A 125,944-nucleotide genomic window follows, 5' to 3' on the forward strand; every position below is an offset into this window, starting at 1 on the left:
CAGTGTGTGTTTTTCTATTGTCATATATATCATATAAATAACATTAACTCCTGCAGTGTGTATTCTATTGTTATATCATATAAACCCTGCAGTGTGTATTCTATTGTGTATATCATATAAACCCTGCAGTGTGTATTCTATTGTTATATCATATGTTATATCATATAAACCCTGCAGTGTGTATTCTATTGTTTTATCATATAAACCCTACAGTGTGTATTCTATTGTTTTATCATATAAACCCTGCAGTGTGTATTCTATTGTTATAACATATAAACCCTACAGTGTGTATTCTCCTGCTACATAACATTAACTCCTGCGGTGTGTATTCTATTGTTATATCATATAAACCCTACAGTGTGTATTCTATTGTTATATCATATAAACCCTGCAGTGTGTATTCTATTGTTATATCATATAAACCCTACAGTGTGTATTCTATTGTTTTATCATATAAACCCTACAGTGTGTATTCTATTGTTATATCATATAAACCCTACAGTGTGTATTCTATTGCTATATCACATAAACCCTACAGTGTGTATTCTATTGTTATATCATATAAACCCTACAGTGTGTATTCTATTGTTATATCATATAAACCCTACAGTGTGTAGTCTCCTGCTACATAACATTAACTCCTGCGGTGTGTATTCTAAAACCGACTTAACACTTGCATCAACGGCGATGCGGCCCTGAAATCATCAGCCTCAGCCAGAGAGTTCAAAGAAATACGTCATGAACAGCAGCACTCGAAGTGAGAGTCCATCCGGCGTCAGTCAGTCAACTGACAGTTGTTTCATTTTAAACCGACGACGTGGAACGTTCCTGATGCCGTCAGCCTGACCCCTTCACAAAGTTAGCTTGAACTGAGTTAGCTTGAAACATGTAGGTCGTCAACAGCGTTCATCCACTCACCCATCTCACTTTAAAGAAGGGGTACTAGGGTGTCCTATTGGTTAGAGCGTTCGCTCGTCACACCGAAGGTGTTCAATTTCCCACATAAGTGCAATATATGAAGCCCATTTCTGGTGTCCCGGCTGTGATATTGCTGGAATACTCTACAGTGGGTCTAAAACCTTATTCACACACACCACTCACTTCAAAGAGACATGTCGTTATATAATTAAAATCTTCTCGAAAGCTGGGATCAGAGACCATATAATATCATATGGTCTCTGCTGGGATAGAATCACCCACTCATTCATAAGTAACCGGTTCAATCAACATGACCCTGAAACCTTTTAAGTGGGTTAAGGTGGAGGATGTTTACAGTGTTTTACATTGGGGGGTAGCTCCGTGGTTAAAGCGTTCCCTCGTCATGCTGAAGACCCGGGTTCGATTTCCCACATGGGTACAATGTGTGAAGCCCATTTCTGGTGTCCCCCGCTGTGATATTGCTGGAATATTGCTAAAAGCGGCGTAAAACCAAACTCATCTCACTCACTGACTCATTGCCGTGCCGTCACTCACCTTTACGAACACCTGGGTGCAACACTGTATTAAATTGATTGAAATGCATTACGCTCACAGTAATTAGTATGGTGGCTGATTAGGGCCATCGCTTTCTCGCCTTAAAACGCGGAGGCGAGAAAGCGAGAAAGCGATATCACGAGACGAGAAAGCGATATTACGAGATGAGAAGGCGATAACACGAGACGAGAAAGCGAATTTTAAGATGAGAAAGCGATGGCCCTAATCAGCCACCATACTAATCAGCCACCATAAATTAGCCCAGTGCGACCGTTGTCAGTATCCCGAGCACACTCTGTGTAGCATGATAATTTCAACTCTTTTGGGGTGTTCAGCGCAACCTATTAAGAGAGTGGTTAGTTTGTTTGTTTGTTTGTTTGTTGTTTAACGCTTAACTCAGAACCCTTATGGATGAGTGAGTGAGTGAGTTTAGCACTCTGCAATATTCCAACTATATGGCGGCTGCCTGTAAATATCCGAGTCTGGATAAGACAATCCAGTGATCAACAGCATGAGCATCGATCTACGCAATTGGGATACGATGACATGTGTCAACCAAGTCAGCGAACCTGACCACCCGACCCCGTTAGTCGCCTCTTACGACAAGCTTACTCACTCAGTCTGATCATTGTCCAGGTCAAGCATGGCATAAGGACACCTGCTAGGATAAAATTATTACTCGTGCTTACATATTCTAACGGTGAAAAGGACCATACTTTGACTCTGGGAAGATGACGAACATGTGGTCAGAAAGCTATCGCAAAGTTTCAACAATTATCAAGCCTTAAAAAAATGAAATTGGGCGAAACAAATAGGTCATAAAAGATAAAACGAAGATATTCTGATGCCAAGGCCCGCTTGTAGAAAGTGATCTTAGCATGCCGTTAACCGTCATACGATATAACATACAAGCAACATGTTCTGTTTTATAAGTACATTCCTGTGAATTCCTCATAAACATGTCTAGAATGTCTTGATGGTGAAACTTTGTTTGTAAAGCTTATAATTGTTGTAAGTCGTCTTCCCGAAACAAGGGAGGTAACTGACTACAAAAGTCCAGTTTCCACCAAGAACTTGGCTGGAATGTTGTTCGGTTTTGGTTGGTCTAGTCTAAACATGATCCATGGTCCAACGGCAAGCGCACCCGTGAAGATCCGGATTAGAATTGATCTTCAGTAACCCATGCCTGTCGTAAGAGGCGACTAACGGGATCAGGTGGTCAGGCTATGCTGACTTGGTTGACACATGTCATCGTATCCCAATTGTGTAGATCGATGCTCATGTTGTTGTTGACTCGATTATTTACAGACCGCCGCCATATAGCTGGAATAGTGCTGAGTGTGACGTAAAACTAAACTCACTCGCTCACAAAAGGCGAGTTCGGGAAAATGGAAACAGTCAGTTAATTCTCCTTGTCACGGGAGGATGAATTGTGAATAAGACGTGTCTTTCCGGGAAAAGAATGATTTCAGTGCCCTTTCACTACATTTAGTCACTGGCGTGTATGGAATAGCTGATTGTGGTACAAATATTGTATGTAGTGTTGTAATGCAAGCATAAAATCCGAAGCACCAATTCACCGGAAGACAGTATCTCATTGTAACACGGTTTCTAGTTGAAAGCTAACCATAATTGCCATGTTGAGTTATCTCAGCGAAAAAAGATCGTATCCATAGGACACGAGCTAGAAAGAGTCCCTTGATAGTTGTATTCCAAACAGAGGTTTGAAGCACAACTTCTCGTGACAGCAACATAAACCATGTTCACTTCACCCATGCATGACTCAGCGTTATACCCGAAAAACATTTTTCTTGAAAAGATACAAGGAAGACGTTTACAATTACCAAATTGACTTTCTAATTAATGCGCCACCATTAACAGATGAACACGTGTATAACACGAATTAGTGGCATTAACGTCTTGTTTGGTGGTGCCATGAATTATGCAAGTCGCCAAGCGAACTGTATCTTTGATCCATATTCTTACGGTGCATAGCGAGGTCATCCTTTGTTTGATCTTAAGAGGATGCAGTTTGCTTTGAGTCAATAATACAGTATCTTTTTGAAAGCGGTTATATGAAACCGCTTGTTTTGTAACGGTTCAGAGGATGTGAATAAAACAGCACATTGTTACGGTACTTGTAACGGATGATACTGCAAACGAAGAAGCTATGGCTTGTCCAGACTGTGTTGATTTATTCATACAAAAGCGATTTCTTAATCACTTTGGACATTGGTAGAGATGGGATGTGGCGATCTTGGTGGTGGCGGCGGCGGTGTTGTTGATGGTGTTGGTGGTGCTATAGTGTATGGGCGACGTGAACCAACAGAAGACACAAATGCGTCCAGCACATTGACTAAACATAATATTAAGAATTAGACATATTATATTGTAAGAAGAAATATAGCAACAACAACAAAAGCACCAATTCGTTCTTACAACATACAAGAGACGTCAGCATAAGTAAGATTTATTTTGATACACGTATACAATGCATATGAAAATTCGTGGCGGAAAGAAAATGCAAAGAAAAGAAAAAAACCCAACACATCTGCATACTAGTATAGAATAAAACCTTACGCAGACTCTTTACGATAATCACAGTTGGAGATGCCCTGTTATTAATGATACTCAGGTAGCCATTAGCCCAACGTGTACAAGTCGGAGCTTTGTCGGAATGACATAATAGATGTCAATAAAAGAGGTTTACAGTCCTTTGTGGAAAAGTAACAAATCAACTTCTGGATATTATTATATAGATTGTAGCCATAATATCCAAGGAACCTTCATTTGCTACCCCCTAGTTTTGGCTGTGAACATGATTTCGAAGCCAAAAACCCGTGACGGTCTGGGTTAGAATGAACCTTCAGTAAACCCATGCTTGTCGTAAGAGGCGACTAACGGGATCGGGTGGTCAGGCACACTGGCTTAGTTGACACATGTCATCGGTTCCCAATTGCGAAGATCGATGCTCATGATGTTGATCACTGGACTGTCTGGTCCAGACTCGATTATTTACACACCGCCGCCATATAGCTGGAATATTGCTGAGTGCGGCGTAAAAGTAAACCCACTCATTCAATCGAAGCCAAAAATGGTCATTGGTATGTCTGCATCCGTGCTCGACGGCTTCATAAGGTTGTAAAAATTTCGGACAGTGGTCAGTTTGAAATTTGCTCTATATTGTTTCTTCTTTTTTGTTGATTACCGACTTGTTGAAACTGCGGTCTGAATATGAAATCTGGACCAAACAATCCAGTGATGGACATCAGGAGCATGGTTCAAGCAGCTACGATTCGACGACGACAGGCAATGAATCAACTCACCTAGCCTGATCTATTTAGTCGCTCCTTTCGGACGTAGAATCCCAGGGACCAATCGTCATAACTGGAATCCCTGCGGGTTGCTGCCCACACTTAACTGACACGCCCTTTTTACATACACTATGATGGATGTGACGAAGAATTCCCTGTTAAGAATCTAACCATGTGTGAATCATTTATCAATTTCTCTGGACACCGTGTAACTGAAACTACTTTTTACATGACTTTTTCCGTGAAGAGGTGTTACATACAGGCTCAGTAACTGTTTGGGGCAGGCCTAGTAAACGTAATTCAAATGATTCAAGCTCATTGTACCCATGTATGGAATCAACCTCGGTTTTCGGCGTGACGAGAGAATGCTTTAACTGCTAGGCTACCCCGCCGCCCCCAAACCTGCAGGGTGGTAACACATATATCTACATGTAACATAGTGACATATATCTACATGTATTACACAATAACAGGTATATCTAACAACTAGGCTACCCCACCGCCCCCAAACCTGCAGGGTGGTAACACATATATCTACATGTAGCATAGTGACATATATCTACATGTATTACATAATAACAGGTATATCTAACCACTAGGCTACCCCGCCGCCCCCAAACCTGCAGGGTGGTAACACATATATCTACATGTAACATAGTGACATATATCTACATGTATTACACAATAACAGGTATATCTAACAACTAGGCTACCCCACCGCCCCTCTCAAGGTTGAAATGCTATGTACAATAACACCATGTGCATCAGTTAACAACTGCCCTGTGGACCTATTTTGACTAGTCTCCGGGCAGTGGTGTTAGGCCAACACCAGTCTCTAATTGACCCGGAAGTGGACACGTTTTATCTCTCACTCTGTACATCGGTAAATGAATACACATTGCAGGTTCGTCAGCTGATGTGCCAGTAACCTGTGTTAGCTTATAGGATCAGTGATGGAGGATGAGGATTAATATATGTATATCATTTGTTGTCCAGTAACGAGTGTTACCTCATAGGATCAGTGGTGGAGGATGAGGATTAATATATGTATATCATTTGTTGTCCCAGTAACCAGTGTTAGCTTATAGGATCAGTGATGGAGGATGAGGATTAATATATGTATATCATTTGTTGTCCCAGTAACCAGTGTTAGCTTATAGGATCAGTGATTGAGGATGAGGATTAATATATGTATATCATTTGATGTCCCAGTAACCAGTGTTAGCTTATAGGATCAGTGATTGAGGATGAGGATTAATATATGTATATCATTTGTTGTCCAGTAACCAGTGTTAGCTTATAGGATCAGTGATGGAGGATGAGGATTAATATATATAATGTATATCATTTAATCTACCAGTATCGAGTGTTAGCTTATAGGATTAGTGATGGAGGATGAGGGTTAATATATATAATGTATATCATTTGATGTCCCAGTAACCAGTGTTAGCTCATAGGATCAGAGATGGAGGATGAGGATTAATATATGTATATAATTTGATGTCCCAGTAACCAGTGTTAGCTTATAGGATCAGTGATTGAGGATGCGGATTAATATATGTATATTATTTGTTGTCCCAGTAACCAGTGTTAGCTTATAGGATCAGTGATTGAGGATGAGGATTAATATATGTATATCATTTATTGTCCCAGTAACCAGTTAGCTTATAGGATCAGTGATGGAGGATGAGGATTAATATATGTATATCATTTGTTGTCCAGTAACAAGTGTTAGCTCATAGGATCAGTGATGGAGGATTAATATATGTATATCATTTGTTGTCCCAGTAACCAGTGTTAGCTCATAGGATCAGTGGTGGTGGTGGTGGAATTGGGTTTAACGTCGTGCTTGAGAATATTTCGCTATGACGACGTTATAGGATCAGTGATGGAAGATTAATATATGTATATCATTTGTTGTCCCAGTAACCAGTGTTAGCTTATAGGATCAATGTTGGAGGAGTAATATATGTATACCCATTTGTTTTACGATTTATGATAATTAAAACGCTAGCGACATCATATGTTGTGTTTGAATTAATCGATAATTTAATGCTTGATACGTTTTCCGACAATTCCAAAACATTTTTTCTCACATATGCACATAAAATCTGTTCATAAATTTTCAACAAAATAACCTGGGCCTTATTACGTTAATCCAAGACTTCAATACTTCTTTGTGTGATAGCTGTTTCCTCTCGACGTGTCCGGGGAATACGTCTGTGCACAAAGCGTGGATTGAAGTTTGCCATCCATGTGTAAATCCTGGGGCAGCTGCAGCGAAGTCCCTCCATAACCTAATTTTCAAAGTCAAACTGCAGTAGAAATTCACAAAATATAACCCTATCACAAGAGTTTATCACGATAAACGCCACCTAACAAAATAAGAATGAAAAATGATAATTGTATAATTGTCCATACATGCACGACAAACGTTAACGCTGTTCTAAATCGATTAACTCACACGTGTAACCCCATGCATTTTACACAGGACACAGGGTGTACGAGTACTGTCATAAAAACGTACATCTTAAGACTCAGTGAAGGGTGTCTGGAATACTTACATTATTAATCCTGCGACTACCAGGGGACAACGCGTGTGGGCAAGAAGCGTCACGGTAGCTGAACGTACAGCGAAAGGAAATAATTGTTTCTGACTTTTTTTAAGCAGGGTTATTGGGTTTCTAGAATGTAGCAAACTTCATTTTGTTTATGTTCACTGATGCAGGCATTCATAGTTGTGTTATTTTTAAAGAGAGGTCTTTTAAACGATTAGGTTTGTTGACGCCGGTGGTACGGTTCTTGAATTTCTGTCTTAATGTTTGCAGGGATGACTGATATTTAGGTTGGGGGAGCAGATGTTGTTTTGTCGTGCATATAATCCGAGTTTTAATCCCAAAGGGGGTTAAAGCCATTTAGGTCTATTTCCTGATTTGTGACCAATATCCCAGTATTTGAAGAAAATGTTCTACTAAATTGTGCTTGATCACTGTTTTCATCAAACTACTTAAAATCCTATGTTTTTTGTGTAGGACAATGATTAACTGTACAGCTCACTCTATAACGCACTGCACAGCATTTTGTATCATGACATATTGCATAGCGCACTGCATGGCCTCCTGCAGACTGTACATAGTGCAGGTCGCGCTACGGTGATCTAAGACCATACAGATACTATATGAAACTGTCTTATCAGAGAGAATCATGATATGTTTCACATGTTTGTCGATGCAGCGCTATTACACATAAATATTTCTACGTCCATTCTCCCTGATAACAGATATATGTCCGTGTAGAATGATAACACATTTATCTCAGTACGCAGATTGTGAGTGTGTGACTATGGTTATAAGCCACTTTTAGCAATATTCCAGCAACATCAGACACCAGAAATGGGCTTCGAACCCCGATCTTCAGCGTGACGAGCGAACGCTTTAACCACTAGGCTACCCCACCGCCCTCATCATATGAGAAAGGCCTGACCTCTTCAAAGAAACCAATGAAAACGGGTGGAGTGTTGACGTAAATACATCAGGTCAGGACTTGGAACGCTCACATATATCTTCACACGGCATGAACCCGTGAAGGTCCGGGTTAGAATTGATCTTCAGCAGCCCACAAGTCAAAACATTGATTACACAAGAGTCTCGTTTCCTACTGACTGGGTTCCGTCCTGTTGCGCACCTTAGTAAATAACCAGTCCAGAATTTTGAGACCAATTCATTCAGCTGGATACATAATATTTATCAATATTATTTGATACATCTAAGCACTTGTAAATTGCAACGCTACGCTCCTGCTTATCCTTGCAAACACGTCGTGCAGCGTGCTCTGTCGTACAGCGGGCTCTGACAAACGCAAATCTGGTAATCGTGGAAATCTCAAAACGAGGCTGTGCCGCTAGAAAAGTTTGGCGGTCTGGTACGGACTTGGTATTATATCAATCACATTGTGCGTTACAAAACTACACTGAATCAGCGCGAAGAACACATAACCGGTGTAACCAGTGAGACAGATGAGTTGTGAATCATTTTACGACCTCATCAAACAGGGGCAGTCTGTGACGTCTTAGTTAAGGTCATGCTGCCTCAACCTCGCCATAAAATATAGAAATACGAAGTTATTAAAGTTTCAAATTAAAATTAACTTGTAAATACTATTTTCTTATGTAACAAGGAATTGGAATTCACTTTCACACGAGTAAATTCGTATCGGCTGAACAGTAAGTCATTGTCTGAATAGGTTAATGAGACTCATGTTTCGGTTTGGCTTGTCGTAAGAGGCGACTAATGGCATCATGTCATCGGTTCCCAATTGCGTAGATCGATGCTCATGCTGTTGATCGCTGGATTGCCTGGTCCAGACACGATTATTTACAGACCGCCGCCATATAGCTGGAATATTGCTGAGGGCGGCGTAAAACTAAACTCACTCACACACTCACACAGCATGGTTACACATAGATCGCCAAGCATCATACGGACTTTACAAATAATTTTCTAAAGCTTTTTTAATGCCTTCGACGGCTTTTAGCAGAGATTTCTTATTGATGTGGAAATGCTTTTGTCGCTTCTACTTCCAATGCTACGGTGGTGGTGAGGTAGCCTCGTTGCTAAAGCGTTCGCTCGTCACACCGAAGGCCCTTTCTATTTCTTACATGGGTACGGTGTATGAAGCCCATTTCTGGTGTCCCTCGCCGTGATATTGCTGAAATATTGCTAAAAGCGGCGTAAAACTAAGCTCACTTGGTCACTCACTGTATTACCATACCAGTACCTTGTGCGAATGCAGGAAAGGTGATCACCGGAACTTATCATGGCCACTGAAGTTCGCCATGACGCCATATACCGAGCAGGAAGGAGTAATATCTAGCAAGAGACAACAATAATTGCAAGTAACAGCAATATCTGGCCAAGAAGGAGCAATACCTAGCAAGAAGCTGCAACATCTGGCAAGAAGGAGCAATACCTAGCAAGAGACAACAATAATCGCAAGAAACAGCAATATCTGGCCAAGAAGGAGCAATACCTAGCAAGAACCAACAATAACCGTCAAAAAGGAGCAATACCTGGCAAGACACAGCAATATCTGGAAAGAAGGAGCAATACCTAGCAAGAAACAACAATAACCGGCAAGAAGGGACAATACCTAGGAAGAAGCAGCAATATCTGGCAAAAGGGAGCAACAATACCTAGCAAGTAACAGCAATATCTAGCAAGAAACAGCAATACCTAGCAAGTAACAGCAATATCTGGCAAGAAACAGCAATACCTAGCAAGAAACAACAATAACCGGCAAGAAGGGGCAATACCTAGCAAGAAGCAGCAATATCTGGCAAGAAGTAGCAATACTTAGCAAGTAACAGCAATATCTGGCAAGAAACAGCAATACCTAGCAAGTAACAGCAATATCTGGCAAGAAACAGCAATACCTGGCAAGAAACAACAATAACCGACAAGAAGGAGCAATACCTGTAGCAAGTAATACAATAGCAAGGCAAAGGAGCAATACCTAGCAAGTAACAGCAATACCTGGCAAGAAGGAGCAATACCTGGCAAGTAACAGCAATAATACCTGGCAAGAAACGACAATAACCGACAAGAAGGAGCAATACTTAGCAAGTAACAGCAATATCTGACAAGAAGGAGCAATACCTAGCAAGTAACAGCAATATCTGGCAAGAAGTAGCAATAATACCAGCAAGCAACAATAACCGGCAAGAAGGAATGCAATACCTAGCAAGAAGCAATATCTGGCAAGAAGGAACAATACCTAGCAAGAAACAATATCTGGCAAGAAGGCAATACCTAGCAAGAAGGAGCAATACCTGGCAAGAAGCAGCAACATCTGGCAAGAAGGAGCAATATCGCTAAACAGCAACATCTGGCAAGAACAATACCTGGCAAGAAGCAGCAACATCTGGCAAGAAGGAAATACCTAGCAAGAGACAACAATAATCTGGCAAGAAACAGCAATATCTGGCAAGAAGGAGCAATACCTGGCAAGAACAACAATAACCGCAATATCTGGCAAGAGAAGGGCAATATCTGGAAAAAGGAAATACCTGGCAACAACAATAACCGGCAAAAAGGGACAATACCTAGGAAGAAGCAGCAATATCTGGCAAAAGGGAGCAATACCTAGCAAGTAACAGCAATATCTAGCAAGAAACAGCAATACCTAGCAAGTAACAGCAATATCTGGCAAGAAACAGCAATACCTAGCAAGTAACAGCAATATCTGGCAAGAAACAGCAATACCTAGCAAGAAACAACAATAACCGGCAAGAAGGGGCAATACCTAGCAAGAAGCAGCAATATCTGGCAAGAAGTAGCAATACTTAGCAAGTAACAGCAATATCTGGCAAGAAGGAGCAATACCTAGCAAGTAACAGCAATATCTGGCAAGAAGGAGCAATACCTAGCAAGTAACAGCAATACCTGGCAAGAAACGACAATAACAAAAAGAAGGAGCAATACTTAGCAAGTAACAGCAATATCTGACAAGAAGGAGCAATACCTAGCAAGTAACAGCAATATCTGGCAAGAAGTAGCAATACTTAGCAAGTAACAACAATAACCGGCAAGAAGGAGCAATACCTAGCAAGAAGCAGCAATATCTGGCAAGAAGGAGCAATACCTAGCAAGAGACAACAATATCTGGCAAGAAACAATACAATAACCGAAGCAGTTTTCTATTCAAGAAGGAGCAATACTTAGCAAGTAACAGCAATATCTGGCAAGAAGGAGCAATACCTAGCAAGTAACAGCAATATCTGGCAAGAAGTAGCAATACTTAGCAAGTAACAACAATAACCGGCAAGAAGGAGCAATACCTAGCAAGAAGCAGCAACATCTGGCAAGAAGGAGCAATACCTAGCAAGAAACAACAATAACTGTCAAGAAGCAGCAATACCTAGCAAGAAGCAGCAACTTCTGGCAAGAAGGAGCAATACCTAGCAAGAGACAACAATAATCGCAAGAAACAGCAATATCTGACCAAGAAGGACCAATACCTAGCAAGAAGCAGCAACATCTGGCAAGAAGGAGCAATATCTAGCAAGAAACAACAATAACCGGCAAGAAGGAGCAATACCTAGCAAGAAACAACAATAACCGGCAAGAAGGAGCAATACCTAGCAAGTAACAGCAATACCTAGCAAGAAACAACAATAACTAGAAGAAGCAGCAATAACAGGAAAGAAGGAGCAATCTCTGGCCAGTAACAGCAATAACTAGAAGAAACGGCAATAACTGGCAAGAAGGAGCAATACCTAGCAAGAAGCAGCAACATCTGGCAAGAAGTAGCAATACTTAGCAAGTAGCAACAATAACCGGCAAGAAGGAGCAATACCTAGCAAGAAGCAGCAACATCTAGCAAGAAGGAGCAATACCTAGGAGAAACAACAATAACCGTCAAGAAGCAGCAATACCTAGCAAGAAGCAGCAACTTCTGGCAAAAAGGAGCAATACCTAGCAAGAGACAACAATAATCGCAAGAAACAGCAATATCTGACCAAGAAGGACCAATACCTAGCAAGAAGCAGCAACATCTGGCAAGAAGGAGCAATATCTAGCAAGAAACAACAATAACCGGCAAGAAGGAGCAATACCTAGCAAGAAACAACAATAACCGGCAAGAAGGAGCAATACCTAGCAAGTAACAGCAATACCTAGCAAGAAACAACAATAACTAGAAGAAGCAGCAATAACAGGAAAGAAGGAGCAATCTCTGGCCAGTAACAGCAATAACTAGAAGAAACGGCAATAACTGGCAAGTAGCAGCAATAACTAGAAGAAACGGCAATAACCAGCAACAAAAAAGCAATAATAGGAATCTGGGCTAACACTGAATATTCTCTTATCTCAAAGAAATAGATGTGAAATATACAAAATAACACCCACTGATTCTTTAAGTACTCAAAAGAAGTTACACAGCGTCTGATTCTTTTGGCTCACTATAGTACTCGGGAGAAGTTTAGGAACACCTTATTCTTTACATTCTTTCACAACAGATTAAGTTTAGATATATGAAAGAATAGGGTGGTCCTTAACTACCATTGAGTGGTATATCTTGATGGCTCGTATAAACACGTCAACTATAGTCAATGCATGCTTCAAGACTGCATCGCCGTGTGTGGGGTATTATGCATACTTTGGCTGATTACTTTAAACCTCTGTAATATTGATTATTTCACTGTTGTTGATAGTCAATGTTTTAGCGTTACTTTGTCAAGGTTTTGGGATGTAGGGTTAATAGTAACGCAAATGCTCTCCGAAAAGGCTATGTATTCTTATATTGTCAGGGACGATGCTGATTCTTCAGTATTGTAGGCAAGGTAATGCGATTAGAATTTCTTCGCGTTCAAATAGCGCATGCCCAATGGCATTGCATGAAAACATCTACTGTAACGGGTACGAACGCGCCGAGGAGCTCTAGCGATAGATCGTGTCTTCTTTAATTGTTACAACTCCTTTGTTTCCGAAAACAGATCAATTCAGGTGATGTTTGAATGCAGCAACTGAAGTGTTGTTGGAACAGAATAAAATATTCATTCATCGACCCATCTGAAGAGCCGAGCGTGACGGATGTTTATGGATAATCTAATGCCATAATACATTCTCTTGCGTTTCAGGCCGAAGAAACTGCTGTTCAGTAGTAATGCGAGAACGTCGGGTTACTGAAGAAGACCGCGACACGTGAAGAACCGTGTCGTCTTCTCATTGGCTGATTCTGAATTTAGGAGTCCGTGATTGGTTGTTTCTTCTCCTCGGACCTGCCATTCACTAAGCAGCAGAACCACGGCCGACAGTTCTACCCCGATGTACGGCACTTCAAGGAAACAGGTAACATTGATTGAAATGAAGAAATGTTTGTTATCTGGGAACATTTTGCATGTAGTGTTGAGCATCGTACATCAATGCTTATAAATCCATATAACAAAATTGGGTTATTGCAGAATTGTGAGTACATGCAGACAATGCCATAATATAAATAAAGACGCTTTTTGGTTTTAGTGCTTGCAGTCGTAAGGCGATGTTTCTATCGTAGCTTGTCATAAATCATTTTTATTTTGTTTCTGGCAGCACGGTAAAGACATTTTACACATTTCTAAATGTAACGTAACGATTTACATATAAAAGTCATAGCGCCATTATAGACAGCACAGTGCACATATTAGTTAAACAATTCGACACAAGTTATTCTAAATTCAAACCCTTTGCTGCCAGAACCGGCTCGTCGTCCGTTTAAATTCGAGATTCGCCCTGTTTACGATGTTTGGTACGTTCACAACTTTAATTGAGGATTTGTGAACAGGAAGTGCCGAATTTAAGGAGGGAAATTGACATCGATAACTTCGGATTTTCCAAATGGGTAACTAGCATCAGTTGGAAAATGAAATTTATTTCATATCGATATATCTCCCCTACCAACCAAATCTCTATGTTTATATTCTTTCAAAATATTTCCTATTTTTCAATTTTCATACTTACACGCATCCAAAGAAATGTTGCAGTACTCTTATGTAAGCGTGTGCTAATTACACAAAACATATCATCAATCTCAGATCTTCGCAACTGTAAATATTTGCTGTTGCACGCATGTTCAAAATACTTTCATTGTATTAAATGTATAAGCCTGAGGCCTTAAAACTGAAATAGATAATCGATTGAATAAACAAAGTTAGACGAATTGGTAAAAGAGACAAGCTTGGTCACCACGAACTATGAACAGCAATAAGTTGCAAGATTGAAAAAGGTGTGTTCGCAGGCACAGAAAACAGCTATCTCCATGTATATCTTTCACACGAGGTCTACTCTAAAATAGATTTTGAACAGTGAACGGTTACTGTCCCTTTTTTAAGAGACGGTGCTTGTAGTTACTCTCCCTGGAGGTCGACATTACGAGTACGAAAGGAGGAATGATGCGTGTGGAGAGAGAGAGAGAGAGAGAGAGAGAGAGAGAGAGAGAGAGAGAGAGAGAGAGAGAGAGAGAGAGAGAGAGAGAGAGAGAGAGAGAGAGAGAGAGAGAGAGAGAGAGAGAGAGAGAGAGAGAGAGAGAGAGAGAGAGAGAGAGAGTTACTTTTTTTTGTGTTATAAAAATAATATAAAATTTAGTGTGACCCCCGACTCCAAATGCTTCACGGTACAATACATTGTACTGTGTAGCATTTCGTGTCGGGGGTCATCTCAAAATAACTTTTTTTTAAATCTTTAATCTTCGCAAACACACAAGGGCCTGTGCTCCATGCTTGCAATTGTGGCTTGAATCACTCATCATAACATGTTTCCTGCATATCGAACGCGGTTGAGGATCTCATCGAAAAATAGTTACCATTTACGGAGAATTTAAACCATTTAGTAAAGAATTTAAATTGTTGAATTGATCGTGGTTAAAACCTGCCTATTGATTGTCATTGTCTCTATCGGGATCATTCAATAAACCAACAAACCAAGGCTCCTCATGAGCACTTGGCAAACTAGAGTGCTTTCTGCAATCAAACTGGTAAAATAACAGAAGTACAGTTGAGACAGAATGCAGGCTGAGGGATAGATAAACAGACAGAACGAGGAGAATAGGTATAAATACAAGGAGCATGCAGAATAGATAGACTGGACAGAAAGAAATAGATAGACAAATGTGTGTGTGTGTGCGCGCGTGTGTGTATAAACTTCAGGCGTCCTCTCCCTTCTGAATGACAGAAATGACAGACAGACAGATAAGTAGACACACAGACAGTCATATCCTATCCTACCTGTGATAGGTAAATGGACAGACAGATTTGGTGTTACGAAGGCAAGCTATAAACAGACTGAAATTGGTAAATAGAGAGATATGTTGATGGGTTGGTAAACGAATGAACCGACATATAAACAGATAGTAAGCTCACTTGAGCAGTGATATTTGTGGATATGATGCGTTGTATAAATGTCCAACTTATTATATTTATTATATGTAGATTATCGGATAAACAGACAGATAGCTAAACAGGCAGACAAGCTGATAGGTAGGTGAACGAACATACAGACAGACAGGTAAATTGACAGACAGGCTGATAAGCAGGTAAAGGGATAAACAAACAGGTAAATAGACAGATAAAGAGGTTGACAGGTGGGTTATTTGACAAATTATTGAATTAATATCTAGACGGGCAAACAGAAAGAGTGCGATGATAACATGTGAGTTAAGTATCCCAGATACAACGGTAGATTGAGGACAAAATAGCTCAATCTATAATGGACATGTTGATTGTAATGAATGTTCTGTGAATTCTGATAATGATCTTCAAACTGAAGAAGAACGGCTAGTTTTGTTCACGTGAAGGGTTCGATCATCAGGCAGCAAGCACTCCCTCTGATAACCGGGAATGGTTTGAATTCCGTTAGTATTGTGATGGCATTGTTCACGCGCGGACTGATCCAGTCAAACTCGAGTACCCTTAGAGCAAGTCTGTGCAAGACAGATACATCTTTTTACATGTATCCGTTGGAAAGTCACTGGACCGTTCACAGCCGGTGCACATGGAGAGACATAAGATAGTGTAAGAGGGGTTATTCACGTGGAGACTATAATAGGCATACATGTGTTTTTCACGTCATTATTATTTGTATCGATTTTGTTGTCATGGTTATATCAGGAAATCATTTGAAGCACATGTCGTTATTGTTAACTTACTACAGTGGGCTAGACTTGTTCTGTGGAACAAAACACGCGATGTTTAAGGAATAGGGCTAAAATTCCATCATTTCACTGAGGGCCCAACCAACCTCCCATGTGTATACTAAACAAAATAAATTCTACAGGTAGACGTATAGAAACAATATGGATTTATTTTTATTTTTCATATTTTAAACTGCACGATACCTGGGCCCCGTTTCACAAAGCTCTCGTAAGCCTAAGATCTCGTAACTTTCCTCGTAACATTCGTACTTTCTATACTGTAACATTGACTTACGATAGTTGTAACGCTACTAGAGCTTTGTGAAACGGGGCCCTGAACGACAATTCACAAAGTACAAAATGCACTACACATTTTGAAGAAATGACCGCTGGTACTGTCTTGGAAAAAAGTGTCTGTTTATTTTGGACTCTTCATTTTCTTGGTATCCAATATGTATCCATGATAGAGAAGTTGCGTCTTAGAATAAAAATACGGTTTATTATCGTGATTTCATTTCGTAACTTTGGCACACCAGGATATGATCGTCGGTTCGACTCCCGGTTCGCCCATTATATGTTTCTAGGTTTGTCTGTACCATACCCGTGCGCGTTGGTTTTATCGTCAACATCTGAGGCGTGCATCACATCGGGACTTCCTCCAACATCAAGTTGACATAAATTGATATAAATGAAATAAAGTTAAAAATGGCGTTAAGCTCAACTCGCACACTCTAATTGAAAAAGGGGCGGTGGGGTAGCCTAATGGTTAAAGCGTTGGCTCGTCACGCCGAAGACCCGGGTTCGAATCCCCACATGGGTACAATGTGTGAAGCCCATTTCTGGTGTTCCCCGCCGTGATGTTGCTGGAATATTGCTAAAAGCGGCGTAAAACCAAACTCAGTCAGTCAGTCAGTCTAATTGAAAACTACTCCTGAACTTCCATTCACAAAGTGTCTACAGATGATCTCTTTATTGAGCCACCCGTGAAGATCCGGGTTAGAATTGATCTTCAGTAACCTATACTTGTCGTAAGAGGCGACTAACGGGATCGGGTGGTCAGACTCGCTGACTTGGTTGAAACATGTCATCGTATCCCATCGTATCGATGCTCTTGCTGTTGATCACTGGGTTGTCTTATCCAGACTCGATTATTTACATACCGCCGCCATATAGCTGGAATATTGCTGAGTGTGGCGTAAAACTAAACTCAATCACTCGCTCTTTATTGAACCTAGAAACATCAGTCCTCAGATAGGTATTCCGCTACCACCCATCTATACATCCTTTCGTTTATTGTTTATATCTGACATGTAACAATGCAAATGCTAAGGTATGAAACATGACCTTCCAGTAAAAACATCCACAAGTGAAAGAATAAATAGGTTGTGGATGACGGAAGGCATGGAGCGGACATAGTTTGAAAATCGACAGGAACATTCTTGATGTCTACATATTTAACCGTTTTGACATAAATAAATCCTTCCTTTAATTATCAATGTGCTTTTAGAAATCGTATAGTTAAAGAGATTTTAATCAACTACATGGCATTATACCAAAGGTTAAAATTAAATCAACTGTAACAAACTTAAAGGATTAATTCTGACGTGAAACATTATTGTATTGTAAGGCATCAAGTACCTGTGTCTGTCACAGGCTGTTGACATCAACCAGGTATGGCAAGATGACACTCCACTGAAGTCTATAGTGCTGTAGGTACTACTGGTATATTCCCTTTGTACCCTCTCTTGTCTGTTGTGCTGCCGTGGCAGATATGTTCATTGTCTCAGGATTCTGACATTCAATAGGTTCATAATATCTATTGTTGAAAGGATAAGGAACGAATCCAATGACGTGTGTGCTGACATCTTAAACGTGTCCATGTCTGTATAGAGAACTCGATAAGGAAACGATAACATAGTGTTAGTAACTTGAGGGAATATTGGAGGTAGATGTTTTAATTTCTATTTGAACTTCGAAAGAAGGGTATTCGTAGGCGTGAGATGCACAAAACGATGCACTATGGATCAGTTTTGATACTTACATTGTTGTAACCCCGATAATAGACAAACGTCATTGTCCATATCAGACTCGGGACCTGCTTAGCTATGTCATTCCGCGAAGTTTCAACTCAACGTCTTAGAAAGTTTATGATGTCACTATCAAAGATATAATCATATATTCGATGACGCCATGGATATAACTGTATGTTTCTGTCGACTCCATTGATGTCTGAAGTAGTTGGATGATAGATTTCAGGTGAACGCAATTTGGTCACCTGTCTTCAACAATAGAGTAGAGAGTGAATGTTTAGTAGAAAGGCAAGGAGTGAGTGAGTGAGTATGGATTTAGCAATATTCCAGCAACATCACGACGAGGAACACCAGAAAAGGGCTTCATACATTGTACCCATGTGGGAATCGAACCCGGGTCTTCGGCGTGACGAGCGAACGCTTTAACCACTAGGCTACCCCACCGCCCAGAAAGGCAAGGAGTGGGGCATATTGGAAATCGACGTTTCATTATATTAAATGATACCAATCACCACTGTGTTCCTGACGGCCTTGGTCAGATATGGATGTCCAGATGATGTTGGACATGAGATGGGGACAGCAGTGTAATAATCACAATGCACAACGAATACTTCAAACGCATGTCAGTTTAATGAGTTATGAAGGGCCGAAGTGGGTCGTAGATGATTACGACTTTGGTGACAAAATCACTTTTGGATCGGGGCGGTGGAGTAGCCTAGTGGTTAAAGCGTTCGCTCGTCACGCCGAAGACCCGGGTTCGATTCCCCAAATGGGTACAATGTGTGAAGCCTATTTCTGGTGTCCCCTGCCGTGATTTTGCTGGAATATTGCTAAAAAAGCGGCGTAAAACTAAACTCACCTTTGGATCGTGATTGTGGTCAGAGGATCCTGGCGCAGCTATGTCAAGAAACTCAACACTGCGAACCGCCGCGTCTAAGACGTCCGAAGAACAACTAGCTATGCTATGTCCTGTGGGACAGTCTGGAACAACTGGACTATAGAGCGGTTTTCTACATTGAAGTTTAGCCTCAGAAAAGTATAAATTTGATAGAAACACGCAGCTATATCTCAACTTAAAAGGAGCCTCGGTGAGGTGGAGCCGGTGGACAATCTAGACTTGCTTCATCCTGTGCTTTATCGATCGTTACGGTAAAGGCTGGACAATAGGGAAAATAACAGTGTGAAACAGACTACCGTGTCTGCCTATCGTCAGGTTATAGCAATCCTGGGTTTTGTCGACCATTAGGCACGATTGCTTGGTTGCCTGGTTGGTTGTTTAACGCCGCACTCAGCAATATTCCAGCTATATGGCGGCGGTCTCTAAATAATCGAGTCTGGACCAGACAATCCAGTGATCAGCATCATGATCATCGAATCTACTTAATTTGTGATACGATGACATGTGTCAACCAAATCAGCGAGCCTGACCACCCGAACCCGTTAATCGCCTCTTACGACAAGATGGGTTGTTGAGTTCTAAACCTGAACTTCACGTGTCCATCAGGCATGAAGTTCAAAGGACCACTCTTACCATAAATCTACACAGAAATGACAGTCCAATGCCGAGGTGGCGATGTTACGTTTGTCTCCAAATAAGGCTTGATCCCTGCGTATTATTTATTAAGTTATTATTTGTGGTTGTGTCGAACGTCGGAGCACTCGAAGTACTTACGAAGGTCCTTTCAGCTTGGTCTCAATTGTGTTGGAAAGTAAAACATTTTAATATGCATTGTCAAACATGGAAACTATTCGAGATAACTGTTTAGAATGTATATATGTGTTCCAGGCATAACTAATGTTACATATGCTATATTTGGGATTCGAACCCTGGCTATTAGGTGCCCAACTCTGTGGGTGTGGGTTTCAATCCCGCATGGGACTCAACCCAACAAAAGTACTAGTATCTGTACTTTACTGAGAAAGTGTAATCCCAAATAGATGTTGCATTTGACCACTTTCTAAATACCATTGTGTATTCATAACTAATGTTTCATTACAGCAGAAATAGTGGAGAGTTCTAAGTCGCGTCCCTGTGTTTTACACGTTGAATCCCATATCAAGAATTGTATATTGATGACATATTCTACCTTACAATCAGCCAAACCTGTCTAAAAGTCTGCTAGGACGTTTCACGTATGTTTTAGTGCCACCGTCCTAAGTGTTAATCCATGGTTGCGTTTACTAATGCAAAGGTAACATGGTTCGTGCCTCTGGGGATCATCAATTATCAAACGCTCTGCAAATCTTAACTGACAAGATACACTAGAAGATCCATATAAAACAGTTCCATAGGGTACATTTTAAACATTCAACACTTTACTGTTATGAGAGCATCCTGATGCCATATCATAAGAATATATTAAAGAGTAACAAAAGAGGAACACTTTGAGTTCTTTCCTCTAACTTAGTTTATTATTAATGTAACAAAACGGTGTGGTAAGGTATGGCACCAACAGTTTGTACCGCCAAACATAAATAGGCTGTTCGTGAGAATTACACACGATGCTATTAGCCCTTTTGCTTTAAGCGAACATTTCTTACGAAAGATGATATTAGTTATGAATTTGAAAAGTGTTGTCGGTTTTATGTGCAAATTGACTACAAAAATCGGGTAATTATCAACTTCCAGGTAAACACTGGAATCACCCGAAACAGGTCTCACCTTCCTACAAGTGTCTCGGGGGTCTCACTCATGATCATCCCAAACTCGAACCCAACATCCCCTTTCCCTACCCCCTCTCACTCCATACCCTCCATCCACAACCATATCCTCTTAAAGACAGACACTATCTCTATCAATATACACATTGCCAACGAACACGACCCCCGTGTAACCTATGTTATATTTGGGATTACAATTTCTTAGTAAAGTACAGATTCTAGTACTTTTGTCGGGTTGAGTCCCATCCGGGATTCAAACTCCCACCCTCAGAGTCAGGCACCTAATCGCCAGCACACAGAGTCAGCCGCCTAGCCCGCTCTACTAAGAAAGTGTAATCCCAAATTTACATATGTTACATTTTACCACTTTTTAAATGGCATTGTGACATCATAGAACGAACTTCATTCTGGAAATGTCCCCACTCTCAAACAGGTAATTTAAAGGTCGGCTCCATACAGGGGATTTTGGGGATTTGATGCCATTGACACCTAGGTGACAATTGTCAAGATGACACAACTACCGTTGACAACCATTCCACTGTTTGGCATTGATTTATGATTTCAAAGTGATGTTCCTGGTGATTGATGATTTGTCTGTTATGACAAGGTCACTTTTACATCATATATTGAAAGTGTATGCAACAATATTTTCCAAATACTTACGTACGGTCACCATTGTCGTCACTACGTATATGTAGTGGATATCCCTCTACCGGAATAACACTAGATATCTGTATGTTCCATTCAGCCAAATACATAATACAATATGCCTCCCCACTATCATTCATCGATAGGAGTTAAGTAAATCAATACACGGTATTCTCAATATATAGACCAACCTGACGTCCCATTTGTCTAATATTATCAGAAAACTGAAAAAATACAACGACTAAAAGGACGTGAATGACAACTCAAATATTCCTAAGAATTTTCCGGCTTGTCGGTTTTAAAATGGTGCTACATTTCTATAAAGGATATAAACTTTGTGGGTCATGATGCCTTAGGCACAATGTTATTGGACCGAAATTCTGTTTCCTATGTCTCCAAGCAAACAGGGTATCTTTTCCCCATTGAATACCCTGAACGAATTCTATTTGATTTGATCATTCCAGGCTTTATGGGCATTGTAGCTGAGTGCACACTGTCATTGGCAGTCCATTGTCTCGTGTGCAAGCGACAAGAGGCGGCCGGTTCAAAACGCACACGTTCAATATTTCATTGCGTGCTCATACAAAGACGGCGCATCCTCATTATCATTGTATTAGGCTGAATAAAACGATGATAAGAGAGAAGTCGGCAGGATCGTCCCGTCATTTTACAGCATGCAACCCTCCAAACAGGTCGGGCTTCTGACATTCGGAATCGGCGAAGCTTGGCGGAAGGAGTGCGGTTCATTCATCCTTGATACCATCATTGCCAGCAGCAGCAGCAACAGCCTGTAGCTCCACGTCCCACGGCAGATGGTAAAGGTAGGTGTACCTGCTTCCGTCATGGGCTCCTGTCCCGCTGGTAACTCTGTTTCTGTGTTCAATTAGCCCTGTACCAATTATCGACATGGCTGTTGAAGGACTCTTTATCCAGCAGGGGATGTTTGTTCAACTCGCAACTAAATTCAGTTCGATGTCAGTTATGACGAGGCGCCCATTCGCAACCAAATGGTTTACTTTGGATATGAAAAGACAATGATAAATCTGTCTAGGTTTAGATTTTTTTCTTGATTTTAACCATGTGCTTAATGGCAGTTATATTCTATGATTAGGTAAACAAAAAGATTTGTGACAACAATTTGATGGTTTTACACGCGAGTCATCACCCTGACATATTTAGACCAGCATCCAATGAGAGCAGAACAAGTTTGATATTTCCCACGATGGGATATTTATAGGTCACATTCCCAACATGGCATATACATGCAGTCACCAAACCCAGAACGTTTATACATTTCAAAAACTACTATCACAAATTGTAAACTATATACAATGAAACTTTAATAAATAGAAGGGACCTGGAATGGTATATACCTGACAGGTGTACTCGTTAACCAACTACGAACATTATCGAATGATCTGCCTCTTTATGCATTGTTACACGCACGGGCGTAGGAGAGAGACACACTTGAAAACACACAGCCATGATGTTTGCCATCTTTGTTTCATATTTAAATTTAACGACACAAGGCAGCTAATAACAAAATGCATTAGGCTAACATTGCATTGACTTATAATGTCGCACGAAACCTGATTGTGTCATCATGGTCCGCTTATCACAGTGGTCACTGTCCTTGGACTGACTGTCCCATGGAGTGACCCTAAATTATAAGTGGACATTAAATTTAGTTTTGACTCTTCTGTCATTTACTTCAGTGGTCATTTTAACTTAATATTTTGTTTGTTTTTTTTGTTTTAATTTTTCATTTGCTAAACTAAATTTTGTGTTGGTAACAGCGGAGCATCCTTGTTCTGAGTCAACGTGAAACTACTAACTGTTACTTTGAACTGCAGCTAACCCAGACCTCCTTATTAACTCCTCTTAAGTGAAATCGCTTACAATTAGGATACAATGTATTTATTATACGTCCAGCTAAAACTGCACCAGACTTATTCATTTCTTAAACGCCTATTTCCTGTTCATTTGAACAGAGGATCTCGCGAAGCATTAGGGTATTGATAGAAGGTAGCTCCACAATTTTATAATTGACAGCTGTCACTGTGGCATTTATGTTTTCATTCCTGTCCCATTACGTCAGAATCGTACCGTGACACCTGTTGCCAGGTCTGTGATCACTAATGGCATCTGTCCTTCCTATCAGACAAGGCAGAATTCACTAACACACCATTATAATTATCTACAGTGAGTACTGAACACAACAATATTTTGAATACTTCCACATAAGTATGTATCTATGTATATGAATATCTCTGTTATATATCCACTGCTTTATGAGGGCAGTGGGTTTATTTAATTAAATAAATATGCGTTTATATACATCTGTAATGGCTAGTATGTCATACATTAATGAAATGTTAATGATTATACACAAGGTACAACGATAAGCATGTTCAAATATGGTTAAAATAAAGGTGGCATGCTCTTACGATTTCTTACACAGAGAAACTCAAAATATTTTGTAATACGACATAAAATGTAAACATTTACAATTACTTTGAACCAAATTTATCATCAAGTCTGATATTTCATTAGGATAATGACTTTCGATTCCCAATGCTGCCAAATGTAATGAAAAAATCATATTTGTTGAAGTTTAGACAAGTAAATGTTGATCACGTTGGCTCAGGAAATGGCAGGTACTGGTATTGGCTTTTCAGTGAGATTCTTATTGTGACTAATGCATACTGTCCACACTGTGGCGGAATAGCCACAAATGGTCTCCGAATCCGCCTTAACACGTTAAACAATTACGACACTGACCACACTTACTGGACGTTTGCCGATTTCAGGCAGACACCGCTAGTATACCCATTTGTTTCTCACAATATCTGGCAGACCAGTCAGATATGGCTAATACGTTGTGTTTGCTTATGCTTAGCTAGTCTCAAAGATCCAAGAGTCGCCTAAGAGAGCTATTGTGAGGCTCACGGAGCGTTATTTGAACGTCATCCTCCGGTACGTATGAGCCAAGAGCTAACGAAACTCACAATCCACTCGAAATGATAGCGCGAGCTAGCAAACCGGCCCACTGTCGATGTACGTTGTCAAACAATTGTTTCTATACGCTGGTCAATCGATATCTGTAGTGTTTTATATTGCTGTACCAAGTTAGAGCCTGTCCAACACCATCTTGTTTGTTTTGCCACACGCCATACAATGGCCGTTCTTCATATGATGCTAGGTTTTTAGCGATTGGGCTTATGTTATTTTATGAGAAAGGAATACTGAAAGGTTTTATTAATCGATTCTTATAACGTGTTCACATAGGACAGCATTTGAAGGTAGCATCTTTACTTATCACGTCGTATGTCTGTACTGATGTTATAGATATAAAGTTGTAAAAGAAATATACGTTATATATATCTTTACGTTGATGTTGCATCAAGTTAATGTTTAAGAACATGTTACTCTACCTTTCACAAGGTAATGATAAGGCTTTAGGTACTAGTGGTGGCGACAGGGCCTCATAACTGTGTGTATATATAGCGGAGAGTGAGTGAGAGAGGATGGTTTTACGCCGCTTTTAGCAATATTCCAGCAATATCACGGCGGGGGATACCAGAAATGGGCTTCACACATTGTACCCATGTGGGGAATCGGACCCGGGTCTTTGGCGTGACGAGCCGACGCTTTAACCACTAGGTGACCCCACCGCCCCTATATTGAGGAGAGTGCTTTAACCACTAGGCTCCCCCACCGCCCCTATATAGAGGAGAGTAGCGGTGTGTTGGGTTTAGCGGGAGGTACGTAGTAGGTGAATCTGTTCACTTGATTGCAGCCATTTCCTATCCATTGTATAATCGTCTACATTATATTCATTAGGTAGAAAACCAGAACCGTAAATAAGCAGATATACTTCATAATAAGATTTGAGATAAAAACAATTAACAGTAATTTAGAAGTTACTATATTTTAATATAAAAACAACTTGTCTGTACTCTGTTTATGCGCAATGAGGTTTAAAAATACATTTAAATATGCTTCTTTTCAAGCACGTTACTTTGTCAGTGGTTATACCGGAAGCACGTGGCTCGGCAGAGGTAGATATGTCCTGGTTCTCGAGTGTTGGTTCTCCTGGCCCTTCCAGGCTTCAATCAATAATTTTCAAAAGACATAATCAATTATGCATATTTGCATATCTGCCGACACAATCAATAAAATATGCGATCACCTGGGCGTATAGTCTCTTTACAGAAATGTTTTGTAGGGTTTCAATCATCAACGCTACTTCAAGCGAACTATAGGACTTTGTATGGTCCCAAGCACTGGATTGTTCATTAATTAGTCAGTTCCTCTTTCTTCCGTTGTTCGCCAATAATTCTGAATTTCCCATGGTCATATTTCCATGGGTGCAATACGTTACAAATGCATAATTTATCAATTCTATGCTAAGCCGAATTATGATACATTGACTAATATGAAAATATTGACGTAAAGGTAAAAGCTTTAACACGGGGCATGTCATATAACACAGCATTTCGTCCTGGGGGTAAACTCGGCCTCGATCGTATCCTCCACTAATGTCATGTGCTTGATGCTTTGTTAAACAGTTTATTAAAGGTCCTACGGTTTAATGGCGAACTCCGGTATATTTTGCAAAGCATTTAGAGAAACTGAAGTCTGAGCTTTGCCGCTTATCTATATATGACTCCTCAGATAAGGTTACAAGTGGTTTCCATGGTGAAATTTAAACATTCATAACGGTATATTCCATATGTGATGTGACCTAAATGTCTTATTGTATTTATATAACTTGAATAAAATGGCGAGTTACGGGTTGTTTTGAAATCTTGATAAAGCCCCTTGACATATACTTTTAACAAAATATAATTTTTTTCGGAGAATTGAAATGACGTTCCTGCTACCTTATACTAAAATAATAACAGAAATTGGAATGAAGTGGTCTCAGTGTGTGGACATGATAAAATGTGGATATTATAAGTAATGCAATGTCTTCTTTCCGGATATAATGTTGCCCAAATATATAACCACTTTTCGTTCGGTCCAATAATTGCTGATCGGCTCACGGAGCTGCAATAATGTCTTCCAAGGCGTAACGCCACAGTCGTTAACTCCCACAACACAAATGTAATATTAATAATTATTATAAAAAACTGTGTTTATGCACCAGTTATTGAAACTGTAACAGGCGTAAAACATTTCTTGTTTTATAAAAAGTCAAAACACTGAAACAAGACGACTGCGCATGACAATTATACTGTATGGGCAAGGTAGCAGTTTGGAGACAACTAAAAAAAACTCAAATTATTATCACGGTGTAAATATTTAACACCACGTAAATAAATCATGCGTGTGTCTCCCGCATCATTTCTCATACACATATTTACTCTCCTGCCACGCATGAACAACCACAGCAGGACACGGTCATAAATAGCGTCATCCATTGTTGCAAGTCTCGCGGGCCAACGTTCATATCTCGTTTAGCATTGAGAGCGTATTTAATGAATGATCTTGCCTCACTCAGAACGTTGAGCCACAAAAGGACTGTGTCTGTCTCCAAGGTACTAGTAGTTAAGTCAGCTGCTGTGTCTACATTAATAATGAACATGTGTACAAGCTGAAAGGTTCACAGGAAGAGAATACCTCATGGTTGAAAATTGGCATATGAATGAAAACCTGAAACATGTTATTATCCTGTTTTGACTGAGAAAAAAAGATACCAGGCGCTTCTGAAAAACATAGTCCAGTTTCAGCATGGATATTAGCTTTAAAAAGGCGTTTGATATCTTACCTTACTTTAAAGGTTGACTTACCGCTTTACTTAGTTCCTTTATGTATATTCTATTTATTTATTTAATGGTAATTTATGTATATTTACATCCAGTGTAGCTTTATCAGTGACATTGAAGACAAAAAGTCTACAGATGTAAAACTGAAATATAAAACATGTATATGTAGCAACTTTATAATTTATTTCAAGTATAATTCCGATAAATCCAAAATTAAAATAAAAATGTTACTAAAAGCGGAATTTCATTTCAAAGACATTATTGTTCGTTATATTACATAAATGAAAGGGTTTTGTCGCTTATATTTCCAAATAAAACAGTATTTTGAGAGATTCACTATTTGTCTTATTTGTACCTTAGGCCGCAAGTAATGCATTAGCATATGATTTTATTGGTTAAAACACTTTACCCATCGATCCTGTTTGCATGACGAAGCAGCAAATCTCACGAATGCACTTTTAAAATCTTTAGGGCGATAACAACATTCTGTTTACATAAAAACACTCTTTATATAACAATCAATAAAGACATGCGTTTCATATCGTCGTTTTCTTTAAAATAATCTGACCCCTGCCGCAGGTCTCAAACCGTACTTAACATATTGAGTAACATTCTATAATTTTTCAATGACAGAACTTCCCCGCGCGACACTAAGGGCTCCGCCACACGCAGGGATATTGATGAAATATATATCGAATTTTTCATCCTTTTTGTCCAGAAACATACGATCGATAACTCGGTTCGGGGCTCAAATCTAAACAATAGGTACATATTTAAAATATTCCCAATTTCAGCTTTGAGACCGAAGAATAAATTAATGATGCAACATGGCGGAAGAGCAAGGTAAAAGTTGATACAATTGTTGATTGCAAATTGAAGCGAGACGTGTTCTTCTGGGATGGTGACACATCCAACTTTAATGACCTCCCGGGAACGTTTGTCAGGCGTTTCAGTGATGAAAAGCTGTTGTGAACAGTCATTGTTCGATTCAGTATGGAAGCTTGCACTCGAAATCTTGCATTTCCACTGTGATGGTTCCACCTGGCTGCTGCTTTGTACAGGACGGATCGATCATCGATCTGCTTGTCTGTCGTGAGAAATGTAAGTTTAATGGACACTTTTGTCCCGCGAATGTAGGAGTAATAACGGGTAAGTTAAGCGCTAGATGTATGACAGTGTATATCAAGTTCTTACACGCAGTGAGACGGGATAGTACCATGTGTTTATTGCCATCGTCATGCATCGATGTTTTGATGTTTTGGAAATATATATCAACAGATAAATATGGATATATTCATATATTTTGAAAATAGACTGGGAGTGAGTTAGTGAGTATGGTTTTACGCCGCTTTTAGCAATATTCCAGCAATATCGCGGCGGGGACACCAGAAATGGGCTTCACACATTGTATCCATGTGGGGAATCGAACCCGGGCCTTCGGCGTGGGGACACTAGAAATGGGCAAACAGATTTAGAGAACATGATAGTAATGACTTATTTTAGATTAATGTTTGTGTCGTAAGTGGACTGATTCAACTGATTAACTGATTATCAATGTAGCTTATTCACATTGAAATGAGTTGAGATTCGCGCTGCTTTTGAATAATATTCTAATTACACCATAGCGTGTCAAACTGACGTTTAAGGAAAACCTGAAGAGATGGCTGTATAACACGTTTACCACTTTGTTGAAACCTACCCATGGTGCTGACAAACCCAAAAACATAAACGAAGCAAACCTGGATTCGAACGTGTAATAGGTTCTTGGAGTTCAAAAGGGACGCAACTTTGCACAGAAATCCCAGCGCCTTCGACCACTGGATACCCGTGGCCCTACGGTGACAATAGTGAGTGAGTGAGTGAGTGAGTATGGTTTTACGCCGCTTTTAGCAATATTCCAGCAATATCACAGCGGGGGACACCAGAAATGGGTTTCACATATTGTACCCATGTGGGGAATCTAACTCAGGTCTTCGGCGTGACGAGCGAACGCTTTAACCACTAGGCTACCCCACCGCCCCACAGTAACAATAGATAAACCGACCTGATGTACATGTTTAATCATGTTTACGTCAATGACCAATTATTCCCGTGTCTACAAGAATCAATGTTCTCTATGAAAAGACAATAAGAACCAGGCATATACAAACAGGCCTGGAAATCAATTAAGCATGTCCATTCCGAAATCGTTTGTGTTGCCTTGTAGACCTACTGCGTGTAAATGCCCATCTCTTTAATATAGCTGAAACTAATAACTCATGGTTGTTTACCGTTGAACCGGTTTACCGTTAGTGTCATTACCATACTCCACAGTCCAGACAGAAAATATGGATTTCAGATGGAAAAGCAAATGTGTGTCCAACTGACAGGGCCATTCATAGTCAGACAAGCGTGTCGTACGTCAATACTAGTTCTATACGGTAAAACATAACTGTGTGTGGGATCTGTGGACAGCTGGAGCATGGTGACGCGTTCAGATGCGAACACCGTGAAGTTGGTTTGTATTGATAATAGAATCATACAGTTACATAGGCCTTTCTGGGTATGATTAAAGCGGGACCAGGATACGAGGAATACAGGCCACTGAACATCAAGCATGATATCATTCACATATGTTACAACCCTGTCATTCTCCACAAACATGCCGTTTTCATTTTTATGTTTTCTACTTATTACGTGTTTATTTAGTTATATATACATTTTTCAAATGTTTATTGACTTGCTATTCCATCCTTCAGATGTCTTGTTGTTTGATTGTATGATCTATAAAGGCAATTACGCTGTATGGAAAATTATTGAAAAATATTTTTTTCGTTGTCGGACAACAATGGCTGATTTTCTCTGTTTTCAAGCGTTATGGTTGGTCAATCATGATATGTAATTTAAAAGTGTTGATAGATGTTTGACAGTAAGTTTGATTTCTGTGTTTCGAATTCCACTGAAGTACCTCTCGTATTTTCTGCATTTGAATGACGTGGTGTTTTTAGTGACCGACACATTTGAATGTGTCTTTGTTCACTAGGGGCGGGGGCGGTGGGGTAGTCTAGTGGTCAAAGCGTTCGCTCGTCACGCTGAAGGACCGGGTTCGACTCCCCATATGGATACAATGCGTGAAACCCATTTCTGGTGTTTCCCCGCCGTGATATTGTTGGAATATTGCGTAAAACCCAACTCACTCACAAGGGGCGGTGAGGTAGTCTAGTGGTTAAAGCGTTCGCTCGTCATGCCGAAAACCCAGGTTCGAAGCCCACATGAAGACAATGTGTGAAGTCCATTTGTGGTGACCCCGCCGTGATATTGCTAAAGGCGGCGTAAATCATACTCACTCACTCACTTTGTTCACCCATCAGAGAATGGACATCTGGTAGGATGAGATGGTAAAGTTTCTGTTAACCTTCTGGCAGCTCATAGCCAGATTGGACTGTATACTTCCCAGGGAGTTCAGAATGGAAAGTGAGTGCACGTTGAACGGTGTAGTAAATGATAGAGTTTTGAAAATGCTTAAGGGTGTGGATTTAGTGCATTATAAACATAAACATTATGATGTAATAAACAAAAACATTATGATCTAAAATGAACTAGGTAACTCAATTGTCACGTTGACTAGGTAATCCAGAATAGACTACATACATTCGTCATCTCGTTCATTGAGGGTTCCATACCGAGCAGACGGATCTAACCTCTGACCACATCAAAGTCATCGTTGTAAAATATTCATCGCTCTTAGGACAGCGATGCTGTCCTTTCACACTTACATCTACTTGCGCAAACTGTTAGCTCCGATACCGTAGTGGTGCAGGTGGTAGAGAAACTTTGGATCAATACGATGCACCGCCATTGATGTAATGTCACTAGACACGAACCATCTTCTCGTCTCAGCGCTGACTATACCCTCGTCCTGTATTCTATCGGGCATCTACCCATCATGGTCAAACCAACAGGGTGCCACCCGATTTTTGTAATGGTGCCTACAAATCTGGCAGATCTTCTTCAGATGGGGCACGTTCTGATCAGTGGTCACATGTACAGCAATAGTGTGACTCTTGATGTTCCCTCGTCTGTGATTCAGCATGTGTGTTGTATTAAGTGGGACTGTGTGCTGCACGTGCGTTCCATGCACAAGATGAGAGTAAAACTGTAATGATGCACGTGTTCTTCATGTAACAGCAGACAGTGAGACAGTGCGCTGCACGTGTGGTCCATATAACTGAAAACCGCCAGATTGCGTGCTGCACGTGCGATCCATGCAACTGTGAACCGTCAGATTATGTGCTGCACGTGCGGTTCATGCAACTGTGAACCGTCAGATTGCGTGCTGCACGTGCGGTTAATGCAACTGTGAAGCGTCAGTCCGTGTGCTGAACAAGCAGTGGAAGATATGTGCTTGTAACTCAACTTATGGAAATCGTGACAAAATATGGTATCGGAATATAGAGATATACCGTTGTTTTTGCCTTTACCTTTTTTACTGCCATTCACCCTAAGTCTAACATGTTGCTGTAAGCCATGCCATGCTATCAAAGTACTCCAATAAAATTAATGTCACAGCACACCACAACACAACGAAAATAACTGAAATTGTATTGTTACCGAGTCTTGGATATCGAATTGTTACATGGAGATAGCAAGTGCGTGAGTTTATTTATATCTCACGTCAATAACTAGAAATTGTGATGTTGCACGCGAATAGACGTGTTTTCAGTATGACAATGCATGTATCGTCGGAGATCCTCGTTCAATCAGAATAGATCAAACTGTGTATTTTTTTTACCCTTCATGTTTTATTCAGTTGTTTATTCGTGGTTTTGCGAAGATGTATGTCATGAAAGTTCTCACTTTGTTCTACGCTTTCATTCCACGCACAAAACATGTTTATTGTGGAAATGATAAATTTCCCTTCATATACCAAGGCCAATGCCAAACTCACACACAATCCATTCCAACCCTGGCTTCATCCCAACACGTGATATCACAGTTTCATCTGTTTTATATTATTAACGGGACGCCGTCATTATGGTGTAAATTTACTGTCTACACAAACAAACGAAACACACTGGGTCAGTGCAGTTTTAGGGTCGATGGGTAGCCTAGTGGTTAAGGCGTTCGGTTCGGCGTAAAACTAAACTGACTCGTTCACTCACTCACTGTCCAGCGTTGACATCGTTGTCGGGGTCAGCGGGTCCAGGGTTCGAATCCGGTTTTTGCCCCGATTATGAACCTCGGTCTTTTAGACGAAACTTGTCCGCGAGGGTTGCACCAACTTGGTAAACACTATGACCGTAATCGCCTGGACTTTCTCAAGCAAATAACCATGGTATAAATATATATATTGCAGCGTCGTTAACTATTGTTCATAACAAGCAGATCACCATGGTATAAATATATATTGCAGCGTCGTTAACTATTGTTCATAACAAGCAGATCACCATGGTATAAATATATATTGCAGCGTCGTTAACTATTGTTCATAACAAGCAGATCACCATGGTATCAATATATATTGCAGCGTCGTTAACTATTGTTCATAACAAGCAGATAACCATGGTATAAATATATATTGCAGCGTCGTTAACTATTGTTCATAACAAGCAGATAACCATGGTATAAATATATATTGCAGCGTCGTTAACTATTGTTCATAACAAGCAGATCACCATGGTATCAATATATATTGCAGCGTCGTTAACTATTGTTCATAACAAGCAGATCACCATGGTATAAATATATATTGCAGCGTCGTTAACTATTGTTCATAACAAGCAGATAACCATGGTATAAATATATATTGCAGCGTCGTTAACTATTGTTCATAACAAGCAGATCACCATGGTATAAATATATATTGCAGCGTCGTTAACTATTGTTCATAACAAGCAGATCACCATGGTATAAATATATATTGCAGCGTCGTTAACTATTGTTCATAACAAGCAGATCACCATGGTATAAATATATATTGCAGCGTCGTTAACTATTGTTCATAACAAGCAGATCACCATGGTATAAATATATATTGCAGCGTCGTTAACTATTGTTCATAACAAGCAGATCACCATGGTATCAATATATATTGCAGCGTCGTTAACTATTGTTCATAACAAGCAGATCACCATGGTATAAATATATATTGCAGCGTCGTTAACTATTGTTCATAACAAGCAGATCACCATGGTATCAATATATATTGCAGCGTCGTTAACTATTGTTCATAACAAGCAGATCACCATGGTATCAATATATATTGCAGCGTCGTTAACTATTGTTCATAACAAGCAGATCACCATGGAATCAATATATATTGCAGCGTCGTTAACTATTGTTCATAACAAGCAGATCACCATGGTATCAATATATATTGCAGCGTCGTTAACTATTGTTCATAACAAGCAGATCACCATGGTATCAATATATATTGCAGCGTCGTTAACTATTGTTCATAACAAGCAGATCACCATGGTATCAATATATATTGCAGCGTCGTTAACTATTGTTCATAACAAGCAGATCACCATGGTATCAATATATATTGCAGCGTCGTTAACTATTGTTCATAACAAGCAGATCACCATGGTATCAATATATATTGCAGCGTCGTTAACTATTGTTCATAACAAGCAGATCACCATGGTATCACTATATATTGCAGCGTCGTTAACTATTGTTCATAACAAGCAGATCACCATGGTATCAATATATATTGCAGCGTCGTTAACTATTGTTCATAACAAGCAGATCACCATGGTATAAATATATATTGCAGCGTCGTTAACTATTGTTCATAACAAGCAGATCACCATGGTATCAATATATATTGCAGCGTCGTTAACTATTGTTCATAACAACTACAAAGCGACGGTTAAGTTACTGCCAAGCGCTCGCTCCCCGAGCTGAAGACCCTTGTCCTACATTGATAAAATATGTGAAACCCATTTCTGGCCTAATGGGGAATTATTTTGCATGTATATTGCGGTCTATTATGGTCGGGGGAAACCAGAAACGGGCTTCATTCAGTGTAACCATGTGGAGAATCGAACCACGTGAAGAGAGAAAGCCTTAACCACTAGGCTACCCCACCGCTCCGAGTGGTGTAATAATGATACATGGTGAACCTCGATATGATAACACCCTGGGTATTACCGTTTTATTTTATACTGGCTCCTGAGAACAAATCCGACAAGGCTGACACCAACCACCATTACTGGTCCCCTGGGACTCCTCGTACTATCAGCTCTCACTGCAATGTGCGTGATTGTCTTCCCGGCTGTATTGTGAAAACACCATTCTCAAATACAGACGTGCAAACTATGCACGGTAAACGACAGTGCATTAAACGTTAATATGCATTTAATATCGGAATGGTTACAATGAAATTTTATGCTTCGTGATAATTTTCTTGTTGTATTGATTTAACAAGTTGTTCACGCTTATGCTTAAAACATTTCTAAAACAAATGTCCTGCCTATACAAAATGCGCATAAATTATATCGAGAATCGATGTCAGTTCATACGATTATTACAATAGGCATGGCACCTTTAATAATGTACTTTTTATGAATATCAGAAGTGAAATATATTACAATAACCTTTCCTTGACACTGTTGAATAATGAATTATAGTAAAGCCGGCTATAGGGTGTCATTCAGAGGAGAATGTGAACTTCTCGGACAAAAGAAAGTATAGGCTTGAAGTGGATTTGATCCAGAAATACCAACGTTATGCACAAGGTATTAAGCTGAAAACTGTGGAATCCTAAAAAGGACATTGTCCCATTGTCGCACTTTCGTGAATGGTGACACTTTTTGCATGTTTTTGTAAAGGCAACAATGCGACAATGCCCCTTCTAGGATTCGATAGACAACAGTCGAAGAAAGAAATTGCAAACTTGGGATGCGAGACTGGACTACGATGCAAGTTTTAAAGAAATTATCGCCATTATATTTCCATTATAAACCATTTTAGCTTCCATTAGAGTGCACGTATACTACCCTTTGCCTGGCAGAATATTTCAATCCAGTGTTCATCACACGATGGATATATGTTGGGGTTTTTTTCATATCATATTCCTCTGACAAATTGACGTACATGCATATTTGAATATATCACACGGAGATTATACATTTGAATACATGTTCAGGCCATTGGGTCTTCTCCTTGTAACTGGTATAGAAGTACTGATAGTTCAAGGAAAGCGATTGCGACCTGATATCTGCAATACGATAGCCTGCAGTAAAGCTGTTGACATCATGACATATATATTTAAATGTCACCGGAGATATCAGTTGCACATTCCACATGAAATATACATCTGAAAGGGACAAATCGCCTTCAGTATAAGAGTGGAATAATATCTTACTACCTTGTAGTTCCATGCAGCGAGTGCATTCTGAATGGTGCAAGCGTACATGCTACCCTCGATATAATGCCGTCATTGATGCCTGACCATGAGCCATACGTTCCAAAACGTACCTTGGTAATGCCTAACTAAAAACGACAAGTATAAATATTGGCATTACTGCGAAGATAGGCATTAAATTTCAAGGTAAAGACATACCTGTCAAGGTCACCGTTCTAAAAGACTGACACTGTGGCAAATACCATCCTGATCGTGGCAGTGATTTGAGCAAACTAACCGAATGGCAAAAGTATTTAAATACCATTCAGAGGGAACGCATGTCTTCGCTTTAGTTAAATTTCCAATCAACACTATACTATTAAATTGTATTTTATTTTTTTTTTGTATTTGGAGGAATAGTGTTATGATAATTATAGACAATTTAATACATAACCTAATTATTTATAATGGATGTAAAAAAGAATAGAGCCTTGTTGAGGTGTATAAATAACTCTGATCATGATTGAATTCCCATTGCACCCTTTAGCAGATAGCTCACTGTCAGTATACATCGCGTGTTCAACATGCTATGACTCTACGGCCAGCCGCGTGGGATACAGTCAGTAATGTTGACTTGCCACATCCCAGCAGGATCGCCCAGAGGTATATAGCAGCCAGCGTCAGCAGGAAAATACAGGCCGAATATGTAATGGAATGTGAGATGCGACTTCTGAATTTAGTGCGGAGACCGTTTATGTGATGAAGATGGGGTCCGGTTGCATGTATGTTAGGAGTTCGTTTATGTGATGGAATGTGAGGTTCTATGTATGTTGGGAGATCGTTTATGTGATCGAATGTGAGGCACGGTTCTATGTATGTTTGGGGATCGTTTATGTGATGGAATGTGAGGTTCTATGTATGTTGGGAGATCGTTTATCTGATGGAATGTGAGGTTCTATGTATGTTGGGAGATCGTTTATGTGATGGAATGTGAGGCACGGTTCTGTGTATGTTGGTGGGAGATCGTTTATGTGATGGAATGTGAGGCACGGTTCTATGTATGTTGGGAGATCGTTTATGTGATGGAATGTGAGGTTCTATGTATGTTGGGAGATCGTTTATGTGATGGAATGTGAGGCACGGTTCTATGTATGTTGGGGGATCGTTTATGTGATGGAATGTGAGGCACGGTTCTATGTATGTTGGGAGATCGTTTATGTGATGGAATGTGAGGCACGGTTCTATGTATGTTGGTGGGAGATCGTTTATGTGATGGAATGTGAGGCACGGTTCTATGTATGTTGGGAGATCGTTTATGTGATGGAATGTGAGGTTCTATGTATGTTGGGAGATCGTTTATGTGATGGAATGTGAGGCACGGTTCTATGTATGTTGGGGGATCGTTTATCTGATGGAATGTGAGGTTCTATGTATGTTGGGAGATCGTTTATGTGATGGAATGTGAGGCACGGTTCTATGTATGTTGGTGGGAGATCGTTTATGTGATGGAATGTGAGGCACGGTTCTATGTATGTTTGGGGATCGTTTATGTGATGGAATGTGAGGTTCTATGTATGTTGGGAGATCGTTTATGTGATGGAATGTGAGGCACGGTTCTATGTATGTTGGGGGATCGTTTATCTGATGGAATGTGAGGTTCTATGTATGTTGGGAGATCGTTTATGTGATGGAATGTGAGGCACGGTTCTATGTATGTTGGTGGGAGATCGTTTATGTGATGGAATGTGAGGCACGGTTCTATGTATGTTGGGAGATCGTTCATGTGATGGAATGTGAGGTTCTATGTATGTTTGGAGATCGTTTATGTGATGGAATGTGAGGCACGGTTCTATGTATGTTTGGGGATCGTTTATGTGGTGGAATGTGAGGCACGGTTCTATGTATGTTTGGGGATCGTTTATGTGGTGGAATGTGAGGCACGGTTCTATGTATGTTGGGAGATCGTTTATGTGATGGAATGCGATGCACGGTTCTATGTATGTTGGGAGATCGTTTATGTGATGGAATGTGAGGCACGGTTCTATGTATGTTTGGGGATCGTTTATGTGGTGGAATGTGAGGCACGGTTGCATGTATGTTGGGAGGTCGTTTATGTGATGGAATGTGAGGCACGGTTCTATGTATGTTGGGAGATCGTTTATGTGATGGAATGTGAGGCACGGTTCTATGTATGTTGGGAGATCGTTTATGTGATGGAATGTGAGGCACGGTTCTATGTATGTTGGGGATCGTTTATGTGATGGAATGTGAGGCACGGTTCTATGTATGTTGGGAGATCGTTTATGTGATGGAATGTGAGGCACGGTTCCATGTATAGTGTGAGGTCGTTTATGTGATGGAATGTGAGGCACGGTTCTATGTATGTTGGGGGATCGTTTATGTGATGAAGATGGGGCCCAGTTGCATGTATGTGAGGAGATCGCTTAAATGTGATGGAATGTGAGGCACGGTTCCATGTATAGTGTGAGGTCGTTTATGTGATGGAATGCGATGCACGGTTCTATGTATGTTGGGAGATCGTTTATGTGATGGAATGTGAGGCACGGTTCTATGTATGTTGGGAGGTCGTTTATGTGATGGAATGTGAGGTTCTATGTATGTTGGGAGATCGTTTATGTGATGGAATGTGAGGCACGGTTCTATGTATGGTGTGAGGTCGTTTATGTGATGGAATGTGAGGCACGGTTCTATGTATGTTTGGGGATCGTTTATGTGATGGAATGTGAGGCACGGTTCTATGTATGTTTGGGGATCGTTTATGTGATGGAATGTGAGGCACGGTTCCATGTATAGTGTGAGGTCGTTTATGTGATGGAATGTGAGGCACGGTTCTATGTATGGTGTGAGGTCGTTTATGTGATGGAATTTGAGGCACGGTTCTATGTATGTTGGGAGATCGTTTATGTGATGGAATGTGAGGCACGGTTCTATGTATGTTTGGGGATCGTTTATGTGATGGAATGCGATGCACGGTTCTATGTATGGTGTGAGGTCGTTTATGTGATGGAATGTGAGGCACGGTTCCATGTATAGTGTGAGGTCGTTTATGTGATGGAATGTGAGGCACGGTTCTATGTATGGTGTGAGGTCGTTTATGTGATGGAATGTGAGGCACGGTTCCATGTATAGTGTGAGGTCGTTTATGTGATGGAATGTGAGGCACGGTTCTATGTATGGTGTGAGGTCGTTTATGTGATGGAGTTTGAGGCACGGTTCTATGTATGTTGGGAGATCGTTTATGTGATGGAATGTGAGGCACGGTTCTATGTATGTTGGGAGATCGTTTATGTGATGGAATGTGAGGCACGGTTCTATATATGTTGGGAGATCGTTTATGTGATGGAATGTGAGACACGGTTCTATGTATGTTGGGAGATCGTTTATGTGATGGAATGTGAGACACGGTTCTATGTATGTTGGGAGATCGTTTATGCGATGGACTGTGAGGCACGGTTCCATGTATGTTTGGAGATCGTTTATGTGATGGAATGTGAGGCACGGTTCCATGTATAGTGTGAGATCGTTTATGTGATGGAATGTGAGGTTTAATGTATGTTGGGAGATCGTTTATGTGATGGAATGTGAGGCACGGTTCTATGTATGTTGGGAGATCGTTTATGTGATGGAATGTGAGGCACGGTTCTATGTATGTTGGGAGGTCGTTTATGTGATGGAATGTGAGGCACGGTACCATGTATGTTGGGAGATCGTTTTTGTGATGGAATGTGAGGCACGGTTCCATGTATGTTGGGAGATCGTTTTTGTGATGGAATGTGAGGCACGGTTCCATGTATGTTGGGAGATCGTTTTTGTGATGGAATGTGAGGCACGGTACCATGTATGTTGGGAAGATACCACATACACATATGCATGTGATGAAATGTGAGGTGAGATGTAGGTTGGTATTTATATGCATGTGATGAAATGTGAAATGCGATGTATGTAAGAAACATATGTCAATGTAAGATAGGGGAAATGCTGTGATGAATAAATGTAAGGGTCGATGTTATACGACTGTGATTACAATGATAACTGTCGGGGGCCTTAGAGCCTATATCCGCCCACGGTGGTTGTTCACATAACAATGCCAGTTTAGTGTTATATTGAGACCTATTATTCATCGACATAAGAATGTCCCTATAATACATTGCTGTCTTGGATCGCTGTGTTGAGTTGCATCCCTTACTTGTGCCAGGATCTGTTGCTTTTCCCCCGTAAGTTATACCAAAGTGTTAGATGCCTGTCACGATCTACTTACCTGTGGGTTTTCATAGCTTCGAACCTATTCAAACGGCTCTATTCTAGGTATCTGGGTAAAACTAGGATTGTTGTAAGAGGCGATTATGGAGATCGGTTGGTCAGGACTGACCTGGTTGATTGAGTGTCAAGGGGCGTTCTCAAAACAAAATTAGAGTTTTTTCTGGTCTGCAGATTACCGGGCGCGTCCTGCATCTGGAATATAGCTGAGTGAGACGTTAAACATTCAAAATACTCATTCACGTATAACTCCCAAGCGCTCTTTCCTCAGGGCCAAATTTGAGTTGCCGTCAGCTACCAACATGTAGCCCGTTCACAATCGTCACTGACGTGCTGTGTATCGATTCTATATAGAACATGACATCATAACGAGTCCTGAAATACGATACCGAAAAATACATTTAAAAAAGATTGACTTTTACACATTCAATTACCTGGCATTTTCATGCAAAATAAGAAGACGACTGGCTCTGCTCTGTGATATTCAGATGTAATTATAAATTTCAAAAATATCGATATTCCGTTGTTCAGTTAGGTGCTATGACATTTCAATGTTGTAACGTCCGGGTTCGTATGTCCTTCGGATAACTACGTATTGTGCAAATGCACATTGTTAATTGGTCTATTGAACAAGTAGGCCGTCTGTTGATAAAGTGATATGACTATAGTCATATTTTCAAATCGCTATTATTGGTTTGTATTACAAGGGGGTATGCACATTAGATGAAACACCGAGAACAAGTAGGGCTGGTCTAAGTTAACGCTCATCACGTACAGCACGTGCATTTGTTTCAATGTTCCATCTACTGCGCTTACACCCTTGTAATACAAACCAATAATAGCGATTTGAATCTATGATCATTTGTTAAACAACTTTTATCCTAAGTTGAATAAAATTCTGAGATTTAAATGTTCATTTGGCAAGGTAAAATTATGAGGATTCGCAATCTTAATTTCACTTAACTTGATTTACTTTTTTGTTTAAAGTGAAATTCATCGGTACGTTTTCACTGCAAACAGACTATAGGTGATAACGAAAAGATGCATCGTGTGTGAGAATTCCACTGGTATAGATGTCGCCGTATTGCTGTCCTTAGTATCCTTTTTGGACCCACCATCTCCATCTTTGAACAAGTCAACGCGTGATTTTTCAATTGTGCGAAAACTGGCATGGGGTCCATTAAATACGGTCCACGTACTGGTCCATCTATGTCTTGTATCATTTAAAGTTGAATGTCCCCTACCGTTTAAGGGCATAACTGGGGATCAGCGTAATGGTTCAGTTTGGTTCCCGACCGAAGGAACTTCAGTGTAGGCAGGATCATTGACATTTAGCCTGCAGTAACCTTACACCATTAACATTTCTAAGGCCATGATATTCCTGAAATATCATGGCCATAATAGACAACTGCTATTGTAAATTTATAATTCAGGGTGATGCTATTATTGTACTACAATCCTTTTGTTTCAGGATGGACAAGGACGAAGCTGATTGACCTCCATGTTGAAATATTGGGTGTCCACATTCATTTGGCACTTGTGGAATAATCGCTTTATACCATGTCGATTATACACCGGTGCCAAATAACGGATGACGCCAAACGCTGCGGAACTAGAGAATCTGGAAACCCAGACAATGACAGAGGAAGGGGAGATAATCAACAGAAAAGACTGAAGAGAATCGGGAATCATATTTTACCAAAGTCAAGAAGGTACATACTGGAACCAAATGCCTGTTTCAGCTGATTTTCTTCACTTTATGAGAAGACGGTACATTAACTGACATTGTATGATATGGATTAAAAACATGTGGCACTAGGCGGAATTTTTTTTACTGGAAGGGGTATAACCATTTCTTTATCCAAAAAATTGTTACCACGGGAGATATTGCCTCGAAGACATGTCCATTCCTCGTACGTACTGGTTTCCTAAGCTCCCTCAATATCTTTGTCCGACAAACGTACCACCATATCCCGGTCACAGTCGTTATGATCTAGGAAGGACTGTCTTAATATTCGTACAAGGATGTAAGACAAGTGGAATTCATTCCATGTTTATTCACAACAATTCAAAGGAAGCGCTTGATTATTTTGCCATTAAAGAGCCAATGTCAGTTGTTTGATTTTGCCACTATCCCACACAATCAAACGTAAGGGAAATCTTCTCTCTTTGTCCAGCAAGACATTTTTTTATAAATCACAGATTTACTTACATGTTTGTCTTCAAACGTTCAGGATAATTTGAAAAAATGGAAATTATTGTCACTTGAAGTTTACTTCTATATACATTACATCCATGGTCAAAAGTCAAGTGAAGATTGCACGTAGCATTGACATTGTTTTTCAGCCATATAGTGGATGATAGGACAATTAGGCAAGATGTAGTTATCCTCCTGGACATAATGCTCCAGTCCCCTTTATACATAGTCGTCAGAATTTCGACACGGATTGGTGAATGGATATGGTTTTACGCCGCTTGTAGAAATATCACGACGGGGGACACCAGAAATGGGCTCCATACATTGTACCCATGTGGGGAATCGAACCCGGGTCTTCGGCGTTACGAAGCGAACGCTTTAACCACTATGCTACCCCACCGCCCACTGATCGGTAAGTTGTAGGAAGGGAATTGCGATAATTTGATATTCCTCAGCAATCGTCAAGTAGCCAATTTCATTAGACTGACTGACCAACCTGAGCTGTAGCCGGATTTAAGCCCTTGATGAGGTATCAGGTATTCAGACAACACCTTAACCCTCACTTAAGATAATGGTTTAAACTAGTGTTTCAAGAATGCCAGATTTAAGCCTTAGATGAGATATCAGGTATTCAGACAACACTTTGATAAAACCAAGAATGCCACTTAAGATAATGGTTTAAACTAGTGTTTCAAGAATGCCGGATTTAAGCCTTAGATGAGGTATATCAGGTATTCAGACAACATAAAACACCAAACAGCTTTAAGAAACGCTCACTTTAAGATAATGGTTTAAACTAGTGGTACAAGAATACAGGATTTAAGCCTTTAGATGCGGTGTCAGGTATTAAGACAACGGGTCATTAACATTGTACATGCTTTACCATAAATTAATCAACACCACGAACACCAACACCACACCACCTCCACCTGCCTTAAAAGTCATCTCCCGTGTACAAAATTTTATGACCAAATGACCCAAAACGAGACTGACGAGATTCAGTTGGACTGGTTTGCTTGCCCAACACCTCCAGCGTCTATCAGTCTAAGGTGAAGTCTATTTCAAGAGTTCAAGCCACACTTTACACAATCAGTCTCAGAAAGCAACAAAAAGCAACAAATTTTTTACCATGGATTTCTAAAGTAACGTTATATTTTTCAAAACTAAGTAAATTAGCCCTCAACAGCTATTACATATTAAACCCCACACCCACACACCACACACCACACCCACACACACACATGGCATGGCGAGCTTAATCTAGTTTCTTTTCCAAGTACAGCAAGGTAAACAGACCGGACCCATTTCTGCACAAAATGTCACCCACCTGAAAGTGTCTGTAGTCACATTCAGCTTAAGCGATCATGTTACACATTTCAGCATTACATTTGGTAAAAAACAAACATTGTCAGTTTTTATTATTGCATAATGGACAATTATCAAACACAAAAATCTCACAAAAAATCATCCAATCACACCTGTCCAATGATTCAATTTTCACTGAAGGCTACGAAAACTAATTAATCTGATTTGTATAGAATATAGTAAAACCTCAAACATTAGGTTGGTTGGTTTTATAGTTTTAGGTCGACGTGGGCCCAACACGTTGACTTAACTTAAAATAAATCACAGGTTATTACATCGCCAAAAGGAATCGTTTAGATAACATAAATGAAACGACATCACTATTAATGTTCATTTGGATAGACGTATACCTATATAGAATAATCTCTGGTTCGTGTTACGGATTAAAAACCTGAAGCAATCACTTCCATTTCTGAAACATGAAAAATACAAAAGCAGTAGGTTAATGTAACATAGCGTTAAAATGATTTTAACTCACAGAACTAAATCTGTCTTAGCCATTAGAGACTGTCTAGATTACATCATATTTTCCAGATGACGAGACAACTAAAACTGTTCGTTGCACGGACCCATACATGATATGGGGGCCCAAAACTGTTTCTAAAGAAAATATATCATCAACCTCAAGTACAGCGCTTCTGAGATTTTGTCATATGCTGTTATGCCCAGGGTATGTAATAAGATAATGTTCAATATTTTCAGGCGTCTCCAAATTTCAATGGCCAGTTTTAGAAGAGACCATCTTATCTATAATTCCCCTGTAAGCATTTTAGCCTACAGTGTCCAAATCTGAGAAGTGAGACCTCTTGAAAACATTATAATGTTGTTAGAGTTACCTCCCCTGAACAGGAATAACCAATTTTCACTCCCCACTCTGTCTGTAGGATGTGTTCAAACCTGCGTGACTAATATCTCTGTCGTGCCTGTATGCTGAGAGCTGTCATGCAACAACACGAATGGTTACCGTGGGAAATATTTATCAACAAGATCAGACTCGTTAAATTCATCATTAAACGTCCCTCATCCAGAAGAAGCGCTCATAAAATATTATTCTTCCCTCCTGAAGTCTGGACGAAGTTAATTTGTGTTTCACTGATGGGTAACGCAGTGTTGGTTTGTCTAAATCTTCGAGTTAGTGAGTGAGTTTAGTTTTACGCCGCACTCAGCAATATTCCAGCTATATGGCGGCGGTCTGTAAATAATCGAGTCTGGACCACACAATCCAGTGATCAACATCATGAACATCGATCTGCGCAACTGGGAACCGATGACATGTGTCAACCAAGTCAGCGACCCTGACCACCCGATCCCTTTCGTCGCCTCTTAGTACAGTTATAGTCGCCTTTTGTGGCAAGCATGGGTTGCTGAAGACCTATTCTGCCCCGGATCTAAATCTTGGAGTGTAAAAGAATAAGTGAGAGCCACGTTTTAATCCATTTTTAGACACACATTGTGTATATGGGATTATATATTTGCACTGTACTGTATAAGGGTACAGAGGAGTTGTGGGGTAGCCTAGTGGTTGGAGCATTCGCTCGTCACCCTGAAGACCTGGGTTCGATTCCCCACATGGTTACAATGTGTGAAGCCCATTACTGGTGTCCCCCGCCGTGATATTCCTAGAATAGTGCTAAAAGCGGCGTAAAACCCAACTCACTCACTTACATACTATAAGTGTATGCATGTACGTATCGGTGTTACGTAACATCAATAAGGCGGTATATAATTGACCCAATTATCACGCTTGTCATTGAATTCACTATTAGAACGAAGGAATTATATTGCGTGGAACATTTCGACACAGTGTTTTCGCAAAATCGAGACACTTTAGTTGAGATTATTTGATGACTTCATTGTTGTCATGAGTTCATTCACAGAAGTGCACATAAAGATCAATGAGCGCAAGTGGAATTTAAGGAATACTAAATATTTGGCCTAACAAATTGTATGAAGCTGATTTTCTATGATATTCTTTTAACAGTGTCAGTAGTATTTAAGATGCTTTTTAACAATATTCCAGCAATATCACGGGAGGGGACACCAGAAATGGGCTTCACACATTGTACCCATGTAGGGAATCAAACCCGGGCCTTCGGCGTGACGCGCTAACGTTTAACCACTAGGCTACCCACACGCCCCTAGAGTGACACTAGTAGTGTTTAAGATGCTTCTTGATTAACAGTGACACTAGTAGTGTTATGGAAGCTTCTTTTATTCCCATTTGTACAAATAGTGTTGAAGATACTTCTTTCATCAACAGTGACACTTCAAATGTTGCGGAAGCTTCAATAGTGAATGTATTACTAGGGCTGTGGATGATAACATTCACACTATGGATGTTCTGCACCTCTATCCATTGTCGTCCCTCTACATCGGCGGGAGAAAGTCAATGTTGGGACACGATAAGGGCTCAAAGGGAAGAGTCAGGGTCTTCACCAACGTACCGTCTGTCTCAAGCAGTTCAACTTGACTGAAAAGATAACACAATCACCAATAATTCTCATTAAGCACTGTGATATTTCTTCTTGAAATTAACGTTACGGTATCTACCTATCTGTTTAATAGCAAACACAGACCTGTATTACAAAAACTGGAAATTCGCCATACACATTTGGAAGTCTCTTATTGCGAAAGTAGTGAGAGACTTCCAAACGTGAATGAAAAAGTTTCTGTAATATGGGTTTGTAATATATATATTGCTGATAAAAACATACTCGATTCGTGTAGGGGAATGCCTTTTAGAAGCAAATCTTTATACATTTGATATTTAAAATCCCCGGGTACAATGCAGAGCACCTAAATATTTTATATCTTTTCAGCAAAACAAAATACAGTCCTCGCTTGACAGACACGTACCGGGTTGGCGATGGTACCTGAATTTAAATCAAGGGGCATAACTCACTCGCTATCCTCGTAGACAATGTATACGAGTTGGTCGCATTCGTTGAACTTGAGGTCACTGGGATCTTCAAAAATGCTGGTCCCGTATAGGAATACCTTATCAAGTGTGCCCACATCTAGGGAGTATAAATCCCCGTAGTCATCCATGAATAGTAGTGTACCTGCAGTTGATGAGATAAGTTCTAGTTCAAAAACAGCAGACCTGTATACTAACAGACAATCTGTGTAGATGGTACGAACAAATTTACCTTTGTTGGTCAGGGGCGTGGCTACCATTATGAAAAAGGCCGGGGATACACATAATTGTTGCTAAAAAGGTTGGACAAGCCCTCAATACTATCTAAATATAGAGCTTTCCAACCTATCGGGCTTACACGAAAACATTACCTTGCCACGCGCCTCTTGGTTGTTGTTGGTATGATGGTTTTTAATATTATGGTTAGAAACTATGGGAAGGGGAGGGGGGTCATTGATTTGGTACATGACATGCAGGGGGGTCACTTATTTTGTACATAAATTTTAGGGGGGGGGGTCATTCACATTGTATGTGCTTCTCCATAAAATCATCATCACACCCCACCACCCACCCCCTAGCCATAAATTATGAACAGTCCCTAATAGTGATATGGCTGGTGTCTGTATGTAAAGGAATCTTGACCAGAGAAGCCAGTGATTGTAAGCTGGTTCCCGGCTCCCTTTGCGTGTGCTAACTTGCGACATGCGATAGTAAGAGCAACGTGTGGGTATGACATGCTCATTCAACCAAGTCATCAAGTCTTACCATCCGATCAATTTTGTCGCATCCTGGGACAATTATGGTCTGCTAGGGACCTGTCCCAAACCGGAAACTCATTGAGAGAAAAACATCTACTCTACACTGAAGCGACAAACACTCACAAACACGCTACACTACAGCCACGAACCTCCAGATCGAGGAGTATAGAAACACGGAACATAATGTCTGTGATAATATTAGTAGGAGTTTTCAAATAGAAACAGACAGGGAAGATCCGGGATAGAATTGGTCTTCAGTAACCCATGCTTGTCTCAAGAAGAAACTAACGGGATCGGGTGGTCAGACACGCTGACTTAGTGAACACATTTCATCGTATCCCAATCGCGTACATCGATGCTCATGCTGTTGATCACTGGGTTGTCTGGTCCAGGTTTGGTAAATTACAGGCCGCCGCCGTTTAGCTGGAATATAGCTGAGTGCGGCGTAAAACAACAACCAAGTAGAAACGGTGGCTACAACTGTGGCAACTTGTCTCTCGGTGTACCAGCACCATGCTGGGGGTCGTGGGCTTCAGCAAAGTGATAACATCACCCTGATATGTGAAATTGGAGGCGTCAAACCCTTCTCACTCACTCACACTCAACCGTGGTTAGGACAGACTCACTTACCCGGCATAGAGGGCAACATCAACAGAACTGATTCCTGGAAGGGACACCGTAGCGTTGTCGCCTTGGGAAAATAAGCAACAGGTGCCTGAACTTTTAAAAAAGCGCAACATTTCGACCAATTTTGTCGCATTGTCGAGTTTTGAATGATACTGTGTTATTTACCATCGGGCACCAATGCGATAAAGCGACAATGTTCCTCTTAGGATATCATTCATAACATGTGTTCGTTTAGATATAATGCAATGTAATTTGCATATTCGATTGTTCTGCTGGGGCTGCAGCGAGAGAACATTACCAATATATCCATATAAGAATATATAGCAGTGATGACATTCCTGCCAATGCCAGGCAATGGACGGTCTTACCCATGGGAAGTACGTCGAACACAAGTATAGTGCAATAATGGGTAAACAGGGTTGTCAGGATTCCGTTTGTTGTGCTGACTGCCACAGTCCGGATCTCGTCATCGAATATCACATACACGACTCTGGAACATAGAGTCACCTTAAATGGAACAAATCACTTAAGCAACAAATTGTCCCGAACAAACGTATATACGATAAGACCATATAAGAAGACTGCAAGTGCCTCAAAACATCAGCATGTCCTAAACGAGTGCAAGGGGCGGTGGGGTAGCCTAATGGTTAAAGCGTTGGCTCGTCACGCCGAAGACCCGGGTTCGAATCCCCACATGGGTACAATGTGTGAAGCCCATTTCTGGTGTCCCCTGCCGTGATGTTGCTGGAATATTGCTAAAAGCGGCGTAAAACCAAACTCAGTCAGTCAGTAAACGAGTGCAAAGGTCATTAATTGCATATATCATATCATATATTCGTATATAAATAAGATGTGACAATACAGAATCCATCGGGGCGGCGGGGTAGCCTAGTAGTTAAAGCGTTCGCTCGTCACGCCGAAGACCTGGGTTCAATGTGTGAATCCCATTTCTGGTGTTTCCCGCCGTGATGTTAGAATATTGCTAAAAGTGACGTAAAACCAAACTCACTCACTACAGCTTCCATCAAATACGAGCACGATCCATCGGATAGACTTGCAAAAGTCTCCAACTGATTCCTAGATTATATACACAACACGAGAAAGCTGCCCCTATAAAACACAACTTGATTCGCAGTGGTAACAGTCATAGAGGTACAAGTAAAGCGTCACTGAACAGCCGTAAGGGTTAATAAAAAACTGCTTTCGGGTACATGCTTCTCAAACCTGAGGAGCTAGGTCGGGCTTTGTTTCGTATTATAATAAAGTAAAACGAAGGACGAATGCTTGATATTATTTTCCTAACAAACACAACTAAGCACATTGAGCTCGACTTTACTATTAGTGGTCAAGCAAGCATAAAAGCTTATGCTTGAAATGACCCCATCCCTTTTATGACCCTTGAAGATCCGGGTTAGGATTGATCTTCAGTAACTCATGCTTGTCGTAAGAGGCGACTAACGGGATCGGGTGGTCAGGCTCGCTGATTTGGTCGACATATGTCATTATATCCCAATTGCATAGATCGATGCTCATGCTGTTGATCTCTGGATTCGATTATTTACAGGCCGCCTAGTGTGGCGTAAAACTCAACTCACTCACCCACCCACCCCACCCCCATTTATGTCACGGCAACCTGTTATCTTAAATCAAACGAGTGGTTGACTGGATGGACAACTATACACACGGCTGTCAATGTTTCTATGTCAGCCTAACCAAAACATTGTATCAACGTTCAGGCTTACCCATCCTCTACGGCGACCTTGCTAGGAATGCCAGTGAAGGTAGCTACATTGCGCATCATTGAGCCAGTTCTCGAGACTGCCGAGATGATGTTTGGTGTTGTATCCGTGAAGAACACAAGCAGGATTAGTTCGTCGTTGTCCACGGAGTACGCGATATCAGTAACGCCGAAATTCACTGAGGGCATATCTTTAAAAAAAGTTATTAATGTTACATGAGATGTACAACTGTAACCCCGGTTTGGTGAAAGTTTGATTGACTAGACTACTATCACCACAGTTACATATATTACCTGAGCAACTACGACTAGAACCACGCTCCTGCCTTCCTGCAGTAGTAGAAGTAGAAGCAGTAGTAGTAGTAGTGAGGGAGGGAGGAGTAACAGTAGTAGTAATAGCAGCAGCAGGAGTCGTGGTAGTAGTAGTAGTAGTGCAGTAGTGACTGAAGTAGTGGTAGTAGTATTGATAGTAGTAGTAGTCGTAGTAGTCGTAGTCGTAGTAGTAGTAGTAGTAGTAGTAGTAGTAGTAGTAGTGCAGTAGTGACTGAAGTAGTGGTAGTAGTATTGATAGTAGTAGTAGTCGTAGTAGTCGTAGTCGTAATAGTAGTAGTAGTAGTAGTAGTAGTAGTAGTAGTAGTAGTAGCAGCAGCAGCAGCAGCAGCAGTAGTAGTAGTAGTAGAGGGGTATTTTTTGCAAATCAAAATAATGTTAAACTGGGTTTAAGCATGATGTTAAACGGAAAGTAGCAGTAGTAATAACAGCATCATCAGGAGTACCAGCCGCAGCAGCAGCAACAGAAGAAGAAGTAGTAGTAGTAGTAGTAGTAGTAGTAGTAGTAGTGCATTTGTTGTAGTGACAGTTGTGTGGTGGAATTAATACTTAATATCCCCAGCCACCGTGTTCCACTGTCAATTTTGTACGAAATGTCGACAGAGAACAAAGGTAATGCCTCCAGTCTACCTGTGAGTGAGTGAGTGAGCTTCTACATCTATATACTAGTTCCTTATTGTCCAATCAAGTTAATATACATCTGTATAATTTTTATTATTATCCAATCAGCTTTTTTACTATTATCCAATCAGCTACTACATCTATATAATATTAAATTAATATCCAATCAGATACTACATCTATATACTATTTTATTATTATCCAATTGACTTAATATACATATGTATACTATTTGTTATTATTATTATCCAATCAGCTACAAAATCTATATAACAATTTATTATTATCTATTCAGCTTATACATTTGTATACGTTTATATTATTATTCAGTCAGCTTATACTCTTACAATACCTCTCATAATATGGTTGTAGTCACTCCATCTTGGTAACGACGACGAATCTATATCGAACCATTGCTAACTGCAGTTAACCCGGAGCTGTTAGCTTTGAAGCCGTACGTTTCACTATTCACCAACTTCTATAAACCCATTATCCACATGGGTACAATGTGTGAAACTAATTTCTGGTGAAAGCACACACACACTTACTCACTATCCAGTCAAACACTACAACTACTATTCCCACTACTGCTACTGTTGCTGCTGCTACTACTACTACTACTGCTGCTGCTGCTACAACTATTACTGCTGCTACTACTTCTACTGCTGCTGCTACAACTACTACTGCTGCTGCTACAACTACTACTGCTGCTGCTACAATTACTACTGCTGCTGCTACAACTATTACTGCTGCTACTACTTCTACTGCTGCTGCTACAACTACTACTGCTGCTGCTACAACTACTACTGCTGCTGCTACAATTACTACTGCTGCTGCTACTACTACTGCTGCTGCTGCTGCTGCTACAACTGCTACAATTACTACTACTACTACTACTGCTGCTGCTGCTACTTACTACTAGTAGTACTGCTGCTGCTGCTACTACTACTACTACTACTACTGCTGCTACTACTACTACTGCTACTACTATGCTTGTCGTAAGAGGCGATTAACGGGGTTTTGGGGGATCACGCCCGCTGACCTGTTTGGTGCATGTTATCGTATCTCCAAGGCGTAGATCGCTGCTCATAATGTGAGCCACTTGATTTTCTGGCCCAGACTCGATTATTTACAGACCGCAGTCATATAGCTGGAATATTGCTGAGTACGGGGTTAAACCAACAAACTACTACTACTACTACTACTACTACTACTACTACTACTACTACTTCTACTACTACTACTACCACTTCTACTACTACTGCGTCTGCTGCTACTGCTACTGGTACTATTACTACTACTACGTCTTCTTCGTCTATACGTCTACAATTACATCTACACTACTACCACTTCGGTAATATAGCTTAAATGTCTAGTATAATGCTAGTTACCAGAAGCGTTAGCCACCAGCCTCGAGTTTGTTCCGTTCAACTCTGTACAGAACACCTGAAATGGATTGCTAATAAGATAATCTATTGTAACAGAATCGAAATTAACATCAATAACGAAATCAAAGATGACATCTGAAGCTGACAGAGTCCGAAGTCCAGCAGTTAGGTGGCCGAACGGCTGGTCCACAGACGGTGCGACGTGGGAGACTTCATTGGGGTTGAATCGCCAAATCGTGTCGTTTAGACAGCCAGCGATAAAGACGTTTTCGCTCCCTGTAAAAGAAAAACAAAACGATTTTAGAAGAAAATTAGATATTAGTGTTTGAAAGTTTTCTTTTGTCAAAGGTTAATCATAGCGCTCTCAAAGATGACAGTAACAGGGTCCTACACAGTATATTTATATATATGCTGCTCAGAGTAAGTTAAGGAATACCCGATTTTTTACAATGCCTATAATTAATTGGTCACATTTAAAAATGTGATTTTGTTTTGGGTTCTTTTGAGTAGTATATATGTATGCATTGGAGGATCCAGCACACACACACACACACACACACACACACACACACACACACACACACACACACACACACACACACACACACACACACACACACACACACACACACACACACACACACACACATACTCAGCTATCAATGTACACCTGAAGAGCCGTTGAACGGCGAAAGATCTTGTGCAGATATAAAGGAGATTTGACAAGAAAAAATATCTGGACTCATATTTTATATATTTATTGCTTATACACCTGCAGACATCACTTGTTTATATATATATATATATATATATATATATATATATATATATATATATATAGTCATGTGACTGGAACGTTACATAGATTGCTTTTTTCCCCATTTATAGATCTGTATTTTATAGCTAGATATTTACATCTACTTAAAGTCGCCAGCCCTAGGAATACACATTTGATGTATTTATAGTTAAAACGAAAAGTGGCTTATCAACATATCGTACGTTCTGATTTCAATACTGTGAGACAGACTTGTGGAACGGAATGAGGGTGATATCATATATGTTCTGGAGTGTGTGTGGAAGTCTGTTGGGCACATTGCACGTGTAGTTGCACATTGCAGACTCTGTGTGCCAGGTCGCGGGTTCAAAGGTCAGGGTTTTGTATACACCTCCCAGGACTTTTCTTTCGTACAGTATCACTACAACTGTTAAGGAATTACTAATAGAATGTACATCTCGAAACAACCACATTGTTTTGCATTGCTAACTTCATAGCCCGTGTCCTCCTCCAACAACTGTAAGCTCCTATATGTGTTTCAATTATTTACATGGGTCACATGGACTTTAAATTGCTTTCAACCATGGGTCACATGGATTTTACATCGTATTGAAGCATGGATCTCGGGCTCTTTACATTGTATGTATTAAACCATGAATTGCATCGCCTTTAAATTGTATTGAAGCATGAATCACCAGACTTTTGCATTGTTTTGAACCATGTTATTTCAAATTATATTTAAACATCATTTATTACATGGATTTTACATTGTACTGCAGCATGGGTCACTGGCATTTAAATTGTATATAAGCATATATCACATGACCCTTAAATTGCATTCAACAATGGATCACATGTAATTTAAACTGTATTCAACCATGGATCACATGGATATTACATCGCATTCAACCATGGATCACATAGATTTTGAATTGTATTCAAACATGGATCGCATGGATATTACATTGCATTCAACCATGGATCACATGGATAGTAAACTGCATTCAACCATGGATCACATGGATATTACATCGTATTCAACCATGGATCACATGGATATTAAATTCCATTCGACCATGGATCACATGAAATTTTAAACTGTATTCAACCATGGATCCCGTGGATTTTAAACTATATTCAACAATGGAACACATGGATTTTAAACTACATTCAATCATGGATCACATCTTCATATTGAACCATGGATTACATGGCATTTAATTGTTTTGAATCACATAATTCACGTATATTTTAAATTGTATTGCACAGCTAGTGGATCGGATGGATTTTGATTGCATTAGACCACTGATCAAGCAATTGAATCGTCGTTCTACACAGTACTAAACCATTTCTATCGCAACTCGTGTTATTTAGCTGAAGGTGTTTCTAACCTTCGCATGGAATGCTCTTTTTGACGATGCCCCGGAGAGATCGCTTAAGGTCTGCCATATCGGCCACTAAATCTTCTTTTATGATGGAGTTAACGCAGGGCTTGTCGCATCCGGGATCTGAAACGGAAAAAGGTGGAGTTGGGTTCGGAATGCTTGACTAGAAACGCCTCTAAATGGAACGTTGATGGAAAATACACCCTCCCTTTACCCCCAGTGATAGTTTAAATAATAGTAATAACAACAATTACAACTCAAGAATATCAGTGGTAATCATCACATCACATGACATGTCAAACCTACTTGTGACAAGGCAGGAATCGTACAATGGATGTTGCTTTTCTTTCTTATGATTAATAGGGGCGGTGGGGTAGCCTAGTGGTTAAAGCGATGGCCCGTCACGCCGAAGACCCGGGTTCGAATCCCCACATGGGTACAATGTGTGAAGCCCATTTCTGGTGTCCCCCGCCGTGATGTTGCTGGAATATTGCTAAAAGCGGCGTAAAACCAAACTCAGTCAGTCAGTCAGTGTTATGATTAATCCGTGAAGATCAGGGTTTGAATTGATCTTCAGTAACCCATGCTTGTCGTAAGAGGCGACTAAAGGGATCGGGTGGTCAGGCTCGCTGACTTGGTTGACACATGTCATTGTACCCCATTTGTGTAGATCGATGCTCATGCTGTTGATCATTGGATTGTCTGGTCCAGACTCGATTATTTACAGGCCACTGCCATATAGCTGGAATATTGCTGAGTGCGGCGTAAAACTAAACTCACTCATTCATTCTTATGATTATGGTAAGTTATATTATATATTATAATAATGGGTAGCAACATATGTGGGTCCCCTTCATTAGCATTATCACCATCATAACCGCAATCGGTATGTTACACGTTATATTGCAGTGTGATGGGGGAGGAGGGGTAGCCTAGTGGTTAACCGTTCGCTCGTCACGCCGAAGGCCCGGGTTCGATTCCCCACGTGGGTGCAATGTGTAAATCTCTGGTGTAATATTGCTAAAGCGGCGTTAATCCCAATTCACTCACATTGCAGTGTAATGGTGATAACGGTGGTGCACATTAATAAGTATAAAACGAACGAATGAGTGAATGAACGAACGTATGAATGAACGAATGGATGAAAGGACGGACGGACAGATATTCACATGTGTATCAAGACTCACCGTGACAAGGTTTACAACCGAAATCAGCAGCTTTTTCGAGATTATGCAGTTGACTGTCCATCCTCCGAACAAGACGTTCAAGACTAGCAATCTCGCAGTGAGCACCTCCCTGAGAAGGAACAGCGAGGCTCACTATGAGGACACAGCTCGCCAACAGCAGCATCTCGGTCGGTTTAAGAGAGTGTTAATGTGTGTTCGTGTAGTCACTTTAGGTTTCTGTAATGTTTTCATAATTTTACGCTCAATTACTTGATTTGGTTATACTCAATAAACTTCTATATTCCCCGGGGGTGGTAAATGAGTTTTACTACAGGACAAGAAATGAGCGACATCGAATACATAGTGTATTTTACAAGTACGGTATTAACTCTTGGCGATTATTGGCATGAGTATATGAAACGTCATCGCGAGAGATGAAGCAGTCTCAAGTATCCCCCCGAAACAGACAAATGATGAAAATAATATGAACTGATCACTGAAAATAAGAAGAGTCTCCTTGAGAATAATCTTGTATTTAGGAATGTATGATTACAATTCTTGAAAGTTCACGGAATGCGGTTTGCCCGGATGCTTCTTATAGGTGCAGACTGACTGACTGAGTTTAGTTTTACGCCGCTTTTAGCAATATTCCAGCAATATCACGGCGGGGGACACCAGAAATGGGCTTAACACATTGTGCCCATGTGGGGAATCGAACCCGGGTCTTCGGCGTGACGAGCCAACGCTTTAACCACTAGGCTACCCCACCGCCCCTTATAGGTGCAGATATGCATAGATAACTGAAAGTCGATTTCTCATATCATGGTATCAAAACCTTAAGTATTCCATTATTCCATACATGTTATTAATAATCAGATAAAATTGTTTATGGATATTAAATATATACTCATGGAAAAACGAGTAAGGGAACACATGGAAGTACAAGTGTTCCTTTATATAAATTATTGTGAGTATATATGAGTAATATCGTAAATTGTAATTATAGACAAAGACTGCCAAATCACACAATATTTATCGTTTGTTTGTTTTGTTTATTGTTAACGCCGCACTCAGCAATACTCAGCATCGATCTAAGCATTGGGATACGATCCCATGTGTCAACAAAGTCAACGAGCCTGACCACCCGATCCCGTTAGCCGCCTCTTACGACAGGCATGGGTTGCTGAAGACCAATTCTAACCCGTATCATTACGTCCAATATTTATCGAAGCTAGTGGGCATGGCAACGATTGCGTTCAACGGAAGAAAAGGTTATGTACACATTATACAAAAGAGTTCAGTTATCAAATGATCATATACGTCCATGTTACATTATGATTACAATAATCAGTAAATTCTTCAGTTTACTTTCAGTAGAAATTAACAGCCAGGCAAAAGAAAGTATACTCGCGTTTGATGGTGGATAAACTGTAACAAAGACAAAATGTTGGTATTTTCCCCTTTTTTTCGATAGGGATGTATTTGTTTTGTTTTGGACATTAAATAGTCAGTGTTGCGACGCATGTTTAACTCTAGAGATATTTTCATAATGATTTTAAGTTATATGTGATATCCAGTTTCTAAAGTTATTATTACAGTTAAGGAAACTGTTCGTGTTTTTCGAAATCTATAACTTCTGATATGGTAAGGAAATGAGCCATAGACCTGTTTCATTGGGCATGTAATTACTCTCCCAGATAAAAGGGCCTCTGTCTTATCTTCACCGCCGATTGAACATCTCACAAGTAATCGACCATTAATCGCGTATACAAAATAACACTTGGAGTTATTTGGCATTTTTTTGCACTTTTTCTAGAAATGCCAAATCACCGAACATTAGTTTTATTTGGATATTAAATAAGAAAGATGAATATAACCGCGACCATTGCAGAAGGTAACTTTCCATGCGAACCTTTGAACACAAATTTTCTTTAATTGCATATATTCTACACAAAATAACGTTTAATGTTTTTTATATCTACTTTGTGGACATGTATGCGTACTTACGTTAGAGTATTATCAGTTGAAAAGGAAGATCCAACAAAAAGTTTCATCAAGTAGACTTGACATGTCCTAATCTAATGTCAGAGATACAAGCTGGATGTGTAGGTAAATATTGTGAAAATATGTAATAAGTCAAGTGAAAGCTTGTGCAAGAAGTGAATTTGCATTCCTACCGTGCTAAATATGTTGTAATTTTGTGTCGAAAAAGTAGATTTATTGAGTGAGTGAATATGGTTTTGCGCCGCTTTTAGCAATATTCAAGAAAATCACGGCGGGGGACAGCAGAAATGGGCTTCACACATTGTACCCATGTGTTGAATCGAACCCGGGTCTTCGAACACTGCACATGCTCATTAGTTTCGAATATCCATTATATCTATCTATCCTAAATAGACCATTGAATCCCGCGAGCCAGTGGTGGTGGTGACCTCACATGCCCCTTGTGGCTGGTCAACTTTACAATCATTTTAAGAGTAGTTTCAAGCTTGTCAACTTTACAATCATTTTAAGAGTATCGTTTCAAATTTAAACTTATGTTTATCTAACATTTTATACATTTCATAACAGTGGCATTTACCTAAAATCTATTGTATCGATCCAAATTTAAACTCCCCGCCTACACTTCTATAATAAAATGAATTGCGAACATTACAGTGATAAAAATTGTTTAACATACACCAATGCATCTATCATGAAACTATAGGAAACCTCTTTTGAAATGTAAATATGTATTTACAGCTCACGCAGCCTTCGCAGTAATGAATTAACTGAGTTCGTTTAACCAGTTCTATTCATGGCTGAACGAGGGCGAGTATCGGGGGATATACATTGACCAATCAACGAGCAGTGTGACATTGAGCGCGGTCCGGATAATAAACATCATGGCGGAAGACGGTATGTATGAAACTAAGAAATTATTGAAAAACATAGACTCCGTGTTGTATTAGATAATGAATGGATGGTTGTAACTGACGAAGGACTCGTACTTTAAGTGCTAAAGTCACCGGTAGACCTGCGATGTATTTACCGTCGGACACAACTGAATGAACAGATGCTGAAATACGAAAAACATGACATGACCTGCTTCTGTCACATTCGATGAAGGGAAACATTCCTGTCAGCCGACTTATAATGTTGCTTTAAACAAATCATTGATCCATATGAGTTTAATTTCTTGTCCAGTTTCATTCTCCCAGCTCCATGTTATCAGTTCGTCAGCTCACTTTTGACAGGTGCGATGTGCTGAAATTTTAACAACGGTTACAAGTCAATGCTTCTTGAGTGAATGAAGTTAAATCACATCAAACCTGTCAAATTCACTTAGTTACAGTTACAGTAACTGTTGTCAGTTACATTTCTGACATTTGCGTTTAACGTGAGCATGTTGAGTGTCCTGGGGAATTACATACCCATTTATCACAAGTATTCTGACGAAAAATAGCACACAAAATAATGTAATTAATCAGTTAGTAAGTTGACTGATATGCGCACAGTTAATTGAACATGTTGATATGTTTGTGGGATACGACTGACAGAAATGCACCTTAAATAAATGCTGTTTTAATTGGGTACTGTTCACACTGAATCACATGTAAAGAAATCTGGAATTTACCCAAGTAATACTTGGTAAATGTATCATATCCTAGCTGCTTCTATGTACAGGACATATGCTCTCATGCATTTAATCATTGTTGGCAGAGTGAAAATGTTTAAATGTATGTTGTTGTTTTATTTGCATAGGGATAAGGATGATGTCTTTCAAGGGAAAAGTCTTCTGAACATAACATTTTGACATTCTGATCGGTAACCATGCAATTGAATGGATCATGTTAATTGTATGGCTAAAGTGTACGACTTTAGATACTTGTCGAAAGCCTTAGTCTAGTAAAATTAGTAGAATTACAGTACTGTCACATGAGCTCAGGTAATAGTCCATACAATATCCATGATAACACCTAAAACAACAATGAAAATCAGTATTCTCTGCTGAAACAAATTAAAAGTAAAACTGGCAGAAGATCGTCGTTATTAATTGGCATGCTTACAAATATATTCATTTTCACTGTATTGATTTCCTATGATCATATTTGACGGTAATCATAATGAATGTAAGGAAGGATAACAATATATGGAAGAACAACTTCTTTATTGCCAGTCAACACCGCTATCGCCCCAGCTACAAAACGCCCCAGCCAATTTGGTCAAAATGCCCCAGATTTTTGGTCAAATCGCCCCAGGTTTGGTCAAATTGCCCCAGGGGGGTAGTCAAAATGCCCCAGTGTATTTAAAATAATTAAATATATGCCATAAATGCATAGTTTTTGTTAACTTCCATATTATATACTTCGTATAATAATATATAGTAATATTTCTGATAGATTTTCTATTAGTAAACTGATAAGAGCAAAAGTAATATTCATGTATAAACAACACTATCATACCAATTATTTGCATGTTATTAATGCTTTTGTAAAGAATTACAAGAATAAAATGAAATGTTTGTATAAAATGTTTATTGGCCGTAAATGCATAGGTTTCTCAACAAGTATGGTATAATGCTAATCAAAACAATCTAGAGCTTTTGTTAATTAATCTTGTCAAACAGTGTGGATAAAAACAGGCTATTAAAACATGTTCACTAATTGACATTCAATGCTGTGTTTAGTTAAAGGAAATGTTGAGGCTCGAATGTATGAGCATTTCAGGCTATAAAAACATATTCACTAATTGACCATCACCTATCGAGATTCAAAAATGTAATTTTGAACGATTTTAATATCTACAGTCATTTTGACTTAAATTTCGGTAGCAGATTTTGTCTAATCATACATTCTCGTCTCGAACTTGAATGTAGTGACCTTAATGCGCACAAATATGAAAGATTTATATCTCTGACATCATCTTGCTCTTGTGGCCATAACTATGAAGACTCTGCTCATTATTTCTTCTCATGTACTCTTTACAACGATATACGTCAAATTATGTTTTTTTATACTAAAGGATTTGACCTAAAATCAATTTTGTTTGGAAACCAACGCTGTTCCTCAATAGTAAACAAAGAACTTTTAATTTCAGTGCACTCTTTTATAAATTTAACAGGCAGATTTGATCCAAAATATTTTGTTTATATGACATATACCGTTTAACAATGATTGGCGTTATTTCTCGTTTTTGCAGCATTTATATATCATTCACATTGTACATTCATCATGACGAGTTTATTCTTCCTTCCATTGTATCCCAGAGCGGTATTCATATAAGCTTATGCTTGTTTACCAATCCGGTTCCTTTCTTTGGAAATAAATATGTTTAAATAATAAATATTATACCATACTAGTTATGATTACATAATGCCATTGGTTGACCAAAAACTATTTACAGCCAATAAACATATTATACAAACCTTTCATTTTACTCTTGTAATTCTTTACCAAATAATTAGTATTACAGTGTTGTCTATACATGAATATTACTTTTGGTCTTATGAGTTTACTAATAGAAAATTTATCAGAAATATCACTATATAATATTATATCTATAGAATATAACATGGAAGTTGACAAAAACTATGCATTTGTGGCATACATTTAACCAATTTAAATACATTGGGGCATTTTGACTACCCCCCAAAAATCTGGGGCATTTTGACAATTTTGACCAAACCTGGGGCTTGCTTGATTTGACCAAAAAATGTTGCTGCAATAAAGAAGTTGTTCATTTTTGTTATCCTTCCTTAAAATAGTCACTTTAAACTCCATGATTACTGGTATGTTAGCATGCTTAGTTCCAGTGTTTTGAGACAGCCATTTTTCTTTTGCTATTTAACAGTCATCAGGTTCTGAGGGTCATGTAGTTGACTGTTTTCTATTATGTTATAGGGATGCCATAGATGCCAAGAAAAAGAAGAAGAAGAAATCAAAAGGATCCGAGCGGGATGACATGGTAGGAATTTGGTTGTTCATTTTACTTCCTATTACACATTGTTTTAGTCTGTTATTCAATCTCTGAGGAATACTACAATTTGTGTTCAGAGAGTTTGTCTATGACAGTTAGTTTGGAGCATGGTAGGCATGTGCATTAGGTCATTTTTAGCCCTTCTTTATAATAAATTGTGTTCGAAGCCAAATTCACCTTGATCACTTGTCAGTCAGTGCTATTTCCATTGACATGCAGTCATTGACCATTGTTGATCATCACCAGTATGAGCTTTATTCTCTTGACTAACCCGACTCCGTGGTGTAGTGGTAAGAGCTGCCTGCCCGAGAGCGGAAGGTCGCAGGTTCGATCCCCCGACCGCGTCCATACCAAAAAGACGCTAAAATATGGTACTTGTTGGTCCCAGCGTGGCGCTCGGCATTAATGGGTACAACAAGGACTGGTCGGCTCGAGTCAGTATAATGTGTCTGAGTGGGGTATTGATGCTTCACTGCGCATGGTATCTCAGTGGGCTAGCACTATATAATAACCAGCTGAAGTCTGGGCTAGTACAAGCAGCCGCACATACACATACACACGCATGCACGCCATCATATGAGCTGTAAATATTCTCAAGCACGACGTTAAACCCAATTTCACTGCACCACCTCTTGACCAACCATGATGTCACCAAAATATTTTCAAAGTATAGTTGGGCCAGGGTATGAAACTCCCCAAAATATCAGCAAGACTACAGGGCTGGTTAGATGTAAAATTGCCAGCCCTGACCAAAACTTACCTGCACACAAAATATTTTCATATACATGTATAATTTTTATCCTGACCATCGGGCAGGTGTGATTTGAGAATCTGGCTGTTCATGTTGAAAATGTCGGGGAGGTAGGTATTTCAACGCTGGTTAGGCCCAGCTTGTTTCTTTATGTATGTATGTTGATTTGATCAGAAAACTTGCCATCATAATCTTTAACATGACTAAAACTAGGAGCATAATAACCAATGACTCGGACTAGTAAATTCCGAGATAGTTTGAGAGGCACCTTGGGACATGGTACTGTGGATGTGATGCACACAACCAATGCAGCAGTCAGAGTGTATTGCACGGATGGGGCTTGTGTTTCATTATTGCACTGGATGATGTATCTGATTTCATTTTGTCTCCACTTTTTAGTGTGTAAATAAATAATTCAGCAGTATACCTTCATCATAATTAACTTCACTATATTTCTTTTTATATTTATGACTCAGGGTGTGTGTGTGGGTGGGGAGGGAGTATTGATTTTGTTTTTAAAAATGCAAAAGTGTCTTCAAGTAAACAAATCAATGCAGCAAAATATCTTTTCAGGTTTTATGCATTTGGAGTGAGCGAAGTTTAGTTTTACCGCACTGAGCAATATTCCAGCTATATGGTGGCGGTCTGTAAATAATCGAGTCTGGACCAGATAGCCCAGTGATCAACAGCATGAGCATTGATCTGTGCAATTGGGAAACAATGACATGTGTCAATCAAGTCAGCGAGCCTGACCACCAGATCCTGTTAGTCACCTCTTACAATAAGCATGTGTTTCAGAAGATCTATATTCTAACCCTGACCTTCCCGGTATTATGCATTTGGAACACACAAGTAATAAGGTTAAAAACTTACGTAAGATTGTTTATCCATTCATGTTCAAATTCATATGAAAAAGAGACACTGCTAGTCTGATTGTCACAAAGCCGACCTATTTTCAGCTTGAGTTGTTGCGGAAGGGTGAGGGAACAGGGCTACACAAAGACAGAGATGAAGCCATTGATGCCAACACTTTTGACCCTGACAACAGCAAGAGTGAGAAGAGCAACAAGAGGAGACAGAGGCAGCAGGAGATGGAAAACAGTAAGCAGTTTGGAAGTTTGTTTTTTAAAGACGTGTTTGAAATACTGGTCCACAGACAAGTGGATACCATTTCATCGCTAGTCCTCTTCAGATGAAGAAATGTTTGCCATGTTGCATTTTCTATTGTTGCCATTTTTACCATCGGTGTAGTGAAAATTCATTTTCAGTGAATTTCACATGTGCAACTCGCACACCTGGCTGTTCTACCAGCAAGTGGTCCCCACTCATAAAAAGTAGCGATAAGTGACAACAAAATAATGATTGTTTGTTAAACAACTTTTTTATTCTGGTGTCCAAAATTATGAGACAAATCATCAGAGTTGGTCTGTCAGTTTCATGTGACTGCAAAATTTGGTGTGAGCAATTCATTGGTCTCAAATGAAATCAAATGGACTGTACATGTTGGACATACTGTTGAAGCTAGCACATTGTGACTACCAGGACTTATTTCTTCTCATACCTAATTTATTCAATGTCACAGTAATGTCATGTCTAAGATAGTTCGTACTGTAAATTATTTTTGCATTTTATTGACGGCTGTTAACAGCTATAACCATGATAAAACACGGATCACCTATGTGCCTTTGATATCATGACTGGCTGACTGACTGAGTTTGGTTTTACGCCGCTTTTAGCAATATTCCAGCAATATCACGGCGGGGGACAACAGAAATGGGCTTCACTCATTGTACCCATGTGGGGATTTGAACCCGGGTCTTCGGTGTGACGAGCCAACGCTTTAACCACTAGACTATCCCACCGCCCCCTTTGATATGATGATAGTCATGATATGACAGTGTAGCTGTTGTAGGCTAACCAGTACCTGATGGACCTGTGAAGATCCGGCTTAATGTGGATCTTCAGCAACCCATGCTTGTCATAAGATCAACAAACATGATCGGGGGATCAGACTCACTGACTTGGTCGACACATGTCATTGTATGCCAATTGCGTAGATCAATGCTCATGATGTTGATCACTGGATTGTCTGGTCCAGGCGTGATTATTTACATATCGTCGCCATATAGGTGGAATATATTACTGAGTGGTGTTAAATGACAAACCAACCAACTGGTGTTAACATTTCTGGTATGCCCTCTGTAATATTGCTGGAATATTGCTAAAGGTGGCATAACACACTACTCAGACCCTGATGTGAAACAGCAACAATTAAAAATCTTGTTACAGATGAGAGTGATAAAGTGAAGAAAGATGGCAAAACGAAGAAGAAGATTCCCAAAGCTCCGGACACCATTGAGATGATTGATGAGACCAAGGAGAGTAAACCAGTGAAAAAGAAGAAGAAAAAGAAAGTAGAAGTACCAGAAGAGGAGGTACCAGAAGAAATACCCTCACCAACAGAGACCACACCTAAGAAGAAAAAAAAGTGAGGCTTTAATAGACATTTATTATTTAATTTCACTTTGACCATGTTGACCATTGGCCTGAACCCTGTTTACTGTGTTGCAGCTAGCTTTCAGCACAGGACATTTCAGCAATAGTCACACACATTGAGGATTTGCAGATTCATACAGTTTGCATATCAGTCAATACTTAATAAGTGAGAAAACAATAATTTTTTCTTATCCTGACTCAGGATCTTTTGCTTATCTCCCTTTCCCTTTCGAATGGTAGTGAAACACTTGGATCCCTTGAAGTTCCCGACGCGGACGTATAAATACACTCACCCACGAGTTACCTCCCTTTGTCCTTTCCCGCGCAAACCAGTCATGTGACGTGCCTTACTTGTCACTCTCTCCCTTTTCACCCAAGCGGATGGTTGGGCGAGCACTGGAGTCCTGTATACGGCATCATATCCTTTTTATTAAGGCCTATTCTTCAAAATTACGCTGTATATGGATTTGGCTATAACTACTATGTAGTATTTGTAAAATTTTGTTTAAAATTATTGACTTTGAGTCGTGTTTTCATCGTCATGTAACGTTGTTTACATTTCATGAAATCTTGCAGTGTTTGCAGGCACAGGTTATCCGTGGCTGATCCTCACCCCCACTGTCCTTCGTGCATAAAGCCATGTTCTTCCAGCTTGCGCTGTACTCATTGTATTCATTTATCTAATCTTCAATTTAATCAATATTTGTCTTATGTTTATAGACGTGACATGGATCGGGTGAGAAAGTCATCTCAAGTCACGATTGATAAAACTGCAGATCAGCCTCCAAACCATATGTTGCTTGCTACTGCCGATGTTTATAATACTGGTGCTATGTTGAGTACGTTACAGGGCCAGTCTGCTGGTAAGGGGGCCAAGAAGAGATCGTCTACATCTCAGTCGACTCAGTCTCAGACTAAGAAAAAGACGACATCCTCTTTTACTGCGCAGAAGAAGTCTACGGTTACCAGATCGGAGGGCAAAGCTAGGTGTGCTAGCTCATCTACGCACCATAAATCTTTCAATGAAGAGATTGTACCTCCTTACGAACTAGACGTTTTTGACGAATCCCCAATACTTCTACCTGAAGTATCTATGAGATCAGCGACGCAGTCGCCCTCTACTACTACGAGATCGTCCCCTACTACAGTCACAGCAGGACAGCTGTTCGACATACTACCTCTTACTTCTCGGATTGAAGTTGAGGCACATAACCCATCAGCGTTCGTGAACGCTTCTCCTACACCGCAGCAGCATCAGCCTATGCAGAACTTCGACCTGGGGGAATTTATGACTCAATTCACCAACCAGATGATGGCCATGATGGAACCTAGATTCCAGGAGGAATCAAAGGCTAGGAAGAGCCTCTCATCTACCGACACTGTGCGCAAACCCACAGGCCAGCTCGAATCTACTCCTATTAGATCTACACCTCAAGGCTACGTTCGTGAACGTACACCTTCGCGAAGGTCTCCACAGTCGGACGACTCTGTCATCTTGGAGGATAGAAGAGATGACGCACATACTCTTCAATCTACATTCGCGAACCCTCAGTGTTTGCGAACATCGAAGGATCCTGTTCCTACACCTAACCGCTCTAGGTCGAGATCACTTATCTCGCACAGACGTTCGCGAAGCTACTCATCTCAAGCCAGACGCGAGGTTCGCGAAGAGATGTATCCACAGATAGAGGTTCGCGGACAGAACACTCTCAGATAGACGTTCGCATAGGGAGGAATCCTCAGATACAGGTTCGCGAAGAGAGGATGAAGGTTTTAAGAAGGGAAACAGGTTCGCAGATGGATGAATCGTCGAGACATAGCTCTCATAATCAGGAGACTTCGGACTTGCAAACAGACTTCGTCTTCCCAGACTCAGAAGTTACAGCATGGATTGCTAACAGGTTGAACTTGAAGTCTCCTTCAAAGAATAAGAATGCAGCCAACTTTCGCACAGCCTTTGCGAAGGCTTCCAAATATCAGAGTCAGCAACTACCATCTTTTAATAAGAGGAGATTCCCCCTACACCATATGGATCCATTTATGATGGCGCCTGATTGGGATGATAACATCAAACTTGTGAATGACTCCCAGAATAAGATGTACAAAGTGGATGACAAAAAGCTATCTCAACTAGATACGGCTTCTAGGAGATCCTTCTTCGGATTGGCCAGGTCCAGAGCCATCAATGAAGCATTGATAAATAAATTCCAGAATTCAACTACGGGGGAGGATATACTCAGCCCTCGTTACACAAAAGAAGGATCAATACTTTTTGTCTGACCATCTCACATCAATATCTGCGGGACTCACCTTAGTATGCAGACAGGGACTACTGGTGTCATGCTCTTGTAATGATAGATTTACTCAACCACTGCTAAGAGCTCCTTGGCAGGCGCCTACTATATTTGGAGGTCTAATAGACGATGCAGCTAAGGAAGCTACACATGATACCAGAGAAGTAATGATGATTAAAACCATAGATACCCTGGCCAACGTCATCCGCCATACTTCTCAGAAGTATAGCAACAAGTCCAAGTATTCCGGGAATACAGAAAGCTAAGGACAAGAAGTACTCCAGCTTCAAAGGGAAAAAGACTCTTTTCGTCGCCCATCCGGAAATTACAGAGGAAGCTCAGGAAGAGGCCGCGGCCCCAGAGCTTCAAGAGGAACTAGACGTTGATATCAGGGTTCGGAACGACTGGAGTCTTCCACCCCCAGCCGTTCCTGTAAAACCATCGACAGTGGGTGGACGTCTACAAAGGTACTGGAAAAATTGGGGAATACTAGAGGACGACTATGTCTCCCAAGTACTACGAGAAGGATACAGAGTACAACTCAAGGCCACACCTCCGCTAACCCTCAGCCCGATGGTCTTCGACTATGCAGAAGAGCAGGCAGACAAACAACAAGAAGCCATCGACTCACTACTGATGAAAGAGGCGGTAGAGATAATAGATCAGCATCATCTCACTCCAGGCTTCTACTCCCCAATTTGTCTAGTACCCAAGAAGAACTCCAAGGAGAAGATCAGACTGATTTACAACATGCGAAATTCAACAAAGACTATTTACTGAAACCAGAGAGGTTCAGAATGATCCACCTACCTCAACTCAGACTACTTGTTTGTCCAGCAGATTACATGGCCAGCCAAGGCAATAACGCCAGCGTTGTGCAGATCTACTCGTAACCTGTATGATGACAAGTGGCTGAAGTTTGAGACTTATGCAAGGCGGAAAGGCTTCATTGCAATGAAAGCTACTCATCCTCAAGTGGCGGAATACCTGTGTCATCTTAGACAGACCAGACATCTGAAAAGTTTGACATTATCTACATACCTCGCCGCCATCAGTACAAGTTGACGAAAATACCAGAATTACTTGCTCTGCTGAGATCTTTTAAACTGGAGGACCAGCAAAAGAAGTTCAGAGCTCCGGCCTGGGATCTGAATGTAATTCTACGTCATCTTACTAGTGATGCCTGCGAACCTCTAGACCAGACTACCCTCGAGCTGCTGACACAGAAGACTCTGTTCCTGCTTGCACTAGGTACGGCAGCTCGAATATCAGAGATACATGCGCTGGACTTTGGTCGAACCAGATTCGACACGGGGCAACATGCTGCAGTTCATCTAGGACTTAGATGGGACGTCATTGCCTACCAGCTCTAGCTACAATCCTTGGACCAGAGGATATAGAGGACTTATCCTTGTGTCCGGTCAGAGCCCTGAAGATATATCTTCAAAAGACTGAGACAAGGAGACAAAAATTCAAGCGCTTGTTCATCCCATTATCCACAGAGACATCAGCAGAAGTCTCAAGAACGATGAAGACGTCTCAGGCATTCACCAATTTGTGCCTCTCGTTGTAGCACAGCAACTAACGGTTCCTCAAAGGCACTGAGTTGGAAAATCTCACCCTTTATCATGTTGACTTGTTGATACAGGACGTATCTAAGGGCAGCTGATGAATCCACAAAGTGGCTTGACCCACCGCCAATCCGTCGGATTCTATAAGCAAAAGATCATGAGTCAGGATAAGAAATAATATGAAATTTCTCAAGTAAAATTGATATTTTTATACTTATCCTGACTCATGACGAGAAGCCCTCCCAACCTCCCCACTGGAAACATTTCAGATTTCACAGCAGATCCAAGTGCATGGGCACAAAATCAGGAGAGAGTGACAAGTAAGGCTGGTCACATGACTGTTTGCGTGGAAAAGGGTAAAAGGGAGGTAACTCGTGGGTGAGTGTATTTTTACGTCCGCTTCGGGAACTTCAAGGGATTCAAGTGTTCCACTACCATTCGAAAAGAAAAGGGAGATAAGCAAAAGATCATGAGTCAGGATAAGTATAAAAATATCTATTTTACTTGAAAAATTACAATTATGAAAAGCAATATGTTTTGTATTCTGTCTGTGCACACCACATTTTTAACTGGTTGCTGGAGAACAGCACGCATGGCAACATGCATAGATAATGTTTTGAAGTGACCTTGTCTTCTTCCCCTCCTTTTGGCCATGATTTTATTTTTTTTAAATAATTAAACTGGGAAATGTGAAAATATGACTTTGAGGACATTCATTCATTTCAACCATATACCATACATACAACACCAGTATATGTCACAATCTGTCATAATTTCGAGTTAGTTACTTCTTGTCGAATATGAAACTAGGCTTTTCTAGTAAGTGTGCATCTCCACCATGGCCTAATGTGCCGAAGCTCTCTAGAGTTAGTTACTTCTTGTCGAATATGAAACTAGGCTTTTCTAGTAAGTGTGCATCTTCACCATGGCCTAGTGTTTCGAAGCTCTCTTAGTAATTGAAAGTCTTAGCGCTAAGATGGTTGTACGTTAATGTTAATGTATGGCACTTACGACTATCTTAGCGCTAGGAGAGCTTCGAAAATCTAGGCCCATTGTCATTCAATATCAAAAGCTGAGTGTTTGCATTGCACAGTACCACACCAACAGGTCCTGACTTAATCCAGATCCCTGCCAATTGGTTTAATCCACCTGTGCTTATCTTTAGACAAGAGACCGCCTCCGTGGTGTAGTAGTTAGAGCGTCCGCCCGGAGAGCGGAAGGTCGCGGGTTCGATCCCCGTCCGAGTCATACCAAAAGACTTTAAAATATGGTACTTGTTGGTCCCTGCCTGACGCTCGGCATTAATAGGTACAACAAGGACTGGTCGGCTCGGAGTCAGTATAATGTGTCTGAGTGGGGTATTGATGCTTCACTGTGGCATGGTATCTCAGTGGGCTAGCACTATAAAACCAGCTTCAGTCTTGGCTAGTACAAGCAGCCGCACATACACATACACACGAATGCACGTCGTCATATGAGTGATTATATGCTCAAGTACCACGTAAAACCCAATTTCACCTCACCTCACCTTGAGACAAGACAAGCGGGACTAGGTGCTACGACTCTGTGACAGTTCATTTCTTGTTTTCATTCCCTGAAGGCCTGGGACATTACATATTGTCAGTGATTTTACAAGAGATATTTAACAACAGGACCCTGTCCAGTTTTTGTAAACATTTGACAGGGCATTCTTCTGTATCATTACAAGACATTTAAGTCAGTGTCCTAGAAATTGAATCGATTTGAAACCTCACATCATCATGATAGCATGATATCAGTCACAGAGTCTAGTCTGGATTTCATCATCAACAGGCCGCAGTGATATAGATACATTGTCAATGTGATGCAAACATGATAGTAACAGGCAATAAGGATCAGGTGGTCAGGCTCGCTGACACATGTCATTGTATCAGAACTGCATAGATCAATGCTCATGATGTTGATCACTGGATTGTCTGGTCCAGACTTCATTATATACAGACTGCTGTCATACTGCTAAGTGCAGCATTAAACAAACAAACAAAACAATATAGCCCTCCCCCAACATAAAGTATGTTATGAAATTATCAATGATGCTGTCTTCAGAGTCAAGAAGTCACCTGTGCCGGAGGAGTCGACGGAAACACCCCCTGTTCCAGAGGAAGAACAGACAGAGACAACAGCACTTGTATCACCCAAAGATGAAAAGAAGAAGAAAAAGAAGAAGAAACCTCCAGATGCAGAAGAAGACCCTGAGGCCACAACTGTGAAGGCAGAGGATGAGACTGGGGTTAGTTGTAGTGTTTATGTAGGCTTGATTTGTTACCATGGCAACTGAATGTTTAAAACCATTGTCAGTCTATGTTGTCATTTTTAAAAGTGTGAAAGTAATGCAAATTTAATGTGAAAACATTTTTTCCTATCTCACCTCTGACCTGTGAAGGTCCGGGGTTAGAATGAACCTTCAGTAACCCATGCTTGTCATAAGAGGCGACTAAAGGGATCGGGAGGTCAGGCTCGCTGACTTGGTTGACACATGTCATGAATTCCCAATTGCGCAGGTCGATGCTCATGATGTTGATCACTGGATTGTCTGATCCAGACTCGATTATTTACAGACCGCCGCCATATAGCTGGAATATTGCTGAGGGCGGCGTAAAACTTCACTCACTCACTCACTCACTCACTCACTCACTCACTCACTCCTATCTCACCTCTGTTTTTTGTTCACACATCAATCATTTTAAGCTATAATACTTGAGGCAAAATATTTTAGAATCTGTGCTGCAAGATAGTGTTATTGATGCACATGTAACATAACTAGTCTTTCAGAATGTTTCTGTGGTTTAAAATGTTTGGACTGCATTTTCCTGTGTTTTGTGTTACTGTATGTAGTTACTTTTTGTCTCATTAGACTGCGGAAGAACCACCCACAGATGAAACATCACCCAGAGCTGAAACTCCAAAGAAGAAGAAAAAGAAGAAGAAGAAAGAAGGTATAAGAGTCCTACAATTTTGAAATTGTTCAAATAAACGTGTAATTACAGGCCACTGTAATTGTCATTACCCTTGGAGAACTTATGGTTTATTGACAGAACTGTATCATAGTGTATGTGATGAAGAATTGTTATTTGTCTGATGTTTCTGCTATTGAAGTATTGTAAAACTTGCTAGTTGGATGTTATTAATTAAGGTAAGCAAGGAAAAATATGTCGAAACATGCTAAAAATCAAATATATGCACTATGGCAGCTTGATCAATATTGAGATTGCAGCTCAGAGTCTGTACGGAGGCTGTTAATCTTCCAATGTTTGCTACATCCACAGAGGAGGAAGTAGTTACGGCTGCAGAAGAGGAGGTGGCGGCGCCGGATGTGAAGGACGTGGAGGACAGGGGGCAGATCCTGGGGCTGACCATACATCGCACGGACAAGCTGAAGAATGACTTCCACATTCTGCATCCCATGATCAGAGTACACATGGTGGATGAATCCACAGGCACCTACCTCAAGAAACAGAAGGAGTGAGTTCTTGGAAGTGCAGAGACTTATATCATCTGCTTTCGACTGAGGGCGGTTTTACATCTGTCTTGCTAAGATAGAAATGTTTTACACCTATGTTGCTTTAGGGCAGAGTTAGATTTTACACTCATGTTGCTTCAGACAGTGAAGCTTTAGATCTATGTTGCTTTACATGAACAGTTGAATGTCCTGTCTTAAATTACATACTGACTTGACTGATTGCCCTGTTTCAGGTCTCGAGCTGTCACATCCTTCTATGAAACCAAGAGTGACAAAGTTGACCACATCCTACCCATCATGACGCAGCCATTTGATTTTAAACAAAGAAAGTAAGAGCACAGATTCAATCTTACATCAACTTCAGTTACAATGTATGTCTGACAAGAGTCTTGCAAAGCCTTTGTGGAAAATAGTTTATAATAGTACTGGCAGGTGGACTGAAACATACAAAGCAGATACTCATTTTTCCGATTTTTGATAATCCGGGGTGTTCTCCATACTATGCTGGTAAATACTCTGGACCCATTTGTCGCCTTAGCTTCATCCTGGAAATGGGGTGGTGGGGTAGCCTAGTGGTTAAAGCGTTCGCTCGTCACGCTGAAGACCCGGGTTCAATTCCCCTCATGGGTACAATTTGTGAAGCCCATTTCTGTGTACCCTGCCGTGATATTGCTGGAATACTGCTAAAAGAAGCGTAAATCCCAACTCACTCACTCACTTATCCTGGAAGTGGCATCCCCACCTCCATCACTTCTGTCTCTGAGTGTTTGATTGGATTGTTGCCCAATTAAGACACGGTCCAACAAGAAGCTATGGTACTGAACAGGTCCAGGGTATTTGTCATAGTTGCATGTGATATAATACCTTGCATACCTGAGGTTGGGAATTCCATGTCTTTTGTATCCATGGAATGCTGAAGTAAATGCATAGAAAGCTTGAAAGCCAGTTATTCTGAAATGGTTTGATTTACTGTACAAAGGTGGCCTTGTCATCTAAAGTGCCTCCATTCTCTATACTGAGTTGTGTCCCTTGTTCATGCTAGAAATGTATGAATGTTGATTCAAATCCAGGTTCAGCCAAAAGGATATTTCTAGGTTTGTCATCATCATACCTGTCTCAGACCAGTGTCACTTTTGTCTTAACTCTCATAGTAAGCGGACACTTTACATGATAAAAATGGAATACTGTTAAAAGTGGCATTACACTAAACTCTCTGTCTCAGTGGCTTCAGGTACATTTTACTCACGTATTGCTTGTTTCCAGGTCGACACTGCCGGTGTGGGAGGAGCTACTTGTTTTCAATGAAAACTACAACTATATTATACAGAAAGATCTCAAAATCATTCTCTTCTTTGAAGTAAGTAGACATTCTGTTACATTAAGCTTGCTGCGATAAATGTATTGTTTGCATTAATGAGAATAAAATGGACATGATGGTTCTCCAAATTTGAACCCCTCCATCCCTCTTGGCTCTATATTCATGAAAATTGATCCGTTATTTTCACAAGCATTGTGTACTTGACCCTTACATACAACTAGTACTTCATCTGACATTAACTCATCAAAGTTGAAAGTTCAACTTGGTTAATATCTCTCCCTGGATGGTTTGTTATCAAGTTGCCATAGTTACGGCCTGCTTCATCCTCATGAATCCCTCTAGTTTACTCTTTTCCTGCTAATAAACTGTTGTATCGTTATCAACATGTTCAAACAAAGTTCCATATTTTCCCACTTTTTATCAGCTGCTGGACTTCGTGAGCATGAACACGGCCAGCCGCAAGTACAACAATGAGAAGCAGGAAGGGGGTTGGCATCGAATCGCTTGGGGATTTCTCAAGGTAAGTCATCACCACATGTTATCACCAGGTGATGTACTGCAGCCCCTGACACAGGTATTACTGTGGTTGTAGGAGGTCCCAATACATTCAGAAACAAAAATGTAGGAAATAGGAATTCCTTTGATTGATTTTTCATTTGTTCATTATTCTTCATTTTAATTACTTTAGCATGGTAACTATGTGTTATGTATTTCATTAAATTTGGGAGTGATATATACCATATTTCCTCTAATAAGCGTCTTAACGCTTATTTTTTCAAAGGACTTCCAGACCCGATGCTTATTAGAGGCCCGGCACTAATTGCGCTTACTGGGTGTAATTACCGTAATTGTTAGTGAACTGCTTTACCCTGAGTGCTTATTAGAGGCCCAGTGCTTATTAGAGACTTGACCTTTTTTAGAGGAAATATGGTATGTATTATAATAGTCACATTTATGCTGTGCTTTACTGGTCGCATGTGCCCTACTAACTGTAAGTTTCATAACAACTTGAATGTTGTGGAGTGAACAATCAAATTATAAGGCAGATTTTTAACAAATTAGATCAACTACTGTATGTTCTGCTTTTGGCTTGTTTAGTTTGATTGTACAGACATTAGTGAGATAAGTCATGTATAGCTGGGGCAAAACAAACATACACTGACTGTAGCCATGAATAAAATCCTGACCATACTAACCTGTTGTTGACTGCAGAAGGGGGTTGTTGTTGAAGCCATGAATAAAATCCTGACCATACTGACCTGTTGTTGACTGCAGAAGGGGGTTGTTGTTGAAGCCATGAATAAAATCTTGACCATACTGACCTGTTGTTGACTGCAGAAGAGGGTTGTTGTTGAAGCCATGAATGAAATCTTGACCATACTAACCTGTTGTTGACTGCAGAAGAGGGTTGTTGTTGTTGAAGCCATGAATGAAATCTTGACCATACTAACCTGTTGTTGACTGCAGAAGAGGGTTGTTGTTGTTGAAGCCATGAATGAAATCTTGACCATACTAACCTGTTGTTGACTGCAGAAGACCATACTAACCTGGTTGTTGTTGTTGAAGCCATGAATGAAATCTTGACCATACTAACCTGTTGTTGACTGCAGAAGAGGGTTGTTGTTGTTGAAGCCATGAATGAAATCTTGACCATACTAACCTGTTGTTGACTGCAGAAGAGGGTTGTTGTTGAAGCCATGAATGAAATCTTGACCATACTAACCTGTTGTTGACTGCAGAAGGGGTTGTTGTTGTTGAAGCCATGAATGAAATCTTGACCATACTAACCTGTTGTTGACTGCAGAAGGGGTTGTTGTTGTTGAAGCCATGAATGAAATCTTGACCATACTAACCTGTTGTTGACTGCAGAAGAGGGTTGTTGTTGTTGAAGCCATGAATGAAATCTTGACCATACTTGACCATACTAACCATGAATGTTGTTGACTGCAGAAGGGGTTGTTGTTGTTGAAGCCATGAATGAAATCTTGACCATACTAACCTGTTGTTGACTGCAGAAGAGGGTTGTTGTTGAAGCCATGAATGAAATCTTGACCATACTAACCTGTTGTTGACTGCAGAAGGGGGTTGTTGTTGTTGAAGCCATGAATGAAATCTTGAGAAGAGGGTTGTTGTTGTTGAAGCCATGAATGAAATCTTGACCATACTAACCTGTTGTTGACTGCAGAAGAGGTTGTTGTTGAAGCCATGAATGAAAAATCTTGACCATACTAACCTGTTGTTGACTGCAGAAGAGGGTTGTTGTTGTTGAAGCCATGAATGAAATCTTGACCATACTAACCTGTTGTTGACTGCAGAAGGGGGTTGTTGTTGAAGCCATGAATGAAATCTTGACCATACTGACCTGTTGTTGACTGCAGAAGGGGGTTGTTGTTGAAGCCATGAATGAAATCTTGACCATACTAACCTGTTGTTGACTGCAGAAGGGGTTGTTGTTGAAGCCATGAATGAAATCTTGACCATACTAACCTGTTGTTGACTGCAGAAGAGGTTGTTGTTCTTGAAGCCATGAATGGGTTGTTGACCATACTGACCTGTTGACCACTGCAGAAGAGGGTTGTTGTTGTTGAAGCCATGAATGAAATCTTGACCATACTAACCTGTTGTTGACCGCAGATCCATGGAGCTAATGAAAAGCTGAATGTGGGCTCCAAAGTTCGTCTTCAGCTGTTTCAGCCGCCAAACAGGTTCACCGTGAAGCCGAACAAGATCGAACTGTACCAGTGGTGGTACAGCCTGCCCCGGGTAGCATACCCATCCACTCTGTACATCACACTCAAGGGTATTACCCCACCAGATGAGGTGGAGCCAGCAGCCAGGTCCATGTTTGCCACTCAGGAGGTAACTCACACTTAGACGTAATTCTTTTGTGTCACAGGTATCAATGATAATGCTGAACTACACTCATGGTATCTCTCTCAGTCCACTCCACTCACTCCACTCCAAAACCCCAGCTCACTCCCACTCTCCCCTCTCCACTCCCTCCTCACTCAGCCTCACTCACTCACTCACTACCACTCTCACTCACTCACTCACTGGTTTGATTCCCGACCCCGTCATACCAAAAGGCTAAAATATGGTATTTGTTGGTCCCTGCCTGGCCTTCGGCATTAATGGGTACAACAAGGACTGTTCGAGTCAGTATAATGTGTCTGAGTGGGGTATTGATGTGGCATCACTGTGGCTCTCACCTCACTATAAAACCACCTCAAGTCTGGGCTCACCTCACATACACCTCCACCTCACCTCCACCATCACCTCACCTCACCTCCCACCTCACCACCTCACCTCACCTCACCTCACCTCCACCTCACCTCCACCTCCCTCACCTCCACCTCCACCTCCACCTCACCTCCACCTCCTCCACCTCCACCTCCACCTCCACCTCCACCTCCACCTCACCTCCACCTCCACCCTCATCCTCACCCTGACCTGACCTGACCTGACTCAACTCAACTCAACTCAACTCAACTCAACTCAACTCAACTCAACTCAACCACTGTAATTGGATTGCCTGGCCAAGATTTGATTCTTATATTGGTCACTCTCATGTGTCATTCCTTGATAGTAAGCTGTCTGTAAATCCACAAATTGATGGCACTTCAACTTCTTGTGTTTGGTGTTCTTCTGGTCTTATATACTGATTTTAGTAGTCTTCTTGCATGGTTTTCAGTAGGTGTTGAATGAAGAGTATTTTAATGGTAACTAAATTGAGAATATTATTCGTACCAGCTAATGGTTAGTTAATGGTATTTTGATGATTGATAAGCAGTAGTGCATGCAACCATCAACATGATCAGTTCATTCCTTGTTTGTTTGTGTGTTTATTCACACATGTAATTTACTTGCAGGAGAGGGGGAGGATGACGTATGACGACCTGAAGAAGAGCATGAACTGGTCTTCCAAGACAAAGTAAGATTTGCTTTGACATAAATCATATTATAATATTCTTGCTTAATACTTTACACAATATTTTCTTATTTCCATTTGGTATTAGGAAAGTTAACTCTGTTATGTTTGTAATGATTCAGACTTGAAGAGCGCAGACCTATGACATCATGGTCGAGACTCTTTGGTCAGATGTGTCGAATCCCCAACAACCTGATGTTGTCGCTACCGGCAGGGAGAAAGGGGTGCTATGTTCTCAAGTTCTCTCATGACGGGAGGTAAGATTTGCCATTGTACTTCTTTGGTTTAGTTTAGAAGTTTATTTGTGTAGAATTATTGGTACACATGCATTACACTGGATACCTGCCTACCATATTTAATTAGGTCACGTGATGCTTCTTATATTGAAAACCGCGCTCGAGCGCGGAAAGGTAAAAAAATATAAAACTGAGATGAAAATAACACCCAAATTTGAATTCCTTGACCCACTTCCGGTTTAACGGACCTAAACTACGAATTAAAATATGAGCGTAATACGTTAAAAGCATTAAACAAAATAATTACTAGAAAATAACATGCGCTATGCCTTCTGGGAAGCGGAACTGTTTCCCGTGGAAATGTTCTACAGGTAAGTGGTTTCTGATTGGTCCATTACTCTGTTACGTCACTACATAGTAACCACCTTATTTGGTCAATGTACAACTTCTAGTACTTTGTGCCTGCGTTAAAATGCGACTTTGGGATGTTTATCTGTTGAGTGAGGACAAGGAAGAATTGTTTTGTTGTTTTTTTGAGAACAAAGGGATTAGTTAGAAATTGGGTGGGGAAAAAAGTGCGGCAAGTGTGAGATTGGGACGTTTTATTTGTGCACGGACAAAAGTTTCGGCACAGACGGGAAGTGCTGGAAACGTAACAAGAAAGCGTGTGGGAAAAAGTTTTCAGTTCGCCACAACTCCTGGTTTGAAAATAGTAGACTTGAGAGTGGCACAAGTTTGCTTCTTACTTATTGTTGGGTTTGAAAGCTTCCACAGGATTTTGTACAGCGGGAGTTAGACATTTCATCAGGTCACACCGCTGTTGACTGGTACCATTTTTGTCGGGAAGTGTGTGTTGTATGTGCGGACGAGGACAGTGAACAGATTTTTGTGGGGTGGGGAGAATTGTCGAAATTGACGAATCAAAATTTGGAAAAAGGAAGTTCAATCGGGGGAAACGGGTGTAAGGGCAGTGGGTATTTGGGGAATTGACAGGGACAGTAAACAGTGCTTTTTTGCTTGTGTGGACAAGAGGGACTCGGCAACGTTGATTCCCATCATTCTCAAACACATAAGGCCGGGAACAAACGTCATAAGTGATTGCTGGCAAACATACACTTGTCTTCAGGAGGAAGACTTCACGCATCTGACTGTGAATCATTCTATTAACTTCAAAGATCCCGAGACAGGTGCCCACACCTATACGATAGAGTCATCCTGGGGCGCGTTAAAGCGATCCCTGCCTAGAACAGGTACGACGTGAGAACTCTACTCCTCTTATTTTGAGGATAAGTTTGCAGCATTCTTGCACTTAATAACAAGAGTATACAACCCACACCCTAAAGACTCAGAACTTGTGTCAGTCAGACGCCCCCTCGTACCACTAAATGTAAATGCGAACGACAGTTTGGATGACTTTGTGTTGTAATGGTAAGTACTTGCCGATTTGTTTATTGATGAATAATAAATACCTTCTAATAGCCCCCTTGAAAACGTCTGAAAGAAAACACCCCTTCGCGTAAGTATCCAATATGGCGGCGTAAACAGGTTTCCTTGTTGCTAGGGGCTTAAATGCCCAACTATTAGCGCATCCAAAGAAACGTTCCTTCCGGTATCCGGTATGATGCATTGTTTTTTCTTATCCTGACTCATGATCTTTTGCTTATCTCCCTTTTCTTTTCGAATGGTAGTTCAAACACTTGAATCCCTTGAAGTTCCCAAAGCGGACATAAAAATACACTCTCCCACGAGTTACCTCCCTTTTCCCGCGTAAACAGTCATGTTACCAGCCTTACTTGTCACTCTCTCCCTTTTTGCCCAAGTGGATGATTGAGTACGTTGCAGGGGCAGTCTGCTACGTCGCAGAAGAAAGCATCTGTTACCAGATCGGAGGGTAAATCTATGCTGCCTAGTAAGTCAACGTATCAGAAATCCTTCAACGAAGAGATATTACCTCCACATGAATAAGACGTTATTTGATGATCCTCCGTTACTTCTTCCCGAAGTACCTACGAGATCGGTGACTCAATCGACTTCCACCACTACTAGATCGTCTCCTGCAACGGTCACAGCAGGCCAGCTGTTTGACTACCACCAACTTCTCAACGGAGTGAAGTCGAGGCACACAACTCATCAGCGTTTGCGAATGCTTCTTTTACACCGCAGCAGCTTCAATCAATGCAGAACTTGGTCCGGGTGAAATTATGAGACAATTCACCAACCAGATGATGACCATGATGGAACGTAGGTTCGAGGAAGAAGCGAAGGTTCGGCAAAGCCTCTCATCTACTGACATAGTGGCGCGAACCTACGCACATGCGCGAACCTACGCACATGCGCGAACCTACTCCTCACAGAACTACGTCTCAAGACTACATTGGCGAACGTACACCTTTGCGAAGGTCTCCACAGTCGGACAACTCTGTCATCTTGGAGGAGGATAGAAGAGATGAGATGCCTACTCATCATACTACATCTGCGAACCCTCAACGTCCTTGAACGGACGTACAGATGATATTTTTAACACTCGTCACTCAGCGTGGGGATTAGGATTTTATAACTAGATTCAACATCGGTATTTCTTCAAGATCCATACAGACATATGTCTCGACAGCCTCCTTCATCATGCTGGCTTATATTATTCACAATGGGAATACGTGATTTATATCACTGAACAAGATTTTACACTTGGAGCAACCCTTATTCAAGAGGTTTATATGAGTGGCGTAGAATTACACGCGCTTTTACTCAACCAACTAATTGCATCAGATTTTATGGAGGCCAACTTGCTACAACACCGGTGACGTCATGCTTGGAAGCTGATTGGTCCACTTCAGACAACGCCTCCCACTGACAGAGCAGGCTCCAGCATGTTTTCTGATTTGTAAACAAACCTGTGGTACGGGGGAATACTTCATCGGCAGCCTTGGAAACAGTATACAACTACGGCCTGTTATCATCATGGGAATCTAATAGATGTCTAGCCTTGACAGCAGGATAAACAATGTTTATTTTGGAAGTTGTCGCTGATAAAAGTCGGTATGAGTACCTGTCCCCTGTGATGCTACACTGGAGCCAGCCTTGCTATAAATAGACAATGCTTCGATGTATGCTGATCAACACAGATCACCTGCGTATATAAGGGGAAGAATGATGTATCATCACTGCAATCAGAGGTTAGCACTTCCAATGGAACGTCCTACCGTTTGGAATATCGTCGGCTCTATGATTATTCATACGAATAACCAAGCCTATCAGCACCTATCTGCAGCTATCTGGATGACGGCATACAGGTTCTTCAAAGTGCCAATCAACTCAGACAGCAGCTGAACTTCACAATTAAGTTGCTCACGCAACTAGGATGGCTAGTTAACCTGATGAAGTTGGAGTTAGAATCAAACAAGATCTTCAATTGCTGGGAATAAGAATTATCACAACACAGAATCGAATTGTGGTCCCAAAGATCATGGGGTCAAGATACAAGCCATGATTCCAGGAATCACAGGGGAATCGCACAGGAAGGTTACAACTAAGACCGCTGCAACGGTTCCTGACAAAACATCTAGACAGCGTCGACCCAATCTTGCTGCCAGCAACCTCAAGAGGTATCTACTGTGGTGGACGCACAGGTCGAACGTTTGCGGAGGGACCTATTTACAAGAGCTGGCCTTCGACACACATCTCCACATAGACGCTTGGATGCAGGGCTGGGGTGTGCATCTCAACAATCAAGTTGCATCAGGAAGGTGGTCCAAAATAGAGCAGCATCTTCACATCAATCTGCTGGAGATGAAAGCCGTGATCAACGCCTTACAACTATGGTCGAGCTCGCTGAACAACAAAATGCTGATGGTCCACACGGAAAACTCTACAGTGGCATTCTCCATAAATCGGCAAGGATCCACAAAGTCTCCAAGCCTGCTACAGCTCACATTCCAGTTGTTCCACATCACGGAGGAAGCAAACATCTGGATAAAGGCGTGTCACATACCCGGGAGCCAAGAACGTACTTGCAGACGCTCTCTCCCAACCACTGCACCCGTCACCTACGGAATGGATGCTCCATCCAGAAGTGTTCCGGATCCCCTTGCATAGACCTGTTTGCCACGAGGTTCAACAAACAGGCGCTACAAGTCCACGGGAACCCGACAGTGTTCCAGCTACACATGTGCACCGTATCAAAACATGTTTGAAGAAAAGAGGATACTCTGCCAGGGCAGCCAAGGCAGTAGCGCTAGCATTACGCAGATCTACTCGTAACCTGTATGATGACAAATGGCTGAAGTTTGAGACTTATGCAAGGTGGAAAGGCTTCACTGCGATGAAAGCTACTCATCCTCAAGTGGCGGAATATCTGTGTCATCTTAGACAGACCAGACATCTGAAAGGTTCGACATTATCTACATACCTTGCCGCCATCAGTACAGTGATTACCATGAAAACAGGCATCAAGTTGACGAAAGTACCAGAATTACTTGCTCTGCTGAGATCTTTTAAACTGGAGGACCAGCAAAAAGAAGTTCAGAGCTCCAGCCTGGGATCTGAATGTAATTCTACGTCATCTTACGAGTGATGCCTACGAAACTCTAGACCAGACTACCCTTGAGCTGCTGACACAGAAGACTCTGTTCCTGCTTGCGCTAGTGACTGCAGCTCGAATATCAGAGATGCATGCGCTGGACTTTGGGCGAACCAGATTCGACACGGGGCAACATGCTGCAGTTCATCTAGGACTTAGATGGGACTTCATTGCCAAAAACCAACTACCTGGTCAGCTAAATAGACAGTTCCACATACCAGCGCTATCTACAATCCTCGGCCCAGAGGATGTAGAAGACCTATCCTTGTGTCCGGTCAGAGCCCTGAAGATATATCTTCAAAAGACTGAGACAAGGAGACAAAAATTCAAGCGCCTGTTCATCCCATTATCAACAGAGACATCAGCAGAAGTTCCAAGAATGACCATATCGTTCTGGATGAGAGCCGTCATATTGAGAGCCTATAAAGCAGCAGGACTAGAACCTCCTAGAGCTTCAAACCCACATGAAGTCAGAGCACTGGTGTCAACACTGGCTTTGCATGGAAATTGCTCTATACCAGCAATTATGGACGGCTGCTTTTGGAAGTCGGACACAGTGTTTGCCAGCCATTTCTTCCGAGACATAGCCACTGAAGACATCTCAGGCATTCACCAATTTGGGCCTCTCGTTGTAACCCAGCAACTAACGGTTCCTCAAAGGCGCTGAGGTGGAAAATCTCACCCTTTATCACGTTGACTTGTTGATAACTTTTTCTAAGGAAAAAGTATTAGTTTGAAAGTCCATGCGCACAGTCTAGGACAGGCTAGCATGAGTAATTAAAGATCCTGTACGGGTAAAGATCTTACCTGTACGTGAAGGGGTCGCAACTCATTTATGATAAAGATCTTATCATAATCTATGGGTTGTTATGAGATATCTAGTAATAAGAAGATACTAGTTTATCTGTAGCCACATGAATCAACACGATTCAACTTGTCTGAGATTGAAGTAAGACAAAGTGGTCCCCCAGAGTTTTAACAGAAGTTGGAAGAATAGGATCAAGGAAATGCCATTTCGCAGTTCTGGGGTGGGGGGTGGGGGGGGATACAGGACGTATCTAAGGACAGCTGATGGCTTGATCCACCACCAATCCGTCGGATTCTATAAGCAAAAGATCATGAGTCAGGATAAGAAAAAATATGTAATATTTCAATAAAAATTGATATTTTTATACTTATCCTGACTCATGACGAGAAGCCCTCCCAACCTACCCGCTGAAGACACTGTGGATTTCACAGCAGATCCAAGTGCATGGGCAGAAAATCAGGAGAGAGTGACAAGTAAGGCTGGTCACATGACTGTTTGCGCGGGAAAAGGGCAAAAGGGAGGTAACTTGTAGGTGAGTGTATTTTTACGTCCGCTGCGGGAACTTCAAGGGATTCAAGTGTTCCACTACCATTCGAAAAGGAAAGGGAGATAAGCAAAAGACCATAAGTCAGGATAAGTATAAAAATATCAATTTTACTTGAAAAATTACATTATCATAATATGCACAGGGGCTCTATATCAGTTGCTTTGAGACTTGTTTTGAATTCTCACATTTCACATCTTTCAGTGTTATTGCATAATATTACCTTGATCATTATGAAGATGTCGACAGTTGATGTTGATTTGTTCCAGGAACCTTGCTTGTGCATGTCAGGACAAGGAGGGTTACCCTATATATGTGTATGAGGTAAGTGAACCACCACCAGCCAGGGTTTAGTACATACACCAACAAATACTTGAACCATTACAAAGTCTTCCTTAAGTGGCATTTAGAAGCTGGTGAATATATAAGATGAGTATATGGATGGCAACTTCTTGTTTATTGTATATCACAACGTTTCTGGGCTACTTCTTGCCCCTTCTTCACCTGAAGAAACTTTTTATGGATAGACAACTTCTTTGTTGCAATAGATGCAACATTTTGATGTAGATCCAAACGTCTCGTTCATTCATCTTCTTTGATAATGTCTCCTTTGACTCAACAGTAATTCTCTAAATAAACAAGCTGACCAGGCTGTACCCATGCTATAATTCCTGCTGATGTTGTACTTTAGATTCCCTCAGGGACACTGAGAGGGGAGTTCTCTGGTCATTTCGGCATCATCTATGACCTCTGCTGGTCCAAGAAGGACACACACCTGTTATCAGCAGCCTCTGATGGAACTGCCAGGTAGAGACTTGTGGCATATTGTTTACCATTTCCGGCATTAGAAGGAATTATTTGTTAAGGATCAAAATCAACTCCATGGTTTTGTTTGACAAAGTAAACCCACAGCAGAAGAAAATTGGGGAGGGCTGATAGGCCCGACTCGAATTCCCGAGGCCAATCGCTTACTTTTTCAAACAAAACCATAGAGACGGGTTTGATCCGACTCATGAACCAACCGAAGATATACTTTAGATATAATATTAATATTTGGTATTTTCTGCGATGCGACTGGCAGCAGATACCTTGCCTTGCATACGCCATGTATGCGCTAAACGTGTCCTGCACGTGCGCTGCCGGCACTGCCCATCTTGTGAGGAACACATGGTTCATACTGACAAACAATCTCATTCTTCACAGCGATCCTTCGTAGCCTAGTGGATAAAACCTCCAAGCTAGAGAGCGAAGGGTTGCAGGTTCGAAACCAGGCATCGGCACAAAATACTGGAAGTTTTCAATAATGTGATATTTTACGATCATTATTCAGTAACAAATGTCCTGAGTGGGTGTCTGGCGATAGGCCATTGACCTAAAGCTCTTTTTGACATTTTTAAAATCCCAATGCCATCATATAACTAAATTGTTAATGACATTTAATGTTGCAACTTGGATTCTAGATATACATCCCACTGCTGATAAATAAATATATTTTTCTAATATTTTTCAAATAATACAACTACAACTTAAATAAATTGATTTTTTTAATTAAAATGCAAGCATTTATAATGTCCAGAAATATCACAAAAGAAGGAAAAACTATGGCGATTTTTTTCCATTTGTGACATGTCATAACATCCCCGTGCCTTTTTCTTTTATATTTTCATTTTTACGTGATCAGAAAATTATTATCAGAGACCATATAATATTATATGGTCTCTGTTATTATATAAAGATTTCTTAAATAATATGTATGGTCGCCTATTTCCCGATATCAGTGGCTTTCCGCTCGGTAACATGACACAACAACGGAAAAGGGGCCACGGAAAATACCTCCGTTTTCGAAGCTTCGTGTGAATAACATGCGAGGCGAATCGTATGATGGCGGGTATCGTTCGAAAGCTCTGAACATCAACAATATCACTATACCCTTGCCGAGTATTTTCACAGTTGTAAGAAGCCATTTTATTGGATAAAGATTGGTTTCTAATGGCGGCTTTTAATACAGTCTGCTATAAGGGTGGTGATTGGCCAAAATCAGACCGTGACATGAGACAACCAATCATATTACGGCAATGGATACCGTCCTCGTAAACGAAAACGTTTATATTTTGATCCGAAGTTTTGGGTAAAATAATGCTATTGAACATATTAAGCACGAAATCGCTATGTATCGTAAATTATGGAACTTATTGGGCGTATCGTGCTAGGTTATGACCTGTGACAAAAATGCTTCATGCATATATTTTTAAACTTTAAACATCGTGTCCAAAGCGTGAAGATTGAGGCGTAGCGAAGCGAGATGTCACTTGTCAGTGACTTGACTTGCATTACATGATCGCACAAAAGATGGAAATAGTAATTTTATATGCGTTTGACAACTTTTATGAATGCTATTGTTGATTTTATTCATTAGTTTATTCAAATTATTTAATGATTTCCTTGAAACATTGTTACATCTTGGTGGGGTCGGAAAGCCCGTTTCTGATTGTCCAATGCTTAAAATAGCAGCCAATCGGCGCAATACATTACTTGTACATTTGGTAGCTTAGTGTGATAAAAATGGATGCGTAAATACAAACACGCCGCGGAAACATGATCAAGGTTTCGTGGCTAGTTTTTGATGAATTTGTAAATGATAATGTTCGTAATTTGTTAGGTCCAATATGTGAAAATAACATTGAAATTAACGATCGGCCCGAGTGTCCTAAATAGTAAGAAAGTAGTCGGTCATTTGAAAATGTTATCGGACTATGACCGAAGGCCGATGACAATCTGAAACCCTGCAGTAATAGCAAGACAGTGTTATATAAATCTTCAAAACAAATAAAATAATTCAAAGTCAAGGGCTGTTCCTCAGAATATCCCTGGGCTGCGGGCAATTCTGTAGAAAATCCCCGCGATACTGACTAAAATACTGGCGAGACAATAGAGTGATGTCACTGGAGGTTTAACTTCTTTGAGTGGCATTTTAGAAGTTGGGAAGTACAATATAGAACAAACTTTATGGATAACAACTTCTTTTTATTCGTGAGTGCGATGTTTCGATACAGATTCTTGTACCGTTGTCAAGCATAATGGAACATGAAGAAGGGGGAAGTGTATATATACTGGATGTACCAGTCTATTTGATGATTGGGGCTTGCTTTGATGTGGACGGAAATGGCTGATTTGCGGTTGGAATTGGTAACAGAGGTCTGATGTTCTTACACTTGGGTGTTGATGGGTCGGGAAGTTTCGCCTATGTAGCTCTGCCCACAATCACAGTACTGGAGGTTTCTAATACAGACACCTGTCATGTCAACCTATCTTGTGTTTTTTTTCACTTCATGAGAGCATATTGTGGCAGTGTACTGTCAATACATATATGTCAGTGAGGTATAAATCTGTTATTCGAGTTCACTTCCGATCTCTATATATCGATATAATACAGTATGTTCCACTGAATTTAATCAGATAAGCATAGTCTCATATCTGAAGGCTATTTTAAGTGGGTCTCACTGTTTAGCCCCGAAGTCAATCTGATGAGCTTTTCTTAACAATGAGTTTTGGGGGCTGGGCACTAAACGGAAGTGATGTCACATATGCAGTGTGACCATGGCTGAAGACGACGATGCGATAGTTCTTAGTTTTAATGACAGTCTCATACGACAAGGAGACCTCCGACTTCTAGAAGACCCTGGTTGGCTAAATGATAAACTAATTATTTCTTGTAAACATCCACTTTTAATAGAAATTATAGAATTATATAATGATCTTGCAACTGGCCAATACGACATCATCCTCTGTTGGTTACCCAGCCACGTTGGCATTTCTGGGAATACCATGGCCGATCTTGCTGCCAAGGCAGCACTCAACAAATCTGTGACACCACTTCTGATCCCATACTCTGATTACAAAGCCAGCATTAGAACTTACATCCGTTATCTGATGCAAAAGAAGTGGGATGCCCAAGTAGGTATCAATAAATTACATGAAATCAAACCAACTATCGGTTACACCTACTTGGGTTGTCAGTCCAGATTTGAAGAGGTCATCATCACAATGTAACAATGTCACAAAGATACACTCACCACACCTAGATACACTCCTCGTTTTGTATCCCTTGATGAAAGAATCGCGGTCAAGCATGTCTCCTTGACTGTGTTGAGTACTCCATCACAAAGTGGGTAGCCTATGAAAGAATCACGCCGAAGACCAACATGGGCACAATGTGTTAAGCCCATTTCTGGTGTCCCCATGCCCGTGATATTGCTTGAATGTGTTGAGTTAAACTCAGTCAGTCAGTCCATCACAAGGGATATCTATTTCAAATCCCGAACTATGAAGGATCTTTTTACTAATATAAGTCCTCATTTAATTATTGCTTTTTTAAAAGACATAAATTTGTTAACAGATTTGTAAATAGCTAAATATTTTATGATTGGAAGTTTGAATTAGTAACATAGATTGTTAGTGGCTGTATCCTCGAGGGGGGTTAAAGTACTGTAAAATTATTGTCCTCCTGAGAGGGTACGTAAGTCCCAAAACATTCAAAGTAAATTTCAACTTTCCGTTTTTTAATCGTAGAATATTTGTAATTTTAATGTATGGCTAGATATGTCTTAATTGCTAACAGCTGAGGGAATGATATAAATCCAGCTAGGGTCCATGCAGGAAGCAAATGTACTGTAAGCCCCCATGGTCCCTAGTATGGTGATCTACCTTCAGTTGTTAGCGATCTATAGCTCATTTTTAGATTGTGTTGTCCCCTATGGTTAAAATGTTTTAGATTCAATTACTAGTTTTACATATATATATCTGTGATACTCTAGTTGCTTTACTGTCCTTTGATGACAGGTTTTATAATATATACATATTCCATTACAATGTAAAATGTTCTCGTCACGATATGGCTGAAATATTGCCGATGTGACGTTAAATATTAACTCACTCACTCACTCACTCTTAACAATGAGAGAAATAGCCAAGTGGTTCATGTGTTTGTTCATCACATCAGCAAACTGGTTTCCCAAACCTGATTAAAAGATGCAAATCCCATACTGTTGCCCCTTGCCATGATGTTACTCTGCTTAATATTGTTTGAAAGTGCATAAGATCTCACTTTAGCCATTTATGTCATCGTATTCTACTTTAGTCTGAACCTGCTTGATAGCTTATTGTACCTTAATATGCAGGGATAGAAATTTTTTTTTTCGTAAGTGTGCCTTAGGGCACCAGACAATATTTTAAGCGTGCCTTTCAGAAATCAAGTGTGCCCACATGTTTTTAGAATAAATGACAGTGATGATGATCATTTTGAATTTATTGTTAAGGAAAGAAATGGGTTTAGGAGCATTTAGATATGTATGGCATCATTCAATTTGGAAAAAAAAGTATTGTTTGGGGGATTAAATGATTAAAGGTGAATTATGTTCCCCAAAATTTAGGCATGCCATAACGGCACCGAGAACATTTCTTAACAGTGCCATTTCAGTATTTACCGTGCCATGGCATGCCAATATATGGAGTATTTCGAACCCTGATATGTAATGTGCTATTGATTCTCCAGAATCTGGGACCTGATGAACTTCGGTGGATCCTCTGATAAGCTTCTGCCTCACCCCGCCTTCGTGTACGCTGCCCAGTTCCACCCCCCGTGTTGACAACATCGTTGTAACAGGCGGCTATGACCAGGTGCTGCGGGTCTGGGATGTTCTTGGAGATGAACCTCATGGACAGGTCAGTACTGACCAATATATCAAACACTGAAATAGCAGTACATGAAACACCCAGTGAGACTGTAAGTGTTGGATAGTCAGTAAGAGTGTTTCCAGCCAGAAGTCCTCTGAGAACCCAGGTAGGTACTGACCGACCCACGCTTGTTGTAAGGTGGTCAGGGGGCGATGGGGTAGCCTAGTGGTTGTAGCATTCACTTGTCACGCCAAAGACCCGGGTTCGATTCCCCACATGGGTACAATGTGTGAAGCCCATTTCTGGTATTCCCAGTATTATATACTGTCACTGACAGGGTCTCAGCGCTATCCTTTTGTATAGTTTTAAGATGCCATGATGACGCTACCTTGATGCCTTGTTTTTTGCATTACATACCCCTCTGCTTGGCACTAGATTATATGAAAAGTACTGCATGAAATATGTGTATGTGTCCCAGATACTTGACATGGTTTGAAGAAGTTTGAGGGTGGTGGGGTAGCCTTGTGGTTAAAGCGTTCGCTCGTCATGCCAAAGACACAGATTCGTTTCCCCACATCGTTCAATTGTCAAGCCCATTTGTGGTGTCCTCAGCCGTGATATTGCAGAAATATTGCTAAAAGCGGTGCAACACTAAACTCACTCACTCACTTGAAGAACTTTGTTAGCATCCAACATATCAGTAATTACCAGTCTCTGTATTTGTGTATCTCTCCAGTTGATGTTAGCATCAAACATATCAGTAATTACCAGTCTCTGTATCTGTGTATCTCTCCAGTTGATGTTAGCATCCAACATATCAGTAATTACCAGTCTCTGTATCTGTGTATCCCTCCAGTTGATGTTAGCATCCAACATATCAGTAATTACCAGTCTCTGTATCTGTGTATCCCTCCAGTTGATGTTAGCATCCAACATATCAGTAATTACCAGTCTCTGTATTTGTGTATCCCTCCAGTTGATGTTAGCATCCAACATATCAGTAATTACCAGTCTCTGTATTTGTGTATCCCTCCAGTTGATGTTAGCATCCAACATATCAGTAATTACCAGTCTCTGTATTTGTGTATCTCTCCAGTTGATGTTAGCATCCAACATATCAGTAATTACCAGTCTCTGTATTTGTGTATCCCTCCAGTTGATGTTAGCATCCAACATATCAGTAATTACCAGTCTCTGTATCTGTGTCTCTCTCCAGTTGATGTTAGCATCCAACATATCAGTAATTACCAGTCTCTGTATTTGTGTATCTCTCCAGTTGATGTTAGCATCCAACATATCAGTAATTACCAGTCTCTGTATTTGTGTATCCCTCCAGTTGATGTTAGCATCCAACATATCAGTAATTACCAGTCTCTGTATTTGTGTCTCCCTCCAGTTGATGTTAGCATCCAACATATCAGTAATTACCAGTCTCTGTATCTGTGTATCCCTCCAGTTGATGTTAGCATCCAACATATCAGTAATTACCAGTCTCTGTATTTGTGTATCTCCAGTTGATGTTAGCATCCAACATATCAGTAATTACCAGTCTCTGTATTTGTGTATCCCTCCAGTTGATGTTAGCATCCAACATATCAGTAATTACCAGTCTCTGTATTTGTGTATCCCTCCAGTTGATGTTAGCATCCAACATATCAGTAATTACCATTTGTGTATCCCTCCAGTTGATGTGTAGTATCCAACATATCAGTAATTACCAGTCTCTGTATTTGTGTATCCTCCAGTTGATGTTAGCATCCAACATATCAGTAATTACCAGTCTCTGTATCTGTGTATCCCTCCAGTTGATGTTAGCATCCAACATATCAGTAATTACCAGTCTCTGTATTTGTGTATCCCTCCAGTTGATGTTAGCATCCAACATATCAGTAATTACCAGTCTCTGTATTTGTGTATCCCTCCAGTTGATGTTAGCATCCAACATATCAGTAATTACCAGTCTCTGTATTTGTGTATCCTCCAGTTGATGTTAGCATCCAACATATCAGTAATTACCAGTCTCTGTATCTGTGTATCCCTCCAGTTGATGTTAGCATCCAACATATCAGTAATTACCAGTCTCTGTATTTGTGTATCCCTCCAGTTGATGTTAGCATCCAACATATCAGTAATTACCAGTCTCTGTATCTGTGTATCTCTCCAGTTGATGTTAGCATCCAACATATCAGTAATTACCAGTCTCTGTATTTGTGTATCTCTCCAGTTGATGTTAGCATCCAACATATCAGTAATTACCAGTCTCTGTATTTGTGTATCTCTCCAGTTGATGTTAGCATCCAACATATCAGTAATTACCAGTCTCTGTATTTGTGTCTCCCTCCAGTTGATGTTAGCATCCAACATATCAGTAATTACCAGTCTCTGTATTTGTGTATCTCTCCAGTTGATGTTAGCATCCAACATATCAGTAATTACCAGTCTCTGTATTTGTGTATCCTCCAGTTGATGTTAGCATCCAACATATCAGTAATTACCAGTCTCTGTATTTGTGTATCCCTCCAGTTGATGTTAGCATCCAACATATCAGTAATTACCAGTCTCTGTATCTGTGTATCTCTCCAGTTGATGTTAGCATCCAACATATCAGTAATTACCAGTCTCTGTATTTGTGTATCCCTCCAGTTGATGTTAGCATCCAACATATCAGTAATTACCAGTCTCTGTATCTGTGTATCCTCCAGTTGATGTTAGCATCCAACATATCAGTAATTACCAGTCTCTGTATTTGTGTATCTCTCCAGTTGATGTTAGCATCCAACATATCAGTAATTACCAGTCTCTGTATTTGTGTCTCCTCCAGTTGATGTTAGCATCCAACATATCAGTAATTACCAGTCTCTGTATCTGTGTATCCCTCCAGTTGATGTTAGCATCCAACATATCAGTAATTACCAGTCTCTGTATTTGTGTATCCTCCAGTTGATGTTAGCATCCAACATATCAGTAATTACCAGTCTCTGTATTTGTGTATCCTCCAGTTGATGTTAGCATCCAACATATCAGTAATTACCAGTCTCTGTATTTGTGTATCCCTCCAGTTGATGTTAGCATCCAACATATCAGTAATTACCAGTCTCTGTATTTGTGTATCTCTCCAGTTGATGTTAGCATCCAACATATCAGTAATTACCAGTCTCTGTATTTGTGTATCCCTCCAGTTGATGTTAGCATCCAACATATCAGTAATTACCAGTCTCTGTATTTGTGTATCCCTCCAGTTGATGTTAGCATCCAACATATCAGTAATTACCAGTCTCTGTATTTGTGTATCTCTCCAGTTGATGTTAGCATCCAACATATCAGTAATTACCAGTCTCTGTATTTGTGTATCCCTCCAGTTGATGTTAGCATCCAACATATCAGTAATTACCAGTCTCTGTATCTGTGTATCCTCCAGTTGATGTTAGCATCCAACATATCAGTAATTACCAGTCTCTGTATTTGTGTATCCCTCCAGTTGATGTTAGCATCCAACATATCAGTAATTACCAGTCTCTGTATTTGTGTATCTCCAGTTGATGTTAGCATCCAACATATCAGTAATTACCAGTCTCTGTATTTGTGTATCCCTCCAGTTGATGTTAGCATCCAACATATCAGTAATTACCAGTCTCTGTATCTGTGTATCTCTCCAGTTGATGTTAGCATCCAACATATCAGTAATTACCAGTCTCTGTATTTGTGTATCCCTCCAGTTGATGTTAGCATCCAACATATCAGTAATTACCAGTCTCTGTATTTGTGTATCCTCCAGTTGATGTTAGCATCCAACATATCAGTAATTACCAGTCTCTGTATTTGTGTATCCTCCAGTTGATGTTAGCATCCAACATATCAGTAATTACCAGTCTCTGTATTTGTGTATCCCTCCAGTTGATGTTAGCATCCAACATATCAGTAATTACCAGTCTCTGTATCTGTGTATCCCTCCAGTTGATGTTAGCATCCAACATATCAGTAATTACCAGTCTCTGTATTTGTGTATCCCTCCAGTTGATGTTAGCATCCAACATATCAGTAATTACCAGTCTCTGTATTTGTGTATCCCTCCAGTTGATGTTAGCATCCAACATATCAGTAATTACCAGTCTCTGTATTTGTGTGTATCCCTCCAGTTGATGTTAGCATCCAACATATCAGTAATTACCAGTCTCTGTATTTGTGTATCCCTCCAGTTGATGTTAGCATCCAACATATCAGTAATTACCAGTCTCTGTATTTGTGTATCTCCTCCAGTTGATGTTAGCATCCAACATATCAGTAATTACCAGTCTCTGTATTTGTGTATCCTCCAGTTGATGTTAGCATCCAACATATCAGTAATTACCAGTCTCTGTATTTGTGTATCCCTCCAGTTGATGTTAGCATCCAACATATCAGTAATTACCAGTCTCTGTATTTGTGTATCCCTCCAGTTGATGTTAGCATCCAACATATCAGTAATTACCAGTCTCTGTATCTGTGTATCCTCCAGTTGATGTTAGCATCCAACATATCAGTAATTACCAGTCTCTGTATTTGTGTATCCCTCCAGTTGATGTTAGCATCCAACATATCAGTAATTACCAGTCTCTGTATTTGTGTCTCCCTCCAGTTGATGTTAGCATCCAACATATCAGTAATTACCAGTCTCTGTATTTGTGTATCTCTCCAGTTGATGTTAGCATCCAACATATCAGTAATTACCAGTCTCTGTATTTGTGTATCCCTCCAGTTGATGTTAGCATCCAACATATCAGTAATTACCAGTCTCTGTATTTGTGTATCCCTCCAGTTGATGTTAGCATCCAACATATCAGTAATTACCAGTCTCTGTATTTGTGTATCCCTCCAGTTGATGTTAGCATCCAACATATCAGTAATTACCAGTCTCTGTATTTGTGTATCTCTCCAGTTGATGTTAGCATCCAACATATCAGTAATTACCAGTCTCTGTATTTGTGTATCCTCCAGTTGATGTTAGCATCCAACATATCAGTAATTACCAGTCTCTGTATTTGTGTATCTCTCCAGTTGATGTTAGCATCCAACATATCAGTAATTACCAGTCTCTGTATTTGTGTATCTCTCCAGTTGATGTTAGCATCCAACATATCAGTAATTACCAGTCTCTGTATTTGTGTATCTCTCCAGTTGATGTTAGCATCCAACATATCAGTAATTACCAGTCTCTGTATTTGTGTATCTCTCCAGTTGATGTTAGCATCCAACATATCAGTAATTACCAGTCTCTGTATTTGTGTATCCCTCCAGTTGATGTTAGCATCCAACATATCAGTAATTACCAGTCTCTGTATTTGTGTATCCCTCCAGTTGATGTTAGCATCCAACATATCAGTAATTACCAGTCTCTGTATCTGTGTATCCTCTCCAGTTGATGTTAGCATCCAACATATCAGTAATTACCAGTCTCTGTATTTGTGTATCCCTCCAGTTGATGTTAGCATCCAACATATCAGTAATTACCAGTCTCTGTATTTGTGTATCCCTCCAGTTGATGTTAGCATCCAACATATCAGTAATTACCAGTCTCTGTATTTGTGTATCCCTCCAGTTGATGTTAGCATCCAACATATCAGTAATTACCAGTCTCTGTATTTGTGTATCCCTCCAGTTGATGTTAGCATCCAACATATCAGTAATTACCAGTCTCTGTATTTGTGTATCCCTCCAGTTGATGTTAGCATCCAACATATCAGTAATTACCAGTCTCTGTATTTGTGTATCCCTCCAGTTGATGTTAGCATCCAACATATCAGTAATTACCAGTCTCTGTATTTGTGTATCCCTCCAGTTGATGTTAGCATCCAACATATCAGTAATTACCAGTCTCTGTATTTGTGTATCTCTCCAGTTGATGTTAGCATCCAACATATCAGTAATTACCAGTCTCTGTATTTGTGTATCTCTCCAGTTGATGTTAGCATCCAACATATCAGTAATTACCAGTCTCTGTATTTGTGTATCTCTCCAGTTGATGTTAGCATCCAACATATCAGTAATTACCAGTCTCTGTATTTGTGTATCCCTCCAGTTGATGTTAGCATCCAACATATCAGTAATTACCAGTCTCTGTATCTGTGTATCCCTCCAGTTGATGTTAGCATCCAACATATCAGTAATTACCAGTCTCTGTATTTGTGTATCCCTCCAGTTGATGTTAGCATCCAACATATCAGTAATTACCAGTCTCTGTATTTGTGTATCCCTCCAGTTGATGTTAGCATCCAACATATCAGTAATTACCAGTCTCTGTATTTGTGTATCCCTCCAGTTGATGTTAGCATCCAACATATCAGTAATTACCAGTCTCTGTATTTGTGTATCTCTCCAGTTGATGTTAGCATCCAACATATCAGTAATTACCAGTCTCTGTATTTGTGTATCCCTCCAGTTGATGTTAGCATCCAACATATCAGTAATTACCAGTCTCTGTATTTGTGTCTCCCTCCAGTTGATGTTAGCATCCAACATATCAGTAATTACCAGTCTCTGTATTTGTGTATCCCTCCAGTTGATGTTAGCATCCAACATATCAGTAATTACCAGTCTCTGTATTTGTGTCTCCCTCCAGTTGATGTTAGCATCCAACATATCAGTAATTACCAGTCTCTGTATTTGTGTATCCCTCCAGTTGATGTTAGCATCCAACATATCAGTAATTACCAGTCTCTGTATTTGTGTATCTCTCCAGTTGATGTTAGCATCCAACATATCAGTAATTACCAGTCTCTGTATTTGTGTCTCCCTCCAGTTGATGTTAGCATCCAACATATCAGTAATTACCAGTCTCTGTATTTGTGTATCCCTCCAGTTGATGCAGGAGATTGAGAACCACCACGGCCACATCAACAGCATTTGTTTTGATGAGGAGGGACAGAAGATGTACTCTGCTGACAGTTCTGGTGCTGTCTTCATCTGGAATGTCTACGTTACAGAGCAAGAATCTCGCCGAGGTATCTCTCTTTGATAGCCGTTACTTAATAAAGACCACAAATGTTATCTGTCATTTGTTTCGTGCCCTACTCATGTCAGGGGGTATATATTGTAAGAATAATCTATAGGGTCTTCATTTGGGAATATTCTCTTGAACAGAGAGAGAGAGAGATTGTGAGTAAGATAGTTAATTATGTACATGGCTTCTGAGTGAATGTTACTATACTGTTGTTGACAATGTTGAGATTTTCAAGTATCAAATATGGAATAGTCTCTCTTGCTACTCTCTTGTCAGTGCTGTTTTTACTTTTCAGCATTTATTCGAGAATGGACAATATTCCTCGAAATCCGGGATCCAGAATTGAAGGTAAACCTGTTGTCTCCCTTGGTGAAGTAAAAAGCATTGGATTAAAACATGTGAACAGTCTGAATGACATGAATTGCACTTTGAGTGAAAGCATCTTAGTATTGCATTTAACATCTTTTGCTGAAATATTTTCTTTTTTTTATAAATTTTACTATAGATTTTATATGTACGTTTTCTGCTTGTAGAATGTTGCCATCAACAGTATTAGGATGCACCCAAGTGGGCGTCGATTGCTACTCCACTGTCGAGACAACATCCTCCGCATGCTGGACCTCAGAGTGTGAGTGGGAAAAATATATTGTTTCTTTTCCTCCGGAGCAATAGGGTGGCCATGTGGTTAAAGTATTCCCTTGTCAAGCCCAAGTCCAGAGTTCGATTCTCCCATGGGTACAATATACATGTGAAGCCTTTTACACATCACGACCCGTGAAGATCTGGGGTAGAATAGGTCTTCAGCAACCCATGCTTGCCACAAAAGGCAACTATGCTTGTCGTAAGAGGCGACTAAGGGGGTCGGGTGGTCAGACTCGCTGACTTGGTTGACACGTGTCATCAGTTCCAGATTGTTGTGCATGATGTTGATCACTGGATTGTCTGGTCCAAACTCGATCATTACAGACCTCCGCCATATAGCTGGAATATTGCTGAGTGCGGCGTAAAACTAAACTCACTCACTCACTCCAACACATCACATCAGAACTATGGAGATGTAATCTCCAATGTTAACAAGATTTCCTGTACAAGCTTATCATTACAGAATCTTGTTTCATTAATATGTTTCTTGTATTTCAGACAACGAATTATGCAGAATTATATTGGTGCCTTAAACTTCCGTGAAAAGATCCGTAGTGCTATCTCACCGTGCGGGACGTTTGTGTTTGCCGGCAGTGAAGATAACACTGCATATGTGTGGAACACAGAGACAGGTAACACATCTTACCCATGTCACTCAGTATATCATCATGCTTAATCAGATTCTCCAGTGTTCTATACATTGAGCTCATAGAATTTTACTCTGCTCAAAAACCTTCCGATATAACTCGCATAAAACTCAACAACTGGACATGCTGAAGGACATATTGCTTGATACATTGTGAAATTCTTGAAGCCATACAGCATGGCTGACAACAGTTCCTAACATCTTTGTTGATGAAAATGTTGTGGAAATATATTGCAAAAATTTTCACAGTGCAGTCCCAGGTTCCACAATATATTGCAATAAACATCCAATACAGACCCAACATTGCAATACACATGGCAATACAGTCCCAATTATGCAATATCTCGCCATATAGAATACCAGGCAAGACACAGCCTTTATACTTGACCACATCCACATTCCAGGAGACCAAGTTGCCCGGTACTCTGAACTCAACTACCAGAGACCTGTCACAGACCTGGACTACCACCCCCGTGACCACATCCTCGCGATCTGCTCCCTCGGAGACAACCAGCCAGTGCTAGTCTACAACTACGACCCACAGGGCGAGTTCATGGCCTAGTGTTTGCTTCATGTGGAAATTAGTTCACATTCCATTTGAACTGAAGATGCTCTGGACCTTTCTTTTTATTTCTGGAGTCCGCTGGCTAATGATCCAAGAGGCTTGGATGTGATATGCTTGTAACAGTTGATGAAATATCTGTAGAGTCAGTTATCAGTTGCTGAACCTATACCAGCATCATCAGCTGATTATTCTTGCAATAAAAAATAGCTATGGTATATCAGTAAGTGAGTGAGTATAATTTTACGCTGCTTTTAGTAGTATTCCAGCAATAATGTGGCAGGGAACACCAGAAATGGGCTTCACACGTTGTACCCATGTGGGGAATCAAACTCGGGTCTTCGGCGAGATGAGTGATCTCTTTAACCACGGGGGCTATCCCACCACTCTTTAATGGTATAACAGGGACAATGGGGTAGGCTAGCGTTCACTTGTCCCACCTAAGGCACAGGTTTGATTCCCCAATAGATACAATGGGCGAAACCAGTTTCTGGTGTCCTCCAATGTGATAATACAGGAATATTGCTGAAAACGGCAAAATATCATAATCACTTTATCTCTCACTCAGTGTTATGCCATGGATACTAGTATTTATCATTTATACAATGAGATCTGACAATTTACAAATTATGAGACACACCTTGAAATGTTTGAGGCTGTTTGTTCCACAGTGGCTCACATAGGAATGGGGCTGTCTTTCCCCTCCAAGGAGCCGGATGATACCACCGACGTTGAAGATATCAACACGTCTCGGACGACAGGCAGGAAGAGGTGAGGACAGACCTATGTTTACGTCAGCAGGCATTCAAGCATCAACAATCTACTCAGTATTTGAGCATGTTAGTTGTACTGGTAGTCAGGTAATGAATTCGTCCCACTTCACAATCCTGAAAGTACTGAACCCGTGAAGATCTGGGTTAGAATTGAATTTCAGTAACCCATGCTTGTCGTAAGAGGCAACTAACAGGATTGGATGGTCCTATCAGGCTTGCTGACTTGGTTGACACATGTTATCGTATCCCAATCAAATAGATCGATGCTCATGCTGTTGATCACTGGATTGTCTGATCCAGACTCGATTATTTACAGACCGCCGCCATATAGCGGGAATATTGCTGAGTGCGGCGTAAAACTAAACTCACTCACTCACTGAAAGTACTGACCTCATTATTACTGACAAATGTGACCTGTATCCTTACAGCCCTGTTCAGACTGATGACCAGCTCAACTCTGCCAGGTCACAGGTGTTCTCAAAAGGAGAGTTTGAAGCCCACGAGAAATCGCGGTACAGTCGGGTTATGCGGAAGCTGGACAGTGCCACAGTGAGTACCTACTTGGGCAGTAACCTGAATAAGTCATCCTGTAATACTTGTTCACATCTGTAACCTGTTGTGGAGATCGGGTGCCCATGCTCGCTGACTTGGTAGACATGTGCCATCATATCCCAATTGCACATATCAATGCTCATCATCAATCTATTGTTTGGTTAGACTCGATTATATACAGACCGCCGCCATATAGCTGAAATATTGCTGAGTGCGGAGTTAAACAACAAACAATGTAAGCAGTTGTCAAGAAAACATGATGATGATTACTTCATTGCTTCATTCACATGTAGGGAGGTGGCGTAGCCTAGTGGTTAATGTGTTGGCTCATCGCGTCGAAGATCTGGGTGCGATCCCCAACATGGGTACAATGTGTGAAGCCCATTTCTGGTATCCCCTGCCATAATATTGCTGGAATATTGCTAAAAGCGGTGTAAAACCCAACTCACTCACTCACTCACTCACTCACTCATACACATGTAGGTTTTATAAATGTTCAACACTGACGACTTTCCAGTCATCCTGTGACTTTCCCTAGCAGACTTTGTCTATCTGTCTGTTTTATAGTAATTCCATGCGAACACTTCAATATTGTGTGTTCCAGCTTCAGATGGCAGCCCAGGGACCACTATTCCAGATGCCAGAGTCCCACCCATTTGGAGCCTCACCCGGGTCTACCTCCATCTGGGATGGGATCAATGTTTGAACAGAGCTATGGCCTTACACCAAGAGCTGTGAGTGGATCTCGTCTCACTGCACAGAGAGGATTCGTCATATCTTATTGACAGTCTTAAATCAACTGCATGATGATGCGAAAATGGTTTATCTTGTTTTCAAAATCTAATGACACCTCAGGGAGGTGTTCTTCTAATGAACCGTTTAGAAAATGTGTCTCTTCAGTGATACTATCTGCCAGCAAAATGATCATTTAATTAATGATCTGATGATGTTGAGAAATATATTTGACGTTTGGATAAAATGGTTGCTAATCATCTGATGGAGATTTCCGGGGGGAGTTGGTCTGTAGTGTCATCATAACTTCACAGTATGGGTTGTTGTTCATATTGTCAACCCCTGGTTTTGTCGGGTCTAGTCTTTGGTGTAAAACAGCAGTTACATTCAAAGGCTCTTGCATTATCAAGATTTCGAAATTTAACCATTTTGTATGTTGTTTGTTGTGTAACACTGTGGTGAGCAATATTCCAGCTTTATGGGGGCGGTCTGTAATTATTGAGTCTGGATCAGGCAATCCAGTCATCAACAGCATGAACATTGTTTCATGCACCCGGATCTTCACAGGTTTAAGTCAGGTTTGTAACCTTCTCTAGGTTATTTAGGGGTGGTGGGGGTAGCTTAGTGGTTAAAGCGTTTGCTTTCGTCAGCTGAAGACCATGGTTCGATTCTCAACATGGGTACAATGTGTGAAGTCCATTTCTGGTCTCCCCACCGTGATATTGTTGGAATATTGCTAAAAGCGGTAAAACTAAACTCACTCACTCACTCAGACTGATGACCAGCTCAACTCTGCCAGGTCACAGGTGTTCTCAAAAGGAGAGTTTGAAGCCCACGAAAATCGCGGTACAGTCGGGTTATCGCGGAAGCTGGACAGTGCCACAGTGAGTACCTACTTGGGCAGTAACCTGAATAAGTCATCCTGTAATACTTGTTCACATCTGTAACCTGTTGTGGAGATCGGTGCCCATGCTCGCTGACTTGGTAGACATGTGCCATCATATCCCAATTGCACATATCAATGCTCATCATCAATCTATTGTTTGGTTAGACTCGATTATATACAGACCGCCATATATATAGCTGAAATATTGCTGAGTCGCGGAGTTAAACAACAAACAATGTAAGCAGTTGTCAAGAAAACATGATGATGATTACTTCATTGCTTCATTCACATGTAGGGAGGTGGCGTAGCCTAGTGGTTAATGTGTTGGCTCATCGGCGTCGAAGATCTGGGTGCGATCCCCAACATGGGTACAATGTGTGAAGCCCATTTCTGGTATCCCCTGCCATAATATTGCTGGAATATTGCTAAAAGCGGTGTAAAACCCAACTCACTCACTCACTCACTCACTCACTCATACACATGTAGGTTTTATAAATGTTCAACACTGACGACTTTCCAGTCATCCTGTGACTTTCCCTAGCAGACTTTGTCTATCTGTCTGTTTTATAGTAATTCCATGCGAACACTTCAATATTGTGTGTTCCAGCTTCAGATGGCAGCCCAGGGACCACTATTCCAGATGCCAGAGTCCCACCCATTTGGAGCCTCACCGGGTCTACCTCCATCTGGGATGGGATCAATGTTTGAACAGAGCTATGGCCTTACACCAAGAGCTGTGAGTGGATCTCGTCTCACTGCACAGAGAGGATTCGTCATATCTTATTGACAGTCTTAAATCAACTGCATGATGATGCGAAAATGGTTTATCTTGTTTTCAAAATCTAATGACACCTCAGGGAGGTGTTCTTCTAATGAACCGTTTAGAAAATGTGTCTCTTCAGTGATACTATCTGCCAGCAAAATGATCATTTAATTAATGATCTGATGATGTTGAGAAATATATTTGACGTTTGGATAAAATGGTTGCTAATCATCTGATGGAGATTTCCGGGGGGAGTTGGTCTGTAGTGTCATCATAACTTCACAGTATGGGTTGTTGTTCATATTGTCAACCCCTGGTTTTGTCGGGTCTAGTCTTTGGTGTAAAACAGCAGTTACATTCAAAGGCTCTTGCATTATCAAGATTTCGAAATTTAACCATTTTGTATGTTGTTTGTTGTGTAACACTGTGGTGAGCAATATTCCAGCTTTATGGGGGCGGTCTGTAATTATTGAGTCTGGATCAGGCAATCCAGTCATCAACAGCATGAACATTGTTTCATGCACCCGGATCTTCACAGGTTTAAGTCAGTTTGTAACCTTCTCTAGGTTATTTAGGGGTGGTGGGGTAGCTTAGTGGTTAAAGCGTTTGCTCGTCACGCTGAAGACCATGGTTCGATTCTCAACATGGGTACAATGTGTGAAGTCCATTTCTGGTCTCCCCCACCGTGATATTGTTGGAATATTGCTAAAAGCGGCGTAAAACTAAACTCACTCACTCACTCACTCACTCACTCACACACGATTATTTTACAACCATAAAACATCGACTTATCTGGACGTTGTCACTCCTCTCTCCAACAGTCAGTATTACCGAGCACGTTCTCACCGCACGCACCGCAGTCGATGTCGACCATGATGCAACACCAACAGTACTCCAACCAGAATCTCTACCTCAGACAAACCGATGGATGGAGGCCTACATTCTCAGAGGGTGAGTAGAACCATAACATGCTGCCTGGAAAAGAGAGAAATAGAGATTATTAACCGAATGTGTTCCTGTATCATTAATATCATAGTTTTAGGAATGCATATTTTTTATTCCTAATAAATGATATTAATGATATGGAAACACACAAGATTAATAATCTCTTTATCATATAGTGTCATTCTTAAAATTACTCTAAAAACGATCAAATCGCATGTGAATTTATATGAAGAGACTTGAGCATTCGCGTAAGAATACTTAGCGGTACACCAAGGTGAAGGTTGTTCATGAAACCCCCCCTGTACAGTCGAGACGTCATCAATAAAATATTAACGTTTTAGGATATGTATGGTGCGTATGGAGGTTTGTGAAAGTAGTTCGTGTATCGACATAATTTGCATATTTATCAGATTTGGATACCAAGTTAATCAGATTGCTTTATTGCACCGATAATACTCCATCATATGATAAAATGTTTTTCTTTCATTCGAAAGAAGATTTGATTTGAGTTTTCATGCTGCATGATGGCTGTCACTTCATGATGGTTGTCGAGTCTGAACCGCACAATCGGCATTGGTTGTTCTAATTTGAATTGTATCGGTTGCTATGTACATGAATTACAATTGTTGCTTCTACTATTATACAGATTTAAAAAAAGGTTTGGTAGAGAGGTAGCCATGAAGCTAAAGTGTTCAATCATCTTGTAGGAGGTCCAGGTTTGATTCCCCACATAGGAACAATGTGTGAAGCATTTTCTGGTGTCCCCTGCCGGGATGTTGCTGAAATATTGCTGAAAGTGGTGTAAAACCATACTCACTCACATTCAAGATACAAAAACTTCACTGAAATGTATGCAACTATCTTCAGAGAACTAGGATATTCATGAATTATCAAGAACTTAATGAGAGTTTGAAGAAAGAGCGAAGTATTTAATAAGATGAATCAGACTCTCCAACAGTCAACAGGGAACGTCAAGGTTACTTGAGTGTACATGTATATCCTTGTAGCTTCAATTAAGCTCAGAAGAGCTACAAACGAAGACAAATAACTAAACTATTCAAGATGTCCTGGGTTCTGTTCATAGAAGTCATCATAGCTCCCATACATTTATATAGACTTTCATACCACTGTAATCAATGTGTAGTGCAGGGCTGATCATTGGTCTTTCTTGTTAAGGTTGTGCTGTACTTTAAGGGTCTTTGAAACTGGGGGCAGTGGGGTAGATTGATGGTTAAAGCGTCAGTTCGTCACGCTGAAGACCCCACATGGGCACAATGTGTGAAGTCCATTTCTGGTGTCCCCTGCCATGATGTTGCAGGAATATTGCTAAAAGCGGAGTAAAATCATATTCACTCACTCATTGAAACTGATCCTGGGTTCGAATCCTGGATCCGACATGATTATTTGACTGTGATCCTTTGTATGTGAGCATCTTATCTGTGGTTAGAGTTATTTGCTCTAGAATGTTTATGGTGTGCAACATTAGGACTTTCTCTCTCGTTATGCGGACACGCTATTATAAAACACAAACAGGGTTCAAAAGCAGAATCAGACCCAACTCACTCGCTAACTCATGTTACAGTTGGCCAGAGGGGAGGCAGCAGAAGCTCCAGCCCCACGTTCTACGGACGCCCTCATCAACTCTCTCTCAGCGCTGTGAGTATACCACTCTATATCAGTGTCGCTTTATTTACCTGATTGACTCACTTGGTCCTGAGGTGCCATCAAAATGAAATTATCTAAGTGCTGTGAAAACACAATTCCAACTAAAATGTCCCTTGAAAGATTTTTTCAATAAAGGAAATAGAAGGAAAAAGTGTAAAATGACTGTAAGCTATACAGGAGGCTTCTTTATTGATTTTTTTCGAAAGTAGTGACAGATTATTACTTTCATTTCAATAACTAATGTACAAGAATATATTTTTCGTAAATTTATGATGTGAATTTCTTTCCTACAGCTGTTGACCACTATGCAACGTGTGAGTCTGTGTTCAGTAAAATGGGACTCATACTCTTAATTATCAGGGATCCTGAACTACAAAATGGGGGTCCCAGACACTTAATTATTATTATTATTAATACTATGTTACAATATTGTTGTAATTCAGTTACTGTTATTGTATTGTGTATCATGATCAGCACATGGTTACAGTAATTAAATTGCAAATGATACCATAACCCAGCTAGTAGCAGACTCAGTGATACCTTATTGTTATTTGATTGAAATTTGTACAAAAAGTATTGGGATTTTTTCTGCGTCCCTGTGTACACACTTATAAATTTCGTTGCGTCCATTGACAATTTTTATGCGTATAAGACGCAGGAATCCCTGATCAATTTGTTCAAATATGTTTTCTCAGAGCTGTTTGTTTCCTAAATACAGAGGTATTTTAACATCGCATCCAGTTCAATAGTTACCGGTATGTCTCCCCCCGAGATACTTAGAGATTTTGAAATTGAATGGGGGCGGTGGGGTAGCCCAGTGGTTAAAGCATTGGCTCGTCACGCCGAAGACCCGGGTTCGAATCCCCACATGGGTACAATGTGTGAAACTCATTTGTGGTGTCCCCAGCCGTGATGTCGCTGGAATATTGCTAAAAGCGACGCAAAACCAAACTCAGTCAGTCAGTCAGTTGAAATTGAATGAATCAAATGAATTGTTTGAGGTCTCAATGTTGAATTGGGGGAAGGGGGAGACATCTGTTTTTACGAGAAAAACACTTTTTAGTTTGAATCTTAGCATCGAAGACGCTTCCTCTTCCTCCCTGATATCAGAGACATACAAGTTAGCTCTGCAAAATCTTAGCAAGCTGTAAGAATATGAGTGGGTGGCTGGGTGAACACAGTTATGTGTCCGTAACTAAAACAGTTAGATACAGTTGGCCTTCAGTAACCCATGCTTGTCATAAGAGGCGACTAACGGGATCGGGTGGTCAGGCTCGCTGACTTGGTTGACACATGTCATCGTATCCCAATTGCATAGATCGATGCTCATGCTGTTGATTACTGGATTGTCTGGTCCAGACTCTATTATTTACAGACCACCCATATAGCTGGAATATTGCTGAGTGCGGCATAAAACTAAACTCACTCACTCACTAAAATTAGTTACAACTATATCAGAATAAACTGAAAAATGTTTAATTCAGTTTTGGGGAGTTTTTACTGACAATTGCTGCTGGCATGGCAACTTCTTTGAGAGGCATTTTAGAAGTTGTATAGATGAAGGAAAACCAAGTTCTATGGATAGTCAAATTCTTTATTGCAATGAGTGGGACATTTCAGTGTAGGTCACTGGTGTATATATTCTCCATGTTACAACTCTTTGTATCACTTGCTTGATAAAGCTGTTTGTACCTACACCGAAACGTCGCACACATTGCAATAAAGAAGTTGACTATCCATAGAACTTGGCTTTCCTGCCTCTCAGCAGGTTCAGATAATTCACCTATCTACCGTTTCTGTTTGGTAAACAGCACAAGTAACATGTCTTGAGTTGTAGAAGAGACTTTACATGTTGCTCTGACAAGTTGTGGTTTCTTAACACCCATAGTTGTCCCAGACTGACATCGGTTGTTGTTTATCCCCCTTGTGTTATGTGTTTCAGTCCCAGGGTAAGGCCTCCTTCTCCTTCCAGTCAGCCCCCGGCAAGATGGGTCTGCAACACAGGGTGAGTCTGGCCAGTCTTTGTGAATGTGTGTTGTTAATCTGCAGTGACTGTACACGGTAATGTCCCTGAATTTACAGGGTGTTGTCATTGTTATTATTCAATATACAGTGGACTCTGTCAATACCGGCCTCTGTAAACACCGGCACTCTGTCTATATCGGCACAAAGTTTCAGTCCCGACAGCGAACTTATCATAAGCGAACCTAGCTAAACCGGCACTCTGTCAAAACCGGCATTTTTATTTGGTCCCGACTGATGCCGGTATTGACAGAGTACACTGTAGTCCGATTTGCCGATGTAGATTGATTCCGAACATCAGTGTTAACATCAGCTGTTTGTATCCTGGTCCTTCTTCCTTCAAGACATGTCATGTATGTAGTATTCAAGACTGAGTTGTAGGATTGACCAATAATCTGAGATACACAGTATGTGTCGAGTCTTGGATAGGTGTCAACAGAAGATGCAGGTGTAAGGATGATAATAAACAAGGTCACTTGCGCTGTGTAGAGTTACATCCCTTTCTCATGACAGGAACTACTGATTATGGGTTTGAAACTCAGGTTTGCCCTGATGGTGTTTGTATATTTGTCAGCACCATGGTTTTCACAAATGTGGTATATATCCATTAATTTTAGCTTTCCAGACACAGGAAACTAATATGCCATGAATTACTAAATATCCTTCAAAACAATGTTAAACCAGCCGCACTCACTATGTTTCAGGTGGTGGTGATGTATGACTACCGCGCCCAGCGCTCGGACGAGTTGACCATCTACAAGGGCGACATGATCGTGGTCCTGTACAAGGATAGTGAAAACTGGTGGATGGGGGAGCTACCTGACGGCTCCCAAGGATACTTCCCCGCCAACTATGTTATCTCGGAAGGTGGGTGGTACTTTGCTGATTCTTACTGCGCCCAACTACAAGACTTGTTGATCATGCTTTCAAGCATTTGTTCTTCTGAGCAACAAAAATGTATATATAGTGTGTGATACAGCAGACCTGACAGCAACATACAAACATATTCACCCACTTTGTAACAAATCAATATGATGCAAACATGCTGTTCTTGCACAGATAATAATCTTTGATCATGATGACTTGTGACTCTGTTGCTTGTGTTGCTTTAGATGCATATGAAGGCGAAGAGTTGGAGGAGGTGACTGGCAGGAAGAAGGAGAGAAATGGAAAGAAAAAAGAGGTACCGTTTTTCAGAACTCGTTCTAAGAGATTATTTTCATATTTCAGGAGCACTTGTGAGCATATACTATGCAATTTCCATAGGCATAGTCTGAAATTTTCATTTCTTTGAGTGACATTTAAATGTCAAAGAGTAAATGTCTCTAGTTTGTTTGGTGATGTGATAAAAACACTTTTTCATATTGTCGTGGAAATTTGGTATTTCTAGGTTCATTTTGATATCACTCATAACTCACTCCTACTGTCATCTGTTCCCCAAGGTCACAGCAGTGAAGACAAGAGATGGTGACCTGAGGTTCTTCTCGGCCACAGACGACTCGGATACTGAAAACACACCAAAGCAAAGGTAACTCTTACAACCCTACAGCAATCTCACCAAAAAAACTTGCCAAGTTCCACCAAAGTATCCAAGTTCCACCAAAGTATCCCCAGTAAGTGGTCATGATGCCACAAATGCATGTAATCTTTCAGCTGTCTTCAGTAATTGTCTAATCCTTTCTTATCTGGCCATTTCATTAATATTTGAATTTTCTCATAACCATGTTTGGTCCCGAACATTTCTATGAAATATTTTACAAAAAATTCTGGTTGTTAGGTTCGAGAAAAACAAAATTAAGTCCAATTACAAATATGTTTCTAAATCCCTCATATTTAGTAGATCAGGAAGAAAAGTGGGGATGGGAGTTCTCAACAGGTTTTAATTATATTTTTCTAAATATTTTATTTAAATTGATAGCAACAGTATATTATTTGTTTAACATTTTACTCTTGTCTGGTTGTGTCTCTTCTGATGTTTTACAGATCTGTCAGCCATTTCTTATAAAACAGTCTGTCCTAATAACAGAAAGAATCATTATCATTCTCCTGCAACTTTATTATGTTGTTTAATCCATTTCAGTAAATTACGTAGCAGCATGACTGGAGATTCCGACACAGGGTCCGATTCGAAACCACGGAAAGCAAGACGAAGAGTCCACATGGATGAATCTGTGGCTTAAGGCTGCATGACACAAGACAACATTACAGTAGATACATAGGTGGTTCTTCAGTATGCTAGACATAACATTGTCTTAACGTTACAGAAGATGTGCAGTGTTTGTGGCCAGCAAGACCATCAAGAACGAGAAGAAGACAACCACATGTTTCAAAGTTCTGTTATTTGGAGCAAATCTTCATTTGTCATACAGCTGAAGTTTGATAACATTATCAAAACTTAAACAACTGAAATGTAGAAATGATGCACAAAACTGTCAAATTTCAAGACATTTTTCAAGGCTGCATAATATTCTTAATTGCATGAGGCATGTTCGCTTTTAATATCGTTTGAGGGGTGTGGAAGAGCAAGTGGTTCAAACTTTCGCTCATCAAGTCGAAGACCCGGGTTCAATTCCCCACATGATTACAATGTGTGAAGTCCATTTCAGGTGTCCCCCGCCGTGATATTGCAGGAATATTTTAAAAGCAGTGTAAAACCACTCTCACTCCCTCAGGAACGCCAGAAACCTGATTGTAGGTTGTTATCTTGGTTCGCTACGGTTGTTTCTAGGTTTGTCAGCCCTATTCCCATTGTCATGGCTACCAAAATGAATGTATCAAAGACCCGCATCACCTCCGGCTTTCAGTCCACATTATACTGACACTTCATTGAATAACTGGAATACTGTTACCAGTGGCATCCCATCTTATACTATAACATTTACCTAATTACTACTGGAAAATGACCCCATTTCTGGTTTCCCCGCCGTGATATTGCTTGAATATTGCTAAAAGCGACGTAAAACCATACTCACTCACTCACTACTGGAAAATGATGATTCTGAAGATTGTTATTACCAGTATATCACCAACAATCATATGATCAGTTCCATACCATTTATTGATGCAAGCATTATTTTTTCAGATAAAATAATGTTTTCAAGGCATGAAAGCTACAGAAATTATGCTGCCATAAGATCTTCCACACAACTTTGTTGGTTCTACATTATTATTTATCTGTGATAATACCTAAATGGTTGTGTATATATCTTTGTTTCTATTATTGTATATGTGTAGATAGTTTAGCTTTTATACTGTACATAACATATCAGGGTGGCAATGATTCCTGACTTTCATCCAAACTGTCAACAAAGTCACACAAGGTGGAAGGTTATTCAATCCAAGCATCAAGATAAGCTTTGCCACCATTTGATATTGTTGTAAGGTAAATGTTACATTTGGAAAATAATTTACCAGAGAACTACTGGTGATACAGTTTCAAAGCTTATGATGATTTTTATGTAATTTTATTTTGGTGAAACAAAGGCATTATACATATTCTCATTATTTATTTAAGTGAAACATTGAGCATAATACAACTCCTCATCACCCAGTGATAACCATGTACTACAACACAAACAGGTTAACCTGCGTGACATGTTTGTAGTCAGCAGCACAATCCATCTAAGCTTTAGCAAGCTGTAAGACTATGAGTAGGCGGCTGGGTGAACACAGTTGTGTGTCCGTAACTAAAACAGTTAGATAGAATTGGTCTTCAGCTGCCCATGCTTGTCGTAAGAGGTGACTAACGGGATCGGGTGGTCAAGCTAGCTAACATAGTTGACTCGTCATCGTATCCCAATCACACACATTGATGCTCATGATGTTGATCACTGGATTGTCTGGTCCAGTCTCGATTATTTACAAACTGCCACCATATAGCTGGAATATTGCAGCGTAAAACAACAATCAACCAACCGTAACTAAAACAACAGACAGTAGAATGAAATATCTGCAGTCTCAAGTGGTGTAGGGCGGTGGGGTAGCCTAGTGGTTAAAGCGTTGGCTCGTCAGGCCGAAGACCCAGGTTCGATTCCCCACATCGGCATAATGTGTGAAACCAATTTTTGGTGTCCCCCCGCCGTGATATTGCTGGAATATTGCTAAAAGCGGCATAAAACTAAACTCAGTCAGTCAAGTGGTGTAGGGGCTCAAACTACCATTTCACTTTGCAGTGTGGTATCCCTCCGACAGACCAGAATCCTTTGATAATGCTTTGCCCCCCACTTGCAAGTATTATACTTGATTTGTCAGCACAATAAAAATAATAATTTATAATGTGCCAAATTCCACTCCAGTGAATGTTCATGCTGCTACATTATTATTAAGCCAGTCAATGGATCAGTGCGATTCTTATTTCAGTTCTCAGGAGTGTATGACCATTGCCCTGCTTGTATGTTTCACCGTACATTTAAGACATATAAATCATGACTATCTATCTATTTAGCCATATATCCCAATGTATACTACTCACACTTTGATAAGGATCACAAAATTCACAACTTTACTTAAACGCTGATTTATAATTTTAAATTGTATCCATTTAAAACTGGATAAATAATGATATGGTAACCCCTCTACGGGCAAACAGCCACTTTAATCTAACCTTGTACTTGATACATTAGTAACCATAAAAATGGTTTTCATGGCACCAATCAACCATTTTGCAAATCATGGATTGAGTCTTTGACAAATAAACAACACATGGATCCACAAGATGCAATGACATACTGAAACCAAGGATCCATGCTAACAATAAGCTTAGACATTCAAACCAAATTTGACCCCACATAATAGTTTTCTGTTGAATCCATGATTTGATCCTTAGCAAATCGTGAATAGTATAAATTGGAAGCTGAGTTGTGACTGAACTGTGTCAGAATGTATCAATAATAGTGATGAAGAATTTAATGTGTGATTTTATCCACTGTTGGATGGAATGTACTGGATGAAAATCTAGGTTTTGATTTATTGCATGCCCGTAGTAAGCTAGTAGACAGGTTGTGCATTTATGAGCTAGAATGGCGTTATTTGTTGTGATATCACGACAGGGTGACTGGGTGCAAGTCCCCAGGAATCAGTCAGGTGTGACATTTTACCATAGGGAACACAGATGTTTGATGTGGTGTTATCAACTAAATAGTTAATGGTTAGGTCAGATTGTAAGTTTATCTCCGACAATATAATGGATTTAACTTGACTTTGATCACAAAATACTGGTTGTACTGTATGTTATTGCTTATGTTGACTTTCATCTTAGCTGTCAAAACAAACCTGATTGATGATGTTGGAAAGTGTCATTCATCAAGTTTAATGTGGTGTTATATGTGGACCAGAAAACAGCATGATTATCTATTATCTCGAAACTTAATTTATTATTTTTCATATTTTAATCTTTTTAGAAAAAAAGAAAATTTGAAAACTTGATGTGCCTTAAATAAATGTTCAGTGCAGAAGGTTGAGTTGTTTGCTTCTCTTGTCACTTTGTTTTTTGTTTGGATTATAAACTATTGACAACAGGTGAACTTAGTTCAGTTTAAGTGATTAAATCAAAATTATTACAATATATGGTCGGTGTTTTAACTGCTATGTAATGTAGGATATTTGCTATGAGAACACTAACAAGAATTAACTTCTGTCAATGAAAGTGTTCACTCATCAGTTTTTATAGTTGCCATGGCTATACTGTGCACTTAGTGTTTTAGACAATCTTCACTTGTTGCAGTTTGTAAGTTAGGATATGGAGTTTCTTTCCATCTTTAACACATGGGTATATAAAACTAATTGAGAAGGAGAAACACTGTGGATACAACTTTGAGAAGATGGGGTTGTTTAGGCTGTACATTTGTAAATTTAAAAAAGATGACAGTTATTTCCTGGTTGTGCCAGATTTACCACAAACATACATTAAGATTCAAATAGCAAAGCCTTCCAATATGATGTAAATCAGTTTGAAATCAATTCACCTCATATACATGCAGTTGTGTTAAATAATCAGTGTTTGTTTTGATATTTCAAACATGTTTCCAACCTCTTATCTTGTGTAATTGCATATTTCAAAGGCCCAAAGAAATAATCCTTAAACGAGCAGAACAATGTCGTATATGTGCTCTTTGACACCATAGTTCTCCTTGGATACAAAAAGGGGGCGGTGGGGGTAGCCTAGTGGTCAAAGCGTTGGCCCGTCACGCCGAAGACCCGGGTTCGAATCCCCACATGGGTACAATGTGTGAAGCCCGTTTCTGGTGTCCCCCGCTGTGATGTTGCTGGAATATTGCTAAAAGCGGCGTAAAACCAAACTCAGTCAGTCAGTCAGTGATACAAAAGGTGTTGCTAAAAGGGGCATAAACTGACTCACTCACTGATACAAAAGGATGAACCCATTTACTTATACAACAACAAATTGGAAGTCAGATGTGAGTACATATTACATCATATCACTGGTTGTTATTTCTGTGTTTTTTATTTATGTATACAAAGAAATGCATCCTTATTGGAAGCGTCTTACATCTGTGCCTGTTTGAAGTGCCTAGTAGCTTCATGCTGACATAGGGGCAGGAGTGTGGCCTTCTGGCTAAAGTTTTTATGAAAGGCTCCAAAGGTTATATGAAAGGCTCGGGTTCAATTCCCTCTATAAGTACAACGCATGAAGCCCAGGTGTCCACGACCATGATATTGCAGGAATATTGCTAACAGTGAGGTAAAGCCATACTCATACTTCCTAATGGTAACAAACACGATATTACACTGGAAGTGATTGGTAAACTTCAGCATTGGAGCTCAGCTTTGGTGCCAGTTAATGTTTATGTATTTGCATAATGGCAACAACCATCATGACAGACTTTGAGTTAAATTGTGATAAAAATAACAAACCGTCCAGAAACGTTGCCTTCAGAATTTACAGTTCAATGACTACAGTTGCCTTACTGTTTTATCATCCCGTCCGTTGTATGTTCCATTGTTTTGGGTACAGTTAGGAGGATGAGGATGTTATGTGATCACAATTCATATCAAATGTCATTCATATATCATGAGAATAGTGTTAGTAAGATCTGTTTTATAATTGTCAATAAGAATGTAGTTCTATTTTCTACAAATATGGTTGTTTAATAAATAGTATTCTTATACACTAAAATGTGTTGGGTTTTTTGTTCAAGATGCAAGTGGATACATGAATGTTTTGCCAGGAATTTCTAGCTTTCTTTATGCTTAGGTGTGACATTAGTACTGACCAGTGTTTGATGAGTCATCGTTCACACTTTGGCTTACTTCGGTCCAGTGACATTGGCTACTGACTTCGACTCTGAGGTACACATCCTACACTCATGGAAAGGGCTGCATATTTTGTGCACTCATTAAAATTCTTTTCCCCTTGAGAGTCACCAGAGATCGTTGTTGAACAAGTGCAAGCTGTTATTGTTCCATCATGTGCCACAATTTAACGTTGAGAATTCTACAATTTCCACCAGGTAGAGCGAGCTTGTAAGACAACCCCCACTCGGCCAGCCCATAACCAGCAACTGACGCCCCCTGCCTACTACTGATATCAGTGTTTAAAAGTACATTGTGTATACGCTAATTTTTCTAACAATGAAAGTATAATCCCATAGGCGGATCCAGAAGGGGGGTGCAGGGGTGCGCACCCCCCCTTTTGTCCTGAAGGTTTATTAAATGACCATTGAAACTCGGATGAAAATGACATGTGCACCCTCCCTTTTCTCAATAGTATGCACCCCCCCCCCTTTCTAAAAAAGCTGTATCCGCCCCTGAATCCTCAATATAAGCGCTGAAATGTTATGCCATTATGAGACCTGTGTTTGCCAAGCTAGGTGTGGGTGTGGGTGGGTGTGGGGTGTGGTGATGATGGGGATTTTTATGGAGAAGCATGTACAATGTGAATGACACCCACCCCCCTAAATTGTATGTACAAACTCAATGAAGGTGTCCGTAGAGGTCTGCTTTGTGAGCCCAGTCCTCAGCTGCAGTACCAAGGGCGTAGCTACATAATTGGAATACGTTGACACGTGTCAACCAAGTCCGCGAGCCTGACCACCCGATCCCGTTAGTAGGTTACAGTCCGCGAGGCGTAAAATTCACACCTAATAAATCCCACAAGGCCTAATTACAGTTTGCCCACATGACATAATTAATGAGGTAATTGGGGCGTGAAACGAGTGGGAGAGGCCACTGATCAGTGGACGGGGGTCACTCTTTTAGGGTTAGTTTAGTAATGAGACTTGTCTACTGTGAAAACATTAAGGTGGGATACATATTTTGTTGTGATAACATAATACATGATAATATGTTGTTATGATTCCTGTGGTCAATCCACCCTTATCCAATAAAACCACTGATACAGATGTCATAAATCACTGTTAAAATAAATATTTCACAATCATATTTGATTTTTGTTGTTTCTTATGATTCACCCCTTCTGTGGTCAATAATGGACCAATCCAGCAATAATCCACCGTAATCCCATAAAACCAGTGAGGCATGAAGTCTCACATAGCCTAATGAACTGTACCTACCTAATTGAATAATTTTAGGCTCATGAAGTCTCACATAGCCTAATGAACTGTACCTACCTAATTGAATAATTTTAGGCTCATGAAGTCTCACATAGCCTAATGAACTGTACCTACCTAATTGAATAATTTTAGGCCTCGTGGGACGACATCCGTTAGTCACCTATTACGAGAAGCATGGGTTGCTGAAGACCAATTCTAACCCGGATCTTCACCCGCTAGTATAACCAGGAATTAGGCGTGTAGTGTGTGTCATCATCCTTCCCTGACCTCCTGGACTGCTTTCAGCTAATGGTCTGCCTAACTCATGCCTGTTTATGCAGATATACGTCCATTACGCTGGATTCGATCCCCCCTGGATAATATAATACCCGAGGATTTTTAAACTACCGGGATAGGAAATTACGTAGGACCACGTGTGTCATGTTACTGCTAGAATGTGTTACCAGCACCATTGCTGTTTTCAGGATCTAGATAGGTATTGATCATGAGTGAGTGAGTTTACTTTTACGCCACTTTTAGCAATATTTCAGCACTATCACGACGGAGGACACCAGGAATGGCCTTCACACATTGTACCATGTGGGGAATCGAACCCGGGGCTTCGGCGTGACGAGCGAACGCCTTAACCTCTAGGCTACCCCACCGACCGGTATTGATCATAAGTGAATGATCGTTGTTTTACGCCGTACCCCCAATGTATAGGATATATCACAGAGTTCTATATACAATCAAGGTTGTCCTGGGTAAACCAGTGTCAGTTAACACGGGGAACGATCGAAGCCGTTGGGGAAGCAGCTACGCGTCACGCTGGCAATGACTGACTGACTGACTGAGTATGGTTTTACGCCGCTTTTAGCAATATTCCAGCAACATCACGGCGGGGGACACCAGAAATGGGCTTCACACATTGTGCCCATGTGGGGATTCGAACCCGGGTCTTCGGCGTGACGACCCAACGCTTTAACCATTAGGCTACCCCACCGCCCCCGCTGGCAATGAGGTATATTAATGTGACTTATGGAAGTTACGCCCAACCATCTGGCGAAATACGCACGCTTTAATCAATATGACAATTGTATCCTATTAGCTAAATCTGTCGATATTACAGTTATATATATATTATCATATATTGTATATTTTGCAAAAATGAAAGCATTCCTTAAATGTTAAATAGTGATGTGGACTATTATGTGATAAAAATAAAATATAATTGACATTTGTAAATGCTTCAACTGATTGAAACTTATGTATATTAAATCAGAAAGGAAACGACGATGTGATAAAGAGTTTATTTCAAATCAAAGCAATGAGTGGTTTAAAACATTTATAAAGTGAGATGTATATTATCTATGGAATATGGTTAGTTTTTTCACCACTGGAAATGGCAATTTAAAATTATTTTCTAATAGATAAACTACGAAATATGGAGTCTCCCGATTAAGCGTCGACTTACTACAATGAGATAAGGTGATCGTCCCGTTTGTCACAAGTGGCAGTGGCAAATTTCAGAATGCATCAGACATTTACCTTTCTGTAAAATATTGTCACAACAGGATATGTTTCTGGACGCCTGAAATCGACAATGTGGGCTTAAGTGAGACTAGCAGATTAAAAATAAACCAGTACCGCGTTTAATCCTACGATAGGTGTGTCGCCCCCACGTAGAATGTGACACACTTGCGTAATCTCTTCAACATTGTTTAACGTTTCTGCACTACTTTGGAAAAAAAAATATGCTGTATTTCCTTTTGAAAACGCCGAGTGTCCTATATCAGCCTAACCTCTGTTTGATATACCTGTTTGAGTTACACGTTTTGTCCAAGAAAAAGTAACAGGTCTACCATTCGATGATTTTATCCCCAATTATCCCCATCACGATCGTTTACGATATGCAGTTATACGCGTGGTAATGTCGGTTTCCTGCAATTGTACTCATTCTATGACTGTAGGACGGAGATTGGGCAAAGAAGCGAGTTGCTGTCGGCCCGAAACGTAGACATATCATAACATACGTTATTTTTGGGATTACATTGTGTAATCGTTGACAAATCCGAAACCTAGACAAAACTCCGAATGAACGGAGTGCCGAAATGAAGACACGCGGTGAGGAAAAACACCAACAAACAAATAGTTGATCCGGACATTAAGATTACTGATAATTAGCTATACTTAATATAAGTATATATTATAAAATACTAGCAATTATAATATCATAACTTTCATATTACATTAGAACGTATTATAACTATAAAACAGTTGTTTAATTGTACAAAGATAACCGTTTCATGTTTTCTATTAACATTTTTGTTATTATCCTATTATTTTGATAATTGACTGCAACATTAGGCGTGGACAAGGTTCATTTGCTTTAAACACAAAAAAACGTTTTTTACACTTATAATTTGTAAATTATTTTACAAAATGTATTATATGATTTAAAAAGAGAAAATCCAAATAACTGTAGCCGTGTGAATCTTGACACTATTATCCGCACATTCGTCACGGCGAACGTGCAAGTTGGAGTCCAGTTCTTCCAGAACAGGCGTGGAGGAAGAAAACGTTATTTTGCTGATAACAAATGTCAAAGGGGAGATAAAGTCTACGTGAAGTGTGTTGAAGCATAGTGTTCTGTCTACATTGTGACATCTGACGACCGAATTGATCTGCGAAATTATTTGCCCAGCCATAGACCTTCTATGCTTCACGTTTCCACTTCCATTCTGCATGCTGTCGAAACCTACTAATAAAGACATATATTCCAGATGGCTTGACGACTTAGGAGAAGCTGAATGTATCCCAAAAGGTAGTACAGCTTGCCCACAGCGCCGTTTTGTGTGTCTTGCCCAACACCAATAGAAGGTGCTTATTTCACTATACCCAGCGAATATACATGGAAGGTCGGTCTGGCAGAGGAGGATTGTGATGACGCAGAAGATAAGCTGGTCCGGAGAGTTGCATTCTGCCTTTGGTTCCTCTGGACAGTAAAAGATTCTAATGATGCCGAAGAACAGAAGCTGGTCCGAATAGCTGCGTCTCTGCCTTTGGTTGCTATGCACAGTAGAAGATTTAGGCCAGCGGATTGTCCACCACTTGAAATCACTAATGCACAGATTCATCAGCTTGAAATATTTGTTGTGCTGCTGTATGGCAGAGCAAGCATCCTCATGAAACTGAATGAAGCAAGAAAGCACATGTTCGCACGAAGGGGATAACATTGGACAATATACTCCCAACAGAATCAGCTTTGATCCAACATATAAGGAGAGCTGTATATCAGAGGAGTTATGTTTGGGGGCCATCCCTGATGAAACCACTGGAGTTACCAAGCCCTCTGGATTGGGCTGGCAATAACTCTCGGGGAAAGAAGAGCTTGGACCTCTATGGACAACTCTTTCGAAGGCATCAAAGAGTTGCCAGGAATTGCTGAAATGCATGCGTAAAAAATGTTCAAACCAGTCAAATTGCATAAAAGCAGCTCTTAAATGCACTGCACTGTGCAAATGTGGAGGGGACTGTAATTGATTTTCTGATTCAGTCAAGCTAGATACAATTACACGCAAGACATGACCGAGTAACCTGCCACGGCTACTTTGACACTGATGTTGAAATCAAACATGTTTGTGTTGATTTTGATGTGGTTTCTTTTATAGGTAATCCAAAGCCAACCAAGCTCATACATTATATATGTAAGTAAATCTAATGATATATTCCTTCAAATAAACTTTCATCTGTTCAATATTCTTGATACATTTGAAATTGAGTTAAGATAAAAGATTTTGGAAAATCCATTTTTCTCCCACTTTTTTCCCCCAAAATGAAAAATGGCCAAAATCTGCGAGGCTTTTCGTTTTGAATTTGCAAAGAAGTGATAAAAATGTTTTATCATTGGATGATCTCATACTTATTTTACTGATGTAGTCTATATGGCGGCCATTTTGAAAAATGTCCATCAATTTTCCATTTTCGAGTAGTCATGATATAAATTGACTTCTCTGTAGACAGAACCATTCAAGATAAAAAGACATGTATAGATGAAAAATGATCAGCTATAAATTTCCTCTAAGTTGATATATGATTTATGAGAAGTGGAGAATTTAAAAAAAATGTTATGATGAAAATAGCAGAAAAAGGATTTATTTTCCACTATTTTCCCCCAAATTATGAAAAAAATAAAAAATCTGCGAGGCCTCTCGATCTTTATTTAATAAGAATGGTATAAGCTACAATCATGCCAAATTTCATACTTGTAACACGAAGTGCACAATTCAGTGAAAAACTTGCACTTATCCACTGGGCTAATTCTAATTATGCCTAAGAGCAGAAGCTGTTCCCAAGAGCTGCATCTCTGCCTTTGGTTTCTCTCGACAGTAAACTGTTCTAATGGTGCCGAAGAGCAGATGCTGTTCCGAAGAGCTGCATCTCTGCCTTTGGTTCCTCTGGACAGAAGACGATTCTAGTGATGCTGAAGAGCAGAAGCTGGTCCGGACAGCTGCGGCTCTACCTGAAGTGAAATACCTACGAGGCGACTGGCACGAACCTCTCCCTGGAACGGAGTATCGTGGCACCGATGCCCGCCTCCTCTCATTGAATGATAATCTTATGAGTCAGGCCTTAACTGACACTGACTATACAGACCACGTGTCTGACTTGGATGAAGGGATTATTTGCAAATATACATTAAAACATAAAACTCTCCCAATCACCCTAAAAATCACCCAATCACCCAACCAGTTGTTTCAATTTGCACAACAAGCAATTGCCTGTTAAACGACTGATTCTGATTTAGTTTAGTAGAAAGCAAAATTTTAATATTCCCTATTCCCGGTAAAGCGAAAACCAAAGTTGTGCTAGAAGTGCCGCGCAAGCGAATTGCTATGAAGACATCGGATTACCGTACTTCAGATTATCGCGCAACCCCAATACTCGATCTGTGAGCCTCTTAACGGAGATGTAGTTTTAGTTGTTTCAAGTTTCAGCACTTGATCTATGACAAGTTTAAGTATCAGTGTAGGAAAACGCTCCGAGAAAAGAAGTATCGGAGCTGTTTAGTCGCCAGATGCAAAGCGCCAGTGATTACCCAGAATGGCATCCTTCAAGCGGTCTTGCAGGTAAGAAAATATTATCATGAATTATTATAATATTAAATGTATATCCGATTTGACTTCAAATTGTTTGACTTAAATTTGTTTGTTGTCTGTTGTTTGACTTATTTGGCTATTTTATTTCATTACAGTGGCACCACACCCACCAACCAGTGTAATTCGAGATGGAAGTGGAGGCCTTCAAGACCACGAGAATCCACCGTGCAAAGAGGGAGACAACGCCGATTCCAACCATCTACGGAGATGAGGTATCCCGACTGCGACGCCGCCACAACGTTGTTCCAAACGAGGAAATACCTTCCTTCGCATCTCTACAACGGCAAAAGACCATTCCTAGACTCCTTGTCACCCGACGTGAGATTCAGCTTGAGGGACAGTGGACCTTGACCGAAGCAGGAGAACCCTTCCTCCATCACATCGACAACATCATCATCTTCACGACAAACAAGAACATTGAGCGCCTGTGTGCAGCAGATACAGTGTTTGGCGACGGCACCTTCTCCTCATCTCCCCGTTTGTTCGAGCAGATCTTCGAGCAGAGTATCAAGGCCACATGGTCCAGTTCGTCTACTGTTTGCTGTCCTGGACTACATTGATCACATCGCTGACCTGACCCACCTCCACATGATCCATTAATGGGACTTATCGGTGAACAGTCTGTGACTCAAACATTTGTTGTTATTTATTTATTAAATTTCTACCATGACTACGGTATCAGACGACGAGTCGCATTTGTTTGTTTTTCTTGGGTATTGAGAGTCCCGGGAATGCTAAATTCAGTGTTCACTGTAGCTTGACCGTTCCCGCGAACGCGACACCTAAATTGAGCAGGTTTGGTCAAGATGTCGCTTTCCCGGGCCATAACCGTAGAACCTGTACGACGTTGTCATACTGCCACCTTTCACATTTTGAATGGTGAGTGAGTTTATTTAAAAGTGCATACATGATCATATTTAAAAGTGCATACATGATCATATTTAAAAGTGCATACATGATCATATTTAAAACTGCATACACGGTCATATTTAAAAATTGCATACATGATCATATTTAAATCTCTATACATGATCATATTTAAAAGTGCATACATGATCATATTTAAAAGTGCATACATGATCATATTTAAATCTGCATACATGCTTATATTTAAATTTGCATACATGCCCATACTTACATCTACGTTCATGATCATATTTAAAACTGCATACACTATCATACATCTACGGACATGATTATACTCACATCTGAATACATCATCATACTTATGTCTATGTACATGATCATACTTACATCTATGTACAAGACCCTACTTACATCTATGAACATGACCATACTTACATCTATGTATATGACCATACTTACATCTATGAACATGACCATACTTACATCTATGTACATGACCCTACTTACATCTATGAACATGACCATACTTACATCTATGTACATGACCCTACTTACATCTATGTACAAGACCCTACTTACATCTATGTACATGACCATACTTACATCTATGTACATGACCATACTTACATCTCAATACAAGACCCTACTTACATCTAAGTACATGACCATACTTACAACTATGTACATGACCCTACTTACATCTATGAACATGACCATACTTACATCTATGTACATGACCCTACTTACATCTATGTACAAGACCCTACTTACATCTATGTACATGACAATACTTACATCTATGTACATGACCATACTTACATCTCAATACAAGACCCTACTTACATCTATGTACATGACCATACTTACATCTATGTACATGACCATACTTTCATCTGAATACATGACCATACTTGCATCTGAATACAAGACCCTACTTACATCTATGTACATAACCATACTTACATCTATGTGCATGACCATACTTTCATCTGAATACATGACCATACTTACATCTGAATCAAGGCCCTACTTACATCTATGTACATGACCCTACTTACATCTATGTACATGACCATACTTACATCTCAATACAAAACCCTACTTACATCTAAGTACATGACAATACTTACAACTATGTACATGACCCTACTTACATCTATGTACATGACCATACTGACATCTATGTACATGACCCTACTTACATCTATGTACATGACCCTACTTACATCTATGTACATGACCATACTTACATCTATGTACATGACCCTACTTTTACCTATACTTACATCTATGTATGTACATGACCCAACTTACATCTATGTACATGACCATACTTACATCTATGTACATGACCATACTTTACATCTATGTACATGACCCTACTTACATCTATGTACATGACCATACTTACATCTCAATACAAGGTACATGACCATATTACCTACTTTGTTACATCTATGTACATGACCATACTTACAACTATGTACATGACCCTACTTATATCTATGTACATGACCATACTTACATCTATGTACATGACCATACTTTTACATCTATGTACATGACCTATACTTACATCTATACATGACCATACATACTTACATCTTTGTACATGGTACATGACCATACCTACTTACATCTATGTACATGACCATACTGACATCTATGTACATGACCCTACTTACATCTATGTATATGACCTATGTATGACCATACTTACATCTATGAACATGACCATACTTACATCTATGTACATGACCTTACATCTATGTACATGACCCTACTTACATCTATGTACATGACCATACTTACATCTATGTATGCATGACCATACTTACATCTATGTACATGACCATACTTATATCTATGTACATGACCATACTTACATCTCATGTACATGACCATACTTACATCTATGTACATGATGATGATACTTACATCTATGTACATGACCATCTGTACATTACTTACATCTATGTACATGACCATACTTACATCTATGTACATGACCATGTACATGACCCTATACTCTGCATTACATCTATCTATGTACATGACCATACTTACATCTATGTACATGACCATACATCTACATCTATGTACATCTATGACCATACCATACTTACATCTATGTCATGACATGACCATACTTACATCTATGTACATGACCATACTTACATCTATGTACATGACCATACTTACATCTATGTACATGACCATACTTATGACATCTATGTACATGACCATACTTTTTACATCTACATCTATTTACATCATGTACATGACCATACTTACATCTATGTACATGATGATACTTACATCTATGTACATGACCATACTTTACATCTATGTACATGATGATACTTACATCTATGTACATGACCATACTTTACATCTATGTACATGACCATACTTTCTACATCTATGTATGTACATGACCATACTTACATCTATGTACATGACCATACTTTACATCTATGTACATGACCATACTTACATCTATGTACATGACCATACTTACATCTCATACATGACCATACTTACATCTATGTACATGACCATACTTACATCTATGTACATGACCATACTTTACATCTATGTACATGACCATACTTACATCTATGTACATGACCATACTTACATCTATGTACATGACCATACTTACACATCTATGTACATGACCATACTACATCTATGTATCATGACCATACTTACATCTATGTACATGACCATACTTACATCTATGTACATGACCATACTTACATCTATGTACATGACCATATGGTACATGACCATACTTACATCTATGTACATGACCATACTTACATCTATGTACATGACCATACTTACATCTATGTACATGACCATACTTACATCTATGTACATGACCATACTTACATCTATGTATGTACATGACCCTACTTACATCTATGTCATGACCATACTTACATCTATGTACACCCTACTTACATCTATGTACATGACCATACTTACATCTATGTACATGACCATACTTTCATCTATGTACATGACCATACTCTTACTATCTATGTACATGACATGGCCTACTTGTACATGACCATCTATGTATATGACCGTACTTACATCTATGAACATGACCATACTTACATCTATGTACATGACCCTACTTACATCTATGTACATGGCCCTACTTACATCTATGTACATGACCATACTTACATCTATGTACATGACCATACTTATATCTATGTACATGACCATACTTACATCTATGTACATGACCATACTTTCATCTCAATACAAGACCATACTTACATCTATGTACATGATGATACTTACATCTATGTACATGATGATACTTACATCTATGAACATGACCATACTTACATCTATGTACATGATGATACTTACATCTATGTACATGACCATACTTACATCTATGTACATGACCATACTTACATCTCAATACAAGACCCTACTTACATCTATGTACATGACCATACTTATATCTATGTACATGACCATACTTACATCTATGTACATGACCATACTTACATCTATGTACATGACCATACTTACATCTATGTACATGACCATACTTACATCTATGTACATGACCATACTTACATCTATGTACATGACCATACTTACATCTATGTACATGACCATACTTACATCTATGTACATGACCATACTTACATCTATGTACATGACCATACTTACATCTATGTACATGACCATACTTACATCTGTGTACATGACCATACTTACATCTATGTACATGACCATACTTACATCTATGTACATGACCATACTTACATCTATGTACATGACCATACTTACATCTATGTACATGACCATACTTACATCTATGTATGTATGACCATACTTACATCTATACATACATGACCCTACTTACATCTATGTACATGACCATACTTACATCTATGTACATGACCATACTTACATCTATGTACATGACCCTACTTACATCTGTGTACATGACCATACTTACATCTATGTACATGACCATACTTACATCTATGTACATGACCATACTTACATCTATGTACATGACCATACTTACATCTATGTACATGACCATACTTACATCTATGTACATGACCATACTTACATCTTTGTACATGATCATATTTACATCTGTGTACATGACCATACTTACATCTACGTACATGACCATACTTACATCTATGTACATGATCATATTTACATGTATGAATGAAGAGAGGAAAGAACGAGACTGCTACTGTGGAGGATGTATGACAACGTGAGTTGGTCAGTTGGGTCCCGCTTTGAACTTTATGCCATTTATGTATCGAGTGTATTCTTGGAGGACTGTGGGACATGCTCCGCATCTGTGTTCGAACCCATAATCAGTGGAAGCTTGAACCGTTACCCAAGTACAAGTTTCATACAATACCAAATGCACACGAAGTTGGCAATAATTAGACTCGCCATCATTTTGCAGCCACAGCACATTTTGTCAGGTCGAGACAATATTTAATGTCGATCAACCATTTCTTCAATATTATTACACACACATCTAACAGCAACATCTCGACCTGGGCCGCGTTTCACAAAGCAATCGTAGCGCTACGACTCTCGTATCTCCTATACTTTAAAATTGAGTTATGACCGTCCTAGCGCTAAGATCCCTTTGTGAAACAGGACCCTGGTCTCAGCATGGTCATTTGACCTTTGCGCACAGCCTTTCGTGTTGTACAACTTTGCCTTACTTCCTTTATGGGTGTAATATTTGATTATGAATTATACTCCCTACCTTAATGTGCGTGATATTGATTACCCTGAAACCATTGAAGCTGTAGTATATAGGAGGAGAAACCACCATTATAAACAGACCAGCTAACGCCTACAGCGTGGTATGAGCAAACACGTCAATACTTGCTGTAAACACTATTCTAAAGAATGAAGAATTTTCACAGCTGGTTATGAGAATAATGGACACACATGATCACTGAGTCTAGAGTACAGTAAAGTTATAGTCGCATCCATTGTCGCCGTGACTTTTATCCTGATTCACTATAACCGTAAAAAGTACGACCAACGTCACATACAGGTCCATCACTTCATCAAACAGTGAATGAGTGAGTGAGTAATTTTACGCCGCTTTTAGCAACATTCCAGCAATATCTGGGG

General features: G+C 40.2%; 1 protein-coding gene and 2 long non-coding RNA genes across 3 annotated transcripts; all 3 read left to right on the plus strand.

Annotated features, from left to right (window-relative positions):
* Positions 1-22,283: 22,283 nt before the first annotated feature.
* On the plus strand, positions 22,284-41,986 carry LOC124262639. Its single transcript, XR_006894665.1, has 2 exons — positions 22,284-22,608; positions 41,640-41,986. It is a non-coding gene; the product is annotated as an uncharacterized LOC124262639 (long non-coding RNA).
* Positions 41,987-55,406: 13,420 nt separating this feature from the next.
* LOC124266096 (jouberin-like) lies at positions 55,407-109,017 on the plus strand. Its single transcript, XM_046700911.1, is given in 34 exon segments — positions 55,407-55,645; positions 61,318-61,381; positions 63,104-63,245; positions 64,434-64,632; positions 70,591-70,774; positions 71,399-71,480; positions 71,811-72,006; positions 72,238-72,333; positions 73,268-73,361; positions 73,747-73,842; positions 75,957-76,181; positions 77,192-77,253; positions 77,373-77,507; positions 83,684-83,738; positions 84,106-84,221; positions 88,966-89,047; positions 89,049-89,135; positions 95,923-96,064; positions 96,359-96,411; positions 96,597-96,691; positions 97,204-97,337; positions 97,756-97,896; positions 98,585-98,684; positions 99,115-99,235; positions 99,843-99,938; positions 100,744-100,854; positions 101,464-101,592; positions 102,441-102,570; positions 104,147-104,220; positions 106,172-106,234; positions 106,956-107,118; positions 107,364-107,434; positions 107,694-107,779; positions 108,332-109,017. Coding segments are annotated over 34 exon segments (3,963 nt in total). The 3' UTR covers positions 108,432-109,017.
* A 1,871-nt stretch (positions 109,018-110,888) lies between these two features.
* LOC124262698 lies at positions 110,889-113,383 on the plus strand. Its single transcript, XR_006894673.1, has 2 exons — positions 110,889-112,087; positions 112,561-113,383. It is a non-coding gene; the product is annotated as an uncharacterized LOC124262698 (long non-coding RNA).
* The last annotated feature ends 12,561 nt before the right edge of the window (positions 113,384-125,944 follow it).

This window comes from Haliotis rubra, unplaced genomic scaffold (assembly GCF_003918875.1).
Source record: "Haliotis rubra isolate DU_JTF1 unplaced genomic scaffold, ASM391887v1 Scf10, whole genome shotgun sequence".
In the NCBI taxonomy this organism is placed as follows: Eukaryota; Metazoa; Mollusca; class Gastropoda; order Lepetellida; family Haliotidae; genus Haliotis; species Haliotis rubra.